At 46.9% G+C, this 141,955-nt stretch overlaps 4 protein-coding genes across 5 annotated transcripts in view; 3 read left to right on the top strand and 1 right to left on the bottom strand.

Annotated features, from left to right (window-relative positions):
* SETD1B (SET domain containing 1B, histone lysine methyltransferase) overlaps positions 1-6,802 on the top strand; it is a 23,486-nt gene extending 16,684 nt beyond the window's left edge. For both annotated transcript variants that reach the window (XM_036822888.1, XM_036822889.1), the window contains exons 13-17: positions 386-552; positions 1,699-1,830; positions 1,917-2,036; positions 2,117-2,254; positions 4,133-6,802. In XM_036822888.1, the coding sequence (XP_036678783.1) occupies positions 386-552; positions 1,699-1,830; positions 1,917-2,036; positions 2,117-2,254; positions 4,133-4,306 (731 nt within the window). In that variant the 3' untranslated portion in view covers positions 4,307-6,802. The remainder of the gene's footprint in view (positions 1-385; positions 553-1,698; positions 1,831-1,916; positions 2,037-2,116; positions 2,255-4,132) is intronic.
* Positions 6,803-10,844: 4,042 nt separating this feature from the next.
* On the bottom strand, positions 10,845-20,538 carry HPD (4-hydroxyphenylpyruvate dioxygenase). The gene is made up of 14 exons (XM_036823708.1): positions 20,407-20,538; positions 20,262-20,288; positions 19,660-19,722; positions 19,216-19,320; positions 18,541-18,583; positions 18,267-18,349; positions 17,205-17,294; positions 16,162-16,265; positions 15,690-15,767; positions 14,991-15,153; positions 14,785-14,856; positions 13,023-13,145; positions 11,293-11,409; positions 10,845-11,218 (listed from the first exon to the last, which is right to left on the bottom strand). Exons 1-14 carry the CDS (start codon positions 20,407-20,409, stop codon positions 11,108-11,110), a joined length of 1,182 nt encoding a protein of 393 aa, XP_036679603.1. The 5' UTR covers positions 20,410-20,538; the 3' UTR covers positions 10,845-11,107.
* Positions 20,539-42,998: 22,460 nt separating this feature from the next.
* On the top strand, positions 42,999-64,421 carry PSMD9 (proteasome 26S subunit, non-ATPase 9). The gene is made up of 6 exons (XM_036823632.1): positions 42,999-43,258; positions 47,082-47,184; positions 51,071-51,282; positions 53,676-53,777; positions 63,634-63,722; positions 64,045-64,421. Exons 1-6 carry the CDS (start codon positions 43,121-43,123, stop codon positions 64,070-64,072), a joined length of 672 nt encoding a protein of 223 aa, XP_036679527.1. The 5' UTR covers positions 42,999-43,120; the 3' UTR covers positions 64,073-64,421.
* A 1,546-nt stretch (positions 64,422-65,967) lies between these two features.
* CFAP251 (cilia and flagella associated protein 251) lies at positions 65,968-133,721 on the top strand. The gene is made up of 22 exons (XM_036874117.1): positions 65,968-66,115; positions 67,058-67,530; positions 68,184-68,597; positions 74,719-74,859; positions 77,567-77,676; positions 82,582-82,693; positions 82,951-83,031; positions 89,352-89,429; positions 90,720-90,770; positions 93,308-93,522; positions 96,274-96,468; positions 97,193-97,443; positions 97,779-97,930; positions 98,998-99,171; positions 100,200-100,384; positions 107,638-107,752; positions 108,377-108,540; positions 113,774-113,864; positions 114,075-114,218; positions 129,342-129,570; positions 130,659-130,760; positions 131,949-133,721. Exons 2-22 carry the CDS (start codon positions 67,078-67,080, stop codon positions 132,083-132,085), a joined length of 3,594 nt encoding a protein of 1,197 aa, XP_036730012.1. The 5' UTR covers positions 65,968-66,115; positions 67,058-67,077; the 3' UTR covers positions 132,086-133,721.
* The last annotated feature ends 8,234 nt before the right edge of the window (positions 133,722-141,955 follow it).

The following is a 141,955-nucleotide window of genomic DNA, read 5'->3' as shown; positions in this document are numbered from 1 at the left end:
CTGCCTTTATCCCTGTTGTGCCAAATGAGTTTATTGAGCATTTACTCTGTGTCAGGAACTCTGCTAAGCAGCCTAAGCATCTGTAGTCATTCCATGGGGCATCGTAATTACCCCAGTTTGCATATGGGGAAACTGAGGCAGAAGGTGGAAAAAGAAACACACCCAAGGCCATGCAGCTGGGTACCTGTCAGAGTTCCGACCACGGTGGAGTTGGCCAGTGGGCAGGTGCAGGGAAGTGGTGTAGGTGTGGGCAGTGGAGCTGGGCGTCGTTGGCCTCCTGCAGATGGGTCTGAGGGTGGAGAGGCCAGGCCCGGGAGGGCGGGTCTCCAGCAGGACTGGGAGGGGCTCTCCGAGAATGTCCATGTGGCCCTTGACCCACACCCACCCACCAGCCTCTCTTCAGCTAAGAAGAAGAAACGGGACGACGGCATCCGGGAGCACGTGACAGGCTGTGCCCGCAGCGAGGGCTTCTACACCATCGACAAGAAGGACAAGCTCAGATACCTCAACAGCAGCCGCGCCAGCACCGATGAGCCCCCCACGGACACCCAGGTACGGCCATCAGGTGCCTGGACACCCCGGAGCCTCCCGGGCTGGGCAGAGGGTGGGGGCCCTCCTGGAGGGGGTGTCAGGCGCCGGGAGTGGTTGTGGAGCCAGAGGAGCTGGTACACGGAGCACGGAGGGTGCTACTCCCCTGGGTGCTCAAGTGTGAGAGGTGAGGTGAGGGGTGGGCAGGGGAGAGCCTCCGAAGGGTTTTAATCACGGATACAAACAGAGTTGAGTTGCATTTCCAGAAGTTTCCTTCATTCTTCTTTAAGGAAATAAATCGGGTAGGTTGGACATGGGGGGCCGTGTGGGAAAAAGTGGATGCGTTTGAAAGACTCTCAGGAATATTTGAACATTAGAAAGTCAAATGGATGGGACTGGGGGCCTGACTGGTTACAGGAGGCAGAATGGGGTGGGATGCTGCTGGGTCCGGCCTTGGGGACTGCGTAGCTGGATGCCAAGCACTGAGGTGAGAAGGAAGGTGGGACCCCCACTTTGGGATGGTTTGAGTTTTGGGGTTTGGGGAACATCCAGGTCGTGAGGTCTGGCAGACAGTTAGATATATGGGTACAGTAGAGAGCTTGGGAGAGGGACGTCTGGTCTGGGGACCTAAATTTAGGCATCATGAGGATGGAAATGTTAACCAAAGGCCACAGCAGGGGTGAGCCGACCCGGGGAGAACATCTGGAGGGGAGTGAAGCTCCAGGTGTCAGTGGTTGGGACAGAGGAAGAGGGAGGCCAAGAGAGGGAAGGGATGCGAGGGTGTTAGGAAGAGCCGTGATTTAGAATGAAGCCACGGGGCGTTAGGTAGATAGACACCCCCCATCTCTGTCCAAAAAGCAGAGATGCTTTCAAATCTAGCTGAGAAGGGAAAAGATGGCAAGAGTGAAGAGAACGCTGCGTCGTCATGTTTAAGATTAGAGGAACTTGAGCACGTTCAGATTCTGACGGGAAGGACCCAGTAGAGGAGAGGTGGCTATTAGGAAAGGACGCCCAGAGCAAGGAAGCTGGGAAGCTAGGGCCACAGAGCTTACGGTGGGGTTGCCAAGGATGGGACGGGGACACAGGTACCCTGCGGCCAGCTCCCCCAGGCGGCCGCACCCCTCTCTGATCTGTCACCCGCCGTCCCCGTCCTTGTACCCATCCTCACAGGGCATGAGCATCCCAGCGCAGCCTCACGCCTCCACACGGGCCGGCTCGGAGCGGCGTTCCGAGCAGCGCCGCCTGTTGTCCTCCTTCACTGGCAGCTGTGACAGTGACCTGCTCAAGTTCAACCAGCTCAAGGTGAGGCTGGGCCCCACCTGGGGCGGCCGGGGCGGCCACAGAATCGGGGACCAGGGCTCTCACCCCCATCCTCTTCCCTCCCCCAGTTCCGGAAGAAAAAGCTCAAATTCTGCAAGAGTCACATTCACGACTGGGGCCTGTTCGCCATGGAGCCCATCGCGGCCGACGAGATGGTCATCGAGTACGTGGGCCAGAACATCCGCCAGGTAAGCGCTGCCGGCCAGGACAGGCGTCGGGGTGGGGCCGCGGCCAGCCCCCGCCCAGACTGAGGCCTCTTCCTGGCCAGGTGATTGCGGACATGCGGGAGAAACGTTACGAGGACGAGGGCATCGGTAGCAGCTACATGTTCCGGGTGGACCACGACACCATCATCGACGCCACCAAGTGCGGCAACTTCGCGCGTTTCATCAACCACAGCTGCAACGTGAGTGCCCGGCTCGGGGCCGCCGCCCCTGCTGCTGTGCCAGGAGGACCCGGAACCCGAGGGCACAGGAACCGGCGCGGCCTCCTTCCCGAGCTCGGGGCCCACGAGGATAGCGGGGAGGGAGGTGGAGGTGTGAGGCCTTATCCGAGGAGCCGTTCTCCTCTGAGCTTCAGTCTTCTCACCTGTAAAATGCGCGTAACGAGACCAGAGGTGCTCACGACGTGGTCCATACAGCTGGTAATCACGGAGCTCCTTCTCCGTGCTGGGCGTTCTCCACGCCTCGGGGGCAGTGCTGGCCAGTAGAACTTGCTACAGTCCCGGGAGCGCTCTGCGTCCTTGCTGTCCGCTGATACACACGTGTGGTGTTGCGCGCTTGAAACGTGGCCAGTGTGGCTAAAAAACTGAGTGTTTAATTTAAATTAACTTGAAGAGTCACACTCGGCTACTGACGGCTGACATGGCACGGGTCTGGGTGTGGAGGCGGGAGTTGATAACAAGGGTGGTCCTCTCGTGAAGATAAGCACAGGGAGCTTCAAATGGAGGATAGGTACCCCTGGCTGTGGGTTCAAGTCTTGGCATTGCTACTTAGTGAATGACCGTAGGCAGGTTACTTCATGTCTTGGTGCTTCGGTTTCCTAATCTGTAAAACTGGGATGATAACAATCCCTCCTCGTAGGTTGTTGGGAGGACCAAGCGGGTTACTGAGGGCAGGCCTTCTGTGCAGATTCAGCGGGCGCTCAGTACGTGCCAGCTCACACGACTGTGACTTGATCATACCCTGGGGCCCGTAGGGACTTCGCTGTGCGTCTCCCGTGAGAGCTGAGGGATAAGAGGGAATTACCCGGGTGCGGTAGTGAGTGAGGTGAGGCCTGGGGCAGGGAGGGAGAACACCTGTTTGAGGGGCAGTGGGATGAGGTAGGGGGCAGAGGGCAGGGTGAGAGGATGAGGTTGGCGGGGTTGGTGGTGGCTGGGTCACTCAGCCATGTAAGCAGAGCTGAGAACGTTCTCTAAAAGCCGAGGCCGGCTATTGCCCTGGGGTGACAGGATTTGCTGTCCCTTTGGAAAGATTTCCCTGGCAGCTGGGTCAGGAGTTATTCCGAGTTCAGAGAGGCAGCGGGAGCCGCTGCAGTCCAGGCAAGTGATGACAGAATCAAGAGGCCCTTTGAGGCAGAAGCCGCTGGGCGTGGTGGGCTGGATCCAGTACTGCTGGCGGGGAGGCGGGGGGCAGATGCTTGGGGGACTGGGTGCATGGAATGGCCACTCCCTAGGTTTGAGTTTTCTCACTCCAAGTTGTCTCCTTGAGCTGCCAAAGGTGGATATCAAGCAGCTAGTTGGATCTGGGGGCCTGGCAGTGTGGGCAGGCAAACCTTTTCTGTAAAGGGCCAGGTAGTAAGTATTTTTGGCTGTGTGGCCCAGACCATCTCATAGCAACTACTTAACTGCCACTGTAACAAAGGTAGCCATAGGCAATATGTAATGAATGAGCGTGGCCGTGTGCCAATAAAACTTTATTTTCAAGAACAGGCAGCTGGGGGCCGGAGTTTGCTGACCCCTTCTCTAAAGCTCAGAAGTAGGGCCTGGGCTAGAAACCTAAATTTGGGGATCACCTGCGGTATAAAAGTAAATTGAATATTTCCCTGCGAAATTTGTTATTATTACAATCATGATTCTTATTTAATATCAGAGACAGGGCGGCCTGGTCCGCCAGATGGGGAAGCCGAGGCCTAGGGCAGGTGGCCAGTGGGCAGTGGGGTCGTGGGGCCAGTACATCAGGCCTTGAGCAGGGGCTCGGTTGGGTTTGGGGGACTGCGGTCAGGGAGGGCCCGGGTGGGGTCCCAGGTGGGTCGGCTCACCCTCCCCCCCACATCCCACCCACAGCCCAACTGCTATGCCAAGGTCATCACCGTGGAGTCGCAGAAGAAGATCGTCATCTACTCGAAGCAGCACATCAACGTCAACGAGGAGATCACCTACGACTACAAGTTCCCCATCGAGGACGTCAAGATCCCCTGCCTCTGTGGCTCCGAGAACTGCCGGGGGACCCTCAACTAGGCCCGGTGCCTGGGGATGTCAGCCGCCCCCGGCGCCCGAGCGTGGACCCCTGGCCCTGGGGCCAGACCCCACCTCCCACCCCCATTTCAGGTGCTGTCCCTCTACCCAGCAGCCGTGCCAGGGCCTGGCGCCCCCAACACTACCCCCAGGACCCACCGCAGCTCCGGCCCCTCAGTGGGAAAGGGCTTCTCTGTCTCTCAGCCCATGTCTCTTTCATTTTTTTAAAGAAATGCTCCTGTCGGGACTTTGGTTTCCGGTGTAAATGTCTCCCCCCACACCCCTACCTCCCTGGCCGTGTCCCCTTCCTCCACCTGTTTCTCTCTGTCTTCTCTGTCCCGCCTTCCCTTCCCCGTCAGCCTCTTCCCATGAATGCTGCTACGTTGTTTTCGTCTTCTCATTCTTTTCTTCCTCTTCATAAGAAAAGACGCTTTAACTGTTGAAATGTGAAGGCAGAATCAGAGAGCGGGGACTCCGGCGTGGTTTGATGGTGTGTCGGCCCACGTTCTGGAACCCTCCGGGCCCGGGCGCCGGGCCAGGTGCTGCAGAGGAGGGGGGTCGGGCCAGGCGGCTTCGACCTCAGAACACTACGGAAGGCCCCCTCTCTGCCGGTGGGCTCAGTGAGAAGACCCCCCCCTCTTTCCGACCCCCCTCCAGTCTGTTCCTTCCCCAGGAACCTGGGGGTGCCTTCCCCGCTCCGCTCCCGCAGCAGACCCTGGTGGAGCCAAGCTGGTCCCAGGCAGGAATTTCCCCTCGGGGCTCTCCCTGCCACCCCACACCCCTCCACCCCCCAAATCTTGGGTTCAGTGTTTACTTTCTCATTCAAATGCCAGCGGGGGGTGGGGGGAGCGGGGCTGGGCGGGGGGGCGCTGGAAAGGTTGTGTTTACTTACCCTCTCCTGCCCTCACCTTCACCCCCAGGGGAGAGAAGCACCTCCCACCAGGGCAGGCAGTCCGAGTCCTGCCACTGCCACTACGGGTGTCTGACCGAATGCGTGTGGCGTATTTTTGTTTGCTTATAAGCTTCACCCGCTCGCCCCAAGCCCATAGCCTGACTCACCCTGCCAGCAAGCCCCTCGCCCCAAGAAGTCAAGAGCATATTTATTTTCAGTGTGAGAAGATTTATTTCTCCCAGAGAAAGGAAAATCTTGGAAAAGATTTAAAAACTTAGATCTACGTCTGACAGGTTTTTGGTTTTTTTTTTTAACCCTTGGCATCATCTTCTTTAGAGTTCCTTTCCATGGATTTTTTTTTTTTTTTGTGCGTGTATAAAATCAAAACGAAGGGGAAAAAAAATAGGTTTTTGAAGTTCAGAACAGATTTCTGTACATAGGCTGCCATAAAGGACTTTTTTTCGGGAACATTGTTTCTTGTAGAAACATGTGGGAAGACTTTTTTGCTTATTTCTTTGTACTTCCAAAAAACCACACACACACACACACACACACACACACACACACACACACACACACAAGCAAGTCCCCCCGCACCCCAGGAAGCAAAGCAGGCATGTAAATAATTTATGGAAAGTGACTGTTGTGACCAGAAGTCATCCTCACCAAGACGGGAGAGCTCCCAGCGGGGCTGCCCCCCGACCCCCGGAGCCTCTGGTATCTCAGCTTGTGTCAAGCTTGTTATCATGTAAATTCTGTACAAAGAATTGTTATTTTTCTCTTTTTTTTTTTTTTTGTCGTTGATGGTTTTGTTGTGTTTTTCTTTTTTCTTTTTTTTTTCAATTTCTTTACCCCATGCCCTCTCTGTTTGAGACTATGCCCACCGGTTTCAAGGTCCATGAAATCGGTGGCATTAAGACATGGAGGGGGACCTGGGCACAGCGGCAAACTTCTCTTCCTTTTGCGGTTTTCTGCCTCATTGTGCAACTGAGGAAATATTTATTTTTCACATGAGGAAATGTGTAGTTTGTAGAGACGGCCGATTGAAGTTACTTCTGCAGCCCCCAAGGGGCTGTCTTCAGTCTGTCCCCTCCTCCCGTAAAAGAAGTGGGGCGAGGGGAATGTGAGGAAACCAGGGTCCAGGGTCCTGCCTCACCCCTCACCCTGGCCTCACCTTGCCCAACCAGCCTTCCCTAAGGGCGAGCAAGGGCCTGGACCCTCCCTGTCCCCAGGAACCCCCGTCCCACCCCTGAAATGGCTTGCAATAGCCAGAAATGTGTCAACTCATTTTTCTTTCAATGCCTTCATTTTCATTGAACAAACCTCTGCTTTTGAAGAATTGGGGGTTTCTGCTTTTTCTTTTTCTTGTCCCTGCCCCCCCCCCCGCCTCCCTCCTCCAGCAAAGAAGAGAACCCATAAGTTTTAGGGATGTTTGTGCATATAGACTCTCATCGTACGTAACTTGTTTTGAAGAGAAGTGTTTCCGTTGTGGGTGTGTCTTGCTGTAAATATTTGTTCATATTTTTGTGAATTCAATACTATGTACCATTGTATTATAGTAACTTTTATAAAGCAAACCATAAATATACTGACTTTTCTTACAGATACGCCATCTCCCTTGCTCTCCTCTCTCTTTCTTCTCCTCCTTCTTTCTTTCTGTTGGGGACACACCCTGCTCGCTAAGGAGCGGGTGCTCCGGTAGTCAGGGGTAGGGGTGGAAGGAGCTAGGTGGGGTGTGAGCCATTCAGACCATCTGCTTTTTTAAAAACATATATTTTTTTTTCTTCCACTTTTTTTGAGCTATAATTGACATACAGCACTGTAAGACCAGCTGTTCTTAAACTCTAAGCCTGTAGGTGGATTCTTTGAACTGGGACAAGTTATAGTCAGGCTAGACCTTCCACAGCTTTCAAGTTTTCCTTCTAGAACTCTTCTTAGAACCTTAGGTATCTAACACTGCTAATGGTCTACAATTAAAGGAAACAAGATCAAATATCCTATTTCTATGACTAGAAGATGTTGGAAAGGTGGTACCTCAGAAATGATTAACACTAAGGAGACATCACTCTGGTCTGTGAGGCAGGAGGGGGCTGATAAAACAGTCACCAGTTGAGAATTAAATGTATGCAGTGTTGTGGGTATTCCACAGGTTCTGTGCCCCATAGGTCTCAACTCTGCCTGATCCAGTGGTGGGGTAACTGAGGGACCCACAGAGAGTTTGTTAGAAGATGTCCACTTATCTTTGAGAAGGACAGGCTCAGAACCTCAGGAAAAAGCAGCATGACTGAAAAGAAGCTCACTTCTTACTAAGGAAGTGCAAATTATACCATGATACCACTTCCCCTGTCAAGTGGCAGATACCAATGTTGGTGAGCGCGGGGTGAGGGGCACTCACGCACCGTTAGTGGAAGCATTAGTTGCTGCAACCTTTAGGAGGAAAAATTAGATATTAATGATCAATACTTAAAATGCACATAAACTCTTGGCCCAAATGGTCCACTGTCAGGAATTGAACCTGAGAGCCACGAGCAGGCAAGGATACTGTACAAGGACGTTCTTTGCAGCCTTACCTGTGAGCAAAGAAATGAAGGTAAGGGAAGTGTCTCTCATTGGTGGGCTGTTTTCTTGGAATTGTCCATCCAGACAGGTGGACACCACTAGAGTTGGATTCGTGGGAACAGAAAAAGAGTTGACAGGCACGGCCAGAAAAGAGAAGGTAGGGGCAGCTGCTGGCCATTCGCTTATTCATTCAACCAATATTTATTGAGCACCTACTATGTGCCAGGTACTCCTCTAGGCACTGGGGCTACAGGAGTGGAGAAAACACGCTTCCTGTCTTCAAGGTGATTGTGTCCTTGTGGGTGAGTCAGGCAAACATGAAGAATAAATGCTATGATAAGGAGAAAAATAGCTATGAGAAGGGGGTGTCAGTGGGAGAGAGGCGAAATTTTAAACAGGGTGGTCAGGGAAGCCCACTTACCTGACGTGTAGAAAACTCAAAGGAGAAAAGGGAGTCAGCCCTGTGGAGACCCAGGTCAAAGGAGATAGGGAGTTAGCCTGTGGAGACCTGGGGGAAAGGTATTCCAGGCAGAAGGAACAGTGAGTGCAAAGGTCCTGTGGCAGAAGACTGCCTGGTGTATTTGAGGACCAGCAAGGAGGCCTGTGTAGCTGTAGCCGAGTGACGGGGAAGGGTGAGTAAAGGAAATGAGCTCTGAGAGGTAGACCTGGTGGGGGAGTGGGGGAGGCAGATGCTGCAGGGCCTTGCAGGGCAGCACAGGGACAACCCAGGGCGTCCAGCCCAAGGGTCACAAAAGAAACACACATGCAAATCTGAGTTTCCTTCAGGTTTCCTCTCCAACCTGCTGCCGTATTTTCCACCTTGATCAATGGCATTTCTATTCCACGCCTCCACCCACCACTGCTGCCGCTGGTTACCTAAGCTCAAAGGCTGGAAATCCTGGGCTTCTCCTTTCCCTCAGCTACCAAGGCTGATGGTTCTCCTTCTACGGTATTCAAATGCATCCACCTCTCCCTCTGTCCCTCAGTCCCACAGGGAAAGTCCTCTCTTCACTGCTTCTGCTGTGGGGGCCAAAGCGAAGCCTCAACTCAAGACGTCTGCGTGCACAGAGCAGATGGGGCTGTGCTGGTGAGGGGCAGGTGCCAGGTAGACTTGGGCGAGAGCCCCTCATCCAGGCCCCTCTCCAGAAATAACAAGAGCAAACACATAGCGCTGATGCTGTGCCAGCAACAGTTTTAAACATCTTTGATATCAAACTCACCGTAGTGTAGGACTTCCCTGGCGGTCCAGTGGTTAAGACCCCGTGCTTCCACTGCAGGGAGCCCGGGGTTTGATACCTGATCAGGGAACTAAGATCCTGCATGCCGCTCAGCCACAAACAAACAAACAAAACAAACAAAAAACAACAAACAAAAAACAGCGCTAGGAGGTATTATCCCTATTTAACAGACAAGGGAAACCGAGGCACTGAGAGATCAAGTAGCTTACCCAAGACCACACACAGCTAGCAAGCGGCTGACGAGGTAGTGGGGCTCCCTAGTCTGTGCTCAGCTAATGAGGGTCGGCTCTGCCCATGCCCCATCTGAAGAGGCACCTACCGCCCTGCGCCAGCTGGTTGTCACTGCACAGGAAGGCAAGGCCAGAACTGCCTGGTTGTCCCAGGTGGAACCAGAACCGTAGAGTTTGTATGTGAAATATCCTGACCTTCGGAAAGGTTGAATCGAGTTTGTTAAAACCAGGCAGACGAAATAAAATACATCTGTGAGCCAGATCTGGCCCGTGAGCCACCAGTTTGCAACCCCATGTGTTACAGAATTTCCCTTCTTTGCATGAACCATGGGAAAATAGAGGGAGGGTATCCTTGACCAGCAGCACTGGCCTGGGACCTGCCGTTGTTCCTCTGGTTTCTCACTGCTGTTCTTTTCATTTCTGAATTCATGATTCTAGAAGCCCTGATTTCTATAACCTGAGGGGGGTGGAAAAATTCCTCCCAATTCCTCCATTATACCAACTCCGATTTTTTTTCTTACACTGAGATCCACCTGCTCCTAGTTCTGAGTTGACTCCTCCCCAGGGAGGGCTGTCAAGAATCAGAAGTAGGGAATTCCCTGGCCCTCCGGTGGTTAGGGCTCCACGCTCTCACTGCCCAGGGCCGGGGTTCTATCCCTGATCAGGGAACTAAGATCGCACAAGCTGTGTGGTGCAGCCGAAAAAAAAAAAAAAAGAAAAGCAAAGAAAGAAAAAATCAGAAGCAGAAGAGATCCTATTTGCCCCCACCTCCTCTTCTCCGGTTTTGAAGAAAATTTTCCTTCTAAGTGTTTTAAGACCAGTAGCTCCTTTCCCAACTGTGTCATTCTTTTTTGCAAGGGCCATTCACACGAGTATGAACTAGCCTCTCTTCAAGTGGAGTCCACGCCTGGAGCAGGGTTGGGGGGAGTAGAGCTGCATGGGGGGTGTGAGGGAGTAGGCACTGGTGTCTGTCGTGCTGTGGGAAGAGGGCAGAAGCTGAGGGGCGCAGATCCCTTCTACCAGCTCTCACACCAGGAACCATGTGCCGTGGGTGCTGAGCGAGGATGATGCCCCATAGTCCCTGGGCTAACACTCTCCTAAGTCCAGAAGTTTGGGTTCAGGGCAGCAAAGTTGGGTACAGCTCATCCTTGGAGATCATAACGCCATTGGACAGGATGCTGCCAAGCTTTGTCCCACCTTAGGGCCTTTACCCTTGCTGTACCCTCTTCCTGGGATGCTCTTTCCCCATATTTTCCCATGGCTGGCTCCCAAATGTCACCTCCCAGAGGGGCCTTCCCTCGATCGACATTAGTCCTTCCTCCCACCTTCACCTGTACACAAGCTCATCACCTGCTTTATTTTCTTAATAGCATTTACCACTCTACAAAACGCTATTGTCTGTCTTTCCCTTTAGCGTGTAGGCCCTCTGCACCTCTTGGTTCCAGAACTCCCCGCGACCTGCGCGGTCCTACTCAGCCCAGCGCTTGCCCCCGGCGCCTCCTCGGCTCCCGCAGCCTCTCAACCCCTAACGCGGATGTCTCCTACAGTGCTGCCGCCCTGAGCTCCCCCTGGCGGCCAAAGAACCTCACTGCTCCAGCCCGGCACAAACACGTGGACACCGCCTTGGACCCCAGTCCGCTTTATTCCGGAGGGCGGGAGACTGAACAGCCCCACCGACGGAGCGAGTTAGGAGGTAGGCGGAGTCTTGTGGGGGGCGGGGAGGTCCCGGAGCCGGCTGGTGGGCGGGGTCTAAAGGGAGCGGCCAGTAAGGAGGGCTCGCTGTTCAGGGCCTGTGGAGTGGGCGTGTTCCAGGACGAGGGGGCGTGGCCCACCGTGCGCCGGCAGGTGGGTGGGGCCTCGGTGGGTCAGGTGTGCCCAGAGCGGCCTACATTCCGGGCGCAAGCCCGTTGGTCTCCATGTCAGTGAGGTTGCCCCGCAGGTCCTGCTCCTCCTCGAAGGCCTTGAACAGTGAGTTGAAGTTGCCGGCTCCAAAACCCTGGAGCGGGAGAAAGGAGGTGAGCTGCGGGCCCAGAAAGCCAACCGCTGGGGACAGGCGGTCCTTAGTGGTACCTGGTGGTTGTAGCGCTGAATGACTTCCAGGAAGAGCGTGGGCCGGTCCTGCATGGGCTTCGTGAAAATCTGCAGGAGGTAGCCTTTCTCGTCGTAGTCTACCAGGATTTTCAGCTCCTACGTGGGAGACAGGGGACTGGGTAAGCGGGAGGCTGGCTGGCCCCTCTAGCCTGGAATGGTGGGATATCTAGAAAGGCCGTGGGGGCTCCTGCACCCCCAAAGCCAAGAAAAGACCCTTTTCTGCAGCAGTTCCAGACACCTCCAAATAGATCCCCCAATTGTCCTATTACCACCTCCCCGCCTCAGCCCCTGTGTTAGCCACCCAAGGCCGGCCTGGACCACCCAAGTAGCACCCACACAGCTCTCCCTGCTTCTGCTCTTGCCTCCTTACAGACCATCTTCCCCACATTCAGGGATCTTTCAAAAATCAGATCATCTCACTCCCCTGTTTAAAACTCTCCAGTGGAAACCAGAACCCTCATATGTGGCTGGTGGGAAGGTAAAACGATGCAGCCGCTGTGGAAAACAGTCTGGCAGTTCCTCAAAAAAGTAAAAGAGTTACCATATGACCGACCCAGCAATTTAACTCCTAGGTATCTACCCAAGAGAATTAAAACGTATGTCCACACACATACTTGTTACCCAGATGATCATAGCATTATTCATGATAGCCAAAAAGTGGAAACAAATGTCCATCATCTGATGAGTGGGTAAGCAAAATGTGGTCTATTCATCCAATGGAATATTATTCAGCTATAAAAAGGAACAAAGTACTAACGCGTGCTACAATATGGATGAACCTTGAAAACGTGATGCTGAGTGAAAGAAACCAGTCACAAAAGATTATATGATTCCATTTATATGACATGTTCAGAAAAAGCAGCTCTGTAGAGACAGAAGACCAGTGGTTGCCTAGGGCTGAGGGTGAGGAGGTGGAATGGGGAGATTGGGAGGTGGTGGCTAAGAGGTTTGAGGTCTCCTTTTAGAGTGATGGAAATGTTCCAAAATTGATTTCAATGATGGCTGCATAATATAGTGAAGAGCCAAAAGCCACTGAATTGTGTATTTTAAAAAATGATGTATGTTATGTGCCTTAAATATCAATAAAGCTGTCAAAAACAAAACCAGAAAAACCTCCAATGGTTTCTGGCCACAGAAGAACAAAATCCGAACTCCTAAATAGCCTACCAGAGGAATTGGCTCCTGCCTACCTCTTTGACCTGGGCCACTCCTCAAACACTTCCTTTCATTCACTCTGGCCCTCTGTCTGTTTCTCAGATACTCAGAGCTTGCTCTTGCCTCAGGACCTTTGCACTTGCTGTTCCCGCTGCCAGGACTGCTCTTTCTCTAGGTCTTCACACAGCCAACTCCCTTTCATCATCTCGATTTCACTGAAATGTCACCTCCTCAGAGGGGCCTTCCCTGACTGCCTCCTATGTAGCAGCCCCAGATCACTCTCTGTCATAGCCTGTTTTAAGTTTCTGCACAGCACCAACTCTCTCTCTCTCTCTCTCTGTCTCTCTCTTTCTCTCTCTCTCTGATGGTGTTTGTGTTATTTATTTGTCATCTGTCTTCTCACTAGAATGCAAGTTCCATGACGGCAGGAACCTGGTCTGCTTTCCCGGCTGCATCCCAGTGCCTGATGCAAGGTTGAGACAACATTTGTGAGGCAAGATGGAACTCAGGGCTTGTTCTCCTCGACTGACCGAGGATCCTGTTCTAGGCCTTACCTCCAGAACATCAATATTCTCCTTCACCCGGATCTTGGCCGTTTTGAGCTTCTCCCGCAGTTGTTTGTAGTATGTGGACGGAACAGCCAAAAACTCCATGCCTCTCTCTCTCAAGTGGTGAATCTGTCTCAGAGCAGGGTCAAGGTCAGTCCTTCTCTCTCCATGCTCAACACTCCCAGCCAGGGGGAAGTGCTGGGCCGGGAGGAGGCAGGGTCCCTACTGCAGCTTCCCCAAACTGCCAGGATGCAGTGTGACCTCATCCCCTTCCTCCTCTGGGCCTTGTGGGTCCCGATGGAAGAACAGCAATCACTAACATTCATGGGACCTCACTACGTGCCTCTCTCGAGCACTTTCTATGTACTGTCTGATTATGTCGATGCAGTAATCTTTTGAGACATTTGGATGATTATTCTCCCCATTTCATAGCTGGGAAAACTGAGGCATTGAGAAATTAAGTATTGATATCTATTCTCAACATAGGAGCCAGAGGGATTTTATTAAAATACAAGTCAAATCATGTCACTCCTCTGCTTACCCAACGGTGGTGTCTCAGAGTCAAATTCAAAGTCCTCACCATCTGCCCCCACTCCTACCTTCTGACCGCATCTCCTACCCTTCTCTTCCTTGTTCATTCTGTTCCAGCTGTTCCTTTAACCTTCCTCTACCCTGGCTGTCCCTTCTTCCTGGGGCGCTTTCCCCAGATTTCCACTGCTTCCTCTCTGTCTTCTGCATTCTTAAATGTCTCCTTCTTAGCGCCAGGACTTTGGTGACCGCCTAATTTAAATATACAAAGTCCTGGGACTTCCCTGGTGGTCCAGTGGGTAAGACTCTGCCCTCCCAGTGCAGGGGCCTGGGTTCGATCCCTGGTCAGGGAACTAGATCCCATGTGCCGCAACTAAGAAGCCCGCGTGCCACAACAAAGATCCCGTGTGCCGCAACTAAGACCTGGCACAGCCAAAATAAATAAATTAAGTAAATTTTAAAAAAAAGAAAAGAAAAAGAAAAACTTGAAATTAAAAAAAAGTCCTTCACCCTCCCTCGCCCATGGCCCTGGTTTATTTTCCTCTAGAGCACTCACTGCCATCTAACAGAGCTATTTTACTAATTTTATTTTGTGCCTCCATAAGGGTGGAAACTATTGTCTTGTTGGCTAATGTATCCCAAGTACCTGAAACAGTGCCTGGCACGTAGTAGGTGCTCAATAAACATCTATTGTGTGAATGAATGAATGAATGAATGAATGAAGTTGCCATGGTCATGGTGAATTCTTGGTTGGGCCGGGACTGAATGGGACAGGTCAGGCTCTTGTCCACTTGGTCATACTGCCACATTAAGAACAGGTGGGACCCAGCCTCCCCAAGGGCTGGAGCCATAGACTCAGGACATTTAATTTGGATGAAAGGACCTAGTGGATCTTGTAGCTTAATATCCTCATTTTCAAGTTGATGCACCTGAAGCCCAGAGAGGGGGTTGAATCCCCTAAAGACTCACAGTAAGTTACTGGCAGAACCAGGTCTAGAGCCCAGGCTTCTTGTTACTCTGGCACTTGCTACTTCTGTAGCAGCGAGACCAGACTCTCTAGGGTGGGAATATTCCTGCACATGCACGAGCCAGTAAGGGAGCCCTGTCAGCCGTCTGGGCTGACGAAGGGGACCCAGGACTGCCACTCGTCACCCGCATCCCCAGACTCTGACTCCGTTTTGCAGAGTTTGGCTCAGGAGCTGAATGGGAGGTGAATTAGGACCAGGAACGGGCTTCTAACCGCTGTGATGATGTCTTCAGTCTTGAGAGCGATGTGCTGGACCCCAGCGCCCCCATTATAGTCCACATATTCCTGTGGGAGGGAAGCAAGGAAACCATTGTCAGTGGCCCCGTCACCCACACCCCTGCCCCTGCGAGAGCCCTCAAACCTCTTCCCTGCTTCCTTCTTCCCCAGCCAAGGTTCCTGGGGCCCGAGGGAGGCCCCACCTGGATCTGGGACTTCTTCCTGCCTGGCGCTGGCTCGTTAATGGGCATTTTGATGGACTCCTCGTAATTGGCCACCACGATGGACCGCAGAGAGCTGTACTCCGTGTGCACCTGCGTGTCATCCACGGACCAGAAACGGTGGAACTGCAGGTTCTTCAGGTACCTGTGGGGGTTGGCCGGAAGGGCACAATAGCTCTGATGTTGGCCTGGGACCTGCCCCCGCCCCTACTCCACCTTCCAGAATTTGTTCCCTGAGCAGGCTCCAAAAAGGGTACCGCCTTTCACATCACGCACATCATAGATCTGTACCTTTATTATGACAATTTTCCTTTGGGTGGAAGTAAAGCATCTGATAACAAGATCCATGTACATGGCACCACTCCAACAGATGGAGGTGCTTTTGAGAACGGGTACTTGCTTCTAATTTGCACACACGTGCTCTTTGGGTAGTGACAGCCTTCCTCCAAGCCTCCCTGGACTGTGAACACCCCCTGTGCTGATTCCCCAAGGTTCCTCAGAGGGAGGACCGGTGGGTCACTTTGGGCCTTAAATCCTCTGGTCTCCATGGTGACAGTTTTACAGGGAACAGATGAATCAGTGACCTCAGACTAACCTCCCCCCACCTCGTGCTCTATTTCCCGACAAGACCTGGGAGTGGGCCTGTCACACATGTGGGAAGGGCTTGGGCCAGGGACTCACCATTCTGAGGCAGACACCATCTCTTGATCAGGCTGGTTTCCCACAATGTGATCAATTATCTTGAGACTGCAGTTGGGCCTGGGAGAGGGAGGCAGTTAGGGGGTGAGGAGAAGGCTACTCCCTAAATCTCTTCCTTCCCCCGGCCCCTCAATAACAGTAACTGCTCATTATTCCATAGCACTTACTATAGACACTTTATTTGCATCAACTCATGCACTATTACTAGCCCCATTTTACAGACGAAGAAACTGAGGCTTAGAAAAATAACTTGCCAAGGTTAAATAGCTGGTAAGTGACAGAGCTGGGATTTGAACCAAGGCAGTTGGGTTCCAGACCCTAGGCTCTTGGCCTCTATGCTGCCTCTTCAAGCCATCCTGGGGGATATTCAGGGGCTCCCCAGCAGGGACCAAGATGCTCTGTCCCCTCTGCATGGAAGAGAGGGCACCCCACCCTTGCCCCAAGGGGCACTCACAGCTTGGAAAGTAGGGGGTCGACGAATGCTGGGGCCTCGAATCCAGGCAGGAACCAGCCGGTGTAGTTCATCTTCTCCACCAGGGTGTGTGTAGTATCCCCATACTGTGGGTGGCGAACAGCCTGAGCTCCCATCCCTGCTGAGGCCAGGCTGCATTTCATGGTGCCAACACAGCCCTGGGTTCCAACCCAGACCCGGCCCTAACTCCAAGTGTGATTTTGGGCAAGTCACTTCCCCTTTCCAAAATGAATTGCAGTCTGACATTTGGGAATTTGACAGTCTGTCTGCCCCACAGGACCAGAAGCTCTGTGGAGGCGGGGATGCCGTTTTGCTCATGATGCTGTCCTGGCATATAGTAGGTGCTCAATTAAAATGTGTTGCCTGAATGAAGAATGATGAGGGTGTTGGATCTAATTATATGGAAGGGCCTTTTCAATCATTCTAACAATCTTTAAGTTGTATTAAATCTTGAGGAGGAAGGACCTATGATTGTATCAGGTGCTAAACAGACTTGGTAATCTTTGCTGCGTGTCTGTGATATGCCAAGCGCTGTTGTTCTAAGTGCTATACACGAATCATCTCATTTGATCCTTTAAATGACCGTGGGAGGAGTTATAGCTGAAGAAACAGGCACAGAACGGTTAATTAGCGTGTGGCAGATCACACAGGTGGACCACGCAGGTGGTAACTTGCTCATTTAAACGGAGTCGCAGAGAGGTGAGGTGATTTGCCCAAAGTCACACAGCTTGAATGGGGCGGGGCTTCCCTCCCACCTCCTTCCCCAGACCCACCCATCTCCTTCCTTGCATCCCCATGCTATCAGCCCTCACTGGGGAGGATGGGAAGCCCAGAGGCATGACTGTTAGCCCTCCTCAGCCTCTGCACACCAGCCAAGAATACAGGAAATCAGGGTCCAGGGAGAATGTCTGCACTTTGAGGCACAAGTGTGGGATGGTGTAATGGAGTTGGGGGTTGGGGAGGGGGGTCCTGGCATCTAAGTGGGTGCTGACAGCAGGAGGGGTGGGGCACTGAGGTTAACTCACCGTCTGCAGCACGGCAAACTTCACCTTCCCAAACTTATCTTGCTCTACCCAGGGTTCCCGCACGATCTTGGCACCTCGTTCCCGGGCTTTCTGCAGAGGAGATGGGGTGGGGAGGTGGTCAGTGCTGGACCCTTTGGCTGCCCCTGCTGGATCCCCTCTGCGTGGTCCTGCCGCAGCCTCCTCCAGTTTTTCCAGCCCCAGGCAGGAACTCCAGTGAACTTTAGCTGTTGCCCTTGACACCCATGGCTCATGCCCATTTGGCAGATAGGGAAACTGAGGTCCAGGCCCAGAGCTGGGGCTATGGAAGACAAACCAGGTGGGGGTGGGGGTCTGTCCTGCCTGTCCTGTGCTAACTCACTCTGTGGCCCTTCCCCCTCTCTAGTCCTCAGTTTCTTCATCTGTAAAAAGGGTGGTTGGATAAGACAAATACAAGCTGACATTTATTGAGCACCTACTATGTGTCACACCCTCTGCCAAGTGCCTTACATGCATGAATCATGTACCTGATATTTAGCAAAACCTTATTACTGCATGTCTATGCTTATCACATGTCAGGCACTGTTGTAAGTACTAGCCTCTTTAATCTGCACAGCAACATTACATGAAAGGCACTATTATTGTCTCTATTTTATAGATGAGGACATTGAGGCACAGAGAATTTAAGTCACTCACCTGAAGTCACACAGCTAATAAGATTGAGACCCAGCAGTCTGCCTCTGGAATCTACTCTCTGAACATCTAAACTGCCTCTTGAATACGGCGTTTGGTACAGTCATGCTCAAGAAATGATAATTGTGATCTCGTTTCCTCTTTGTAACAACTCAGTGAGGTAGGTGGTTATCCCCATTTTACAGATGCAGAAACTGAGGCTCAGACAGAGGTTGCATGGCTACTAAGGGGCAGAGTGTCACTGGAACTCAGGTGTGTGTCAGCCCACATCTGGGCGCATCACTCCAGCGTGGCAGTGTCCTCCAGCCCTGACTGATGGGGGTCCCTGTCGCAGACAGAGGGCAGGCCGAGCCTCACTGCTTCGTCTCCGCGCCAGCCCAGGTGCGGCCTCACCTGCACGATGTAGTCACAATCCTCCACCTCGAAGGCAATGTCCTTCACTCCATCGCCGTGTTTCACCAGGTGATCGCCCATCTCTGTGGCCGGCAGGGGAGGCGGGTGGCGCTGGAGTCGAGGCCCCTCCCCTGTACTCTCAGCCTTCTGGGCTTCATCTCCTTCTAGGCTGAGGCCCCCTCCCTGAACCCTGATCCACCCCTGTGTCCCTAACCCCACCCACAATACCACGTCTCCACTCCCTGGCACCCCGAACCCTCTGGGGCCCCCTCACCTTTGTTCCAGGGGTTGAGGGCAGAGGAGAAGATGAACACAATCTAAGACGTAGAGGAGAAGGGAGGCGTGGCTGGTGGCTCAGGCGAGCTTCTGGAGGTGCACCTCCAGCCCCGTTCCCTGCCCACCAGCGGGATACCCCTGGTGGGACATTAGGACAAGACCTCTCTTCCCAGCCAGGCAGGACTGTTGACCCTGGGTTCCTGTCCTTTCTCAGCCTTAGCTTCCCCTCTGGTCCTGAGGGATGGGGGCTTCTCCCGTGCCAGACCCTCCTGGGGCCTTGGGATGAGCTGCCAGTCAAGCCTCCCGGTGGGGAGAGCCCCAGGGACCCACGGACCAGGGCACTGCTCAGGTTTCCAGGTCTGACGTCTGAGGCCTTTGCCAACTGTTCCCGAACATCTGTGAGACCAGCGTTGGGGCAGGCCGAGAAGTAGACCAAACCAAGAAGGTCCCTGTTGCGTGTCGTACAAAGGTGCCAGTGGAGGGCCCAGCAGGGGCTGACCTCAGTGCACGCTCCGCTAACCACACCGGGCAGCCTGGAAGAGCACTGGGCCACCTGGAGGAAGGGCTTCCTGGCCTCCTGCACCCAGAGGTGCCAGAGCTGTCACGGAGCTCAGAGACCAGCAGGGAGAGAGATGGCCCTCCTGGATGGGTGGGGTCCTGGGTGTAGACTCACCTTCCCTTGCTTGATCACGTGGCTGACCATCTCCCGGGAACCCGTCTCCAGGCCCTTGTAGGCTAGGGGTTCAAAGCCCATCTTGCTGCAGTAGTACGACGCAGCCTGAATCACAGAGTTGCAGACGGGCCCGTGAGGGTCGAGGGGCCAGCCCCCAGTCCCCCCAGCCTATCTGCCCTGTTGCCCCAGGTGCCGAGATCCTCCTGGGAAGAAAGCCTGCTCCCTGGCCCACGCTGATCTCAGGTAAGTTTCCCACTGGGGTCCGCGGCCCTGATTGTGTAATTAGGATCCAAAGAGTGACTGTCCGTCCTGGGACTCTCCCAGCATTGGCCCTGATCCTCCCCTCCCAGGGCCCAATCACAGACCCAGCTGGAGACCTGCCCTTGTCCTGGAGGCCCCCTTGCCTGCCCTCTATCCACTCCCAACACCTTGCCCAGCTTTTACCTGCTTCGCGTTGCCAACCCAGAAGGTCACGGAGTGAAAGTGGAGGAATTGGCCTCTCTCAGGCTACAGAAGAAGAGAAGGGGCAAGGCTGAGTCCCTAGAAGCGGGTCTAGAAAAGTGCAAGTGGAGAGGTGTCCCCTAGCCACCTCCCTTGTCCCACCCTCAATCCCAGAACTGAGGAGAAGCCAACCCACCCCACCCCGCTGCCCTGAAGGCTTGCCAAGCCTCGAAAGAGGTTTCTCATGTAGAAATTGAGCTCCTGCGGTCTCAGGATTGGTGAGCCCCCCTCTCCCCCAGGAGGCCTGCCCAAGTTTCACAGGGGGAAACAGCCTTATGCTACAGCGACACAGATTTAAGTTAGACCTTAGAAAGAACTTCCAGACAGGATTAAGAGATTGGCAGGAATTTAAGAAGAGGTAAAAGTTTTTCTTAGGAGGGCAAGGTTGAGTCCAGCTCAGTCTAGACGTGGCGGGGGAGGGCAGAGATGAACTTGAGTGTGCATCCAGAATGTCACATAACCATTGTAGCTATTATTCCTCTTCTGCTCTTTGCTAACATTCCAGTCTCCCGGGGCCCTGACCCAACATTTCCCCTCCTGCTTACCTTCTGTCCTTTGTTGCTGTAAGTTGTCTAAGGAGAAAGAAAAGGACAGTAAGACATGGAAACTTGGACACAAGGTGCTTCTGGAAATCTCACTGCAGATCCGTGCCGTTGGCAAAAGCTGCCATGGCTCCAGGCAGGCTCTTACCATGACTGATCTTGGTCACACTTCCTGCTGGCAAGACTGGGATGAGAGGCCAGCAGAGTGCTGGACAGAAATATTTAACACCCAGCAAGTCCCGCCCCTGGCCTCCTGGCCTTCCTGGGGGTGGGAGCTGATCCTGGAAGCTCCTAGGCCTGGAAGCCTCTGATCCAGCCACGGCCTCATTGGACAGGGTGATGCTGTCAGGCCTACAAAGGGGGAGTGACTCGCCCAAGGCCACCAGCCAGATGGGGGCAGAGCCGGGGCCAGAAGCCAAGGGCGCGTTCTTTCCAGGACCCTGGGCTGCGACTGCGATCTTTGCCCTCCAGAATCCAAAGCTGAGAAGCCAAGGCCAGCTTAGGTGCAGAGGTGGCTCCAGAATTCTTATTCAGGGAGAATTTGAGGGGGATTAGGGACTGGTCTTGAAGCCAGCCACTTGTTTTCATAGCAAGTGTATGGTTTATATTTAGGTAAAAAGGTTGTATTCGATAGTGGTTAGAGGCATGGGTATGGGGGTTTGAGTCCTGGAGCTCTACATACTATGTGACTGGGGAAAGTTACCGAACTCCTCTAAGCCTCAGTCTCCCATCTGTAAAATGGGAGCAATAGTAGTGTGGCAGGGCATTAAATGAGATAAACTAAGTTTTTGGAATAGAATCTGGCACACAGTAAGATCTCTGTTAATGCTGGTTATGATTAGTTATGTTTCTTTGGGGCTTTGGTTGGGGGGGCTGATGGAGAATAGGGGGGCCTTGGCATTGCCACAGCCTGGGTGTTGGGAAAGAGGTTGTGGCCCTACCCCTGGCCCAGAGTGGTGGGAAGGGGGAGCTTACGGCCCTGGGAGGAGGAAGGCCTGGGTTCCGCCCCAGCATCCCCCATACCCGAATCCTCAAGGCTCACTTTCCTGGAAGATGGAGTGGTGACTGCTGGCCAGCTGTGGCGTTTACCCGAGAGCTCCAGGACAGCCCCCTGCCTCTAGCTCCACGTCAGTCCCCAGAAACTCTGTTGCTGAGACATCTTCCTGGGGAACTGACTTCATCAACTATCCTCATTGCCTGGAAACTCTTCCCAGACCCTGATGCTGGCAGTCTCAGCCAGGGACTGTGCCAACCCCACCCCACCCTCTTGCGTTTTGGCTCCCCAAATGTCCTGCATTAGCCGTTTTTGTTGTTGTTGTCTTTTGAGAGTAATATTTATTTTGTCCTAATTATAAATAATTCATAGTGTTTTTTTTTCAATTTATTTAAACTAAAAAAAAAAGTTTATAGGACTTCCCTGGCAGTCCACTGGTTAAGACTCTGCGCTTCCACTGCAGGGGTCACGGGTTCGATCCCTGGTCGGGGAACTAGATGCCACATGCATGCCACAACTGAGTCCATATACTGCAGCTAAGAAGCCCGCATGCCACAACTAAAGATCCCAGGTGCTGCAACTAAAGATCCTGCGTGCCGCACCTAAGACCTGGCGCAGCCTAAATAAATAAATAAATATTAAAAAAAAATTCCACTGTGTATATATATACACACCACATTTTCTTTATCCATTCAGCCATTGATGGGCGCTTAGGTTGCTTCTATATCTTGGCTGTTGTAAATAATGCTGCAGTGAACATGGGGATGCAGATATCTTTTCGAGTCAGTGTTTTTGTTTCCTTGATATATAACCAGAAGTAGAATTGCTGGATCATAGTTCTACTTTTAATTTTTTGAGGAATCTCCGTATTGTTTTCCATAGTGGCTGCCCCAATTTACATTCCCACCAGCAGTGCACAAGGGTTTCCTTTTCTCCACATCCTTGCCAATGCTTATGTCTTGTCTTTTTGATGATAGCCATTCTAACAGGTGTGAGGTGATAGCTTATTGGGGTTTTGATTTGCATTTTCCTGACGATTAGTGATGTTCTGCATCTTTACATGTACCTGTTTGCCATCTGTACGTATGTCTTCTTTGGAAGAATGTCTAGATCTTCTGCCCATTTTTCAATCCGATTATTTGTTTTTTTGCTAGTGAGTTATGAGTTCTTTATATTCAATATATTTTAGATGTTATCCCCTTATCAAATATATGATTTGCAAATATTTCTTCCCACTCAGTAGGTTGCCTTTTCATTTTGTTGATGGTTTCCTTCGCTGTGCAGAAACTTTTTAGTTTGATGCTAGTCCCACTTGTTTATTTTTGCTTTTGCTTTTGGTGTGAGAAGCCTTTTTTTTTTTTTTTTAATACAGAAAAACAGATAATCTTGGCAAGTTATGACCTCTAGGATCATTCAATCCAACATTCTCATTTCTCAGATGAGAAAAACTGACAAACAGCAAGAAGGTGCCTGATATTACTCCCCTCTTTTCTTCCTCCCCCTCCTCCCTCCCTGCCTCCCATGTCTTTCCCTCCCAACCAGGGAGTAGAGAGGGGCTTGTACCAGGGAGGAGCCCCCCTCCCCACCCTCCTCAGCAAAACCTGCTAGGTCCCCTGGGCCACTCTCAAGTTTCCACCTCCTCCAGGAAGCCCTCTCAGAACTCCCCAGCCCCAGGTCAGAGGTTCAGCTGCTTAGTTGCCATGGGTCAGCTTTAGTCAGCAACCCCCGAGGTGGGGCCCAGGACAATCAGAGAACTTTCCTAAGCCACCCAGTTAGCAAGTGGCAGGGTAGAACTGGAATGGGAATCAGGCTCTTCTAACTCCAGAGCCCACACTTTTCATCTCTGTCTTGCCTTCTAGACAAATGGGAGATACTGATCCCCCAACTAGACAGATGGGGAAATCAAGGCTTGGAGAGGGAACATACGTCCCTAGGGTTGTGGAGCTGGTAAGAACAGAGATCCAAGCTCCGGCCTGTTTGCTTCTGAAGCTGGATCCCCTTCCACCAGTCCAGACACCTCTTTCCTTTTCTCTGTTTTCTGGGCAAATCTGGAGGCAGGCGAGGTGGCCCCACCTCCTTATCCTGTCCCTGTTGGGCCAGCCTGCCCTCTGGGTCCACCTTGGTCTCCTGGGTCTAGGTTTCCAACTGAGAAAATGGGGGTGGAGGTGGCCCAGAGTGGCGCTCACAGGCCAGAAGTTTCCACGGTGGGGAGGTGTCTCAGCGCAGCCCTCCCGTCCCGGGAGAGGAGGAGGACCTCGTCCCCTTGCTCTCGGCAGCCGACTCAAACCCCCGCTCGCGGAACCTGGCCTGGCCTGTGTCCTCGGCACAAAGTCAGTGTTTGCTGAACCAAGGAAGCATGTCAGCAGCAGCAGCCTTGGATGCCAAAGGCAAGTGTCCGGCTCAGCTGGCCAGGGCTGTTGTCTTCGTCCCTCCTACCCTCTGGACTTTGCTCCCGGAAACACTGTGGGTCGCAGTCACACTCGGGATACACCCCTAGGTGCCTCCCCCATCTGTGGGCAGGGGTGGGGGAGGGGGGACCTGCAGGACCCAGTCTTTGGAGCCCCCGCGTCCCCTCCCAGATGCTCCCTCTCAGGCTGCGCCCAGTTGGAGAAGAGGTTAGCAGCGGATGGGTATGGCTGTCTTGGCTCTTTGTTCCCGAGTGGCCAGTTTATGCCCCTCCTGAGCTAGGAGCTGGGTTCCAGAGGCCTTGCTCAAGGAGCCCACTATTCAGATGGGCTCACTGACTCGCCCTCCACTGTGCCCTGGTGTGTAGAAAAGGGTGAACACAGCAGGCTTGAGGCTGCTATTTGTAGAAAGACCTGCTTGCAAGGTTGAGCCTTGGCTGGCATCGAGGAACTTGGGTTTCAGGAAGGTTCCCACCATCCCCAGAAATGATAAGAGTCACTCACTGGGCCTAAACTGTACAAACAATGTGGCTTACACCAAACACCTGCTTGTCTCCTGGGAGCCTGGGATTTTGGTACGTGCTGTGCAGTGGGTGCCTTGGTGACCAGCCTCCAATGAAAGCCCTGGAGCTTTAGGCTCAGGCACACTTCCCTGGTAAACACTTTATAACCTCTTGCTGGAGGAAATAAGTGCATCCTGTGTGACCCCACTGGGAGAAGACCCTTAGCATCTTGCCCCTGGTTTCCTCTGGACCTTACCCACACTTCTTTTCCCTGGGCTGAGTTTGCTCCTTTTGCTGTAATCCAACTTAGCCGTGAGTATGACTATGTGCTGGGTCCTGTGATCCCTCCTCATACATCATCAAACTTGGGGGTGGTATTGGGAACCCCTGACACAGTGGTGGCAGCAATGGGATTTGCCTGATAGACCCTCGACTCACTGAAAGATGGTAGAAATACTGTTTTGGGAAAGGAAGGATGGATTTGCAAGGGATGTCCTTCCTAAGATGTGAATGTGAGATTCCTAGCTGTGTAAATACTGTCTATCTTCTTCCTCATGACCATGACCAAAGTGGCCTTGGCCCTGAGCTCCTTTCTGAAGACCTTGCTGAGCACTCAGTACCTGCCCAGGGGCCTTGGGGTGTCCTGCGTGGCCTCCTGGAAGGGTTGACCAGCCTTTTATGCCTGGGTGGCTGTGGAGTTGCCGGCAGTGTGAGATAGCAGCTTAACTACAGCCGAATCTGCTGTGAGAGGTAAAAATTACCTCTGGGATTTGACAGCAACAGATGGAGCCCCAAGAGAGCTGACTAGCTGCATCCCCGTGGTTTCTCTAGGCTGCACAGGCTAAAACGAGGGGGAAATGCCCAGTGTGGGTGTTGCCTTTGGTTTTTTGTTCTCTCCTCTAGACAGGAGGAAGAACAGCCCAAACATTCCCAAAGGTGAGCTTTAGGTGGCCCTCCAGATGTTGAAACTTTGCATTAGTTTTTCCTCTAAGTGGGAAGAAAAAAGTTAAATCTGTTCCCAGAGCTGGAGAAAAGCTTTAGATAAACCAGAGGGGAAAAAAGGGCGGGGGGGGGGGGGGATGCTCTAGCTGCTGCTGCCATAGCCTCGCCCACCCCACCCCCTGCCCGCCTCCCGCCTCTGCCGTGAATGTTGAATTTATTGCTAGGGGTTTAAATAGATTTGCAATGAAAATAAAGGGGGAGGAATTTTTTTAATGGCTTTGCGTTTTATAGCTATTACATATGGATGTACGATTGAAGCAGATATAAAATGTTACATGATTATAATTTCATAAGTACGAGAGGGATCATCATTAGGGAGAGCTGCAAGAAAAAAAAAAGCATCACTGGGACAAAAAACTTTCTTGCATTTTGCCACATGGGCAGCTTGGAATTTGAGTTCTTTTAGTATCGGAAACAGAACAATTATTACTATGATTTTTGCCTATTGGATCCTTCTGAGAATAAAAAGGAGACAATGAAAAAGAGAGGCAATCTCTAAATGGAGATACACTTTTGAGGTTTGGAAACAGTCTTTAGTTGCTAATGAGCTCCTGTGAAATCAAGTCTGACTTTAGAGACAGTTTGCCATGACTTGCCTATTTTTGAGGGACTCAGCTTGTGTTCTAGGACCAACACGACAAAAAGGGCATGGGAAGGCCTCAGTTGTCTCTTGAACTTGGGTCACAGCTCTCTGGTTTTGCTGCAGCAGAAGAGAAGCTGCTGTCTCCCACCCCCGCCAGCTTTATTGAGGAGTAATTGACAAAGTACTGATAAGAGAAGCTCATCAGGTATAAAGTCGACAATGAGGCTTATGCAGATCACCTGCTTGCCTCTGGGAGTCCGGAATTTTGGTACATTGTACCAGGCAGAGGCTTCGCAGGATTTCCAAAGATGTCCATGGCAAAAAAAAAAAAAAAAAAAAAAAAAGGCATACGATCTCGCGCTATAGCTACTACCCACGTGAATCCCCACCCTCATTTATAAGGCCGTTCATTTCTCTTGGTTCGTCTACCATCATTGAAAATACTGTAAACAACTTAAATGTCCATCAACAGGGGGTTGGTTAAATACAAGGAAACATTAACTATAAAATGAATGAAGAAACTTTCTATCTAGTGATGGGGAAAAACCTCCAAGATACATTGTTAAGTTAAAAAAAAAAAAAAAAACAAGGCACAGAACAGTGTTTATAACTTACCATTTGTAGAAAAAAAACAGTTTATGGATCTTTTAAAATTTTGTTCTTTCAGTTTATTTGAATTTTCCACAGTGTAAAACATGTCATTGATTGTCAGCCACTGAATGGAATTTATTTATTTTTAAGTTTTATAACTTTAAGTATTTGTTGATTTTAAGTGTAGTTGGAGTATAGTTGATTTACAATGTTGTGTTAGTTTCAGGTGTACAGCAAAGTGAATCAGTCCCAAATGGAATTTAAATACAGAGAACCAGTTCAGCCTTGCCATTTGGAATCTTCTTCTTTTGGGAGCACCCCAGGCTATATATAGTTTATTTCCTTCTCTTCATGTCTAATTTCACTTCTGGTTCGGCAGCAAAAGATATTTGCATGATTTACACGATTTCAAAAGTTTTAAAATGGCTTTTTGAGGGTCATAGTTATTGAAGTGTAATTTATATAGAGTGAAATTCGCCCTTTTCAGCGTACAGTTCTATGAGTTTTGAAAACATAGTCACGTGACTATCACCACTATCAAGATATAAAACAATTCCATTACCCAAAAACATACCCACCCACCCATTCACCGCTGTGTACCTTTATAGTCAATCCCTCCCCCACCCCAATCCCTGACAACCATTGATCTATTTTCTGTCCACATAGTTTTGCCTTTTCCAACATGTCGTATAAATGAGTCAGACAGCAAGCAGCTTTGTGAGTTTGGCTTCTTTTACTCAACGTCATGCATTTGAGGGTCCTCCATGTTGGTGCCTCAATGTGGACTGTGTTTCTTTTCAGTGCTGAGAAGAGTTTCATTGCATTGGTCTACCAGAGTTTGTTAACACTTCTTATTAACTCTTTAAAATCAGCTGATTGACAAATCGAACAAGACTTGAGTCTTGGTTACAAGACAATATAAAAGTAGGGACTGGGCTTCCCTGGTGGTTGAGAATCTGCCTCAGTGCAGGGGACGTGGGTTCGAGCCCTGGTCCGGGAAGATCCCACATGCCATGGAGCAACTAAGCCCGTGCGCCACAACTACCGAGCCTGCACTCTAGAGCCCGTGCGCCACAACTACTGAAGCCCGCACGCCTAGAGCCCGTGCTGCTCAACAAGAGAAGCCACCGGAATGAGAAGCCCGCGCACCGCAGCAAAGAGTAGCCCCCGCTGGCCGAAACTAGAGAAAAGCCCGCGCACAGCAATGAAGACCCAACGCAGCCAATTTAAATTTATTTAAATAAATTTTAATAAATTTATTTTTTAAAAAACTTGCAACTTAAAAAAAATAAAGTAGGGGCTTAGAGACACTTTCCTTCATCTTACAAAGAGAAGAATTTATGCTATGCTCTCTAAACATGTTACCTCAAGAAACAGAAGTTTCAGAATTTTATTTATTTATTTATTGGCTGCACCACGAGGCATGCGAGATCTTAGTTCCCTGACCAGGGATCGAAACTGTGACCCCTGCAGTGGAAGCGTGGAGTCTTAACCACTGGACCGCCAGGGAAGTCCCTAGAATTTTATTTAAAGCAATAAAGAAAAGCAATTGAAACCCAACTAAAATAAGTTGTATGGAAGCAGGGAGTGGAAAGGGGCAAAGCTGGTGTGAAAAAGTCCTTTTTCTTAAAAAAAAAATGTCTTCATCCTTCATAATGAGATGTCAGTGAGTAGGTAAGTCCAGAAAACAAAACAAGAAACTCCCAAATGAGTATGGCCTCTAAGAAGAGGAGGGAGATGTATGGGAGCAGGGAGGGAGGCCATTTCTATTTCTTAAAGTCCTTTTATTTTTATTTTTAAAAAGTTATTTATTTATTTATTTAGGCTGCGCCCAGTCTTAGTTTCGGCATGCAGGATCTTCACTGCGGCATGCAGGATCTTTAGTTGTGGCGTGTGGGATCTTCCCCAACCAGGGATCGAACCCGGGCCCCTGCATTGGGAGCATGGAGTCTTACCCACTGGACCACCACGGAAGTCCCTTAAAGCCCTTTTAGAGGACAGTGACCAGAAGGGTCACAATGAGGGTTTCTGGGGTGCTGGAAATACTGATTACAGAGTGTGTTCACTTTGTGAACATTCATTGAGATCTGTGTGCCTAAGATTTGTGTACTTTCAGGATGGATATTATCTTTCAATAAAGAAAACTATTAATTTATTGTGGTGCAATACACATAATGTAAAATTTACTATCAGTGACATTTAGTATATTCACAATGTTCTGCAAGCATCTATACTACCTACTTCCAGAACATTCTCCTTATCCCCAAAAAGAAATCCTATACCCCTTAGCTGTCACTCTCCAGTTTCCCTGCCCTCTAACCCTAGACAACCACTAATCAGCTTTCCATCTGTATGAATTTGTCTATTCTGGACATTTTATATAAATCGAGTCATGCAATATGTGGTCCTATGTGACTGGCTTCTTTCACTCAGCACAATATTTTCGAAGTGCATCCATGTTGTAGCCTGTGCCAGTTCTTCATTTCTTTTTATGGCTGACTATTCCATTGTATGCATATACCACATTTTTATTTATCCATATTCATCAGTCGGTGAGTTGATTTCCACTTTTTGGCTATCATGAATAATGCTGCTAGGACTGTTCGCATACAAGTTTTTGTGTGGACGTACGTTCTCATTTCTCTTGGGGATATACCTAGGAGTGGAACTGTTGGGTCATAGAGTAAGTCTGTTGAACATTTTGAGGAGCTGCCAGATTGTTTTCTACAGCGGCTGCACCATTTTACATTCCCACCAGCAATGCACGAGAGTTCCAATTTCTCCACATCCTCTGCTAACAGTTGTTGTCATCTACCTTTTTTATTCTAGCTGTTGCATCTCTTATTGAAGTGGTCTCCCCCACCCATTACCCCCGACACTGCACGTCTTGTGAGATCTTAGTTCCCCGACCAGGGATCAAATCCATGCCCCCTGCAGTGGAAGCGCGGAGTCCTAACCACTGGACCGCCAGGGAAGTCCCCTCATTGTGGTTTTGATTTGCATTTACCTAATGGCTAATGGTGTTGATTTTTATGTGCTTATTGTTAATTTGCATACCTACTTTGGAGGAATATCTACTCATATTCTTTGCCTACATTTTAATTGTATTATTTGTCTTTTTATTACTGAGTTGTAATGGTTCCTTATGTATTCCCTTTTCAGGAATCAAGTCCCTTGTCAAATATATGATTTGCAAATATTTTTTCCCATTCTGTGGGTTGTCTTTTCACTTTCTTGCTGGAATCATGGGCAGCACAAAATTTTTTAATTTTGGTGAAGTCTGACATCTATTTTTTCTTTTGTCACTTGTGCTTTTGGTGTTGTATCTAAGGAGGGGGGCTGATTTTTTAACTTAAAAGATTTTCAGCTGAAGGAGTGTGATCTGTCTCAAGTTGTCACCTCTGGAAGCAGAGCACTTTAAAAAAGATAATAATAAGAACAACAAAAACTTAGATTTTCTGGTCGCTTTGTTTTATGTGCCAGGCACTGGGCTAAGCATGCTAAGGGCTATGTCCTTTATTTTTATTTTATTTATTTATTTTTTTTTTATAAATAAATTTATTTTTGGGTCTTCGTTGCTGAGCGTGGGCTTTCTTTAGTTGTGGCGAGCAGGGGCTACTCTTTGTTGTGGTGAGTTGGCTCAGTAGTTGTGGTGCACGGGCTTAGTTGCTCCACAGCATGTGGGATCTTCCTGGACCAGGGCTCAAACCTGTGTCCCCTGCACTGGCAGGCAGATTCTTCTTTTTTTTTTTTTTATAAATTTATTTATTTATATTTGGCTGCGTTGGGTCTTCGTTGCTGTGCGCGAGCTTTCTCTAGTTGTGGCGAGCGGGGGCTACTCTTCGTTGCGGTGTGTGGGCTTCTCATTGCGGTGGCTCCTCTTGTTGTGGAGCACGGGCTCTAGGTGCGCAGGCTTCAGAGTTGTGGCACACGGGCTCAGTAGTTGTGGCTTGCGGGCTCTAGAGCGCAGGCTCGGTAGTTGTGGCGCACGGACTTAGTTGCTCCATGGCATGTGGGGTCTTCCCGGACCAGGGCTCAAACCCATGTCCCCTGCATTGGCAGGCAGATCCTTAACCACTGCACCACCAGGGAAGTCCCTATGCCCTTTAATTATTAAATCCTCTAACAACCCTGTGAGGTAGGGGCTATCATCTCCATTTTACAGATTGGAAAATGGAGGTTTACAGGCGTGTCCTTTAGAACACAACTAAAAAGTGACAGAACTGAGAATTGAACCCAAGCCTGACTCTCTCCAAAGTCTATATGCTAGCCACTTCCCGCCATGCTGTCGTTGTTTTTGGAAAATGCTTTGGGAATGACCCCTGAGCCCATTTTCAAGCAGCAGGAGCAAACCAGCCTCCTGGACCCTGGAGAAGCTTCCTCTTCCTTTGGCTTGTGGCTGACTGGGAAGGGTTGGCTTGGCGGGGGTGCAGGGAGGGGATGTGAGAGAGGTAGGAGCACTACAGGCCTGCAGGGGGGCTCTGTAGACAGGCTAGCGGGGAGCAAAGCCCTGGTGTAGGCAGAGGTGGGGACTCCTGCTGAGCAATCTTAGGCAAGTCACTTCACCTCTCTGAGCCTCAGTTTCCTCATCTGTAAAATGGGAATTATAGTAGTACCTCCCTCATAGGGTTGTTACGAGGATCATCTGAGCTAGTGTACGTAAAGTGCTTTGCTTGATGCCTGGAACACGATAGACTCAATTAACAGTTACTGATTATGCTTATTATTATAAGGAATGTGGGAGGGTCTCAAATATCAGGTTAGGGGGCTTGGGCTTTATCTTTGAGAGAATGAGGAGCTTTTGAAGGTTTTATAGCAGAGTTGCAACATCATCAGGACTTTAAAGGCTTCTGCTCAAGGTCAGCATAGGGAAAAGCTGTGGATAGCTGCTGTGCTTGGACCGGAGTGGCCCAGTGGCCTATTTGTGATTCTGTATTATATTTGAGGAACATAAATAAACCAAAAGGCTTTCTTTACATTTGAAAATTGGACCCCCAAACAGTCAAACAGCCCTGTGCCCTGTTTCCTAGAGTCTACAACTCCAGACCCCCAAACAGACAGAACTAATGAGGATTCAGAGGCACAGCCCGTGGATAGAGCCTCCCCTTCCTCTGTCAGGCTCCACAGACTCCCCAACAAGGGCTGAAATAACAGTTGGGGAGCAGAGGGTGTGAGGGCTGGCCGGGGTGCCCAGCTGTTATCAGGGCTAGTGCAGCGGGGCAGGGCCAGCTGGGTGGGGCTGGTCCTTATCTCTTGGGGCACAGAGCCCACGTGCCTGAGCTTTGGGGTGACAGGCAGCTGTATCACCAGGCATCAGTGGTGGCCTGGAGGGTCCAGAGAGTTGATGGCATGGGATACGGCATCCCTGGGCTCTGGAGACGATGTGATCTTGGGCCACTTCCAGCTCCTCTGTGAGTCTCAGTGTCCCAAACTGTATAAGCAATGGGTGCCCAGGGTCTGATGTGCCCAGGACAGAAGGCTGTCCTCTGTGCTTGGCTTTGGGGCGTTGAGCAGTGTCCTGGATTTTGTTGGTTTTGCCTCTCCAGCATCCATTCTGACTAACACAAAGAGACTAAGACTAAGAATAATAGTAACAACGACAGCACTGTCTCTGAGCACTTACTCAATATCAGGAACCAAGGTGGGGGCAGTGGCGGTTGTCTGTTCAGCCACTGGCATTGATATTGTTTAGATTTGCTGGCACAAAATGATAAAGTCAACAGACTTTTAGCAGTTTTTATTATTATTTTAAAATTCTCTACGGACAGTGCAGCCCTGGGGTAGGCATGGAGATAGATATTCTGTTCCACCTCCCTTCAAGGAAGGACTTGCTGCCCAGGTGCGGGGGTGGGGATGGGGGGAGTAGCTGGCTATCAGCTCCTATGGGATCTCCCGCAGCTGCACAGACTCTGCCCGAGGTCGCCTCTTCCCAGGGCAGCCCGCACCTGGTGGCTGAACAAGGCAGGGGTGGAAAGGTGGCCCTTTCAGCCCAGTGGGGGACAACTGTGACCCACAAGTCTGTTTCCAGAGCCCCTGGTTGGGGTTGGCCAAGGCCTGTTGGGCCTCCACCACCGACTACTCCTTCTCCCCAGTCTGGCTTCCCCCCTTCGTTCCACCGGTGTTGACACCTAAAAACATCTTGTACCCCAAGCTCTGTCTCAGCCTCTGCTTCTGGAGAACCCATTCCATGACCAGCCCTGCTACCTGCACCTGGGGTGGGCAGCACCCCCTGCCTCTCCCCGCTGGGTGTGCCACTCCCAAGCACTGTGCCGATTTTATCTTCTCAACTCACTATTATTTCTCCCATTTTACAGATGAGGAAACTGAGACTCAGGAAGACGAAGACTTGCCCAAATAATAAATTGTCAGAACTTGCCTGCTGGCTCAGTGGTTAAGATTTCGCCTCCCAATGCAGGGGACATGGGTTTGAGCCCTGGTCCGGGAACATCCCACATGCCGCGGAGCAACTAAGCCTGTGCGCCACAACTACTGAGCCTGCGCTCTAGAGCCCTCGAGCCACAACTACTGAGCCTGGGTGCTGCACCTACTGAAGTCCACATGCCTAGAGCCTGTGCTCTGCAACAAGAGAAGCCACTGCAGTGAAAAGCCTGCGCACCGCAGCGAAGAGTAGCCCCCGCTCACCGCAACCAGAGAAAGCCCACGGGCAGCAATGAAGACCCAACACAGCCAAAAATAAATAAATGAATAATTTTTTAAAAAATAATAAATTGTCCACTGTGATTAGAAAGTGCTGAACAAGAACTTGGATCCAGACCACGTTTATATCACTATGTGGGCTGCTGTCCAAACATAAAACCAATCCCGTTTTTCCAGGTCTCAAGGAGCTTAACATCCACTGGGGAAAACTATGTGAAGGCTCTGATCTGGACTTTATCATTTTTAAAGTCTAAAGCAGGTCCTGGCCAGCATTTTCCATAAAGAACTAGAAAATAAATATTTCAGGCTTTGAGGGCCATATAGCCTCTGCTGAAACTACTCAGCTCTACAATTGTAGCATGAAAGCAGCCAGAGGCAGTATGTAAATGAATTGGCATGGTTGTGTGCGAATAAAACTTTATTTACAAAAACTATTTGCAAAAACATTCTGTGAGGGGCTTCCCTGGTGGCGCAGTGGTTAAGAATCTGCCTGCCGATTCAGGGGACACAGGCTCGAGCTCTGGTCCGGGAAGATCCCACATGCCGCTGAGCAACTAAGCCCGTGCGCCACAACTACTGAGCCTGCGCTATAGAGCCCGCGAGCCACAACTACTGAAGCCCAAGTGCCACAACTACTGAAGCCCATATGCCTAGAGCCCGTGCTCCGCAACAAAGAGGAACCACCGCAATGAAAAGCCCGCGCACTGCAACGAAGACTCGCCCCCGCTCGCCGCAGCTAGAGAAAGCCTGCACGCAGCAATGAAGACCCAATGCAGCCAAAAGTAAATTAAAAATAAATAAATTAATTAATTAAACAAAAAACAGGCTGTGAGCAAAAAACCAAAAAAAACAGACAAGCGTTCGTATTTGGACAGAGAGCCAATAGTTTGCTCACCCCTGCCCTAGACAATCAATAAAACAATTAAGCATTAGTCTGTAGCAGTTGCTGAATTCTGTGGTATAAGTACCCCTATGGCCAGTTTCAAACTACCAATGTAAGCTAGTTTGAACTTGGAGTTGAGAACAGTATAAGTAGTAACTTATCACACAGAAAAATAGACAAAAGCCTAGGTATTACTAAAATGTAGTGAAATAATTAGGAAATGATGAGATTTGAGCATTTATTACCTTTGTTTTCATGATAGTTTATTTAGTTGTAAGTTTATATTAAATTTTTTTCTGCTTTTTAATGTAATTTTTAATATACATAATTTAATTTTAAGTAATCTGGTATTTAAAAAAATTTTTTCGCAAACTTCTTGAAGAATTCGCAGTGGGCTCTCCTGAGCCTGTAGGAACTGCTCTGCTCTGGTTGCCTGAGGTTTAGGGGGCAGGAGGCCCCCATGACTGGGGAAAGGGCAGAGGACATCAGTGGCCCTGGAGGAGGAGCAACTGCTATGACATCAGGGCCCAGGGCACATCAAAGGGTTTTCTCTTTCCTCTCTGGCCAAACAACTATCTCGTCAGTTGCTCCATTATTTGCATAAGCCCAGGGTGAGGTTACTCAAGATCAGCCATTGATCCCTTTCGAACTGAACCTGAGTCCCCACCATCCAAAGTCCCTAAACTTTTGAACATCTGACACCCTTCAGTTCGGAACACTGACTTTCATTCTTCACAAGGGCAATAGGGAAGTTAGCTTTGGCCTCCAATTTGCTGTGTTGCCTTCAACATATTGCTTAACCTCTCTGAACTCCCTTTTTCCATTTCTGAATATTAGGGAGCGCTCTTATGAGTCTTCAGTACCTACAGGGATAGGAGTGACTATGTGTCCAATGCTTTGCATTTAATATAACAGCCCTGTGAAGTAGGTGTTATTATTATACCCATTTTACAGTTAAGGAAACTGAGGCTTGGAGAAGCTAAGTGGCTTATACTATAAGTGGTAGAGTTGGGATTCATTCCCTCTACTCCCAGTCCAAGTTTCTCATTTTTTTCTGGTGTGTCTCCCTGCGTCTGGAGATCTTCAAGATTTTTACAGATGAAAGGGGTCTGAGGGCTTCCCTGGTGGCATGGTGGTTAAGAATATGCCTCCCAATGCAGGGGACACGGGTTTAAGCCTTGGTCTGGGAAGATCCCACATGCCATGGAGCAACTAAGCCCGTGCGCCACAACTACTGAGCCTGCCTGCCACAACTACTGAAGCCACCATGCCTAGAGCCCGAGCTCCGGAACAAGAGAAGCCACCGCAATGAGAAGCCCACGCACAACAACAAAGAGTAGCCCCCGCTCACCACAACTAAAGAAAGCCCACAAACAACCTAAATGTACATCGACAGACAAATGGATAAAGAAGATATGGTACGGGCTTCCCTGGTGGCGCAGTGGTTGAGAATCTGCCTGCCAATGCAGGGCACACGGGTTCGAGCCCTGGTCTGGGAAGATCCCACGTGCCGCGGAGCAACTAGGCCCCTGAGCCACAATTACTGAGCCTGCGCGTCTGGAGCCTGTGCTCCGCAACAAGAGAGGCCGTGATAGTGAGAAGCCCGCGCACCGCGATGAAGAGTGGCCTCCACTTGCCACAACTAGAGAAAGCCCTCGCACAGAAACAAAGACCCAACACAGCCATAAAATAAATAAATAAATAAATAAATAATTAAAAAAAAAAAGAAGATATGGTACTATGGTACATATATACAATGGAATATTACTCAGCCATAAAAAGGAACAAAATTGGGTCATTTGTAGAGATGTGGATGGATCTAGAGACTGTCGTACAGAGTGAAGTAAGTCAGAAAGAGAAAAACAAATATCGTATATTAATGCATATATGTGGAACCTAGAAAAATGGTACAGGTGAACCGGTTTGCAGGGCAGAAATAGAGACACAGATGTAGAGAACAAACGTATGGACACCAAGGGGGGAAAGCGGCGGGGGTGGTGGTGGGATGAATTGGGAGACTGGGATTGACATATATACACAAATATGTATAAAATAGATAACTGATGAGAACCTACTGTATAAAAAAATAAATAAAATTCAAAAAAAAAAAAAAAAAGCCCGCGTGCAGCAACGAAGAACCAATGCAGCCAAAAATAAATAAATAAATTTATTTTAAAAAAAAGGGGGGGGTTCTGTCTGAGTAGTCATTAGTCCTGGGACTTGAAACCCAAATGCCCCAGAAGCCAGGAGAGTGACGCAGAAGAGAGAAGAGCTGGGTGGAATTGTGGAGTCGTATGCTCACGCCTTGTCAACAAGGGTGATGATTACTGAGCTTCAGCCAGTTATCCCCTGTGGGGATGTGGGCTAGTTTGGCCAGATTTTGTTCAAGAGAAGCTGGAAATTTGAATTTTTATGTGAAATCCATTGATTTAAAAATTATTCTGATTTTGGGAATTCCCTGGCCGTCCAGTGGTTAGGACACCGCACTCTCACTACCAAGGGCCTGGGTTCAGTCCTTGGTTGGGGAACTAAGATCCCACAAGCCGCGCGGTGTGGCCAAAAAAAAAAATTTGTTTTAATTCCATTAATAGGAAATAACCAGAATAGGTAAATCCATAGAGACAGAATGCAGATTGGTGGGTCAGGGGCTGGGAGGAGGGAGGACTGGGGAGTCACTGCTAACGGGCATGGGGTTTTCCGTTTGGGGTGGTGAGAATGTTTTGGAGCTAGATAGAGGTGGTGGTTACATGACGTTGTGAATGTACGAAATGAATTGTTCACTTAAAAATGGTTAATTTTATGTCATGTGGCTTTCATCTCAATAAAAAAAATTGTATTCTAACATTTTTTATGACTGTGTTATTTGATATTGATAGAAAGAATTTTTATCAAAGGTTAATAATACACATAGAAAAATGCAAAAAGTATATGGCTTTCTGAATTTTCACAAACTGACCACACCTGTTTAACCAGCTCAGATATATATTTTATTTTATATTTTGTAACAGAATTAATGCAAGTTGATATAGAAAAAAATACACATAATTAAAAGTGAAAAAAAAGAGAGAGAAAAAAGGAAAAAGAAAGTAAAGAAAACTAACCCATTCATAATCCTTCAACCACAGAAAACCACCATGGACAATTTGGGCATATCCACCCAGACCGCCTTCTAAAAAATGTATAAACATATGATACTTTTCTGTTACATTTTCTGTATACTTTGTAAACACTGTTCATGCTAATAAATACCTATGTTGATCATAAGTGTGCGTGTCTTTCTTTGAAAGGCCGTGTCGTGATGATTTTAACCAACCTCTAGAACCAAATGTTTAGGTTGTTGCCAAAATCTTGCCATTAGACACAGCATCTACAATGATCTATCTCACTTGAAGTTACAGTTTTGTGCTCCTAAACAATTATTCCTGTGTTAAATTACTCTGAATTCATATTAGCAAATATCTTATTTTCTAAATTGCTTTCTCTCCTGCCCTTTCTACTCTGCCCAGGTACTAAATATTAACGATCTCACATGTATAATCCCCTACCTTGCTTCATGCTTAGGCAATCATATACAAGCATATTACAGGCACATGTAAGGGGGAAATGACTTTGTTGTATGAAAACAGTATCATGCACTTTGTGGCTCTCTGCATCTTACTTTCCCAAATGTTTAAGTATTGGCACCTGTGCTGGATATTCTTTGTGCCCCTCCAAGGCTCTTCCCTCTCTGTCTTATTCTACACCCTAAGCCCCTTTGCTCTCTGGCAACCAGAGGCTCCAGCAAATGAGAGGAGACCGGCAGTGGGGGGATGGGGGGTGGGGGAGCCCCCTCTGCCAGATGTTTTTTAAAAAATACTTATTTATTTATTCATTTGGCTGCTCCGGGTCTTAGATGCGGCATGTGGGATCTTTAGTTGCGGCATTTGGAATATAGTTCCCTGACCAGGGATTGAACCCGGGCCCCCTGTATTGGGAGCATGGAGTCTTAGCCACTGGACCACCAGGGAAGTCCCCAGATTTTTTTTTAACATCAGCTGTGTTCCTCTACTGAAGACCACACTCCTATGGGTGGCTACGGCCCTATCTGGGATCCCAAACTGCTCCCTCCCCTTGCCCCTTCAGATCTGGGAGTGATAGCCCACCCCACTGTTGCCAGTCCTAGCCAGTTTCATTATCCCTTATTTGCTCCCTTAAACTTGCTGGTGACTCTAACCTTTTCATTAAACATACCTTAAATACCCTTCTGAGTATGCCCGCTATTTCATGATGGGGCCCTGAACTGACTCAGCAACTAAAATTCTTAAAACTCTCAGTGAGCCAACTCACACAAACGTGACACCAGTTAAGACCCTGGAGGGAATTCCCTGGTGGTCCAGTGGTTAGGACTCCGCGCTTTCACTGCCTTGGGCCCGGGTTCGATCCCTGGTCAGGGAACTAAGATCAAGCTTCGGGATGTGGCCCCCCCCCAAAAAAGACCTTGGAGTCCAGCCCCTTGATTTATAGATGCAGGTACTGAGGGTAATTGACTTCCCAGTTTGCCTGGCTCCCAGTAGGCCAGGGCAGAGGGAAAATATGGAAGATCTGCAGGGTCCTGGAGGCAGGGAGTATGATTGTGACCGCCCAGGTCTTGTGGGTACCTCTCGGGTCTACTTCCCAATTCCCTTTCTCCTGGCCTCCTTCTTGTTCTGAAATGAAAATGAGAAAGGTATGGATGTTTGGAAGAGGCAAACAATTTAAGTTCTCCTACATCTTGGCAGCTTTGTAAAACAAAGGCTATGTTGCCTGCCTGTGGCCACGGCAGGTAAGATGAACCAGAACACATGCACCGCAATGTTCATTGCAGCACTCTTTACAATAGCCAGGACATGGAAGCCACCTAAATGCCCATCGACAGAGGAATGGATAAAGAAGATGGGGCACATATATACAACGGACTACTACTCAGCCATAAAAAAGAACAAAAGATTACCATTTGCGGCAACTTGGATGGACCTAGAGATTGCCATACTGAGTGAAGTACACTGAAGACACAGAAAGACAAATATCATATGATATTGCTTATATGTGGAATCTAAAAAAAAAGGGTACAAATGAACTTGTTTATAAAACAGAAGTAGAGTCACAGATGTAGAAAACAAATTTATGGTTCCCAGGGGATAAGGTGGGGAGGGATAAATTGGGAGATTGGGATTGACATATACACACTACTATACATAAAATAGATAACTAATAAGGACCTACTGTATAGCACAGGGAACTGTACTCAATACTCTGTAATGGCCTATATGGGAAAAGAATCTAAAAAAAAGGAGTGGATATACGTATATGTATAACTGATTCACTTTGCTGTACACCTGAAACTAACACAACATTGTAAATCATCTATGCTCCAATAAAAATTAAAAAAAAAAAAGATGAACCAGAACAATCAGAATAGGGAAGGAGCAGATTATTCCCTCCGTGTGTTCCGTTAGAATCCTTGATTAAACACTCAGTCAAACATCTGAAGCTAAGCCGCAGTTCACATCCTCTGAGTCCTCAGTGCGTGGGACACACAGGTAAACATGCATTTAGGATACCAGATGGGAAGTGCAGTAAACAGTCCAGCTTTGGAGCAGGTTAGAGGATGATTCCCAGGAGAGGTGATTTGAGCTGGATGGATCTTATTATTTTATTTTTATTTATTTATTTATTTATTTATTTATTTATTTGGGTCTTTGTTGCTGTGCGCGGGCTTTCTCTAGTTGCAGCGAGTGGGGGCTACTCTTCGTTGCGGTGCGCAGTCTCCTCATTGCGGTGGCTTCTCTTGTTGTGGAGCATGGGCTCTAGGTGCTCGGGCTTCAGTAGTTGTGGCTCGCTGGCTTAGTTGCTCCGCGGCATGTGGGATCTTCCTGGACCAGGGCTCGAACCTGTATCCCCTGCATTGTCAGGCGGATTCTTAACCACTGCGCCACCAGGGAAGTCCAGAGCTGGATGGATCTTAAAGGAGGAGCTGAAACCAGACTGGCCTGAGATGATGTCCTAGAGAAGGGATGAGCAGGTGCTAAGACCCAGTGCTGAGAGAGACTGAGCGATAAATGTGCCAGAAACTGCTGGCAATTTAGTGTGGCTGGATATGTTTGTGTGTGTGTGTGTGTGTGTGTGTGTGTGTGTGTGTGTGTTGGGGGCGGGTGTAGGGGTCAAAAGTCAAGCAGGGATCAGAAAGGTCTTGAAGGATAAGAGAAGGTGCTGGAAAGCCATTGAAAGCTTTTAAGCAGCGGAGTGACAATGTTATTCCTTGGGTAGGTTATTCTGGCTGCTGTGTGGAGAATGGATGGAAGTGGCAGCTGGAAGCTGAGACAAATTGAGAGGCCTCGGAAATCTGGGGTGGTGGGATGAGAGCAGAGGTGGAGGTGATGGAAAGGCTTTGAGAGCTATGAAAGCATATGAAGGGACAGGATCTAGGTCCATTATAATAATAACAACTTCATATAGTGACTTAAACAATAGCTCTGGTTTCCGACTGTATAGGAAAACAATTTTTTTGGAAAAAAAAAATTCAAACCTCAGAATAGTTGCAAGATAGTTTCCATGAACAACTATATACCCTCACTGAGATTTACCTATTGTTACATTTTGCCTCTTTTTCTCTCTCTCATTTTATACATACATACATATGTGTGTGTATAGCTTTTTTTCCTGAACAACTTGCAAATTTGTTTCAGAAATCATGACACTGAACCTCTAAACACTTCAGCATTCATCTCCTTTTTTTAAAAATAAATTTATTTATTTATTTTTGGCTGTGTTGGGTCTTCGTTTCTGTGTGCGGGCTTTCTCTAGTTGCGGCGAGCGGGGGATACTCTTCATCGCGGTGCATGGGCTGGCTTCTCATTGTCGTGGCTTCCCTTGTTGCAGAGCACAGGCTCTAGATGCGCAGGCTCAGTAGTTGTGGCTCACGGGCTTAGTTGCTCCGAGGCATGTGGGATCTTCCCAGACCAGGGCTCGAACCTGCGTCGCTTGCACCGTCAGGCAGGCTCCCAACCACTAAGCCACCAGGGAAGCCCAGCATTCATCTCCTTTGAATAAGATTTTCTAATATAATCACAATACCATTATCCTACTAAGGAAAATTAATATCCATACACTATAATATGAAGTCCATATTCAAATTTCACCAATTGTCTTTTTTTTTTTTTTTAATTTATTTGGCTGCACCAGGTCTTAGTTACGGCATGCGGGATTTCTTAGTTGTGGCATGCATGTGGGATCTAGTTCCCCGACCAGGGATGGAACCTGGGCCCCCTGCATTGGGAGCATGGAGTCTTAGCCACTGGACCACGAGGGAAGTCCCCTAATAATGTCTTTTATAGCTGCTGTTTTTTATTTTTAAAATTCAAAGATTGTGTGTTGCAGCTAGTTATTGTGTCTCTCTCTTTTTTCTTTTCTTGCATCAATGTTAGAAATGTTTATTTAAGAGATAATTGAGGCAGGAGTTCCCTGGTGTTCTGGTGGTTCAGTGGTTAGGACTTGGAGCTTTCACTGCTGTGGCTGGGGTTCAGTTCCTGGCTGGGGAACTGAGATCTCGCAAGCCATGGTGCGGCTAGGAAAAAAAAGAAAGAGATAATTGAACAAAATGTAGGAGGCCTAATGTAATCGGTTTTACTTTTTTCTGTATAAAGGTTATTTTAGCAACTTTTTATTTTGAAATAATTTCAAAGTTACATAAAAGTTGCAGTGATAGTACAAAGAATGTTCCTATATGTTTCACCCAGAGTCACCAATGATTTACACTTTGTCACTTTTACCTTTTCATTCTCTTGTCTACAAATCTATCTACATACATATATATAGATTTTTTTCTGAACCATTTGAAAGTAAGTTGCTTCTCCTGCCTCTAAATACTACAGGGTGCATTTTCTAAGGACATTGTCTTAAATAACCCAATACAAGTATCAAAATCAGGGAATTTAACATTGGTACTATATTAAAATTTCCCCAATTGTCTCAAGGATGTTCTTTATAGTTGTTTTTTTTTTCTTTTTTTTTTTTAAGGGAACCAGGATCCAATCAAGGATCACATATTGCATTTAATTGTTGTGTCTCTTTAGTCCTTAATCTAGGTGATTGCCTAGCTTCTGTGTGGATATTTCACAATAATGACCTTTTTGAAGGGTTCAGGACAGTTGTTCTGAAGAATGTCCCTCAATTTGGGTTTGTCTGCTTGTTTTTCATGACTGGATTCAGGGCAAACATGTTTGACTACTACATAGGTGATGGTGTATCCTTTTCAGTGCAAAATATTAGGGGGGACATGTTAAGATGTTAAATGTCACCGTTTGGTTAAGCTGGGTTCAAATTTGGGCTGTTTATTTTGCTAGTTGGGCAAGTGGGTTATTGAGATGGTTTTCTCAGCTGTCAAATGAGGGTAATAATAATCCTCGTTTATGAGGTTGTTGAATTCATACACATAGGGCCCTTAGAACAGTGTGATGCATTGTAAGTATTTGATAAATTATTAGTATTACTATTATTGTCATCATCAATATTATTTTTACTAAAATTTATAGAGACCTTAATATGAGACAGGCACTGAGTTCAGTGCTCAATACTTTACCCCTCCAGCACCTAGGACAGTGTATGGTACAAAGGAGGCATTCAATAAATATTTGTTGGCAAAATGTTAGCACTATGAGATAGATTGCTATCAATACCCAACCAACTCACAGATGAGGAAACTGAGGCTCAGAGGAGTGAAGTAGTTTACCTAGGTCACTACTGGCAGTAAGAGGCAAGAGCCCAGATTTGAACCCAAGCTTGTAGGCTTTGTGAAACAGGGCATGAGGAGTCTGACTATTTTGTAAACCCTCAAGCGCTGTGTAGATGCAGAGCTGAAATGGAGCGCCATGCACAGGGCGCTGGTACATACATGCAGTAGGCGCTCAATACATAGCTGAATGAATGAGGAAAGAAAATGAATTAACTAGGAAGAGTTCATCATGTCCCGGTCGGGGCCAGCGCTTGGGTGGGACCGGGAATCCTTCCGTCCTTAAACCTCCCCTCCGTGAGTCACCACAGGACTGCGTGTTCTCGCAGTGTGTGGCTTCCGGTGACCACGCCCCACCGACAAACCCCGCCCCTCGCTTTTCCAGGCGCCCGCGAAAAGCCGCGGTGTTTTGGCCCGCGGGCGGAGCCGTAGGCACAGTCTCCTCGGGCGTCCGCGGTCGGGAAACCGGCCGTCCGGGCTCCCGGGCCGAGGTTCGTGATGTCGGAGAAGGAAACGAGGCAGAGCGGAGGCTCCCCGGAGGCCAGCGGGGTGACTGTCAGCGACATACAGGAACTGATACAGCGCAAGGAGGAGATCGAGGCGCAAATCAAAGCCAATTATGAAGTGCTGGAGAGCGTGAGTGTGGGCATGGGGCTCCCGGGCGGGCGTGGGAGGCGCCCCGAGGCCTTCTCGACCCGGCGCCCAGACCCGGGGCGGGGACTGAGAGACCCGGGCGGCCTCCGCTTGAGCTCTCTCAGCTGTGAATCTCTCCCTCCCTGGGAGGCCCAAGGCGCCGCAATTGCGGCCTCTGTGGGCAGCAGGCAGTGAGGCAAATGACGTGAATAACTAGGAACAATTAGAATTGATGTTCTAGCAAGTATTTGTGGAGTTCTTGTTGGGTGCTGGGCGCAGTTGTTAAGCGCTTGACATTGGTTAACTCGTTTAATCCTCCCAACAACCCTTTGAGGTGAGTTCTGTCATTTCCCCCATTTTAGGGATGGAAAACAGAGGCATTACTTAAACCTGCCTCAAGTCACAGGGCCAATAAATTAGCAGAGGCAGGGTGATAATCACTGCTATCATCAGTCCTTGTTGAACGGTTACCAGATGTCCTGTGCTTTACTAACCACTTTGCCTTAGAGCTTCTTAAGCTTTAGTGTGTATGCGAATCACCTGGAGAGCTTGTTAAAATTCAGATTCTGTTGGCGGACAGATGTGTGGGAGCAGCTACTGCATTTCTAGCAAATTCCCAGCGATGCTGATGGCACTGGCCTAAGAACCCAGCTTTGAGTGACAGGAAAGGCTCGTTATCCTTATGGTATAAGGAGGAAACTGAGGCCCAGAGTGGGGCAAATCCTTGCCTAGGGTCAGGTAGGTCGGAAGTGGCAGTGGTGGGTCTAGTTCTTAGGTCTCTCTGGCTCCAAAACGGATACAGTTTTTCTTAAGCCACCTAGTGTAAAACCACAAATCAATTTGCCGGGGAAGAGTAAATGAATTACATTCTACGTAGGGTGGATGGAATGCATTTTAGGTGATGGGCGTAAGATGAAGTATCATATGGAGGTCAGGGTACCATTTTACTGGGCGCTGACTATGTGCCTGAAGGGGGCCGGTTTATGTATGTGTGATATCGTGGACTCCTCTGAACTACTCTGTGAAGTTGGTTTGTTATTCTGAGGTTCAGAAAGGGGAAGTCACTTGTTCAGAGTCACAAAATGGGATTCAGATCTTACGCCTGTTGAACCCAGAATCTGTGCTTTCAAGTGTTGTGCCAGCAATTTCTCACACCTTAGTTACTTTGCTACTGCAGGCAGGATATGCTCTATCTGTATACCTCATGTACTGTTACTCCCTTGATATTTTTCTTTAAGTTGCCTCACTTTTTTACTTAGTTTTATTTTTAAAGGAAATCTTATAACTTCACAGCATATGAAAAAATGAGACTCTCTTTCCTTAAATATAAGATAAAAGTGTATATCAAGGTGATCCATCCAACTCTCTGTCACCTGATAAATGGATAACTGAAATGTGGTCTATCCATACAACGGGATATTAGCCAATAAAAAGGAATGAAGTGCTGGCACATGGCTACAAAAAGTGCATGAATCTTGAAAACATTATGCTAAGTGAAAGAAGTGCATCACAAAAAACCACACATTTTATAATTCCATTTATATAAAATATCCAGAATAGGTAAATCCGTAGACAGAAGGTAGATTAGTAGTTGCCAGGGGCTGAGGGGAGGGGGGAATGGGAGTGACTGCTAGTGGGTCTTAGGTTTCTTTTTGGAGGGTTATGGAAATGTTCTAAAATTGATTGTGGTGATGGTTTCATAACTCTGTGAATATTCTAAAAACCATTGAATTGTACACTTTAAATGGGTGGATTGTATGGTGTGTGAATTATATCTTGATAAAGCTGTTAAAAACAAAATGGAGAGGCCCAGAGATAACAAGTGATCTGGAGGTGATATAAAGACCAGCACCAAATGGAGACTTTCTCCCTGATTATTGAAGGGTTGAAGATAATTAGAAAGGGAATGGGTTATTTAATGCCCTGTGTGTGAGTTGCCAGTGGTGTGGGTCCCAGCTTTGGAAAGCAGTGTCTGATGTGGTATTGACTTGGAGAGGCCAGTCAACTCTTAGTCATCGTGGGCAGGCAGGAGGCAGATACAGATATTTAGCCCCTGGCACATTTATACTGTATCTATAGAGAGTCCTGCGCTAAGAGAGTATACGAGACCCCCTTCCCCGCGAACAGGAAACAGTAGGTGTAACCCAGAGGCTTTCAGAGAGAAAGGGACAGACATGAATGGAATCCTTCCCCCATGTACACTTTCAGAGAGAAAGGTACAGACACGAATGGAATCCCTCCCGCTAGCACGTGAGTACACTAGGCAGCTGGTCTCCGTGCTGATAATTACAGCCATCACTTATTACTTTCCATGTATATTAATTTCCTAGGGCCATCATAACGAATTACCACAGCTTGGTGGCTTAAAACAACAGAAACTTATTCTCTCACAGTTGTGGAGTCCAGAAGTGTGACAGCAAGGTGCTGGCAGGTTTGCTTTTCTCTGGGCGCTCTGGGGGAGAACGTTCCGTGCCTCGCTCCTAGATTCTGGTGGCTGCTCGCCTCCTTGGCTTGTAGCTGCATCACTCCAGTCCCTGCCTCTGTCTTCACGTGGCCTTCTCTCTGTGTCTCTGTGTCCCAAATCTCCCCCTCTCTTTTATCAGGATACCCATCATTGGATTTAGGGCCCACCTTAAATCTAGGATGATCTCTTCTTGCTGATCCTTCACTTAGTTATATCTGCAAAGATCCTTTTTCCAAATAAGGTCACATTCACAGGTTCTGGGGTTTAGGACTTGGACATATCTTTTGGGGGCCGCTGTTCACCACTCTGTGACTGTGCCTGGCACTGTGCTAAGCACCCTACATAGGTCAGCTCGTTAATTCTCAGAACAGGTGGGAAGGGAGGTGAGTGCCGTTATTCCCATTTTATAATTGAAGAAGCTGAGGCCCAGAGAGGTGAACCCCTTAACCAAGGTCACCCAGATTGTGGCAGAATTGAGCTTGAAATCAAAGTCTGACTGAAAATCCCTGCTGTATGTCATGTAACATGTTTCATTGCTTTTGTGCACCATGCTCTGACTTATGTAGGACAAGACTTTAAAACATTAAAACAAGGGAATTCCCTGGCGGTCCAGTGGTTAGGACTCCACGCTTTCACTGCCAAGGGCCCAGGTTCAATCCCTGATCAGGGAACTAAGATTCCACAAGGTGTGCAGCACAGCCGAAAAAACAAACAAGCAAACATTAAAACAAATGTATTGTTTTCCATAGGGAATACATTGCCGTGGTCAAAATTCAAAATCTACAGAAAGGATACATAATAGAAAGTCTCTCTCCCTCCGCTGTCCCCTAGCCACCCCGTTCCTCTCCCCAGACGGCAGCTGGGGTTCCAGTTCAGTGTTCCTTCCAGGGATGAAAAGCCTGTTTGAAGGCCCCTTTACATCTCTTTTTATTTTCAGAAGCACCAAAGTCCTGCCTCAGCTGGGTGCTCTTTGGGGTTTTTCCTCCCCTCCAGCTTCCAAGGCCACCAGCCAGGTGTCAGCTGCCCGTAAGAAGGAGGGTTTGGAGGAGCGGAGGAAGAGGCCGGCCTTGGGGCTGATGCTCAAAGGAGTCCTTAGTTTTATCTGCGCTGCTCTAACTTCAAAAAAGGAGAGTGGATTCATGCATTACTGGTGTTATTAAAAGTCAGTTAAAAAATGGTGCCCACCACAGAGGGCAGTCGTGAGAGGATGTGGGAAAGGACCTGGTCTGTGCCAAGTGATCAATATATGGCCTCTGTTGTTACTGTCACCTTTATTATGACTGCAGAGGAAGAGAGTCTGGGGAAAGAGGCCCGAGGACTTCATACCTGTGAGATCTTTTTGACCTCATTTCTTCCCTCCAGCAAAAAGGCATCGGGATGAACGAGCCACTGGTGGATTGCGAGGGCTACCCCCGGGCAGACGTGGACCTGTACCGAGTCCGAACCGCAAGGCACAACATCGTCTGTGAGTGACCCTCTCTGGGGATGTTCCCCCACCTTGCAGCAGGGGATGTTTAAGGCACACAGAGGAACCGCCAGTATTCCATATCATCTGCTTCCCTCGCTTCTGCCTTGATGGGATCATCTCACTGTCCCCATCGAGGGACTGAGAACTAAGGGAATGGGTTAGACTCTAGGGGTCTGTCTTTATGGTTTCATTTTTCATTTTGTTTTTAGGGACTTTGCTTCATTGCGGAAACTTTTATTGCGATAACAGCAGAAACCCAAGTCAGATATTGCTTATGGTCCCAATCAAATCAGTTAAGTCTTAGGAAATATGTTTAGCTATTAATGATAGTGACCTCACTATGGTCACTCAAACAGAAACTAGCTCAGTTCCTCAGTAAAGACATTTGGAGGTAGGCAGCACAGGGCTGGTCATCAGAAACCCAGGCTCTGCCATCCTTAGGAAATGCATCCATCTTCAGGGTCACCACGTCCATGTTCCAGGCAGGAAGAAAGGGAAGGAAGAAGGTAGGAAGGGCACAAGCTCCTATGCCAGCTGGCACCCCTCCTGTTAAGGATCTGTCCTGCAAGTCCCACTCCCCCCGCCACTGCATCAATTTCTGCTTTCCTCTCATAGGCTCCTCTGCCTGCAAGAAATGTTCCCCACAGTGGGCATGTTGCTATCCTAAATAAAATCTCTTATTTATGTGTGTGTATATGTATTGTATGTATGTATATACGTATGTATTTATTGTCAAGGAACAGAGAGAGTAGAGGTTGGGTAGTTTATTAGTCTTCTGTTTCTGCTGTAACAAATCATCACAGACTTAGTGGTTTAAAACGTCACAAATTTATTATAGTTCCGGAAATGAGACATCCAAGTGGGTCTCACTGGACTAAAATCAAGGTGTCAGCAGGGCTGTGTTCCTTCTGGAGGCTCTAGGGAGGATCCATTTCCTTGTCTTTTCCAGCTTCTAGAAGCTGCCCACACTCCTTGACCCGCAGCCCCTTCCATCTTCAAAGCCAGCAGTCACATCTCTCCAGCTTCTGGGTTTGGCATCACATCTCTTTCTCTCCCTCTCCTGCCTCCCTCTTTCACTTACAAGACCCTTGTGATTACATTGGGCCCACCACCTGGATAATCCAGGACAGTCTCCCCATCTCAGGGCCCTTAACTTAATCACGCCTGCAAAGCCCCCTTTGCCATGTAAAGTAGCAAATTCACAGGTTCCGGGGATTTGGATGGGAACCTCTTTGGGGCCACTTTTCACGCTGCCACAGGTAGGCAACCAGCAGTCTCTACCACAAAGTCATATTAGAAGGGAATTTATCATCCACCTTTCTGCCTTAATGACTTCTGTTTTACCTGTGAATCTTGACTCTATATAGAGCGTGCTTTGGTCTAAGGCCAGGTTTCTCGGTGAGAGTACAGGTAGCCCTGGGGTGAGACAGAGCTGAAGATGCCAAAGTTTCCTCAAAGCGACACTACGATCATAGGACTTCTTAGAGCGTCACTTTTCCTTGAAGATGTTGGGAAAAGAAGCATGCCATTTTAATATTGAAACAAATAGGAAGATACAGAGTAGGGAAAAACCATGTTAAGACAGTCAGACTGGAGGGAAATTTGGGGCTTCTGGCTAAACCCTTGGACGCCCCAGGGAAGCAGTCCACTCGCTCCCCAGTTAGGAGGATTCTGGGAGAAATTTGAGAAGCCCTAGCCCACAGTGTGAGGGCAGGCACCGACTTATTTTTTTCCAAATGGTTGGCCTGATGTTGCTACACCATTTAGTCTGTTCTTTCTCCGTTAATTTGAAACACTAACAATATTGCGTATTAAATCTTTAGACGTGCTTATGTCTCTTTCTGGGCTTTTTGCTCTGTTCCGTTGATCTCTCTTTTTGGGTGCTAATATCATGCCATCTTAATGACTTTAATATACGTGAGAGTCTGTTTGAGCGATTCCTTATTGGTCTTCTTTTAAAAAACTATTCTCACAAGTTTATTTTATTTAAAAATAGACTTTTTAAAAAAAAATTTATTATTTATTTTTGTCTGCATTGGGTCTTTGTTGCTGCGTGTGGCTTTCTCTAGTTGCGGTGAGCGGGGGCTACTCTTTCGTTGTGGTGCGCAGGCTTCCCATTGCAGTGGCTTCTCTTGTTGCGGAGCTTGGGGTCTAGGCGTGCAGGCTTCAGTAGTTGTGGCTCTCGGGCTCCAGAGCACAGACTCAGTAGTTGTGGCGCACAGGCTTAGTTGCTCCACGGCATGTGGGATCTTCCCGGACCAGGGCTCGAACCCCTGTCCCCTGCATTGGCAGGTGGGTTCTTAACCACTGCGCCACCAGGGAAGCCCTAAAAAATAAACTTTATTTTTTAGAACAGTTTTAGATTTACAGAAAAATTGGGAAAATAACACAGAGAGGTCCCGTATACTCTGTACCTAGTTTTCCCTGTTACTAGCATCTTCCCTTAATATGTTGCATTTGTTATAATTGCAAGTTTGTTTTTTGAAATGTACTTTGGAAACATTTTGTTCAAGGAAAAAATTTTTTTGATTCTGATTAGAATTGCAGTATATGGTATATACAGTCATTCATTCCTTCACCCAGCAGAGTAGCTTGAGACTTACTGTGTGCCAGGCCTCTCTGAAGGCTCTGGGGTCCTCGTGGAGCTTATCACCTGGGGGACCTTTTCTAGTCTGAGTGACCGTGTATTATACACTGACACCATTTTAAGTCTTCCTGCCCAGGTTTATGTCTTCATTTATTCAAGTCTGGGCTCCTTCTCGTGTCTGCCCCAGTGGGTTGAGTGCTGGAGGCTCGTAATGCCTGAGGGCCTCACCTGTGCTCCAGAGTGACAGGAGCAGAGGAACAAGGTCAGGTGGCCTTGCGTGCCCACAGTCCAAGGTGCCTGGAAAGTCTGAAAGTCTGTGGCCTACGGATGCTAGACGTGGATTGGCAGGCAGTGCTGGTTTGTTCAGGCCTCTGGAGCTCTTCACAGGGAACTGGCTTTTTTTTTTTTAAGTTTTTTTTTTTTTTTGATGTGGACCATTTTTTAAAAGTCTTTATTTAATTTGTTACAATATTGCTTCTGTTTTATGTTTTGGTTTCTTGGCCGTGAGGCATGTGGGATCTTAGCTCCCTGAGCAGGGATCGAACCTGCACCCCCTGCGTTGGAAGGTGAAGTCTTAACCACTGGACCACCAGGGATGTCCTAGGGAACTGGCTTGAGTGAGGTGCCGAATCCAGAGCCGTAGAGGAAGTTGTCTTTAGGCTAAAAAAAAAGTTAACCCAAATCCCAGCCACTCTGGCAGACTGGCCTGCAGAGATGACTTACTTGACCCACACAGTCGTTCCCAACACTTGAGTTAACCGTCAGTACTGAAAAAAATCAGAAGGTTTCATCCCCGAACTCCTAATTTCCAGCTTTTCTCCCTGTTGCCTCTCCCAGACTGAATATCACCAGTCATGTGTTGGTAGACTTGGCATCATTTTTTCTTCTAGAGGCGTTAAGAGAAAAGCAAAGTCCTTCTTAGCCCCAGCCTGCTTTACTTGTGTTTGCCCCTTGTGAGCATTTGAGTTTGTGGCCATGGATTCAGCTGGTCAGTTCCCTCCTTCTACTCACCTTTCAGGTCTCAGCTGAAACGGTGCTGCCTTTGGGGAGCCTTCCCTGATCTCCTGGTCATCGAAGTCATCAGGTGTCGTTGTAATCACTTGTCCCACAGGTGCTTTCCTTGCAGGACCGTAAGCTTCATGAGGGCAGCCCCTCTGTCGTGTTCACAGATAGGTCCTCAGCTTCTAGCACAATGTCTGGCATATAATAAGTGCTCGTTAAATGGTCAGTGAATGAACGTGTGGGTCTTGTGTCCCCAGCTGTCTTCTCGGCCCCTGACACGGTGCTCTCCTCCAGGCTTGCAGAACGATCACAAGGCGTTGATGAAGCAGGTGGAGGAGGCCCTGCACCAGCTGCATGCTCGCGACAAGGAGAAGCAGGCCCGGGACCTGGCCGAGGCCCGCAGGGAGGCCATGAGCCATGGCCTGGGCCAGAGCCAGGACCTCAGCCCCGCTCAGGCCTTCGCCACAGTGAACAGCATCAGCCCCGGCTCGCCTGCCAGCATCGCAGTAAGCCAGGGCCTGGCCCGCTAAATCCACACCCCGAGGGCGCCTTGGGGCAGGGTTGCGGGTGGGAGGCTGTGGACAGACAGACCCACGCTGTCACCAGCGCAGCAGACGCCGGTGAAGGCCCGCTGCAGCCCAGCAGGAGTCGGCCCCTGCTGCCCCCTCAACTAGCTGCAGAGAGACCCTGGGACGCAGGGTGAAGGTGGTAGATGTCCCCGGAGAGGGAAAGAGGCTCTCTTCTCGGGCCGATTTTAGCTGGGCGTTGAGTAATGGACATGAGAATGACAACAATAGCTGCCACTTGCTGAGCCCTCGCTTTGCACCACGTGTCCTGCCAAGTGAGTTATAGCTTACCTGGTGTGTTTAGAAAAGTTTTAACAGCTTTATTGGGATATAATTCACATACCATAACTTTAACCCATTTAAGGTACATATATGATTCAGTAGCTTTTAGTGTATTAACAATCAATTTTAGAATATTTTCATTATCCCAAAAAGAAACCCAGTGTCAATTCGCCATTACGCCTCAACCCCCCCATCCCCCCAGGCCCTGGCAACCACCAGTCTGTTTTCTGTCTCTATGAATTTGCTTATTTTGGACATCTCATATATACGTAAATGGAATCATACAATATGTGGTCCTCTGTGACTGGCTTCTTCCTCTTAGTATCATGTTCTCAAGGTCCAGCCATGTTGGAGCATGTATCTCAACTTCATTCCTTTTTTAATTTTTTTTTAAGTTTTATTTTTTATTTAAAAAAATTTTTTTATTGGAGTATAGTTGATTTACAATGTTGTGTTAGTTTCAGGTGTGCAGCAAAGGGAATCAGTTATACATATACACATGTACATATATCCACTCTTTTTTTCTTTTTTTTAAGATTCTTTTCCCATGTAGGCCATTACAGAGTATTGAGTACAGTTCCCTGTGCTATATAGAAGGTTATTATTAGTTATCTATTTTATATATAGTAGTGTGTATATGTCAGTCCCAATGTCCCAATTTATCCCTCCCTCAACTTCATTCCTTTTTACTGCTGAGTTTAATGTGCTGTCTGGATAGACCACGCTTTGTTTATCCATTCCTCAGTTTCCATTTTTTGGCCATTATGAATAATGCTACCGTGAACATGATGTACAAATTTTTATGTGTACCTACATTTTGTTGTTGTTGTTGTTCAGCCTTAGTCTAGTCTTTTTTTGAATTTTATTGTGTTTATTTATTATTATTTTTTAAAAATAATTATTTATTTATTTATTTATTTTTGGCTGTGTTGGGTCTTCGTTTCTGTGCGAGGGCTCTCTCCAGTTGCGGCGAGCGGGGGCCACTCTTCATCGCGGTGCGCGGGCCTCTCACTATCTCGGCCTCTCTTGTTGCGGAGCACAGGCTCCAGAAGCGCAGGCTCAGCAGTTGTGGCTCACGGGCCCAGCTGCTCCGCGGCATGTGGGATCTTCCCAGACCAGGGCTCGAACACGTGTCCCCTGCATTGGCAGGCAGATTCTCAACCACTGCGCCACCAGGGAAGCCCTTATTTATTATTTATACAGCAGGTTCTTCTTAGTTCTCCATTTTATACTTACTAGTGGATACATGTCAGTCCCAGTCTCCCAGTTCATCCCACCATCCCCCACCACTTTCCCCCCTTGGTGTATGTGCACCTGTGTGTAATATTTAATCCCACAGCCTTTCTCGGGGGTAGGTACTAATCTACCCCATTTCACCCATGAGGAAAAGCCTCAAAGACCTGGAGTACCTCGTGCCAGGATGCACAGCTTCTAGAAGGTGGACCTGGGTACTGCCAGTCGTCTTTAGTGATCGCAAGACTGCAGGTTACACACAAGCTCTGTTTTATTCACCACTGTGTGCACAGCGTCTGGCACAGGGCTGTCGTCAGCCTGTGACGAGTATTTGTGGAAGGGATGGGTGAATTGTGAGCTGTGTTCTTAGAGTGACAGGATCACTCTAGTCCTGGGTCAGTGTTGTGCCCATGGCTGCTTGCCTGGGGGCCTTTAGGGCCAATGCGTCTAAATTCTGACCCCTGAACAAAATAGGCCAGGTGGGCCTGCCTCTTCTTGCCCCCAAACCTGGGTCAGGACCCCAGAGAGCTTTTCCCCATTTTCCTCCAGGCCTTTACAACTGCCAGCTGTTCTCAGACACTGGGCAGACCTGGCCACCTTTTATTAGATCTGCCCCTGGAGGAACCCCCGGAGGAGGTGGCCCAGTTATCCACCGCCCCTCCCTGCCCGAGGTGTCTAAATCCCAGCCTCTGCATCGCGCCTGCCATTTTCCCCTGTAGAAAACATGCTTATTAAATTGGGAACGCATGGGAGGGTAAAGAACACCAGAAGAACATTTAACCTCTAGCCTGATTTTCTGTTTGCCCTTCTCTCTTTAGGGTCTGCAAGTGGATGACGAGATAGTGGAGTTTGGCTCTGTGAACACCCAAAACTTCCAGTCGCTGCAGAACATTGGCAGTGTGGTCCAGCACAGTGAGGGGGTGAGTTGGAGGTATTACGTGGCATCTGACCAGTAACCCTGGAATTGTCGGGGCCAGAAAACGTGGCCGGGGCCTTTGACGGCTGCCCTCAGAGTGCTGTTTCTCAGGCACAGTCCCCGCTCAGGGCCTTTGCATTTGCTGTTCCCTCTGCCTAGAATGCTAATCTTCTTCCCTTACCCCCCACCTTCCTTCCTTCCCTCCCTCCTCTTGTACAAATGCCACCTTCTCAGTGAGGCCTTTCCAGCCACCCTGTCTAAAATACCCCTCTCCTGCTTCCTATCCCCGTTTTCATTTAACAAGGTTTCTTAGAGATCTTTTCATCTCGGCGCACACCTCGCTCTTTTTCACTGCTGCATAGCACTCCATAGTATGAATGGACAGAAGTTTGTCCACCTGCTGCCTTATCAGTGGACGTCTTGTTCATTTCCAGTTTTATGCCAGTGTGAATAGTCGTGCATACTTGTTCACAACTGTGCACACCTGGAAGTAGAATTACAAGCTCTCAGCAAATGCACACTTAAGATTTTAATAGGTAATTTGAAAAAGTTTTACGAATTTGTACCCTGACCAACAGTATGTGAGTCCAGTCGTCCCTCAGTATCCACGGGGGATTGGTTTCAGGACCAGTGCAGATACCAGAATCTGTAGATGCTCAAGTCCCGTGGTTGGCCCTCTATATCCACGGATTGTGCAGTACTGTATTTATTGAAAAAAATTCACATGTAAGCGAACCTAAGCAGTTCAAACCCGTGTTGTTCAAGGGTCAACTGTGTATCATATCATTAGCAGTACTCTATTATTGATCTTTTAATAACTTTGCTAAAATGCCATCTTGTTTTAATTTGTATTTTCCTGATTACCAGTGAGATTGAGTACCATTTCTATGAATTGTCTGTTAGTCTTTTTTCCCACTTATTTTCTATTGGGTTATTTGTCCTTTTTAAAAATTGATTTGTAGGAACTCTTTCTATATTCTATATATTAAATCTTTGCCTGTTTACACATTGCATATGTCTCTCCTGATCAGCTCCTTTTCTTTTAACTTTCTTTATGGTAACTTTGATTACTTGAAAGTTTTTTTTTTTAATTCACTTAGATATCCATTTTGTTAAATTTATCAATATTACAGAGCTCTTTGCTGCCAAAACCATACCTGAGGATTAAAATAAAGAAATACAGTACAGTGCATAATAGTGTAGTACTGTTCAAACAGTAGTATATTCGAACTTGATTTGTGTGCCTTTTGATAATTTCATTCCTTAAAGATATAATAAAAGTTGAAATTCAAAATAGGCTGCAGCCTTCTAGTTTCTGGCAGAATATGCCATTAAAAAACACTTCCTCGTAACCATCTCATCCTGTTTCTCAGTAATGTAACCCCAACAAAACTTTTTTTGGCAAAGATCCATACTTTGCAGGAGAAATATGGGGCTCAAAGTCCAGAGAAATTACTAAAGGTTTTGGTTCGCAAATGAAATCTTCAGTTCAACCGACAATTCTTGGTTTGTCTTGCACCCACTCAGCCCCCACTTGGCCACACTGCTCATCCACGTGTAACTCATCAGAAGGCAGGCATCGGGCCAAGAAACAGTTGGCCAGTGTTGGCGCCCTGCTAGAGGTCAGGCCCTCATTTCTGCACTGATTGACACCTTCATCAAGTCTGTACTTATGTGGAAGTTTAGAATTTTGATTTTGTCAAATTCATCAGGTTTTTGCTTTATGGCTTTGGCATTTTGTGTCTTCTTAAAGAAATTCTTCTAGTACTTTTATTGTTTTGTCTTTAGCTTTTCTTTAATCCATCTGGAATGTATCTTTTATTATTATTATTATTATTTATTTATTATTTTATTTTTGGCTACACCGTGCAGCTTGCAGGATCTTAGTTCCCTGACCAGGGATCAAACCTGGGCCCCCTACAGTGGAAGCTCGGAGTCCTAACAACTGGACTGCCAGAGAATTCCCTATTATTGTTTTTTATAACAGTTTAATTGATGTACAATTCACATAACTTATAGGTCATCCATTTAAAGTGCATAATCCAGTCGTTTTTAGTCAATTTATAGAGTTGTGCAACCATCACCACAATCAATTTTAGAACATTTTCATTACCTCAAAAAGCCTTGTACCTATTAGCAGTCACTCCCTATTCCCCCCATATATACCAACCCCTGGCAACCACTAAACTACTTTCTGCCTCTATGGACTTGCTTATTCTGGACATTTCATATAAATGGGATCATACAATATGTGATATTTTATGACTACTTTCACTTAGCATAGTGTTTTCAGGGTTCATCCATGTTGTAGCATGTGTCAGGAACTCATTCCTTTTTTTTTTTTTTAATAAATTTATTTATGTATTTATTTTTGGCTGCATTGTGTCTTCCTTGCTGCACGCAGGCTTTCTCTAGTTGCGGTGAGCGAGGGCTGCTCTTCGTTGTGGTGTGCGGGCTTCTTATTGCGGTGGCTTCTCTTGTTGCAGAGCATGGGCTCTAGGCGTGAAGGCTAAAGTAGTTGTGTGGCATGCGGGCTCAGTAGTTGTGGCTCGCAGGCTGTAGAATGCAGGCTCAGTAGTTGGGGTGCACAGGCTTAGTTGCTCTGCGGCATGTGGGATCTTCCCAGACCAGGGCTCGAACCCGTGTCCCCTGCGTTGGCAGGCAGATTCTCAACCACTGCGCCACCAGGGAAGCCTGTTATATAATTCTTATGTGTGTGATTCTTTATTCTGTTTCTTTGGTCTGTTTGTTCAGAGCCTTTCTGGGTTCCCTGGAACAAATCCATTTGTTTCTGCTCTGCTTCCCTTTAACCCCTGGCCATAAAGGGTGTATTATTTGTCTATTGGTGAGTGAGAAATCACCCCAGAGCTTTAGCAGCTTGAAGCATCAAGCATTTATTATCTCATACAGTTTGGGGGGTCAGGCAGTGTCCAGGAGCCGTGTAGCTGGGTGGTTTTGGCTCGGGGTCTCTCATGAGGTTGTGGTCAAGATATAAGCAAAGGCCGCAGTCATCTGAGGGCTAGACTGAGGTTAGAGAATCTGTTTCCAAGATCCCTCACTCACATGGCTGTTGGCAGGAGGCTTCAGTTCCTCATCACAAGGGCCTCTCCACAGTGCTGCTTGAGTGCCCTCACAGCATGGTGGCTGACCTCCCCAAGAATGGGCGGTCCAGGTGAGAGCAGAGAGGAGTCAGCAGCACCTGCTCTGACTCAGTCTCTGAGGATTCACACTCTCACTGCCACTTTATTCGTTAGAAGCGACGAAGTCCAGCCTACACTCAAAGGGAGGGGAGTTAGGCTTTAGCTCTAGAAGGAAGGAATTTCAAAGAATTTATCCTTGTGGCATGGTACCTTTGTTACCTCTTTACTGTCCCATCATCATTTTAGTGAGATTTCTAGAGATGATGCAGATGTAGGTTCATTCTGTTATGTTTACCCAAAGTCTCTTTTTCACTCCTTCCTCCCCACCCCACCCCCAGCTTGCTAGTGTGTCATAGTTTACTCACATCTCTTGGGTACCTTGCTGCACATACTTTTAAACTTTGTAGTTGTCTGGGCTCATTGTTACTAGTTTGTTTTGTAAATATGTCTTTTTTTTTTTTTTCCTGGTAGAGGTAATACATACACATGGTAAAAACAGAACCAAAGAACATGTAATGAAAAACCTCCCTCTCCTCCAGGTGCATTTCCTGTCCTCCAAAGGCAGCCACTTTCCAACTTTGTGTCCTTCATACATCACACAGAGCTACTGGTTGCTTTCATTAAGGTCTAATTGACCCACAGCAACATTCCCCCTTTTCAGTGTCCAGTACTGTGAATTTTGTCAACTGTATGTAGTTATGTAAATGTCACCACACGAAGATACAGAGCAGTTCTACAGCCCAAAATGACCTCATGCTTTTGTAGTTAAGCCCTCCCTGCACCCCCATCCCCCGGAAATCACTGATCTGTGCTCCATCCCTGTAGCTTTACCTTTTCCAGGATGTCATATAAGTGAAACTGCAAACTATAAAGCCCTTTAAGTCTGGCTACTTTCACCCAGCGTCATGAATCTACGGTTCTTCCACGTTGTCACGTGCATCTGTAGTTCATCCCTTTTCACTGCTTAGTAATGCTCCACTGTGTAATGAGCCCCAGACTCTTCATCCATTTCCCAGTGTGGGGCATTTAGGTGGTTTTCCAGTTTTTGGTGATTACTCATAATAGCTACTGGTTTTTAATTTGTCTTTTCCAGTTAAATATATTCTTAGGCTCTTTATAGGCCTATAAATCCTTTTTTTAAAAAAATTGAGGTATAACTGACAAATAACACAATATTAGTTTCAGGTGTACAACATAGTAATTCAATATTTGCATATATTGGGAAACGATTGCCACAGTAAGGCTAGTTAACATCTGTCACTGTACATAGTTACACATTTTTTTCTTGTGAGGAAGACTTTGAAGATTTACTCTCTAGCCACTGTCAGATATGCATAGAGTATTACTGTATACCCGAATGCACAGCGTGGTGACTATAGTTAATAATACTGTATAAGACCTTCTTTACAAAAGTAGTCATTGAATGTTTTCTAACAACAGAACCTTTTCTTCAAGTGAAATTTCCTGGGGAATTCCAATATATCAAACAGATAAAAGCTGAGCTGCTGGGATAGGCTAGAGGGGGTGGGGGGACCTCACGCCCTCAGGGCCTGGGGTTCTCCTGGAACCAGAGCCCAGCTTGAGAATCAAGGATCTGGGTTTCCATGGTCTCTGCTCTGTGAATTAAAAAAAAGTTTTTTAAAACCCGGCAGCATTCTATTGTTAGACTTTTAGGTACTTTCCAATTTTATGGGAACCTGAAAATTAACACTCTTGTAGACAAAGCTCTGTTTCTTTAGATAATTTTCTAAAGGTGAGTTTCTGGAATGCATATATTTTCAAAGGAAAATAACCTTGAATTAAAATAATTTTTCTTTATTATAAAAATAATGTGTATTTTATTCAGCCATAAAAAGGATTGGTGTACCGATATGCTATAACATTAATGAACCTTCAAAGGATTTCTGGTAAGTGAAAGAAGCCAAACAGAAAGGGCCACATATTTTATTTATTTATTTATTTAAATTTATTTATTTTATTTATTTATTTTTGGCTGCGTTGGGTCTTCATTGCCGCACGCGGGCTTTCTCTAGTTGTGGCGAGCAGGGGCTACTCTTCGTTGCGGTGCACGGGCTTCTCATTGCAGTGGCTTCTCTTGTTGCGGAGCACGTGTGGGCTTCAGTAGTGTGGCATGCGGGCTCAGTAGTTGTGGCTCACGGGCTCTAGAGCGCAGGCTCAGTAATTGTGGCGCACGGGCTTAGTTGCTCCACGGCATGTGAGATCTTCACTGACCAGGGATCGAACCCGTGTCCCCTGCATTGGCAGGTGGATTCTTAACCAGTGTGCCACCAGGGAAGTCCCAGAAAGGGCCACATATTTTAGAATTCCGAAATGTCCAGAATAGGCAAATGCACAGAGACAGAAAGCAGATAGGTGGTTGCCAGGGGCTGGGGGAGGAGGGAATGGGGAGTGATTGCTAATGGGTATGGGGTTTCTTTTTGGGTGATGGAAATGCTCTGAAATTAGTTAGTGGTGATGGTTGGACAGGTCTCTGAATTATATACTTTAAAATGGTGAATTTATTGTATATGAATTATATTTCAGTAATAAAAATAATGTGTTTTTATTGTGAAAAAAAATTACACAATGTGAACGTATTTCAAGTAAGGATAAAAGTCCTGGATTTCTCCTTGCCTTGTAGTACCTTCCCTGCTCTGAGTCCTGGGCAAGGTGCAGGCGCTACAACAGGTAACAAAACAGGTCAACCGAGGGTCCGCGGGAACATTTTGGTTGGGGAGATGAGCATTAATCAAATAATCACAGATATGTAATTGTACACTCCAACAAGTGCTATGAAGGGACAGTTCAAGGGGGCTAGGAGAGCAAGTAGTGGGGTTCTGATGTAGTTTGGGGTTGAAGGAGAGTGTTCCTGAAGACGTGGCCTGTAAGTGTATTGAAGTTTATCAAGACCGGCAGGAAGAGGAGCCCACCAGCAGGGTCAAGGCCCTGAGGTGAGAGGATCAGAGAAGGCTGATTGGAACCCAGAGCAAGGAAGAGAGGGAGAGGGGAGGAGGCAGGGCCCTTCTTCATTGTTCCTGAGCAGCAGTAGAGAGCCGTGCACTCTTCCAAGCTGGAGAATAACAGCTGTAAACAGCTTCGTGCCTTGAAAAGATTTCTCCAGAGGCCAGGTAGAGAGCTGATTGGAGGGCTGACAGAGTTTTAGCAGCCAGGTCAAGAGATGGTGGTGTCTTTGACGAATGGGCTGGAGGTGCAAGTGGGCAAATCAGAAAGACATTTAGGATGTGCCATAGGTAGAAACCTTCTGGATTTCTAGCTCTCCCAGGGCCATCATTTCCAGAACTGGAAGCACATCAGTGAAACTCTCACACGTTTTCTGGGTGTGGGTGTGTATGTCTACAGTGATTGCTTTTTGAAAAAGAAGTCATAAACAAGACCTACTCTGTGTACTGTTCTGGATGTTTCCCCCTTTGAAAACCTCGGTACACATGTACCATATTCCCTGGCTTGGTTTCTCATCGTTCATTTAGCCAGCCCCCCATCCTGGACATTTAAGCCGTTGCCAATATTTGGTCACCACAAATAGTGGTGTCATGAATATTCTTGTCTTGTGTGAGGGTTTCTGTCAGAGAGATTTCTAGAAGTGGAATTACTGGGTTAAAGGCAATGCACATTTACCGATTTGATAGGTGTCATCAAGGTGTCCTCCCAGAAGCTTGCGTTAGTTCATGTTCTCTCCAGTAGTGTATGTGAGTGCTTATTTCTTGACCCCTCCCCAACTGTGTTATTGTCAGTCTTTTATTCTGTGACAATCGAGGTGAAAAATGGCGTCTTTTTTTGTTTTTCTTCATGCTTTATTTTTTCCGATTCAGAGATCCCATTGATAGATCTGCCTTAATATTTTAAAATTATGGTAAAATATACATAACATAGAATTTACCATTTTTAAGTGGCATTAAGTACATTCACATTGTTCGGCAACCATCTCCACCACCGTCTCTAGAACTTTTTCATCTTCCCAAACTGAAACTCTACCCATTAAACACTAACTAGTCATTCCCATCTCCCCAAGGTTCTGGCAACCACTAATCTACTTTCTGTCTCTATGAATGTGACTGCTCTGTATACAGCCCTCTAAGTGGAATCATACTATATTTGTCCTTTTGTGACTCATGTGTTTCACTTAGCATAACGTCTTCATGGTCCATCCAGGTTGTTACATGTGTCAGAATTTCCTTTTTAAGGCTGAATAATAGGGCCTTCCCTGGTGGCGCAGTGGTTGGGCATCCGCCTGCCAATGCAGGGGACACGGGTTCGAGCCTTGGTCCAGGAGGATCCCACATGCCGCGGAGCAACTAAGCCCGTGTGCCATGACTACTGAGCCCGCGGGCCACAACTACTGAAGCCCTCATGCCTAGAGCCCGTGCTCCACAACAAGAGAAGCCACTGCAATGAGAAGCCCACGCACCGCAACAAAGAGCAGCCCCCGCTCACTGCAACTGGAGAAAACCCGCGTGCAGCAATGAAGGCTCAATGCAGCCAAAAATAAATAAATTTATATTAAAAAAAAAAAGGCTGAATAATATTCTGCTGTGTGTATATACTACATTTTGTTTATCCTGTAATCCACTGATGGCCACTTGGGTTGCTTCTACCTTTTGGCTATAATGCTATTCACCATTTTGGTGAATAATGCTACTATGAAATGGTTATACAAATATCTGTTCGAGTCCCTGCTTTCAGTTCTTTGGGTATATACCAATATGTTTAACTGCAGGTTGATATGGTTATTCTATTTTCAATTTTTAAAAATATTTATTTATTTATTTTGGCTGTGCTGGGTCTTTGTTGCCGTGCGCGGGCTTTCTCTAGTTGCAGCACCCGGGCTTCTCATTGCGGTGACTTCTCTTGTTGTGGAGCACAGGCTCTAGGCGTGCGGGCTTCAATAGTTGTGGCTCGCGGGCTCTAGAGCGTTGGCTCAGTAGTTGTGGCACATGGGCTTAGTTGCTCCACGGCATGTGGGATCTTCCTGGACCAGGGCTTGGGAATGGCAGGCAGATTCTTAACCACTGTGCCACCAGGGAAGCCCTATTTTCAGTTTTTTAAGGAATAGTCATGCTGTTTTCCATAGTGGCTGCACCGTTTCACACTCCCACCAGCGGTGTACAAGGGTTACGATTTCTCCACATCCTCACTAACTCTTGTTATTTTGTTTTTGTTTTTTGTTTTTTTTTGATAATAGCCATCCTAATGGGTATAAGGTGATATCTCATTGTGGTTTTAATTTGCATTTCTCTAATGATGAGTGATGTAGGCCATCTATTCATGTGCTTATTGGCCATTTGTATATCTTTTTTGGAGAAATGTTTAACTTCTTTGCTCATTTTTTAATTGGGTTGTTTGTTGTTGCTGTTGAATTCTTCATATATTCTGGATATTAATCCCTTATCAGATATATGATTTGCAGATATTTTCTCCCATTCTGTGGGTTGCTTTTTCACTATGTTGACAGTGTTCTTTGATGTACAGAAGTTTTTAAATTTGATGAATCTTGTTTTAATTTGTAATTTTCTTTGGTGTGTATTGTGCCTACTTTAATTTTTTTGTTAAGGTAATACATACGCATAGTAAAGAAGAAATAATGGTACAGAAAAATATAAAAGTAAATGTCTTCTTCTCTTACTCCAAACTGCTAGTGCTTCTTTCTGGAAGTAACCACTGTTAACAGTTTATCTTCCAGAAAACTTTGTATGCACCAAGCAACACATATGTCTATTTATTTATATTAATTAATTAATTAATATTATTATTTTTGGCTGCGTCGGGTCTTTGTTGCTTCGCGCAGGCTTCCTCTAGTTGCGGCGAATGGGGGCTACTCTTTGTTGCAGTGCGCGGGCTTCTCATTGAGTTGGCTTCTCCTGTGGAGCATGGGCTCTAGGTGTGCGGGCTTCAGTAGTTGTAGCACGCGGGCTCAGTAGCTCCGCGGCATGTGGGATGTTCCCGGACCAGGGCTCGAACCCATGTCCCCTGCATTGGCGGGAGGATTCTTAACCACTGTGCCAGCAGGGAAGTCCTATGTCTATTTATTTATTTATTGAATTTTTAGAGCTTTTATTTTTTTATTATTATTTATTTTAAAATTATTATTATTTTTAAATTGAAGTATACTTGTTTTACAACACATATGACCTTTTAGGACATATATTCAAATGGATTCATACTTTGCTGGTTTTGTTTTGTTTTTACTAAACAAACTGCTATTCACTATACTGTATTTGAACAATACCTTATTGAGGGATATTTTGGGTGTTTTCAGTGTTTGAAATTTATAAACAGTCCTGGGATAAATGCTTTGTTCATATATCATCTTGTACTTTTGCAGAATATATCTTATATGCACCTTTTAAAGATGCTTTGTTGTTGCTGGGGGCAGTTGTGTTCTTCCAGAAAGACGGAACCAAATCTGTAGCCCCACTGCCTGCCCCCAGAGTGCCGCGTCCTCCACATTCTCAGCAGTTGTAGGAATTACGCCTAAAATAAGCATCCTTACTACCAGTCTGGTGGGTGGGACTTCCTTGGAGGTCCAGTGGTTAAGACTCCACGCCTCCACTGCAGGGGGTGTGGGTTTGATCCCTGGTGGGGGAACTAAGATCCCACAGGCCGCGCGGCCAAAAAAAAAAAGGACAGTATCTCAGCATTCTAGCCTGAATCTCTTTGAGTACTAAGGAGGTTGAACATAAAATGAGCTCATTTTCCTTTCAGAAGCCCCTGAATGTGACAGTGATCCGCAGAGGGGAGAAATACCAGCTTAGACTCGTGCCAACACGCTGGGCGGGAAAAGGACTGCTGGGGTAAAGTATCCGTGTCCGTTCATTCACACTGCAGCGTTCACTGAATGTTTGCTAGACACAAAGCTGCGGGCAGGAGGTGGGGTCATTGGGAAATGAAGGGAATTTCCAGACTGCCTGTAGCAACTCATGATAAATCCTTGTGGCGGGAATGAGATTCCAGGTATGGAGGTGGAGGGAGCCCTGGGCGCTCTGGTTCTTTTATTAACTGGACGTTTGCTTTGAAAGAATGAAAGCATGTAGGTGAAAAGCTCAGGACGGCTCACCTCTGATCTTCTTGAATGGAGCCACCAAACTTACACTGTTCCTTTTTTTTTCCTTCCAGCTGCAACATTATTCCTTTGCAAAGATGATTGTCCCTGGGGAACAGAAACAGGAAAGCATATTCCCTTGCCCCAGACTTGGGTCTAGTGGGCATTTCCTCCTTCTCTTCTCTCCCTGAAGCTCAAGGATCTGGAAGAGACTGGGAGCCTGAACTTCTAGGTGGTGGAAATGCTGTGGCCTCCCAGTGTGATCTCTTGGGATTAACACATTGTTAAAAACTTGATTTGTGTTCAGCATCTTTTGCAAATTAGGCCATGGCCCTAAATGGGAATCCTCTGGATTGTGAGCAGGTGGGCGGGAGTTATTCTGGTAGGTGCTGATGTGACTTTATTCTTCTAGAAATTTTGTTTTTTCCCCCCAAATAAACAGTTTTACAGTGTTGATATGACCATGTTATCACCTCAACTGAATTTCCTGTGAACTTCTCAAACCAAAGCTCAGATGGGAGTTAGATCAGCCTCATAGAAAGTTGGGCAGAACAAACTAACAATTGTACTGAAGTCAAGATTTGACCAACAACATCTCTGGGCCATCATCCTTTAGTGAATGGGGGTTCCAAACGCTCAGGCTGCACCTGCGTTTGCACTGCAGCAGTGCTGCTCTGGATGCAGGATAATTGAATCTCCTGGCCCTGCCCTCGGATCAGCACTTTTGTAGACTGCTAAGGTGTGTTGACATTGCTGATGGGAACCAGCAGTGTGTGCAGAGCTGTCTTCTTGCAAATGCTGATTCCTCCTTCCTTCCTTTTATTTTCTCTCTTTAACATGGCAAAGTGAGTTTCAGTGATTCCTAGTGCCTCCGTGTTTTACTTTTTTTCTTTCTTCACCGTATCATAGTGTTTTATTTCCACAGTTCTTGCAGACCACTTTCTGTTTCACAGGGCATCTGGCACATTCTACTGAGGCATGCTTGGGTTCCTCAGGACTGGATTTGCTTGGCTTAGATACAGATACCAGCTCGCCCTGACGGGAGTCAGTACTGGGTGTGTTTCCAGCCATGGGTGCTCATGCTTGACTGGAAAGCCTTCCTGTTGAGTGTCTGCCCCCAAACACCATGTACTGTAGCCGAATATCCACGTGGATTTCCCCCCTTGTAGCCACAGATGTGCTGTGTTTACCAGTGTTTGCTGTTTAAATTGTTTTTCTAATTCCACGTGTTTTCCAATCTTTTATAAGCCCTAGGCTATAATAAACAGCTTGTCCCATCCAGCAGTCCCTTTTATTTTCCTGAGATGTATGCAAATGCATCAACCAGCATTGGGGTATGAGGGTGGGGTGGGGATGGAGAGACTCACATCCTCCTAAAATGATAGCAGCAGAGAGTCTTCTGCGTCAGTGCCTTTGGCTGGTTTTCTGCAAGTCCCCCCCTTCAGAAACCTCAAGATGGCCACGCAGGTGGGCTGTCTTTTGTGAGATTGTGATGGAGAGACACTTTGAGGTGGAATCATCCTAATAGACTTAACAAACTGGTTTGGCAGAAACGTTATGTGATAAGATAACGTAACCTATGAAACATTTAATCCCAGCTGGCTAAAATTTTCTGCACAACATGCAGTGCCCGGGCGAGGAGGTGGGGAGGAGCTCTGTGCTGCACCAATGAGGCCGGGAAATTTAGTTTGCTTTTGACAGAATTTTATCAAACCGTTCGTACTTCTTCACATAACTTTGTCAAGTCTTCAGAAAGTCAGAGTTGCTAGGATTGGCCGCTGCAGCTTCTCAGGGGATGGCACCAGGGGAAAACATGGGGGAGAGTGGGAGGGGAGGAGAGGAGAGGTGAGAGGAAAGCCGATTTCACCTCCCGAGTCACGGCGGCAGGGGGCGAGCTCGACCAGCTCCCCGCTCCCCGCTCTCGCTCCCGCCGCTTTCTGGGCACGTGACCGCCGTCCAGCCTTCTCGCTTTACGGCCCCGTCGCCTGCAGCGGCAGCGATTACCATGGAGACGGGGCTTGGGTGGCGACCGTAACTAGGGAGCCCTTGGAGGAGACAGCGGCGGCAGCTGGAGGCCGGGAGGTGGACGAGGGGTTCACGCGGCGGGAAGACCCCGGTCTTTGAGGACCAGGGTGGGCGCGCTCTGTGAGTCAGGGGCGGGGGCCCCGGCAAGGAGGGGCCTGGTTCCTCTTGGGGGGCGCTCACCCCACCTGGGCTCGGCCTGGGGCAGCTCCAGGGAGACCTGAGCTGCAGGAAGGGGCCGCGCCTGGGCTTTGTGCCCCCACGGACGCACACACCTGCTCCCCGCACCCCCCATGAAGAATTTGGCAAAGTTTGGCAGTCGGAAGAGGCTCTGTACTGAGGACCCTAGACTTTAAGTCTTAGCAATAATTTTTCAGATGGTGGAACTGAACATTGAGAGGTCTGCTTCTTACTCGCTGTATGATCTTGAATAAGTCACTTCACCTCTCAGAGCTTCAGACTCTTAAGTTTGCTGTAAGGAATGAACGAGAGAATATGTTAGGCTTTTTAACTTTCTAGACTGCTACCATTTCTCAAGCACTCTGTGCTGCAACTCGAGCATTTTACATAGGTCATTTCATCTAATCTTCACAACACCCCCAGAATTTAGGGTTATCATTTTAACTTTGCCTGTGAGCAGATTTAGACTCCGAGGGGTAAAGTGACTTGCCCAAGGTCACAGAGCAACTGAGTGGTGGAACTGGGATTCAATGCCAGGAGAGGCTGACTGGAAAGCCAATACTTAACCGCTAAGGTACCTGCTTCTTCCCTTATTCGTATTATTAGAATTGTTGCTAATACCTGGGTTATCATTTTGCTGCCTGTGGGAATATGAATATATATAAACTGAGTTAGAGGGCTCTAAAATTATTCTCAGAAAGATGAGGCCCGGGATCAATATTTTTAAAGATTTGAGACAGGCTTTCCCAGCAGTATGGCATTCTTTTTATTCCCATGGAAAGGAGCAGAGCTGGTATTGCACATTTCATTGATAGGTTTGTGGACCAGGAAATCAAAATGGAAAACAGAGGGCCCTGCTGATTATTATGCTCAAAATTTCTCTAGAGACATCTCCAAAGAGAAGAATGTCAGATGCAGAGGAAAACCCACTGGAAGAGACAGAAGAATATGGAGAAATAGAAATGGAAGAAGGAGAAGATGAAGAAGAAGAAGAAAAATATCCAAATGATGAAGGGCTAGAAAATATGCAACAGGAATTAAAAGAAGATAACACATTAGCATGGAGAGGGTCTCAGGAGGAGGGGGAAGAGGAGGGGGAGGAAGGGGAGGAGGAAGAGGAAGAAGGGGAAGGGGAGAAGAGAGTGGGGGAGCAAGAGGAGGAAGAGGAAAGGGAGGGAGAGGAAGAGGGGGAAGAATTTGGGAAGGAGGAGGAGGCTGTCAGAGAAGAAGGGGAGGAGGAGGTTGCAGGAGCACAGGAAGAAACCACAGTGAAGCCCCAAGAAATCACCAAGTCCATGAACAGTTTGGAGAGACTTACACCAACTGATTCCCAATCAGTCTTGTCAGGAACACTCCCAGTAAGTAGGAATTTTCATTCATTCAATCATTCGTGTGTTCATTCATTCATTCCTAATCATTAATTGAATGCTTGTTACCCACTTACCTGCCAGGCTCTGCGGATATAAAACCAAGTAAGACACAGTCCATTCTCTTAAGGAGCTCTAGGGTATGTAGGGAGGCAAACATTGTAAAACTAAGTGCAGTGATTGAGAGGTACCTAGGAGATATGTATCTATATAAAGGCCGACTTGACCCAGATTGGAAGATGATCAGGGAAAGCTTCCTGGAGGAGGTGTGTACCAGAGCTGACTTAAAGGACAGGGGTTAGCTGGAGTGTGCTTGTCTAAACAGCCTGTAGAAATCACCTCTGGTCCAAGGAGAAGTGACTTTCTGTGGCTCTGTGGTGGTTTTGGAGGCCACCAGTGCCACTTAGAAGAATAATTTTGCTGTTGTGGGTCTGCTAGTAGGCAAAGGATAAACCTGACACACCCACGATTCATGTTATTTGAGTACAGGATGTCCCAGGCTCTTTTTAAAAAGTGCTTCATAATTCCGACGTGAGGCTAACACTAAGACTGGCTGATTAGGAAGAAAAAGGAAACTAAATGAGGGCATGTAACAGCGTGTACTGTATTTGAAATCACAATCTCCTTTTTATTTCTTTTTTAAGAAAACCTATAGTGGTAGAGAGTCAAAGCATTCATTACAATCAGAGCTTTTGGAAACACTCGAACTTCCAAGAAGCATGGTCTCACAATTAGAGTTTCTTGATTTGGATCTAACCACTTCTGCGGAACAACACCTTAGTTCCCCTGAAAAGCAGCCTTCAGGCGAGCTTGCAGAGAGAACCGACCAGAGGCCCCAAGATGAATTGGGACAAGAAAGGAGAGACTTGGAACCAGAAAGGGGAGACTTGGAGCCAGAAAAGAGAGAAGGGAGAAAAGAAAAAAGAGTATTATACGTAAATGAGAAAAAAGAAAAAGAATTCCAGCCCAAAGCAAGGATCCCTAAGGTGTCACTGGTCTCCACTGCCACTGAGGACATTTTGTTCCAAAAGGATGACAGTGCCAACGTGTATCCCTTGGTAAGTGCAACATGCTTTTAAAGTTCCCCCAGTGCTTTGAGAGTATTGTGAAATGGGGGAATTTTATGCATATGGAAAATAATACCACCAGAAAGCTCCTTTTTAAGCTAATCACAGACCTGTGTCGTTTTAAAGTTCAGTTTGGAGCTGTGGCTGGACATGTGTGACAGTATGTGGACACAAACGCTGCATCTGGGTTCAGCAGCATTGCTCTGCAGGCAGGAAATTCCGCACGTGGTTTGTCCGTTGTATAGGACGCTGTTTTCTTGGGGGAGACTCAAAATCGACCTCTCCCCTCTCCCCTCTCTCTTCTCGCTCCATCTCTCTCTCTCTCCCTCCCACATCATAATACTCCTCCTCCATACCACCAGTTCCTTCCCTTTCCCTCCTCTCCTCGCCTCTTCTGCTGTAACTGGCTTGAGCCCTTTACCAGCTCCTAAAACCACCACTGGTTCCTAAAGCTATCCATCCCAAGATAGATCAGTAAGTCAAAGGTCTGGAAAAAGTGAAAGCCACCGGGAAAAGCACCAGGCGGTCCCAAGGAGTCTGCCTTTGCTGCCGCTGACAGTGTTCCAGGGAGGCGCCATCTGCGAGGGTAAAAATATTATCATTTGCCAAGAGAAGGAAGAGGAGGGTTTTTTTTTTTTTCCTTCTCCTTCTTTCTTCCTCCATCTGCTACTTTCTGAAAATTGTTTCCTAGGATTCATCTTTTTTTCTCCCCCCACTGTAGATTCATGCCTTTGGAAGATTCGTAAGTGATGGACTGTGTGTACTTAATGCAGTTCCTAACACAGAATGAGCACTTGACAAGTGTTAACAACTAGGTGATGGTAGTGACGGTTGTGCTGGTGGTGGTGACGGAAGGGTGCCGAGGGGGAAGTGCAGAGAACTGACAGCCTCCTTTCTGTAGATTTGGCCGACTTTGAGCAATGGAGTTGAAGGTTCAAGCTTGCAATTGCTCAGTCTGAAAGAAAGAATAATTGAGTTTATTTATTTATTTGGCCGCACTGAGCGGCATGTTGGATCTTAGTTCCCCAATCAGAAATTGAACCCTCGCCCCCTGCAGTGGAAGCTCGGAGTCCTAATCACTGGACCGCCAGGGAAGTCCCAAGAATAATTGAGTTTTAGAGCCCATGAAGACATTTGTCTTGTTTAGCCAACTAACCAGAAATCAGGTAACGTCCCTAATAAGAGCAAGCGATCTTTTTATCCAGGCCCCAGCTACCTGGACTTGACAAAAGCCACTGCACAGGTCTGGGCACCTTGTTAGCCTTGGGCCCACTGCAGAACCAAACTTTCCTAGGCCTTCTCTCTTTGCAGGTTAGCTTAGCTCTTTGGGTGCGCCGTCTTTCTTTTTCCTTTCCTTTCGCCTTTATTGTTTCTTCTTTTTGTTAAAATGAATAAGTGCTCTTTATAAAAAAAATATACAAAGGCAAAGATTCCTCTTCTCGAGCACACTCCCATCCCAATCCCGTTTTCCTGAGGTGACTACTTTTGCAGTTTGGTATAACTGTATCTTTCCAGACCTTTTTTGGTACATATACAGACATGTATCTGCGTGCGCACACACACACGATTTGTGTTTTTAGTTGTTTGTTTGTTTTTGACCAGTGAGATATTCTGCATTTCTGCATAAATGTTTTTGCACTTAATATGTCTTAGAGGATTTTTTATATCAGTGCATGTATATTCACTTCCTCATTTTAAATTTTTTTATTTTTAATTTTTAAATTTATTTATTTATTTATTTATTTTTGGCTGTGTCGGGTCTTCGTTTCTGTGCGAGGGCTTTCTGTAGTTGCGGCAAGCGGGGGCCACTCTTCATCGCGGTGCGCGGGCCTCTCACCATCGTGGCCTCTCTTGTTGCGGAGCACAGGCTCCAGAAGCGCAGGCTCAGCACTTGTGGCTCACGGGCCTAGTTGATCCGCAGCATGTGGGATCTTCCCAGACCAGGGCTCGAACCCGTGTCCCCCGCATTAGCAGGCGGATTCTCAACCACTGCGCCACCAGGGAAGCCCCACTTCCTCATTTTAAATTCGGCTGTTTCCTTATTGATGGCCATTTATGCTGTTTCTGATTTCTTGCTCTCACCAAAGGTGCTTCAGTGCGTGTGTGCCTCTCCATCTCTGTGCTCGCAGCATATCCTCCTTCTCCTTTGGGCTCCCCCGGCTTATCCCAAAGGCCTGTAATAACTAGCAGGGCTCATGGTAAATAGACCTAACCGTGAATACCATCTCCGGCCAAGTAACAAGGTATCATGTGTTTATGAGAAGGAATCATATAACTATCAAATACAGTGAAATCTGATTTTGACTATAAAGTTTTGTTTTGCAGATGACCATGTTTTAGAAGAAGATCGATGTGAGAGGCGGCTGTCTCCATCATCATTCGCCATGAGTGTTAAAACTAGTGCAAAATGCGATGAGTGTTAGTACTGTGTGATTTCGGTTAACGTGAGGGCTGCTCAAGCAAGGAGGTTCTGTTACTACTGAGTGAGGTCAGCCTAGTTTTGACCTTGCAAGAGTTGTTTTACCTGGAGACAGGAGTCTAGTTAAGAGTGTTTTCTTTTTGTAACTAATTTGTTAAATCTCAAAATAAATTTCCAGGACGACTATCAGGCCTTTTAGAATTAGCAGGTTTCCAAAAGAACCATCTCACTTGAAGAAATTGGCTCTTAAGAACCAGCCAGATATGAAATAGTTCCGTTCCTAGAAGTTGCAGCTTGAGGCAATTATGATTCCGTAATTCTACCACTCACGCCCACGCAATAAAAGACCTAAATATAAATATAAATTACAGCGGATGAGCAGATAGAATCAGGAGAGAACGGGGAATGAAGCGTGTAGGAGAGAAATCGACCACGTCGCCCACTCTGTCTTGGGAGGAATATACGGTACATCAATTTAACCTTAAGTATCATTCAAAGATCAGAAAGGAAACTCACCAGATTTCATTTCTTTATTTATTTTTCTTTTGGCCGTGAGGCATGCAGTATCTTAGTTCCCCGACCAGGGATGGAACCCGCACCCCCTGCAGTGGCAGCTCGGGGTCTTAACCACTGGACTGCCAGGGAAATCCCATCACCAGATTTCATTTCTATGCTCCAATATAACCCACTGATTTTTGGTAACTAATCACTTAGCCATCACTTTAAACACTCTACCACATCAGCCTTGGTTAATTTTTTAAATAGACTTTATTATTTGGGGGCAGTTTTAGGTTTATAGAAAAATTGAATGAAAAGCACAGAGAATTCCCACATACTCCCTTGTGCCTCCTTCCCCCCTCATCTCCTCTATTATTACCATCTTGCATTAGTGCAGTACATTTGTCACAATTGATGAGCCAATATGGATGAATTAGAATTACCTTAAGTCCATAGTTTACCTTAGGGTTCACTCTGTGTTGTACATTCTCTGGGCTTTGACAAATGCATAATGACATGTATCTACCATTGTTGTTTGATACAGAGTAGTTTCACTGCCCTAAAAATGTCCTGTGCCCTACCTGTTCATCTCTCCCTCCCCCTCATCCCCCCACCCAAGCCCCTGACAACCATTGATTTTTATTGTCTCCATAGTTTTGCCTTTTCCACAGTGTCATGTGGTTGGAATCATACAGTTTGTAGCCTTTTCAGGCTGGCTTCTTTCACTTAGCAACATGCATTTAAGGTTCCTCCACATCTTTTCATGGCTTGCAAGCTCATTTCTTTTTATTGCTGAATAATATTCCGTTGTATGAACGTACCACAGTTTATCCGTAATTTTTGTAAGAGACGTTGAATACAAAAATATACATAAATAAACTACTATTGAATTGGAAGCAGTAGTCAGATTTATAATACCTATTATTTTTCATTTCATGAAATTTTTATTTTGGACTTGTTCCTGGCAGTGTGGAATTTTTAATCCTCCTAAGGGAGTTTTGTCTCTTTTATACTTTATCCTTCCAGGGAAAATCGTGTATAAGGAACCGATACCCAGGCTGAATAATTGCCTTTCTTATGAAGTTACTTAGTGACTTTATTATAACTTGTCCATTGTACGTACTCTCATTCAGTAAATTGAATTTCACAACGTGAAGTGCTCACTGTGTGTCTGGTACTGAGCTGGGTCTAGGTCCTGGGGAGAAGATGAATAGGAAGTTGTTTCTATTTACTGTTGAAGACTTTCTTTTTTTAAAGGAAACGTCTTTATTGAAATATAACATAAACAGAAAGAGCACACGCAGGTGTAGAACTCATTGAATTCTTACACAGTAAACACGCCTGTGTAAGCACCACGTAGCTTTTCTTTTCTTTTTAAATCAAGGTAGAATTCACATCCATAAAATCCACCCTCTTAACTTTTTCTTAAAAGATTGTGGTAAAAGGCACATAACATAAAATTTACCACCTTAACCATTTTTAGGTGTAAAAGCTCAGTGGTATTGAATACATTCACATGGTCATGCAGCCACTATCATCACCCATCCCCATAACTCTCTTCATCTTGTGAAACACACACTGTACCCACAAACACCGGCTCCCCATCCCCACCCTGGTCCCTGGCTACTGCCCTTCTACTTCCTGTATGAGTTTGACTGCTCTAGGGACCTCATATAAGTGGAACCATTCAGTTCATATTTGTCTTTTTGTGACTGATGTATTTTACTTATATAATGTCCTCAAGGTTCATCCATGTCGGAGCATGTGTCAGAATCTCCATCCCTTTGGAGGCTGCATAATACTCACCTTTTGTTTATCCATTCATCTGTCGATGGACACTGGCTTGTTTTCCACCTTTTGGCTACCGTGAAATATGCTGCTATGAACATGGGTGTGCACATATCTCTTTGAGACCCTGTTTCCTGTTCTTTTGGGTAGATACCCAGAAGTGTACTTGCTGGAGTATATGGTAATTGTATTTTCAGTTTTTTGAGGAAACTCCATACTGTTTTCCACAGCAGTTGCACCATTTCACACTCCCACCAGTAACGCACAAGGGTCCCAGTTTCTCCACATCCTTGTAAAGTTTACCCTTTAAAATTCAAAAAAGTTTATAAAATTTATTTTTGTTGAAATATAGTTGATTTACAATGTTGTGTTAGTTTCAGGTGTACAGCAAAGTGATTCGTATGTATGTGTGTGTATATATATATATATATATATATTTTTTTTTTTCTTTTTCAGATTCTTTTCCCTTATAGGTTATTACAAGATATTGAGTATAGTTCCCTGTGCTATACAGTAGGTCCTTGTTGGTTATCTATTTTATATATAGTAGTGTGTATCTGTTAATCCCAAACTCCTAATTTATCCCTCCCACCCCCCCTTCCCCAACCATAAGTTTGTTTTCTGTGTCTGAAAATTTACCCTTTTAAAGTGTACAGTTGATTGGTTTTTTGTTTGTTTGTTTGTTTTTTAAATTTATTTATTTATTTTATTTTATTTTTGGCTGTGTTGGGTCTTCGTTTCTGTGCGAGGGCTTTCTCTCGTTGCGGCGAGCGGGGGCCACTCTTCATCGTGCTGCGTGGGCCTCTCACTATCGCGGCCTCTCTTGTTGCGGAGCACAGGCTCCAGACGCGCAGGCTCAGTAGTTGTGGCTCACGGGCCCAGTTGCTCCGCGGCATGTGGGATCTTCCCAGACCAGGGCTCGAACCCGTGTCCCCTGCATTGGCAGGCGGATTCTTAACCACTGCGCCACCAGGGAAGCCCCAGTTGATTGGTTTTTAGCCTGTTCCCTAGGTTATGCAACCATTGCCAGTATCTAATTTCAGAACATTTCCGTCCCCCCAAAAAGAAACCCATACGCAGTAAGCAGTCGCTCCCCATTCCCCCTCCCCTCACCCCCTGGCAACCACTGATCTGCTTCCTGTCTCTATGGATCTGCCTATTCTGGACACTTTATGTAGATGGGGTCACACAGTATGTGGTCCTTTGCATCTGGCTCCTTTCACGTAGCATCACGTTTCAGGGGTCGTCCGCAGTGTCGCGTGCTCTTGAGGACTTCTCAAGGTGATGTCTCTTCATTGGCTGATGATGTGAATCCTTCTCCTCCAGGACTCAGGCCGGGAGTACCCGGCGTCACAGCTCTGGGTTCGTGCACCGTAGCGTCTTCCCGCTTTTACCTTTGTCTTCCAGACCATGACCTGGTCGTTCGGATGGAACAGTTCCCTTCCTGTTTACTACATTCAAGACGAAAACCAGAGAGTTCTTCTGTATGCCAGTGCTCACACCGCGGTCATCTACAATGTCTTCAAGAATAACCAGCACCATCTTCAGGTTTGCAGGTTTTCTTACTTCAGGTGAAAGAGGTGGTCTTTAACCTGAATACAGCACTTTGGTTGTTATTGTTGTTGCTTTTTAATTAATTAATTAACTTATTTTTGGCTGCGTTGGGTCTTTGTTGCTGTGTGCAGGCTTTCTCTAGTTGCGGTGAGCAGGGGCTACTTTCTGTTGTGGTGCGCAGGCTTCTCGTTGCGGTGGCTTCTCTTGTTGCGGAGCACAGGCTCTAGGCGTGGGGACTTCAGTAGTTGTGGCACGCGGGCTCAGTAGTTGTGGCTCGCGGGCTCTAGAGCGCAGGCTCAGCAGTTGTGGTGCACCGGCTTAGTTGCTCTGTGGCATGTGGGATCTTCCCGGACCAGGGCTCGAACCAGTGTCCCCTGCATTGGCAGGCGGATTCTTAACCACTGTGCCACCAGGGAAGTCCAGCACTTCGGTTTTTATTTCAAGGGCCTACTTCATTCCATCTCATTCATGTTTTCCTTCCTCTCTTCTGAACCATAGCAAATTCTGTTTTTAGGAACACATTTTATTGTTCGTTTTCTCTCTGATTCTAATCAGAATCAATTTACAAATAGCAGTTGACTTTAATTTTATAGTAACTAGAATCTAAAGCACCTGTATTTTTTACATTTCTGTAAAAATGTGGTCAGGAGAGACCATGTTGTCTCCACAGGACTATGGTGAGATGCAAAGGGCAGGGATTCGGACCTAATAAAAACTCAGACTCCTTTCCAGGGCTCAGAGGGCTTTGATCCTCCTACTCATGCTGAGAAGTGAGTGTTAATATTCCCATTTCACAGGAGAGGAAACTGAGGTTCAGAGGGATTTAGCTGACTTGCCCAAGGCTGTGCTAGCAGATGCTGAAGCCAGGTCTTACATCCAGGTCTCCTGACTTGACAGTATTAAGTAGGTCAGTCTTTCCTCCTGTCTTCTCCCTCTAACACTTGGCTTTATTTACACCCTGCTCCGTGCCTCCCCAAACGCCCCACATGCCTGCCTTCCCCTCACCGCTCTGCCTCCTCTGTTCCGGATGTTTTTGACCTCTTTCGTTTTCATCATTTACCTGTCCAAATGTCACGTTTTCCTGGTGTCCGACTTTCTACTAGTTAACCCGGTAAACAGTTCCCTGTTACCCTTTTCAGTTGACATATAAGGACCTTCCTTAGTCAATGCCTAGATCAGAAACTTCACAAAGTATTTTCCAAGAGCTCAGCCAGTACTCAGCATCGTGCCAGGGAATCCAAGACACGTGGGTGTAACTTAAGGAATTTGCTTTCTAGAAGTCCTGAAATACACACACAGTCAGCAAGCAGCCCTTCTCAGAGCTGAGTTGAACGTGTAGCGCTGAGCACAGAGGTGGCAGCAGGGGGAGAAAGCACAGTGTGGTGGGCAGGCTCAGAGTCGGGGGTGGGCGGGGCCGAGGGGCTGAGAAGCAGTGAGCAGCCAGGCGGGCGTCCAGCCTCCGCAGGGTTGGATGGCTGGGGGTGGCCTCGGCCATTCGTTCGTTCATTCATACATCCCACATGTATTTATCATAACCACTGGGTTTCAGGTGATGGGTCTGTAGTCATGACCAAAATAGATCTAGTCCCCCCTCACAGAGAGACAGTCGTTAAACAAGTGAACACTTAAGCATATACCTAAAGATTTTAACAGTTGCTCGAAAGGAAATGTGAAAATGCTCTAAGAGGGAAGAATCAGGGTGAGAGGAGACTTCCTCTGGATTGAGTGGGCAGGGAATAAAAAAGTGCTGTTTGGGCTTCCCTGCTGGCGCAGTGGTTGAGAATCTGCCTGCCAATGCGGGGGACACGGGTTCGAGCCCTGGTCTGGGACGATCCCACATGCCGCGGAGCAACTAGGCCCGTGAGCCACAACTACTGAGCCTGCGTGTCTGGAGCTTGTGCTCTGCAACAAGAGAGGCCCGTGCACTGCGATGAGTGGCCCCCGCTCGCCGCAACTAGAGAAAGCCCTTGCACAGAAACGAAGACCCAACACAGCCAAAAATAAATAAATAAATAACTTAATTAATTAAAAAAAAAAAAAAGTGCTGTTTGTGCTAAGACCTGAAGGCTGAGCATGAACCAACCCGGGGCCATTTTGCAGGGAAGAGCATCCCATACAGACAGAGAGAGCTCTGAGTTTTCAGGCCTCGTGTGTGAGGCCCAGAGAGGAGGCCAGAGTGAGCGAGGGGTGACATGGAAGGAGGGAAACAGGGGCTGTTTCCCGGCTGCCATCTTGTTTGTGTTTCCAGAAGATTCCTCTGTTGTGTGGGGAAGACTGTAGGAGGATACGAGTGAAAGCAGAGAGGCCTGTGCAGAGGCTTTGGTTCCAGAGCTGCTCAGTGGCCTGAGTGAGCAGTTCTGGGGGAGATGAGGCTGGTAGGGAGGTTCGGGGGGACTGGAGGTGGGGGGACCTGGACATTTATTCTCCACGTGGGTTCAGAGTCGGGTATACGCCTTGACCCCTAGGAAGCCACTGTTCTTGCAGGGAGCGCAGCTTACCCTGCGAGTGTTTTGAGGGGAACTTTGAAAACCTCTGGCTGTGGAGAAACACCAGGGAAGGCGGGTGGGAGGAGGATTTTCAGCCAGCGGCATCTGGAAAGGGAGCTCAGGTGTGCCTCCGGGGCCCCGCCTTTCCTGCTGGTGCCAGGGCTGGGCACCCCCCCCAACCCCTGTCTCAGAGCGACTTCTCTCCACGTCTGCAGGGCCACCCCAACGTCATCTCCTGCCTCTGCATCAGCGAAGACAGGCGCTGGGTCGCCACGGCCGACAAAGGGCCCGACTGCCTGATAATCATATGGGACTGCTTCTCGGGGTAGGCATGTCGCAGCCGCTTCCCCCCGCGTTTTTGTGCAGCGTCTGCCACCGTGACCCGCAAAAAAAGGAGTCATGCCGGTCCGGGGGTACAGAAGCCGGTGCTGGGAGGCAGGGCGAGGGGCGAGGTTCTCAGGGGAGGTTGTCTTATTGCCTCAAGGCCTGTTGGGATGACATTACTTTGGTGAATTTCCCATGGGTGATTCTTAGCTCTTTAAGCCCAGAAACTTGGTTTGTCGGTGGCCCCCAGGCGGACTGGGTTGAGGGAGGCCAACTCACGCTCACCCAGCTGGGAGACCCAGAGAAATCATGTGACTTCCACCATCTGCCAAAAAAAAAAAAAAAAGACTAATCGTACTTACTGTCTTCATTTCCCTGGGCTGCTGTAAGAAATTACCCCAATCTGGGTGGCTTAAAATCACAGAAATTTATTTTCTCACTGTTCACGAGGCCAAATGTCTGAAACCGGGGAGTCTGCAGGGAGCTCCTGGGGCCCTGAGAGAATCTGTCCCATGCTGCCCTCCTGCTTCGGGTGGTTGCGGGCATCCTTGGTGGTCCTTGACCTGTAGACACGTCGCTCCAGCCTCTGCTTCCATCTTCATGTGGCGTCTCCCGCTCTGCGTCTCTCTGCAAGGTCTTCTCTTTTATAAGGACTCCAGTCATTGGGTTTAGGGTCCACCCTAACCAGTATGACCTCATCTTAACTAATTACATCCGCAGAGACTCTCTTTCCGTATAAGCTCGCATTCTGAGGTTCTGGGTGGCATGAATTTCGAGGGGGCGCTCTTTGATCTACTCTACTTACCCTACGGGATTGTGAGGAAGATCCAGAGCACAGCACCCGGCCCAGGATAGATGCTCACAGATGTGTGTCCTTTCGTAATTCCTGGTCCTAGAGGCAGAGAGCAGTGCTAGATTCACCGACAAGATTGTAAGGCCTTGGTTGGGTGTGTAGGGGGGTGGGAGGGGGTGAGGTGGGGGGTGGACGAGTCCAGGTGGAGAAGAAGATTAGGAGGAAGGTATGTTGAATGTCCTGTGACACAGGAGCTGCTCTCTCCCGGGTGACCGCTGGCCTCCCTAGGGCCGTATTACCTCATCATTTCCCTTGGCCCCTCTGACACCGTGTCCCCCTGGCCCTCGTCCTGCTCGCTGTCTGTTCCCTCTCAGACTCTTTTCGGCCTCATCCTCCTGTGGCCCTTCCTTAGCTGTGGCCATGCTCTCCAGCCAGGCAGGAGCAGAGCCAGGGTTTGAAGCCGCGCCATCTTACTCTCAACAGCCGTCTCAGTGTTTCCTGTGTGCTGATGGGGGAGCTGCTGGAGGACACTCCACCTGCACGTCCCACGGGCATCTCCTGCTAAAACGTCCGAAAGTCCTGCGCCTCCACCTCCAAATAACTTCTGACCCCACACCCACCGCCTCTGCCCGCCCTCTCCTGCGTGGGCCCTAGCAGTAGCCTCCTGACCGACCCCCCCACTGCAGTTTCGCTCTTCATCCCAGCCTCCGTGGCACTGAACCGCTTTTAAACGTATATACAATTCACTGGCATTAATTACATTCACAGTGTTGTGCAGCCATCGCCACTCTTTCCAGAACACTCGCAGCACCCAACCAGAAAATCTGAACTAAGGAATTCCTCATTCTCCCTCCCCTCAACCTCTAATCTACTTTCTGTCTCTGAAGATTTGCCTATTCTGAACATCTCACGTCCGTGGAATCATACATATGTGGCCTTTGTGTCTGGCTTCTTTTACTTAGCATATTATTTTCAAAATTCTTCCATGTTGTAGCATGAATCAGTACTCCATTCCTTTTTGTAGCTGTTTAAGGTTCCATTGCATGGATATACCACATTTTGTTTATCCATTCATCTGTTGATTTTTTAAAAATCACTTTAATACATTTTAATTGGAAGCTGAAGTCTCCTTTGGCCACCATCTCCAATCCTAGTCCTCTAGGTAGTCAATTTGGTGTGTTTCCTTCCAGAACATTTGCTGTTGTTTTAAATGCACATGTGTAAGGGGACTTCCCTGGCGGTCCAGTGGTTAAGACTCCGTGCTTCCACTGCAGGGGCCACGGGTTCCATCCCTGGTCAGGGAACTAAGATCCTGCATGCCTCGAGGCCAAAAAAAAATACACATGTGTGGCCATCATCATCTATCATCATGTGGTTTTTCTCTACAACATTTTGAGTGTGATCTTTTCCCACGTGCAAAATCCTAATGGGCTCCCCTGCTGCCTGTTGCCAGCTCAGCCCTTGTTACAGGGAGTACACGCTCACATCCTAGCCATGCAAACACCTCCCCCACGAAATCAAATTCCCGTCTGCTTGCCTAGTGGTCATCTCTAGCGATTACATGCTTTTCAGCTGCAAGAAATGGCACATCCACCTGACACACACGAGGGAAAGTCATCTCCTGCATCAGGAAGTCCTGAGGCAGGAAGGATGGGCCCCTCTGGTGCCTCTCTTCTCTCAAGCCTTTGCTGACAGCTCCCCTGCCCCAGGCAGAGCTGGCCTCCATTCAAACAGTGTTTATCCTTTGCTTTTTTCTTGTTTATAGAGCTGTCTCCCCCACTAGACCGGGGGTGACTCTGGCAGTCATTTTTTAAAATTACAAAGTGAAGTGTATCTGTGGTCAACAATTAAAATGATATGTCGATATGAGTTTTATGATATTGCAAATGATGACTCTGGGAACCCAGAAAGGATTATCTGGTTTTAGAATTAATATTCACCTTATTAAAGTGATAAATGGTACTTCTTCCTTGAGATTAATTCAACTTAAATCTTACTGTGTAAATCTAGCGTATTTTTGCAATTGCCTGTAAGGGGGCTTTGATTAATGTTTGGTCTCACAAATTTTATTAACTCCTTTTAAACATTTTAAACTGCATTTAGAAATTGAATATATTCAGTTTCATCTTTAAGTTCTTTAGTAGTCTGATTAACAAATAAATCCTTCACCAGTACTTAGGTAATTCTTGTAAATCTAATAACTTAGACATAAATATGGCAAGTCCTAAGTTCTCTTAAGTGTTCTAGTATTGTTTATAAACCTAATACAATTTGAATTTAAAATCACAAGTCTAAATCAACTACAGACTTTCAATTAGAATCACAAATTAATCTGTTAGAGACTCTAATATGTTAAATTCTCTTAAACATGACCCATTCTTAAAAAAAGGAACAAATTCTCTTATCACAAATATGTTAAGAGTACAGGTCCAACTGACTTCATCTTCTCTGCATTTAATTCTAAATATCCCCGGGGATGAGATACACCTTCCCACGAAGAACGTCATTATGTCAGTCCCAACAACTTTAGGACTCCCTTCCCAAGGGAATTTTTGGGGCCACGTCTCAGTGGGATAAAATTTCTCAAGTGACAGAGAACCATACAGGTCCTCAGCTAGGGCACAGACTTGGTTCCAGCCAATTGGGACACCGATGTGACATACTGAGGCCTGTGCATATTCGCTGTAACAAGGTCTCCATAATGAAAAACCAACGGGGGGGTCTGCATAGCCCGCGTTCAGGGATTAAGTCTTCCTACCACCCACTCTTCCAGTGGAAGTCAGGGACCCCCACCACATCACAGCTTACTTCCATCATTGCTTCAGCTGTTTCTTGCATTTCTTTGGCTCTCTCAGATATTCAGATAGCATCTAATTAAATTCTGCGGGTGTTAAGGCTTTGTCTGCATCTTACAGTTCTAAAGTCTTGCCAGTGACACAATACAGACGTGTAGGAAAAAAAAAAAAAAGGAAGTTCCCCTTCACCCAAACCTATATCCAGAGTCACCATGTAGTTTGGAGTTCATTCCTCCAGACTTTTTTCTATACATATAAATACACACACACACACACACACACACACACACACACACACACACACACACTCTCTCTCTCTCTCTCTCTCTCTCTCTCTCTCAGGATGATGCTATGTCTACTGTTTTGCTATTTGCTTTTTTCCACAAAATTTTGGTCACTTTCCCAAATTTACCTCATTCTTTTGGAAGGTGGCATACCTTTTCATTATATGGTTTACCATGATATTTTTAAAACAAATCCCATATTAATGGATATTTGTGTTGTTTCCAGATTTTTGCTATTAAAGCAGTGCCACAGTAAGCATGAATTTGGCATTTATCTCTGTTTACTTTTGCTATTATTTCTCTAGGAAAAAAAAGTTGTAGAAGTGGAATTGGCGGGTCTTAGGGTGTGTGCATTGAGGATTTTGACAGATGCAGGGAAGTTGCTGTCGAGAAAGCCTGTGCTTGTTTACACTCCCCCTTCTGGAGGAGGACGCCGGCTTTCCTGAAAGCTAGGATGGTGTCCTAGACATCTTGTTTCATGTTCTCATCCTTCACGCCTGGCACAGAATCAGCACTCGATAATGAAGGAGAGACTAGAGCTCCAGGAGAGAACAAATAGCACGTTTACGTGCTGCCCTGAGTTTTTGTTTTAAATTTGAGGTAAAATTCACATAACATAAAAGTAACCATTTTAAAGTGAACAACTCAGTGGCATTTAGTATATTCACAGTGTGGTGCAACCGCCGCCTCTATCTGGTTCCAAAACATTTTCTTCGCCGCAGAAGGAAACCCTGAAACCATTAGCCTTCACATACCGCTCCCCTACCCTCTGGAAAACACACATCTGCTTTCCGCCTCTATGGATTTGCCTATCTTGGAGGTTTGATTTAAATGGAATCATACAATATGCAGCCTTTGGTGTCTGGCTTCTTTCACTCAGCACCATGCTTTCAAGGTTCATCCGTGTTGTCGCCTGTGTCAGTGCTTCACTCCTTTTTTATGGCGGAGCAACTTTCCATCATGTGGGTGGACCACGTTTGTTTCTCCGTAGCTGTTCTGTTCCTGACCTGGGTGTCCCCCGTCCTGTTTTGCAGCATTCCTGTGCACACAATATTCGACAGCTGCCCAGAAGGTGACGGCATCAGGGCCATGGCCATCACCCGCGACGCCAAGTACCTGGCGACCATCTCAGACGCTGAGATCCAGGTACAGGGCCTGTCACGGCAGCTTCAGCGGCTGGCCCGCCCGTCACAAGTGTCCCTGTGAGCAGCTCTGCTCAGGCCGTGTGGCGTCTGTGGTTCTCTGGGTGGAGGGGGGTGACCAGTCAAGGGCTCCCTGCCTGCGGCTTAGCTCACTTTGCTTTGCTTAGTTCGCAGAAGTCACTGGCTTACCACAAGAGGTGTAGGTTCCTCCAGTAGCCTTCAGGAACCTTCTCACTCTCCTCTGTCTGCCATCACTTACAGAAAGTTTGCATCTGGAGGTGGACTTTAGCGGTGGAAACACCGGCCTGCACTCTTAACCTTCCCAAAGAGTATGGTTTTCAGGTGAGTTCATTTCGAGCCTGTAAGGATCCACCTAAAGGTACACTGAAGCCAGTTCAAAGCTACTTTTTGCTTTACTGGAGTTTTGTTATGGTGCACTAGAGCTTTTTAAAAACTCCTGTCCATGATCTCATTTTATTTTTGATGACAATAGCTAATTTTTTTGATCACTTCTTATGTGTCAGATTCTGCTAAGTTCTTTGCATACAGTATCTCATGTAATCCATGCAAACATGCTGAGAAGATGTTACTGTGGGATTCATATTGCTGCTATTAACTATCAAATAATAGGTCTAAAGTCACCCAGCTAGCAGCCTTTCTTATTCTAGAAGCATGTTCTGAACTGCTCTTCATATAAGGGAGTTATTATTCTCGATTTGCGTGAGGTGACTTGCCGAGGGCACCCAGACCATTGACTGTGCTGCTCTGCATCGTCTCATTCATGCTCGCAGCCGTCATTCACCTGCATTTATTGAGTACCTACTGTGTACCAGACACTGTAGTAAGGATGTACGTGGCTTGTGTGAACCAGAACCCAAGCAGGGGGTCTGGGTGACTGGACTCAGCGAGGCACACATCATTATCAGCTTTACGTCCCTTTTCTCTCCTGCTCTCCCTCCGCCAACGTTCCTTGTGCTCCCTCAAAAAAATTTCTTTTTTTTTTTTTTGGCCACACCGCATGGCTTGCGGGACCTTAGTTCCCTGACCAGGGATCAAACCTGCACCCTTGGCAGTGAAAGCGTGGAGTCCTAACCACTGGACCGCCAGGGAAGTGCCCCCCCCAAATTTCCTTACTTCTCAAAGCTACCAGCCATACCTGGGTATTTAGGATGGGTTTTTCTATTGCTACCAAAACTGCGTTGGGGATTTTGATAGAGATTGCATTGAATCTATAGATGGCTTTGGGTAGTCTTGTCATCTTAACAGCGTTCGTTGTCTTCCGGTCCATAAGCATGGATGTCTTTCTGTTTATTTTATTTGTTTTTTTTTTATAGATTTATTTTACTTACTTATTTATTTATTTATGGCTGCGTTGGGTCTTCGTTGCTGCACGCGGGCTTTTCTCTAGTTGCGGCGAGCGGGGGCTTCTCTTCTTGTGGAGCACGGGCTCTAGGCATGCAGGCTTCAGTAGTTGTGGCTCACGGACTCTAGAGTGAAGTCTCAGTAGTTGTGGCGCATGGGCTTAGTTGCTCTGCGGCATGTGGGATCATCCTGGACCAAGGCTCGAACCCATGTCCCCTGCATTAGCAGGCGATCCTTAACCACTGCGCCACCAGGGAACCCCTATTTTTATTTATTTTTGGCTGCGTTGGGTCTTACTTGCAGCATGCAGGATCTTCATTGAGGGACGCAGGATCTTTCATTGTGGCCCGCGGGCTTGTCTCTAGTTGTGGTGTGCGGGTTTTCTCTTCTCTAGTTGTGGCGTGCAGGCTACAGGGCATGTGGGCTCTGTTGTTTGCGGCAGGTGGGCTCTAGTTGAGGCATGAGAGCTCAGTAGTTGTGGCACGCGGGCTTAGTTGCCCCACAGCATGTGGGATCTTAGTTCCCTGACCAGGGATTGAACCCATGTCCCCTGCATTGCAAGGCAGATTCTTTGCCACTGGACCACCAGGGAAGTCCCCCAACTTAATTTTTGAGGTTCATCCATGTTGTTGCATGTATCAGAAGTTTGTTCCTTTTTATTGCTGAATAGTAGTGCATTGAATGGATATGTCACAATTTATCCCTTCCCCGAATAGATAACTGAAGGACATTCGAGATTTTTCCTGTTTGTGGCTATTGAAAATAGAGCTGCATGAACGTTTATGTACAGGTCTTTGTAGGGGTATATGCTCTCATCTCTCTTGGTCATTATCTTTGTTTTTGAAGGATATTTTTCCCTAAGTAGAGAATTCTAGGTTGGTGGTTATCTTCTTTTAGTACCTTGAAGATATAGGTATCATTCCATTGTCTTCAGACTCACATCATTTCTATTGAGAAGTCAACTGTCGATCTTACTGCTACCTTTTTGAAAGTTATGTCTCCCCTCCCAACCCCACCTTCCCCAGCCATTGTCTCTCTCTCTCTCTCTTTTTTTGGGGGGGTGCTGTGTCTCACGGCTTGTGGGATCTTAGTTCCCTGAACAGGATTGAACCTGGGCCTTGGCAGTGAAAGCACTGAGTCCTAACCCCTGGACTACCAGGGAATCCTTAGCTATTGTTTCTTTAAACATTATTTCTGCCACATTCTTTCTTTCCTCTCCTTCTGGGACTCCAATTACATGTAAGTTAGACCTTTTCAGCTTGTCCCATAGGTCTTTTATTCTTTTTTCTATTCTTTTGTGTCTTTATGCTTCAGTCTGGATATTTTCTCCTATAATTTATCTTCCTTTTCTTTTTTTTTTATAAATTTATTTATTTTTATTTTATTATTTATTTTTGGCTGTGTTGGGTCTTCGTTTCTGTGCGAGGGCTTTCTCCAGTTGCGGCGAGCGGGGGCCACTCCTCATCGCGGTGCGCGGGCCTCTCACTATCGCGGCCTCTCTTGTTGCGGAGCACAGGCTCCAGACGCGCAGGCTCAGTAGTTGTGGCTCACGGGCCTAGCCGCTCCGCGGCATGTGGGACCTTCCCGGACCGGGGCACGAACCCGTGTCCCCTGAATTGGCAAGCGGATTCCTAACCACTGCGCTACCAGGGAAGCCCTATCTTCCTTTTCTATTAACTATTTTTTTGGCTATATTTAATTTTCTGTTAAACCATATTTTGTGTTTTTTATTTTTTACTTATTTTTAAAAAATTAATTTATTTTTATTATTATTTTTGGGCTGCCATGGGACTTCGTTGCTGCGCGCAGGCTTTCTCTAGTTGCAGTGAGTGGGTGCTAGTCTTCGTTGTGGTGCATGGGTTTCTCATTGCGGTGGCTTCTCTTGTTGCGGAGCATGGGCTCTAGGTGCACGGGCTTCAGTAGTTGTGGCACATGGGCTCAGTAGTTGTGTCTTGCGGGCTCTAGAGTGCAGGCTCAGTAGTTGTGGTGCACAGGCTTAGTTGCTCCACGACATGTGTGATCTTCCTGGACCAGGGCTCGAACCTTTGTCCCCTGCACTGGCAGGCAGATTCTTCTTTTTTCTTTTTTTTTTAAATAAATTTATTTATTTTCTATTTTTATTTTATTTTTGGCTGCTTTGGATCTTTGTTGCTGTGCATGGGCTTTCTCTAGTTGCGGTGAGCAGGGGCTACTCTTCGTTGTGGTGCACGGGCTTCTCATCGCAGTGGCTTCTCTTGTTGCAGAGCATGGGCTCTAGGCGCACGGGCTTCAGTAGTTGTGGCACACGGGCTCAGTAGCTGTGGCTCGTGGGCTCTAGAGCGCAGGCTCAGTAGTTGTGGCGCATGGGCTTAGTTGCTCCACGGCATGTGGGATCTTCCCGGACCAGGGCTTGAACCCTGTCCCCTGCATTGGCAGGCAGATTCTTAACCACTGTGCCACCAGGGAAGTCCCATGTTTTTTCTTTTTTATTTTTCTTTTTATTTTTCTCCCACCCTATGCTTTATTCACTTCTTTTTATACATCTGTATTGGAGTATAATTGCTTTACAATGTTGTGTTAGTATCCCCCATCCCCTCCCTGTTGAGCCTCCCTCCCACCCTCCCTATCCCACCCCTCTAGGTTGTCACAAAGCACTGAGCTGATCTCCCTGTGCTATGCAGCAGCTTCCCACTAGCTATCTATTTTACATTTGGTAGTGTATATATGTCCATGCCACTCTCTCACTACGTCCCAGCCTCCCCTTCCCCCTCTGTGTTGTCAAGTCCGTTGTCTACGTCTGTATCTTTATTCCTGCGCTGCCACTAGGTCCATCAGTACCACTTTTCTAGATTCCATATATATGCGTTAGCATACAGTATTTGTTTTTCTCTTTCTGACTTACTTCACTCTGTATGACAGACTCTAGGTCCATCCACCTCACTAAAAATAACTCAATTTCCATTTCGTGTTTTTTAAACCATTTTTTTTTTCAGATCTAGAAGTTCCATTTGATTTTTTTTTTAAATAGAGTTATCTGATTGCTGATCATCAGGGAAATGCAAATTAAAACCACAGTGAGATATCACCTCACACCTATCAGAATGACCACAATACAACAAATATTGGAGAGGATGTGGAGAAAAGGGAACCCTCGTGCACTGTTGGTGGGAATGTAAATTGGTGCAGCCACTGTGGAAAACAATATGGAGGTTTCCCAAAAAACTAAAAATAGAACTTCCATATGACCCAGCATTTCCACTCCTGGATATATATCTGAAAAAAACCAAAAACGCTAATTCAAAAAGATACATGCACCCCTGTGTTCTTAGCAGCATTATTTACAATTACCAAGATGTGGAAGCAACCTAAGTGTCCATCAACAGATGAATGGATAAAGAAGATGTGGTACATATATATAATGGAATACTACTCAGCCATAAAAAATACCTGGATCTCCTGGGGGTGTCTTTCTGTAGATTACTTTTCTCCCTTGTTTTTCAGTCATTTGGACATGTCTTTTTCCTATGCCTGGTTATTTTTCATTGAATGCTAGATGTTGTGCTTTAAAAAGAATAGGAATAATTTGAGGCTCAGGTTGATAATAACTTCCTCCAAGGAAGACTTACTTTTGCTTCTTAGAGGCCTTTGGCAAAGTGGTCACCTCAATCTAATCAGAGATTGAGGTGATTTGAGGCTGATTTTCAGCCTTTGTGAGGCCTCATCCATGCACTTGCTTTCACCAGTTCTTCACCCCACCCAGGCCTTTGTGTTGTCCTGAAATTGATCATCTGGCATTGGCATTGGTAGTTTACATTCTTGAAATGAGGCAGCAATCAGCAGGCAAGGAATAAGAGATGGGGTGGGAGAGGCAGGAATGGAACTTAAAAAGCATTTCTCGGAAAGCAAATACCATATGCTAACACATATATATGGAATTTTAAAAAATGGTTCTGATGAACCTAGGGGCAGGACAGAAATAAAGACGCAGATGTAGAGAATGGACTTGAGGACATGGGGAGGGGGAAGGGGAAGCTGGGCCGAAGTGAGAGAGTGGCATGGACATATATACACTACCAAATGTAAAATAGATAGCTAGTGGGAAGCAGCCGCGTAGCACAGGGAGATCAGCTCAGTGCTTTGTGACCACCTAGAGGGGTGGTATAGGGAGGGTGGGAGGGAGGGAGACGCAAGAGGGAAGAGATATGGGAACATACGTATATGTATAACAGATTCACTTTGTTATACAGCAGAAACTAACAAACATTGTAAAGCAATTATACTCCAAATAAAGATTTAAAAAAAATCAAAGAAAAAAAAAGTATTTCTTGGGACTTACCTGGCAGTCCAGTGGTTAAGACTTCACCTTCCAATGCAGGGGGTGCGGGTTTGATCCCTGGTTGGGGAGCTAAGATCCCTCATGCCTCAGCGCCAAAAAACGAGAACGTAAAACAGAAGCAATACTGTAAGAAATTCAATTAAGACTTTAAAAATGGTCCACATCCAAAAAAAATCTTTGAAAAACAAACAAAAAAAGCATTTCTCCAACCCGTCTCGCATCCGTCTCCTGCAGCCCTCCACGTCAGGCTGCAGCTGCCTGCCTCCCATGCGTATATCATTTCAAGACGTACGCCTTGTCTCCCCAGGGATTTCTCACTTGTTGTTACTTAGTTTCCGCATTTCAGGTTTCCTTCCCTTTATAGTGTCTGCAGGGTTGATTTTTGGGGAGGGAGCCAGGCAACCCACGCTACACACCATCTTGGCAGGAATCAGAACCCCCTTCCAGTATTTTGCGTTCGTTCCAAGTTACCTTGTGGCCCTGTTAAATTTAGAAATGAATACACAGCAGTCTTTGTCCAAAAGGACACAGAATAAAGGTTATTGGTGAATACTAGTTTACTTTTGCTTGCTCCAATTTACAGATGATGAATTATAATAAATAAGACTAAATAGGAAAGGAAACATGTTTGAGACCATTAATTTTAACATTCAGTATTTAAATTATTTTCCTATTGCTTACAAAATGCCATGCTTTTTTTCTTGTTTTTTTGTTTTGTTTGTTTGTTTTTGTTATTTTGGCCATGCCGCGAGGCATGTGGGATCTTACTTCCCTGACCAGGGACCGAACCCATGCTCCCTGCAGTGGAAGCGTGGAGTCTTAACCACTGGACCACCAGGGAAATCCCCCATGTCTTTTCTGTTTTATATTCCTACTCAGTTATTTATTTTAATTAAAAATATTATTTAACTTTAACATTCAGCTTAACCAGAGAGAAACAGAAAATGTATTATAATGTAACATATTTTCATACTTTATATTTCAGAGCTGCCTTACTTTTAATCCAACAAATAATAAAGAATTGGTGAGCAATAGTAAAACACAAGCAATATATTATATGTGGGTAAGTAGAAATATTTTCATTTGTTTTAAATGTATAAACAAGTATGTGTTTATTCTTTGAGTACAGATCTTTTGGTAATGTAACAATATAGTATCTACTTAGAAAGCAATAAACGTATATTAAAATGTTTTGATTTAATTATAGCATTTATTTTAGTCCCATTGGAAATTAGCATATTAAATCAGAAGCAGATAATTTAAATTTCATTTAATTTTTTAAAGTAATGTGGCAAATATTTCTTTGAATATATTTAAGGTCTAAAATATATTCAAGATCAAGGGTTTTTCAAGATCTTGGACTTTATTCCCTTTCAAAAAGGAATTAGCAAACAGATTGGTCATATATATACTGACACAGGGCAAAATCATGAGATTAAAAAAAACATCAAAAGTTAAACATAAAATTACCATATGACCCACCAATTTCTAGGTGTATACCCCAAATAATTGAAAACAGGCGTTCAAACAAATGCTTATGCACAAATGTTCCTAGCAGCAGCATTATTCACAATAATCAAAAGGTAGAAACAAATCAAATGCCCATCAACTAATGAATGGATAAACCAAATGTGGTCTATCCATATATGGAATATTATTGAGCCATTAAAAGCAATGAAGTACAGACGCCTGCCACACCGTGGATGAACCTTTAGAACATTATGCTGAATGAAAGAAACCAGACACAAAAAGCCACATACTCTATGATTCCATTGATATGAACTGTCCAGAATAGGTAAATTCATAGAGACGGAAATCAGAATGGTGGTTGTCAGGGGCTGGGGGGGATGGGAAGTGACTGCTTAATGGATAGAGGGCTTCCTTTTGGGGTGACGAAAGTGTCCTGGAACTAGAGGGAATGATGGTTGCACAGTATTGTTAATGTACTAAATGGCACTAAATTTTACACTTTAAAATGGTTAATGGTTAATTTTATATTAAGTGAATTTTCCTCAATAAGAAAACTGCTAAACAAAAACACATTGAATTGCTGATTTTCAGTGATATTCATTCCTTCAGGTATTGATTATAGCTTCAAAGCCTTATAAATGTAGAATTCAGATTTGCATTAACTACCACTTAGTCACAATCATTTGTGGCATTTTTTATGTATTTACTTTTCTTTCAGAATGTTTCTAGATGTCCCTAGAGACAGCAGGTTATCCTACCTGTAGAAATTGCAAAGCTCTGACCCTGTTCAGGTGCATTTGTTTTGATTTTTGCTGTTATGTAGCTCTTCTTTTGGAAACCAAGTCTTTTTTTAGTAGTGATTTTTTTTTTCTGTGCTTATCAGTATGAAGAGGGAGATATACTTGTTCACAGTGCCCCACTTTTAACAGAAAAAGTGAGTATGCCTGTTGTGCTTTTTTTTACGTCTGACTTTGTGGAGAATAAATATGTGTGTGTCAGCTTAGTCATTTTGGGCTACTCTTTGTATGTCTTTATATTGCAAAATAATTTGAAATTTTTACTTAGGTCCTTTACCATACTGAATGGCCAGTTAAAAATAATGGAAGGATTGTTCAAAATAATATGGAATAAAAATAAATGGCAGGGACTTCCCTGGTGGTCCAGTGGCTAAGACTCCGCACTCCCAATTCAGGGGGCCTGGGTTCGATCCCTGGTCAGGGAACTAGATCCTGCATGCCGCAACTGAGTCCGCATGCCGCAATTGAAGATCCTACACACGGCAACAAAGATCCCTCGGGCCGCAACTAAGAACCAGCACAGCCAAATAAGTATTTAAAAAAACAATAAATAAATAAATAAATAAATAAATAAATGGCAAAGAACGTTTACTACCATGAGAAAATACCCAAGAAAGTGATGATTTTTATAATGTATGTGTGCACATGACAAAAGGTGAAAGTTAATTTGGGGTGAAATAAGTAAAGTAGTTGAACATGAGTGGATCCCTTTAAGCTGCTCAGTTTTCAGAGCAATAAAAATGATACTGGGTGCACTTCCCTGGCGGTCCAGTGGTTAAGACTCGGTGTTCCCAATGCAGGCAGCGCGGGTTCCATCCCTGGTGGGGGAACTAAGATCCTGAAAGACGCAGGGCCAAAAATAAGACAATAGATGGATGGATAGATAGATAGATAGATAGGACCATTTTTTAAAAATGATGTTGGGTATTTAGATGTTTAAGAGCCAGTAGAAAGGTGGTGAGCCAGGTGCTGGCGGGAACGTTTTATCATTCCTGCTTTCCTTGAGTGATTGCACCTGAGGTGGACCTCGAGTCCTGTCTCCTGCAGCAGTTTCTGCTTTTGATACTCACATAACCTACTCTCACTGTGCACCTGACAGTGATTTTTCTGCTTCCCTTCTTCACTTTTGGTTTGACCAATAAAACTTTATTTTTCAAGAGGGCATGCCAAAAGACGATGGACACAAGGCAAGATTATTCTGTCTGCAAACTTTGCTTTTCATACATCAAAGTATCAAAAAAAAAAACAAACAGTCAGTTCTCATTATTTGCAGCAGTTATGTTCTGTAAGGTCTCTGTAGACCTGAATTAGTGGATGCTGAATCATTGCTCCTAGGAGAGATACAGGAATAGGCTCCTGCCAGCCTAGGGTCACAGTACTTTCACCGACTGACAGATGCATGACCTTGTTTTATGTATGTTTCTGTTTAAAGACACCATATTTAATATATAATGTTGGTTCCTTAATGTTGGACTCACTAGATAGAACTCCTTCCTGAATGAGGCTTATCTAACAGGTGTATTCTCTGTGAGGCACGTCTCAGCCTTCTTGGGCTTAGGAGCACTAGACAGCATTTCAGTACCATATTCAGGAGCCAATTTAAATACCAAAATCACCAACAAAAAGCACCAAAAAAAATTTCGAACATCACATTAAACAGGCTAGGAAAAGGACACTTGTCTGTCGTTTGAGAGGTGAAACAAGAAGGCACGGAGTTGCCTTGTTTGACCTCAGCTGGGAATGTCACGTTTTTCACCACTCGGCACATGCACACATCTGCAAATGATTGTGAAAGTGCCACGAGGATTGGTTTGGGGGTTACAAATAAATATCAGAAAGTAAGTAAATTCACAAATACCAAATCCACAAAGAATGAGGATCGGCTGCAGTTTGAAATGATAAAAATGCCTCGTGTTGAAACAGGGCTGTTCTTAGAAAGAACGTGATGTCCTTGCTTGACCAATTGTGCTTCTCCTGACCCTCTTGTGTTCAAGTCAAAGAGGTCCACCTTAGGATCTTCTCTGCCTAAGTAGAGAGTCAGGCAGCAGACTTACTGTATCATATGACGGATCGCCGAGTTTCCTTCATGTATTCACTCAGTAAACATTCACTGAGGGTTCACTCACTGCTCTGGGTTCTTTCTATGCTTCATCTCTAAGACACTCTCTAAGAAAGATGGCCTAGTGCCTTATCCTACGTAGCACACATTTAATAAGAAGTCTTGGGGCATTTCTATGTACAGCACTTAAATTTCCACTGATGGGAAAATAATTTATGATCAAAAATAAACTGAGAGAATTGTTTTATAATATTTTACAGCTGGAACATGCTTTGTCCACCAGAGACATTAGTTTCTTTATCAGTCTCTGAAACCTCAGTAAGAGAAGTTGAACAGATATAAACAATGATTAATCACTCCTTCATTTGCTTTAAGCAAACAGTTTAATTAAGCCAGTACATAACCCTTCACTTGCTCTTAGCAAACCTTCAGAGGTTCAAAACTGCCTGGATCATGGCAATCCATGGGGGAGGGTTTTTTTAAATGATTTTTTTTTTTTTACTTTATTTTTTTCCTACTATATTTAGGTAAAACATTATAAAACGTCGTGTTGATAAATGTTTTGTTTTATATTTACTCCCAAAGGTAACTCATAACCTGTCTCTTGAAATGCAGACATTCAACAAGCTCGTGGGAAAATTTAGCCAGTCAGTCTTTCATCTGAATTTAACCCAAATACTGTCGGCGACACTGGAAGGGAAGCTGGTTGTCTGGGACATTTACCGCCCACCGCCATCTGCCTCCACCTCTTCGGGCTTTCCCCACATCACACCTTGTAAACTGGTTCATTTGCAGAAGGAGGGTATCACTGTGCTTACTACAGTTGACAGGTACTTAATTAATTAAAAAGTAGCTATAGATGATTATAAAATTATTTTAAAACCCTTTTGGAGGTATACACGTATGTTGTACATGCATAGATTGTTTCTTGGGAGAGCCAATTAACTGGGAACATTGGCTGCCTCTGAGGAAAAGAACTGAGATCTAGGATCAAGGATGGGGGTGGATTTACTTCTTTTTATAGTCTCATTTGTACTGATTGGTTTGCTTTTTTAAAAAAAAAATCATGGGCATGTATTCCTTCTTTTTTAAAGTAATTTAATATTTTATTTATTTATTTTATTTTTGGCTGCGTTGGGTCTTTGCTGCTGCACGCAGGCTCTCTCTAGTTGCGGCGAGCGGGGGCTACTCTTCATTGCGGTGCACGGGCTTCTCATTGCGGTGGCTTCTCTAGTTGCAGAGCATGGGCTCCAGAGCACGTGGCCTTCAGTAGTTGTGGCACGTGGGCTTCAGTAGTTGTGGCTCACGGGCTGTAGAGCACAGGCTCAGTAGTTGTGGTGCACGGGCTTAGTTGCTCTGTGGCATGTGGGATCTTCCCGGACCAGGGCTCGAACCCGAGTCCCCTGCACTGGCAGTTGGCTTCTTAACCGCTGCACCACCAGGGAAGCCCCAGGCATGTATTACTTTTAACAGTCCTTTTGTGTTGGTGAAACAAAAAGTAACTAATTTTTTTTCTTCTGCCCTAATTAGACTTATTTTGCCCATACTTTAAATTTAAGAAGAGGACATAAATAGCTATATATTTCTTTCTGATTACAGAATAACATTTACCCATCATGAAAAGATGAACTACAACATAACTTTATAAAGTTCCCTAACTCTTTGATTTTGAGAGACTGCGGGAGCACATAGATGATCTAAGCCTTATGCCTTAGCCTCAGACGTAAAGGGGTTCACATTGCCAGATGCATCCCTTCCTTGCCAAGTGACCTTGGACAAGGGGCTTAAATGTGCTGAGCCTCCATTCTTCCATCTGTAAAGTAGGCATAACAATACTGTCTCGCCAGAGTGATTTTGTGAGGACGGCTTGCGGAATCTTAGTTCCCTGACCAGGGATTGAACCCTGGCCCCGGCAGTGAAAGCTCTGAGTCCTAACCACTGGACGACGGGGGAATTCCCAAGCCTTGTAAAACTCTTAGCATGCCATCTGGTACAGGGGAGCTCTAGGTACAACCATTATCCATTATCAGTGCTGGAGACGATTGCCTCGTGACAAGAACCCTGCCCGCATGGCTGGAGTCATTGTGCCATCTGCTTCCCAGAAGCCCTTTGCTTTCTTGACCCTTTCTTTTAATACAGAGGAACAGTGAGGTCCTGGCGTGGCTTTACAAAGACAAATGCAAATCGTCATCTTCACTCACTTGATGCGAAAAGACAGTAGTAGAATTGCAGCTGGTGATGCAATCAACTTTTAATTGTTGGGGGTTAGGACCCAGGGAAGACCAGGCCTGCGTTTCCTTTTCTCCATGTTAAATAAAACCCAGCCAGGACCCCAGAGCCCTTGCAGGAAAGGGTCTCAGAAAACACTTGGCTTGTTGTGCCGTTTCTGTCCAGCAGAGGGCTGTGAATGACATTCTAGCCAATTACTCGGCCCACCTGCCTTGCTTATTAATCAGAAACCTCATTTAATCACTTTGCGTGTATAAGAGAAAATTCATCCCACACCTCCCCCCGCCCCCCGTGATTAGAATTATGTCAGAGGCTTTAGAAAAAACAAGCCCATTTGGGATGGCTCTGAGGACTGGAAATAAAAGCCGTTTTGTCACGCAGCACTGCCTTTGGCTGTGGTGACTGGACAGGGTTTTACCATCGATCGCTCTCACAGCAGTGTCTTCCTGTATCCCGTTGCCAGCCTGCGTGATTTCAGAGGGATGGTTGATGGACTCTGTTGTCATCTGTAGTCTTACGGCAGAGGGTGTAAGTCACTGCCCACTGCCATGGCGTGGGGCTGATCTTGGGCGGCAGGGAAGAGGAGAGCAGAGAGCATGGACTTTGCATAAGATACACCTGGATCCCGGCATAGTCTAGCCACGTGGCCCTGATAGGGTTGCCAGGTTTATGTACGTCCCAAATGTTGCACGGGGCAACTGCATTTGGGACCATGCAATATATGGGACGTACTTATTCTAAAAATTTGCTCATTGTTCATCTGAAATTCAAATTTAACTGGGTATCCTGCATTTTTATTTGCTAAATCTGGCAATCCGAGGCCTTGAGCCTTAGTTTCCTAGATGTGAACTGGGATGACAGTAAAATCAGCCACATAGGGCAATATTTTTAAAAAAAATAAATTTATTTATTTATTTGTTTTTATTTTTGGCTGTGTTGGGTCTTCGCTGCTGCATGCGGGCTTTCTCTAGCTGCGGCGAGTGGGGGCTACTCTTCATTGTGGTGCACAGACCTCTCACTGCAGTGGCTTCTCTTGTTGTGGAGCACAGGCTCCAGGCACGCGGGCTTCAGTAGTTGTGGCTTGCGGCCTCTCTAGAGCGCAGGCTCAGTAGTTGTGGCACATGGGCCTAGTTTCTCAGCGGCATGTGGGATCTTCCCGGACCAGGGTTTGAACCCGTGTCCCCTGCATTGGCAGGCGGATTCTTAACCACTGCACCACCAGGGAAGCCCAGGGCAGTACTAAGTGAAAGTTTTTACAATGCCCGGAGTCCAGGGGCTGACATCTAATTAGGTGTTCAATAGATGGTACTCATTACCATTATTTAACAAGCCGATGTTATTCTCCATTTCAGCTATATTGTCACAGGCGACATTCGGGGTAACATCAAGTTCTACGATCACAGCCTGTCCATTGTGAACTGGTACAGCCACTTCAAACTGAGCTCCATAAGAAGCCTGTCCTTCTCAAAGACCCCGGCAACTCCTCCGACCGAAAATACAAACTATCCTCCAGACTGCACTTTAAAAGGTGACCTTTTTATTGTAAGGTGAGTTGTTAATGAATCTCATCATTTGCATGGTCAAAAAGTGATGTCTTCTTTTAGTGTGTGTACAGTGGGATCTTCTTCCTGTTCCTGGGATGTGAACTCGAGGGAGCTGGCCTCCCTAGTCAGTCCTTTACCTGGCATGCAGGTGGATCTCCTTGGCTGATTACAATCACTATTTAATCGATTTTTTAAGCGAAACATCATTCTCCTGTTAAGAACGTCTAGTGATGGGAAGCCGCAAAGGGCTCTAATCTCTGTTGCCTCTGGAGTCCTCCGCTGTAGGTTGGTCTCCTTTCTCGAAGCTGAGTTTGTCCTAGCACTACAGTTAAAGGGATTTGATAGTTAATAGCCATAACATTTCAAGACAGAATTATCTGTGAGTCTGCTTAATTACCCTTGTGGTATTTGCAGGCACATCTGTATGTGTGCACCAAACTCCATATTTGCATACACAAATGAATATTTGCATGTGCAGATTAGCTAATTGTACAACTGACTGTCCATCTGCATACTTAATGACTCAATTTACATGTAGAAATGTGGGCTTTTTCACTTGCAAATGGAGGCTGTTGGGTATTGGTGGTATATTTTTGGAGATGTTGGGTTAATAATGTCACTAAATTACAGACGACAGAGGCGTTTCATGTGCAATTAGAAGCAGAATAGCTGGCGTGCCCCATTCCCTGCAAACACTGATGCTGTTGGGTCTCTCCTTGGCAAACAGGAATTTTATCATTGGAACGTCGGATGCGTCAGTGTACCACTTAACAGCAGATGGGACCAAACTTGAGAAGTTATTTGTAGAGCCCAAGGATGCCATTTGTGCCATCTCCTGCCACCCGTACCAACCCCTCATTGCCATCGGGAGTTTCTGTGGGATGATCAAAGTGTGGGATTATGAACAGAAAAAATACCTCTTCAGCAGGATCTTTGAGAAGGGGCTTGGAGTCCAGAGTCTGACCTACAACCCCGAAGGTATTTTCATTTTGTCAGCCTGTCTCAGGTTCTAAACTGAAAACAGACCCAAATGGCTAATCCCTTGGCTGTCACAGCTCCAGGAAGGTTACCTTGACCCTCTCCCCGCACCAGGCCAGATGGGACGCCTTCTCCCCCTGGACCCTGCAGAGCTCCGTACCACCTGGTCTCATCCCACGATGCCATGCTTTCCAGTTTACTTCTCCTTCTCAGGACCTTGTCTGTCGTGTTCGTTGCTGTCTCCTCGGCACCTAGAACAAGGCCTGGCGTGGAGTCGATGTTTCTTGAGTGAATGAAGTCCTTTTCGATCATTGTTCTCTGGCTTGTGATTTCAGGAGCTCTCCTCGGAGCTGGCTTCACAGAAGGGACTGTTTACATTCTTGATGCAATGTCCTTAGAAAGTGAAATCCCAGAGCCTTTCAAATATTCCAGAACCAGTGTGACTCACATCAGCTTCTCCCATGACTCCCAGTATATGGCGACCGCTGTGAGTATTTTCACTCAGTGCCGTCCAGGGGCTCAGCAACCTTATTTAAAGCCACAAAGAGGAGGGGCTGGGAGGTGGGGGTGCTGGGGAGTAGCTGCTAGCGGGTACAGGTTTCTTCTGGGGGGTGATGAAAGTGTTCTAAAACTGTGATGATGGATGCACAACTCTCTGAATATACTAAAGCCCATTGAACTGTACACTTCCAGTGGGTGAATTGTGTGGGAGGTGAATTATATCTCAATAAAGCTGTTACAAAAGGAGAAAGGGGTGGGGGAAGTGGGGGTACTTCTGCCTGAAAACAAGACCAGGGCCTCAGAACTTCCAGACTTGGATTCTGCTACTCTGACAGCTCGTTTTGGTTTGTTAGTTTTTCGGAACCCTTTCTCTGCATCCAGGGTTTTATCTTTCCCTTTGATTTTTGACGAGATGACATTCTCATTTAAGCAGAGTCTTCCACCGAGCATTTCGGATTCTGGTCCTTCCCTCTGCGAATAGGGCTCTTAATCTCAGTAAAGATTTTTCTGGGACCCCCCCAACCTCTCCCTTCATTCCAGTTCTCTTGGGGGATGGGGTGGGCTGCAGGGAAGCAGCCGGCTTCACTTGAACCTCTGTCCCTTACACGCTTCCCAGCAACACACTGACTCAGGCGCCCCAGGTCCCTTCAGGCTGCTCCCGCCCACTCCCCGACCCCTGTCACTCTCAGCCATCATGTATATATTTTTTAATCGTACCTTTTAAAATTTTGTGTAGCCGGATAAAGAGAAGGGAGGACAAAGGCAGAAAGAGTCGGGGTTTCAGTTTCCAACAGAGAATGAGGTGGGGACCAGCAAGGAGAGTAAGACCATAGTGTCAGACAAATACCGTCTCTCCCTGCCCCCACCTACCTACTTTGAACCTTGATTTTCTCATCTGCAAAACGGGCATGATTTTACTACTTGCTCCAATAGACTAAGGTTTTCTTTTTGCATAAAGTTTCTAAAAGCAAAGTTAGTATGAAAAACATAGTGATGATTCTTAAGTTACAAAATCTAAAAAGGAGCAACTTCTGCTCTTTTGCTCATACTCAGGATGTAAGTTTCACCGTGGCCGTTTACGTGGTGAGAGTCAAAAATGGACGAAGGGTCTGGGAGTATTTGGCAAGACTTCGTTCTCATCGCAAGAGCATTCGAAGTGTCCTGTTCGGGGTTCATCTGGACAGCAATGAGCCGAGACTGCTGAGCCTCGGGAGAGATAGACTCTTGGTGAGCTGTTTCATTTTCCTTTGCCTGGTCACCAGGGACATGTCTCGTTCTCGTTACCTCCCTGGCGTCTGGCACAGAACCAGACCCACAGTATGTGTGCGTGTGTTTGTTTGAGAAAATGAATGTATGACAAAGCAGCGAACACCTTTCCGAGTTGGCGCTTGGCCTTCATACGGCTCTGACACCACACAGGGACTTGTGTCCTGAGTGAGGAGGCTCCTGGAAGTGGCATGTTGACGGGGGGGGGGGGGGGGGGGGGCGCTCCCCACAGCACGGACAGCTCAGCCACCCTCGCCTCTCAGTGTGCGTCTGGAAGCCAACACTTACACTTTCTGTGTGTCTAGGGGACAGGGCCAGGCTTTTACCTCAATGTGACAACTCAGAGAATATCAGAGGGAAAGGTAGAGACAGTGGCAAATGCAATATTACATGATCGAGCCAAAAGGATTCAAAATCAATCGATCTATCTGTGCATCCATCTTAACTTCCTTCCCTCCCCCCCTTACTTCCTTTATTCTATCCATCCTTCCTTCTGTCCACCCATGCTGGTCTGGCCACCAAAGCCTACATATGTGTGAAATTCAGCAGGCTGCTAATTTATGACTGTCAAGTGCTGAGATTTAGATATGAATTAGCTCCTACCCTCAAAAAGTTCCCAAGATAATGGTAAGTGAAGCAGTACAACATAACTGTAAGAGTTCAGGTTTTGGAGTTAGTTGGACCTAGATTTGAATTCTCACCCTCCCACTTCTTAGCTGTGTGACCTTGGGAAAACCACTGAACCTCTCTGAACATCTGTTTTCTCATCTGCAAAATGGGCACAACAGTACTGCTTTGCTGGGGAGTCGTGAGTACTAAATGGCATCATCTTGCTCATAATGGATACTCCGTATTGGTAGCTTATTAGGTGTAGAAGTTTAGGCAAGTCTCCTCCTAGAAGACCTGATGCTGTCTCTCCCCAGAAAAGGACTGTTGACTGACTTCATTCACCTCAGTCCTCATGTGTGTTCATCTGGGCTTCTCTGTAGATCGAGTATAATCTACTCAAGAGCTACAAAGACCACCTGGAAGTCCTGGACATTCACCGAACCGACCAGGGCAACTACCCCACCTGTATGGTCTGGTACCCGCCACTTACCAAGGAGCTCTTCCTGCTCATTTGCAACAGTGGCTACAAAGTGAAGCTTTTTAATTCAACCACAAAAATGTGCAGGTAAGCATGGGAGCTTCCCGCTAATGGCACGTAGATCCGTTTCTCAGCGCCCGGCTTATTTCAAGTCCCACCTTAAGGACCTGCAAGCAGCTTGGCTACCATCTCAACCCTCCTCACTTTGCAGAGGAGGAAACTGAGGCACAGATAAGGGAGGTCGTTCTCACCAAAGGTCACATGGTTAGGAAGTGCCAGAGTCAGGATTCAAACCCAGAGCCCTCGTTTCTGAGCCCAGCACTGCACGGGGATAAGGTACCCAGAGCTCAGTGCCTGAGGCTCAACGAAGGAACTGGACCCTGGGGCCCCGGAGAAGTTGCTGATGTGCGATGAAATCTTCTGTTCTTCCCTCGTGGATAAAAACAGATAGTTTCAGAATGGACTTGAAGACACGAGGAGGGGGAAGGGTAAGCTGGGATGAAGTGAGAAAGTGGCATGGACATATATACACTACCAAATGTAAAATAGATAGCTAGTGGGAAGCAGCCGCATAGCACAGGGAGATCAGCTCGGTGTTTTGCGACCACCTAGAGGGGTAGGGTAGGGAGGGTGGGAGGGACGGAGACGCAAGAGGGAGGAGATATGGGGTATATGTATATGTATAGCTGATTCACTTTGTTATAAAGCAGAAACTAACACACCATTGTAAAGCAATTATACTCCAATAAAGATGTTAAAGAAAAAACAACAGATAGTTTCACCTGAATACTACCAGTTGTTTAATTTTTCTTATTCTTTGTTCTTAAAGGAGTTTTAAGTTCAACTGATAGTATTCTTTGTTCTCTCAGTAGCTATTTACTGGGCCCCTACCTGAGCCAGGTGCTGTTCTAGGTGCTGAAGATGGAGATGAAAACAAAACAATGTTTCTGTCACCATGAAATTTGCATTTTATTGGGGAAGTGGAGTTCATGTTAGAAGCTGGGCTGGAGACCCATGTCTGAGGTCAGCACACCTGGTGGTTTAAAGCCATGAGATGAGAGAAGATTCCAGAGGGGAAGGGTAGATGGAGAAGCGGTCAAAGGACCAAGCCCAGGGCATCCAAAGCTTAGCATCTTAGAGCAGTGGTTCCTCCATCCCGAAGTAGGTCTGCGTCTGTGGCTGGCCTCTTGTGCTGCTAGGCCTGTGGGTCCAGGCTTTGCCTCTCGTGATCAGCACTGATTATGGTGCACGATCCCTGTGTCGGGGCCCTGCATTTGTCATCCCGTTTCATCTGCAATAACCCTGCAAAGGATTGTGCCACTGGGGATCAGAGAGGTGATAAAACTTGCCCCAGGTCAAGCAGCTGGTCAGGGCAGGACTTGACCCTTGAACCAAGCTGTGACTTTGTCCTCTCCTTGGCATCACTGGGTCCTGTTGCAGCCCTGGCTTTGGAATCCTAGCTAGTCAGCCCTGGCAGGCAGCCTCTTTCTGCCTGTGGTTTGGCTGCCTCGTGGGTATGGCCGGGAAGAGCAGAGTCAGGAGAAACTGGAGGTGAGAATGCTTTAGTGACCCCACCCAGGAGGAGGAAGTCGGAAAACACCAACAGCAGCTGGCCCCATGCTTGAGGAAGACCTTTTTTTGGAAATGTATCTCAGATAAGATAGGTCCTCAAAAGGCCAGGATCACCCAGGATCTTTTTTTTTTTTTTTTTTTTCCCCAGTAACCCTTTTTAGAAGGGTCCAAGGAAAAATGACTGAAAAATGCCGTTTCATGTGGCAGGGACAGGAGAGAAATCCAGCACAATTTTTTTTAAACTATTAAAACACTGGGAAGGAGACATTTGAAAGAAATATGTAAAAAGGAGTTTTAGGAAGATTTCAGAATCTTTGTACATCATCTTTAATGGACACAAACTTTTTGGACAAAGAATATCCCATAGATGTGCCCGGTCCTGAGAACCTCTGAGCTGGCTGAGCAGGTGGCTGGGGGATGCGGGATGGAGCGGCCCAGGCCTGGAGTTGCCGCTAACACTTAGTAACAGACACAGAGCCAAGCGGTCAGGAGCTTCTGCCATTGAAGATCAGTGGGAAATTAGCATAAAGCAAATTTCTTTTCTTTTTTTTTTTTTTAAATGTTTCCATCCATTGCATTTTTTGTCGCTATTATTTTTTTCTTCCAGTTTTATTGAGATATAATTGACATACAGCACTATATAAGTTGAAGGTATACAGCGTAATGATTTGACTTACATACGTCGTGAAGTGATACCACAGTACGTTTAGTGAACATCCCTCAGCTCCTATAGGTACAAAATTAAAGAAATAGAAAAACTTTTTTTTGTATAACTTTTTATAACAGTTTTTTAAAAAATTTATTATTTATTTATCTTATTTTTTGGCTGCGTCGGGTCTTAGTTGCGGCATGCGGGCTCCTCTCTAGTTCTGGTGCGTGGACTTACTTGCCCCGTGCGGCATGTGGGATGTTAGTTCCCTGACTAGGGCTTGAACCCGCGTCCCTTGCCTTGCAAGACGGGTTCTCAACCACTGGACCACCGGGGAGGTCCCTAGAAAAACATTTTTTTCTGTGAGATGAGAATTCTTAGGATTTACTCTCTTAACAGTTTTCATGTGTGACACACAGCAGGGCTCACTCCGTTTACCATGTGGTACATCACATCCCGAGGACTTATTTATCCTGTAACTGGAAGTTTGTGCTTTTTGCCTGCCTTCATCCGGTTCCCCCTTCCCCCAACCCCTCCCTTCTGGTAACCACAAATCTGATCTCTTTTTCTATGAGTTTCTTTGTTTCTGAAGTATAATTGACCTATGACACTATATTAGTTCTTGTTACACAACATAGTGATTCTATACATTTATACATACTTCCATTCATTTCAACATGATCACTACAATATGTCACTGTACAAAGATATTACATAGTTATTGACTATATTCTCCATGCTGTACATTTCACACCTGTGACTCATTTATTTTGTAACTGAAGTTTGTACTGCTTAATCTCCCTCACCTATTTCTTTCCTCCCCCATCCCTCCTCCCCTCAGGCAACCACCAGTTTGTTCTCTGTATCTGTAATTCTGTTTCTATTTTGTTACATTTGTTCATTTGTTTTGTTTTTTAGTTTCCACATGTAAGTGAAATCATACAGTATTTGTCTTTCTCTGTCTGACTCATTTCACTTAGCATAATACCCTCTAGGTCCATCCATGTTGTCACAAATGACAAGATTTTTATTCCATTGTGTATCTTTATCCATTCGTCGTTTGATGGACATGTAGGTTGCTTCTATATCTTAGCTATTGTAAGTAAAGCTGCAATGAACATAGGAATGTGTATATCTTTTCTAATTAGTGCTTTCATTTAGAGCCATGAAGTTAGGAGTTTCTGCCATTGAAGATCAGTTGGAAATTAGTATAAAGCATCTTTTTAAAAAATATTTTATTGAGGTGAAATTCACATGACATAAAACCAACCGTTTTAAAGTGAACAAATCACTGGTATTTAGTCCATTCACAGTGTTGTGCAACTACCACCTCTATCTAGTTAAAACATTCTCATCGCTCCAAAGTAAAAACACCTTGCATAAAGCATCTTTTAAGTTGTAGGAATAATAAAGCCCTGTAACCACAACTTAATTGGGAAGGAATTGCCTTTTGATGATAAATCCAAAATAATTAAAAAATGCATTTAAAAGCATTTGGAAGAACGTGAAGAGGCAGTTCACAGACAAAGGCCAATAAAACCTATGAGCAGATGCTCACCAGTACATCAAAGATGCAAATGAAAACAAGACTTCATTTTTCACAAATCAGATTAGCAAAGATAAAAATGATGGATAGCGCCCGGCGTTGGCAAGGGTGTAAGGGAACCAACCGGCTGCTGGTGGGCGGGGGTGGGAGGTGTGGGGACAGCAGTGTGTTACCCTCTATTAAATTGTAGCCTGTCTTCTGACTTCTAGGAATGTAGCCCACAGAAGTACTCACACAGGATGCCAAGACATAAGTAAAAGGATGTCTTGTTTGAAAATATTTTTAAAAATGGAAACAATCCAAATGTCCATTAATAGGGAATTAGTTAAATGATGGCTTGTCAGTACACTGAAACATGATGCTGCTTTTAGAAGCGGAAAAAAAAGAAAAAAGAGACGATAACTCTCTGCATAGTAACACGGAAATATCTCCAAGGCATAATATGAGATAAAGCAAATTGCCAAATATGCATGAATATATTTTCATCTAAAATTATATTTATGTAACTTATATATTTTCATCTAAAATTATAATTATATGGGCTAGAGTATATATAAAAGAAGTTCTCGAGTCATATACACCAAGCTATTACCCATGATTATCTTGGGATAAAGGGTGCAGCCATGTAGAGTTACGGGTAGATTTTCTACTTTATGTCTCAATATTTGAAAATTTTCACAATGAATATGTAAAATGTTTTCAATCAGAAGAAAAAGATATTAATTTTATGAAACTGTTAGAAATTTTGGCAGTACTAGGTAGCATTTATATAGCTCCTACTATGTGCCAGGAACTGTTCTGAGTGCTTTATATATATTAACTTATTTAGTGCTCACTACAGTCTTATGGGGTAAATACTGTCATTATCCCTATTTTACCAGTGAGGAACCTGAGGCCCAGAGGGGTTGACTAACTTGACTTTTTTTTCTTTTGCTTATTTATAATTTAAATTAAGGTATAATTCATATACCATAACATTTACCATTTTCAGTGGCTTTTTACTGTATTCACAAAGTTGTATAGCCATCATCACTATTTAATTCAAGAACATTTTCATTACCCCCCAGAAGATATCCCAAACCCGTTAGCAGTCACTCCCCATTCACGTCCTTTCCCCCCTGATCCCCCACTGCTCCACCCCTGGCAACACCAGTCTACTTTCTGTCTGTATGGATTTGTCTATTCTGGACATTTCATGTAAATGGAATCATATAATATGTGACTTTTGGTGTCTTGATTCTTAGCATCATGTTTTCAAGGTTCATCCATGGTGTAGCCTGTGTCAGTTCTTCATTCCTTTTAATGGCTGAATAGTATTCCATTGTATCCACAGACCACATTTTGTCTACTCATCCATCCGTTGTCAGTTGGGTTGTCTCCACTTTTTGGCTATTATGAACATTTGTGTATCAGTTTCTGTGTAGACATCTGTTTCATTTCTCTTGGATGTAGACCTAGAGGTAGAATTGCTGGATCATATGGTAACTATATTTAACCGTTTGAGGAACTGCCAGACTGTTTTCCAAAGTAGCTGCACCACTTTACATTCCTGCCAGCAATATATGAAGGTTCCAGTTTCTCCACAACTTGCCCCTAATTTTTAAGGGTCAGAGCTGGGATTCAAACCAGAGTCTGTTCTCTTAACCATTCTCTTCCCTGCCTCTACCCACTCAATGATATTTGAGGAAAGTCCTCAAACATTTCTACTCAAATGACTAGATAAGGGTGACTTACAATTAGCTGATGCATTGTCTACCAGCTGGTCATTTTAGTGTCTTTAACATTTCACCTAATTCTCTGTGCACGTAAACCTGATCCTGGATCATCCAGCCTGATACTCTCCTGCATCCTGCAGCCCAGTGGTCACGGTCAAGTCTGCCTTCAGAGCTCGCCCCTGCTCACCTCTTCGGTTTTACCTCCCTCCACCACCAGCCTTCTTTCTGCTTTACTGTTTCTGCAGTTTTCAAGCAATAGTCCACGTCCCATACCGTTGACCTCCTGTGCCCACTGCCTGTTTTTCCGTTACCTCCATATTTTCTCTGCCTTTCCAGTTCACCTTCCCAAACTCAGCTCAGATGTCTCCTGATAGATGTACCATCACTCCTTCCTCAGCACAGGCTCCGTGCCGGGAATTTGCCTGTTACCTCACTTATCCCCTCATGGTGCTTCCATGTCTGTTGTTCCCGCAAGGCTGTGAGGTTAGCAACCAAAGCTCACTCATTTCTGAGTCCCGACCCCCCGTCACGGTGCCTGGCACAGAGAGGTGCTCAAGAAAGACATACAAGGAGCGTCTCCTGTTCCCACCAGACACGGGCTGGGTGCAGGGGACACAGGGAGAAAACACATCCAAACGATGAGGGGCTTAAAATATAATAAGATGAAATAGCTACCGTCCTTACCCTGGGGCAGACCCAAGTTTTGTGGGGTGTGAAGTGTATTTGGCTTTGTGGGTACTCTTTTTTAAAAAAAGATATATAATTAAGAATAAAAAGTGGGAACTTCCCTGGTGGCGCAGTGGTTAAGAATCCACCTGCCAATACAGGAGACACGGGTTTGATCCCTGGTCCAGGAAGATCCCACATGCTGCGGAGCAATTAAGCCCGTGCGCCACAACTATTTAGCCTGCACAGTAGAGCCCGCGAGCCACAACTACTGAGCCCGCATGCCACAGCTACTGAAGCCCACGCGCCTAGAGCCCGAGCTTCTCAACAAGAGAAGCCACCGCAGTGAGAAACCCGCACACCGCAATGAAGAGTAGCCCCTGTTCGCGGCAACTAGAGAAAGACCGCGCGCGGCAGCAAAGACCCAACACAGCCCTAAATAAATAAATAAATAAATAAATAAAATAAGCGACAAGGATATACTGTGAAAAATATATATTAAAAAAAAAGAATAAAAAGTGGCCAGTGCCCCTCCCAGGCCTCAGGAGGTGTGTGTGCAAGGAAGGGGTCCTGATGCGCAGGTCTGGCCAGCTTCAGGGAAAATCCACCTCTGGGCTTGAGGTCCTGTCCGGGAGCCTCCCCTCAGATCAGATTCCTAATTAGCGTAAGAGTGTCTGAATTCAGAAGTTGGACTGCTGTGAGGGTGCGATTCATTACAGTTTGATGCGCAGATGGATTTTTGGGAATCCGCGCGTTGCCTTTAGACCTGCTGTCAGCTGTCTGGACACCAGGCTGAGGTCTTGGCCCCGCCGTGGGGATGGGGGTGTTTCCTCGCATCCTGCTGACGTTCCTCCCGTGCTTGCAGCATTTTTCCCATCCCTTGTTCGCGTGCACGTTCTCGAGGCATAATGTTCCCTTCACTCAGCTGTCAAGGAGGAAAGTCAGAGCCGCGGCTGTGAAAAGCATCCTTCCCAAGCAGAGTTTCCCCAGAGCGTTTCGCCGTTTGAGCTGTTGCCCCTTATTTACGGCCGCTGTTAGCGGTTGAGGGAGAGGTTCTTACAATTGGCTTAGCTGAGCAACAAGACAGGAAATTCAGAATTTAAAATGTATAGGGCAACGTGAAAGGGAGCAAGTCATAAAACTTGCCTTGGGATTTGTGGAATTTAGAAAGCGTTCCTTTTTTCTCTTGCAGAAAGACACTCCTCGGGCCAGTTTACGGATCTCCCATTGAGCAGATACAAATCCTCCCAGTGAAAACCCCTCTGGAACTTCAGAAACGCTACATGGTGTTTGTTAACAGGGACAAGGTACCAGCCCTTTGCTCTCTGCCCCGTAAGGTGACCGTGTACTTGGAGCCGGACGCAGTCTCAGGTATTTCAAGACTCAAGAACGCCGGCTTTCACAGCCAAGCCCGCGACTCCCATCCTGCTCCACAGTGAAAATGGCCATAAATGAGCAGGAATGACTCTCAGGAGAGTTACCTCATTTTCTCTACTCCCAAAAGTACAAGACACATGGTCCACCAAAGGGTTTTTCTTTTCTGATTTCTTTACAAGGAAAAATCTTATAAAGACATACAAGTTAGTTACGCTTAGTTGTATATTTGATGACTAATCTATATGGGTAGGCATAAAATCATAAGATGCCAGAATTGTCCTGGAAACGCCTGGACATGTGACCATGAAGATAGGAGGAAAGCTTCCTTCTGTGTCCTGGTGGAACCTGCGTCTCTCTCCCAAGGGACCACCGTGCAGGGCACAGTGTGCGAAGCCCCAGCCATGTGAAATGCAGCTCTCACACACTGAGATGGCTGGTTCTGGACACACAGGTCCTTCCCGTAAACAGGTCTGGAGGTGACAGGTGACCCTGCCAGGCCCGGCCTGGGGCCCGGTTATCTGAGTCTGAATATCTAGTTACATCTTCCTTTCTAGGTTGGACTTCAGATCTTACCAGTTGATGGCAACCCACATAAGACATCTGCTCTTATATGCCACCCCAGCGGGGTGGCTGGAATGGACGTTTCCTATGACGGCCGCTACGCCTTCACAGCAGGAGGGCAGGACCGGACGGTGGTGCAGTGGGAAATCAATTTAAGGTACGTGATGCGACGAGAAGCTTGGCCCCATAAGAAGGGTGCCGAGTGGAGACCCCTTCTTTTCACTCAGGAACAGCAGACAGGTATTAAACCCCTATGACATGCCAGGCACTGTGCTAGGCCTGCGGGTCCAAAGACAGCCAAGACTCAGGCGTTGCCTTTGGGGTGCTCCCTGCGACACCCGCTCCTATTAATGTGCAGACAAAAGGTTACTGTTCTGTCCCAGGGACCCATGGTATTTGCAGGTGAGGCCGTGTGATTCCACCTTGTTCACCCGGGCCCCATGAGATACTTCTCACCCTGTCGCCGCCTGCAAATTCACACCAGTTAGAGAGATCTAGCCTGAATCTCCAAAGAGTGTGTTACAGAAATAGTAAGAGTATCATTTGAAATGTGTATTTTCAGTCTACTCTTCTCACCCCCCTGCCCTGAGCTGAGAATCTATGCCTAGGGCGAGGCTGGAGAATTGCATGGTTGAGCATCAGAGAGACACGGACTTTGAAGTCAAAGAGACAAGGGTTCAAATCTGAAGCCTACTCTCTGCTAGCTGTGGGACCTAGGGCAGGTTTCTTAGCAGCTCTGATCTTTGGATTCCTTGTCTGTGAAATGGGGGTACGTGGGGGTAAAAATAGGGACTTTTACAGGATCCTTGTAAGGATCAGGTAGGCTGATACATGTAAAGCACACAGCACAGAGATAAGGACTCAGTAAATTAATCATTTCCTTTTGTCTCTTCTTCCTTATAAAGGCATTTGCTTATGAGCTCAGGATCTTTGTTACTAAAAAAGGGGGCAACAACTATGGTGATCCTCTCATCTCCCCAAATTCAGCGAGCAGCCCCAGGGCAGAGCCAGTTCCTTGCCTGACCACCTTCTCCAAGCCCCTGCCTCTCAGGTGGCCCCCTGCCTGGCAGGGTCCCATTGAGGAGCTGGGTAAAAGCAGCTTGGAGGCGCCGAGCTTCCTAAAAGAACAAACCTGCTTCATGGCTCCCACTAAAAGCACACCCCTTACTGTCTGCCACGTGCACATCTTTCTTCTGTGCAGACATCGAAGCTTCGCCCCTTAACCTGAATAGGAGCAAGAACAGCGAGGTTAATCCGCTTTGGAACCGCGGGGGTTTCAGTTTGCAGTTGCAGCTCTGACCTTCACCTCTGCCTTCACCTAAGAGGGCAGATCTTGGGAATTTAGAAGCTGGAGGTGAGCTCTCCCCTTGAAAAGAACCTCCTGATCAGGGCCCCAGAATGAGCTGCTTAATTCCTGGACACCTAGCCTGTTACCTGGACCAATGGGGCAAGCAACACCCTGGTGGGAGAACAGTCTTCCTTCTTTCGTTTTTGTCCTCTTCTCAATCATCTTGGGATCTGCACTAGTAGAGATTTAAAAAAAAAAAAGCACCCACTTTCCAGTAGCTTTCCTGTGCATGGCCAAAGTCCAGGCTTCTGAGAATTTCAATTTAATCTGTTGCAGGGACAAAAGATCATTATAAACTAATTAGCACTTCATTGCTGCTTCTGGTGTTTTAATATGTTCAGTGCTTCACTAATGGGAAGAAATATAAAAACCCTAAACAAGTAAACAAACAAAATTCCCTACCAGATCTACTGATGGCGAGTCGTCGGGTGAATGAAGACGATAAATCCTCTCACGTTCACATTATTTTAACCAGCGCACTCCTAGGCCCCAAACTATCATTGCAGCATCTCAGACTTCCCCTGGGAGACCCCTTCCCTCATCTTTCCCCCTGTCTTGGCTGGCAGGCCACCCTCTTTCTCTCCTTGTCTGACATCTGTTTTAAAATCCCCCATTTTTTTTTTTTAATTTATTTATTTATTTATTTATGGCTGTGTTGGGTCTTTGTTTCTGCGCGAGGGCTTTCTCCAGTTGCGGCAAGCGGGGGCCACTCTTCATCGCGGTGCGCGGGCCTCTCACTGTCGCAGGCTCTCCCGTTGCAGAGCACACACTCCAGATGCGCAGGCTCAGTAGTTGTGGCTCACGGGCTCAGTTGCTCCGCGGCATGTGGGATCTTCCCATACCAGGCCTCGAACCTGTGTCCCTTGCATTGGCAGGCAGCCTCTCAACCACTACGCCACCAGGGAAGCCCCAAAATCCCCCATTTTTGTGCTCAACCTCACACCCCCCTGTAATCCTGCTGCCTTGCTCAGACAAGAGCAGAAAGACCTGGATTCAAATCCCACCTCCCCTACTACTTGCTGTATGACCTGAGGCAAGTCCCTTCCCTTCCCTGAGTCTCAGTTTCTCCGTCTGTTAAATGGGGATATTATCACCATGTTCAGAGCTGTTTTGAGGGTGGTGATTCCTACCATTGCTGTTCCCCCTCCTCCCTCCCCCCCCCCCGTCCCCTCCTCTTCCCCCTCCCCCTCCTCTCCCACCTCCCCTCCCCCCCCTTTTTTTTGTTGTTGTTGTTGCTAACATGAAAGCCTTTGTTTTTAATTTGGTTGATACACATTTGACAAAATATTTTAGAATAAAATAATCCATGAACAGGCACAAGGTATTTACAGTAACAACTGTGAAAAACATAAAACTGACGTATTCTTAAACAGTGATGTCTATTTATAAAATTTTTTGTTGTGAATCCGGAAGACTTTCAGTTCTGCTCATTACCCTGGTCTGAAGCCCCAACAGATGGTGTGTAAGGCCCAGGAGTAGGAGGTGCAACTCTAACACATTTGGCAAGTAAGGATCATCTGTTGGTTTGAGCTCACAGGGAAGTGAAGGGCCAGATCTTGGGGTAAGGTCCCCTTTCTCTTCCCCCTCCTCCCTCTCCTCTCCCTCCTCCCCCTCCCCTCCCTCCCCTCCCTTCCCCTCCCCTCCCCCCCCCCCCTCCCCCCCCCCCCCCCCCCCCCTCCCTCCCCCCCCCTCCTCCCCCCCCTCCCCCCCCTCCTCTCCTTCCCCCTCCTCCTCCCTCCTCCCCTCCCCCCTCCCTCCTCCCCTCCCCTCCCCCTCCCCCTCCCTCCTCCCCTCCCCTCCCCCTCCCCTCCCCCTCCCTCCCCCCCTCCCCTCTCCTCCCCTCCCCTCCCCCTCCCCTCCCCCTCCCTCCTCCCCTCCCCCTTCCTCCCCTCCCCTCCCCTCCCCCTCCTCTCCCCTCCCCTCCCCTCCCCCTCCCCTCCCCTCCCCTCCCCCCCCTCCCCCTCCCCTCCCCCTCCCCCTTCTCCCCTAGGGAGCATTTACTGAGCTTTTGCTATATGCTGGTTGCAGTGCTCACTGTTTCTTGGGCTTTAGCTCTTTCCCAAAAGCACTGAGTATATTTCTGGGCACACACACAGTAGGTTTTCAGTAAATGTACCTCCATCTTGTGCCCCAATGACCTCTTTTTTTGTGGCAAGCATTAGAACCCAACTTAGGCAGAAAGGGGAAGTTACAAGCGGGTCCTGGGGTCTCGGGTCACCGCACCGCAGGGAGAGCAGGCCAGCCCGCCCTCAGCGTTTGCTCTCCGCTCGCCTCTGCTGTTGCTGTCACTCTCTGCAGAACTGGATTTCGTCACTCAGCGGGAACTCGGCCACTGACAGTCCCCAGATTTCACACCAGAGAGAGGGAGTCTCTTGCCCCAGCTCTGGTGGGACAAGCCCAGCCCCGTCCCTCTGGCTCTCAGGTCAGCTGAGCTGATGGTGGCCAGGAAGCAGGGGACGTGGGGTAGTCCTGACGGCTGGAGGGCTGTTCCCAGAGAATCCGGAGCTCTGTGCGCCTGTCCCCTGGGGCCTTCCTGGTGGCGACTGGCTCCTCCATGTCACCTGGGCCTTTACCTGGCCCTGCTTCAGAATCAAATGGCCAATAGTGGCCTCACTGCCCACAGAGCCTGTCGGGATTGGGCCTGGGCCTGGCCTGGAGGCCACAGAGCGGGAGCCCTCTTAGCCGGACACCTGCCTTGATGCCCGCCAAGAGCGGGGTGAAGACTGGGCCCTACTGGAGACGGTCCTCAGGCCCACCTGGACCCCAGGCCCACCTGGAGAGTACACCAGCTCCATGGACCTCACGCAGCCTGCTTGGGTGGGGCTTGTGCGGGGCCGTGACAAGAGGACCGAGGACTGTTTTGTGGCTGACTCTTGCAGGAGAGCCGTAGGTGCACCTCAACACCCAGTTCCACAGTAATAATAGTCCTGAGCCAGGCCCGGGGCCGAGTGCTTTCCGTGTGTTGTCTGATGTGTCCTCACAGCCATCCTGTGGCATAGGCACTGTTGGTATCCCTGTTGTACAGATCTGGAAACTAGCTCCGAGGGGTTCAGTGATCTGCCCAAGCAATGGAGTAATGTGCTGGGGCTGGGATTCACATCAACCCCACTCCTCAACAAAGATTCATCACAGGAGGAAAATAAAGGGCTTCATGTCGAATCCTTTCTGTGCATTCACTTTAATTTTCACAACAATCCCCTGAGGCAGACCCTGTACTTATTTCCATTTTACAGAATAGGAAACTGAGGCCCTGAGTGGTTAAGTCACATGCCCGTGATCACACTGCTTGCAAGTGGCAGAGCCGGGGCTCACAGGCATGTCCCTTTGACTCCAGCTTCTGTATACATAACCACTCCCCCGCCATGGTCTGCACAAAGTGTGTCTTAATAACCCTACAAAGAGGCTAATGGTGTGATTAGCAGAAATCCAGTTAGTGGGTTATTAAATGATTTCATATTATTATTAGCATTTTGTATGAGGCAAAGTCAGCCTCATACAAAAAGTAGGTTTTCTTACCACTTAAAGGGGCTATTTTGGAAAAATCTGACCCTGTGTTAGAGAGCAGAGGTTATTTTTATCTGACCAGCGTGGGTCCCTTGCGGCCTCCAGAGTTTTTATGGAAGCAATTAGCGACGGCCATCCACCTGTGCCACATCCCATTCTTCTGGCTCTGGTCACATGCAGATCTAAAGTTACAGGAGGGCCGCTTGGCTCGGGGGACTGTGGACTCACCACCCTCCCTCCCTCCCCCCCCGCCCCCCCCCGAGAGATTGCAGACAAATTGCCAGGTATCTGCCCTGTAATCCACGAGAGAATATCATCGTCATTAAGGCGGGTGCCCTGTACCACCGGGTTCCACACTTGAGATTGAATTTTCCATTTGCAGCTTCATTTTGAAGGGAATTTGCTTAACAAGTTTACAGAGACCCTAATCGTATCCTCGCTGTAATACCCTTCGGAGGTCCGCAGCTGGGCAGCCTTGTGGTGCATTGCGTTCCCGACTGACTGCTGGCTAATAACGATGTTTCTCTCATTGTTCTAGTGCCCTGGAGGCAGCAGTTTCTCTTGGGGGCGAAGACCTGACCCCATTCTATGGTCTGGTGTCTGGTGGCAGGGAAGGAAAATTCTACAGGGTAATTGTCCTCAGAGTAAACACTTCCTGGTAACATCTAGTTAAGTCTGTAAAACAGATGTGCCCAGGGTTAACCTTCTTGCTTTTTGCCAAAGCTGTTTTCCCCACTGAGCTTAAAATGTACTTTCTAGAAAATGTCCTTGAAGTCTAAATGGCTGCTTCAGACTTAAGCCAAAAATGCATGTTGTGTTTCCACTTTATTTCCACATAGGAGCTGGAAGACTATTTTTACTATTCTCAGCTCCGTAGTCAAGGTATTGATACAATGGAGACCAGAAAGGTGTCGGAACACATCTGCCTGTCGGAGCTTCCTTTTGCCATGAGAGCAATTGGCTTTTACCCATCGGAAGAGAAGGTAGGTAGAATGAAAACAAGAACAGCCGTGGGATGTGTTATTTATAAAAACGACCTCAGGGAGCAATCATTATAGGTCAAAGTAAAAATTTAACACTGTTCTTACATAAATGGATCAGAAAGGAGGTCCTGGGCATAGCAGATGCACTGCTTAGAAACAGACTTGCCGTAAAGATATTCCTGTAAGGCGGATTCCTTACCAGAGTTTGATGTTGGTAAGAGCATGGGCTTTGGAATTAGACAGAAGGCCCCTAGCTGCATGAGGACCAGCCTCATCCAGTTCAAAGAGTTGGTGCCCGCACAGCACTTGGCACAGAGTAGGCGACGTAGGAAGAGCTCAGTAAATGCTCGCTGTTGTGATCCTGTCCCTGTAGCTGCCATTCACCTGGCCTGTGTGAATGGGCTGCTCCTGGGAGCTGGGTGCTCACGCCGGGCTGCGGATAGAGCTCAGGAGATGCAGAACCTCGTAGCACACCCCAGCTGTAAGGGGCTCCCAGCAGGGGCCAGAGGAAATGGTCCTCGTGGAAACTGTGGCTTAAAATGCAACTGATTGGGTACTCTCACTTGAAATGCTAACACATTCTCATTGTAGAAAGTTTGGAAAAGATACACAAGTGGAATGAAGAAAGTAATTACCTATAATCCCAGTACACAGAGACAACAGTTATTGGTATCTTCCTGGATTGATTTATATATATTATATATATATATATATATATATATATATATATATATATATATATATATTTATATATATATATATATATATTTATATACATAATTTTAAAAAACTAATGGGTACCATATTGAATATATATTTTTATCCTATATTTTCACTTGATATGATGTAATACGCATTTCCCATTTCATTAACAATTCTCTGAAAACTTGATTTATAAAGGATATAGCTTAATTTTAAAACTTTGTGTCTGATTTAGAAAATAGACCTGTAAAGAAGAAAATAGAAATGACTCAGAGGTAATCATTTTGGTGGACTTCCTTCTATTGTTTTATATTTAGACATAGATAAACAAAGAATTGTCATTATGTGGTGTATATAGGTATATATCTCAACATTTTACAGAGTACGTGTGTATGTATATGTATACGTGTATAGCAACATTCTCAGTAACTGTTGTTTTGTGAGCATGTGGTGAAAATTCCTCGATAATATGCTTTTTACCCCTGGCTTTATTAAGATATAATTGACATATAACATTGTGTGCATTTAAGATATTCAATATAGTGATTTTATATACGTACATATTAAAAAATGATTACCACGGTATGGTTAGTTAACACATCCATCCTCTTGCATGGTTACAGTTTTTTGTGTGTGATGAGAACTCGAAAAATCTACTATGTTAGCAACTTTCAAATATACTGTACTGTATTGTTAACTAGAGTCCCCATGCTGTACCTTACACCCCCAGGACATGTTTATCTTATAATTGGGAGTTTGTACCCTTTGACCACTTTTCACCCATTTCTCCCACTCCCCACCCCCTGCCCCTGGCAACCACCAATCTGTTTCTGTTTCTATGAGTTTGGGTTTTTTTTAAGATTCCACATACAAGTGAGATTGGACAGTATTTATCTTTCCCTGTCTGACTTGTTCCACTTAGAGCAATGCCCTCAGGTTTCATCCATGTTGTTATACATGGCAGGATTTCCTTCTTTTTTATGGCTAAATAATATTCCAATAATATTCTATCATGCACACAGACACAGTCCACATTTTCTTTATCCATCCCTACCAACAATGCACAAGAATTCCCTTTTCTCCACATCCTTGTGAACACTTGTTTTCTCTTGTTTTTTTGATGAAAGCCATTCTGACAGGTGTGAGGTGATAGCTCATTGTGGTTTTGATTTGCATTTCCCTGATGATTAGTGACGTGAGCACCTTTTCATGTACTTATTGATCATTTGAATATCTTCTTTAGAAAAATGTCTATTCAAGTCTTCTGCCCATTTTTTAAGGGGGTTATTTGGCTTTTTTTTTTTTTAATTATTAGCACCTTTAATTATTATTTATTTATTTATCCTTTTTTTTTTTTTTTTTTTGGCTGTGTTGGGTCTTCGTTTCTGTGCAAGGGCTTCCTCTATTTGCGGCAAGTGGGAGCCACTCTTCATCGCGGTGCGCGGGCCTCTCACTATCGCGGCCTCTCTTGTTGCGGAGCACAGGCTCCAGACGCGCAGGCTCAGTAGTTGTGGCTCACGGGCTTAGTTGCTCCGCGGCATGTGGGATCCTCCCAGACCAGGGCTCGAACCCGTGTCCCCTGCATTGGCAGGCGGACTCTCAACCACTGTGCCACCAGGGAAGCCCGGCTATTCGGCTTTTTGCTATTGGTTGTGAGTCCCTTATGTATTTTGGATATCAACCCCTTATCAGACATGTGGTTTGCAAATATTTCCTCCCATTCTGTAGGTTGCTTTTTCATTTTGTCAATCGTTTCTTTTGCTGTGCAGAAGCTTTTTGGTTTGCTGTAGACAACATGCTTTCGAAAGGCTGTACACTCAGTTGATCCATTCCCCAGCTGACAGACACATAGGTTGTCTGAAGTATTTCGGCTGTCAGAGACATGGCTGTGATGCACATCTCTGTGTATGGTTTTTGCACACTTCTCTGATTATTTTCCTGGGTCGGAGTCCTAGAAATAGAATTACTGGGTCAGAGAATATGAACTTTAAGGCCCGTTGCCAAATAGTTTTCCAGCAATGTAGCATTTTGCAGCTCACCATCAAGCATACATAACTCCTGAAACCCAGCTAAGACTCAACGTTCACATTAGGTGTCTGAGCACATTTCAGTGATGTGAGCTGTGGTCCCAGTCCTTTCCCTTGGCTTCAGTGGCCTACCCAGAATCACCAGTTTTTGGGTGCTCCAAGTATGACTGGAAGGTGACTTTTATTCTCCAAGTAGCGTCTGGAGAAATGAGTTTTCAGAGCCCATAAACCCAGCTGAGTCTTGAGTGAGTACCTTAAAAACATCAGGGGGACTTCCCTGGTGGCGCAGTGGTTAAGAAGCCACCTGCCAGTGCAGGGTACACGGGTTCGAGCCCTGGTCCGGGAAGATCCCACATGCCGCGGAGCAACTAAGCCCGTGCGCCACAACTACTGAGCCTGTGCTCTACAGACCGCAAGCCACAACTACTGAGCCCCCGTGCCACAACTACTGAAGGCCACGCGCTCTAGAGCCCGTGGTCTGCAACAAGAGAAGCCACAGCAATGAGAAGCCCGCGCACTGCAACGAAGAGTAACCCCCGCTCGCTGCAACTAGAGAAAGCCTGCGTGCAGCAACAAAGACCCAGCGTAACCAAAAAAAAAAAAAAGAAAGTCAGGGATTCTTTAAGCTCCTCAAAAGGTCTTTTGACCAGTGTTCATTTTGTAAAAGTACATGGTCAGAAACAGAAGCAACTACCCGGAAAGTTTGTGCAACCCACATAGAAGTGTTCCCTAGGGCTGTGTTTCTAAAGCATGTCCCTTAGAACATTGTTTCCCAAACTGGCAACCTGCAACAGAATTACCTGGAGCTTTTACTAAAAAATCAGATTCCTGGGCCCCATCCCAGATCTAGCCAATCAGAATCTCGAAGTATGGGGCCTGGGAGTCTGCATTTTCCACTTTGCCCCTTACCTGGTAGTCCAGCCGGGAAGAGGCCCTCCTCCACAGTGCCGCACAGACTCAGTTGCTACCTGCAGTGTCTAAGGATCATATTCATATGAAACTCACCAAAATGCCATCATGGGCCATATGTCTCACATTTCCTGTAAGCACTCAGGAGCCTCTCTCTGATGGCTGCAGATCCAAGCCATCCTACTAGGGAAGCAGCACTGGGTAGCAGCTGGGAGCACAGCCTCCTGGGTCAGGTGGCTCTGGGTTTGACTCCTGACTATAAGCACTCGCCAGCTGTGAGATTTGGTCAAGTTTCTGAACCTCCCTAAGCCTCAGTTTCCTCATCTATAGAATGGGGCTAATAGTAGTACCCAGCCCCTGGAATTATTGTGACGATTAAATGAGTATCTGTTTAGTACAGTACAGGGCACATGTTAAATGTTTGAAAAAACACCATCCAGTATTATTAACTCCACCATCCATCCTATCCTCGTCTGTGGATGTGTGATTATAAAAGGCCTTTAGATGAATGTCTCTCTGACCCTGTGGAACTTTGTTTACAATACCCTTTCTAAAATCAGTTTTTTATTTTCTTGATTTGTCTGGTAAAGAGACTTTATGTAAATGGCCAAAAGTCATCAAACTGATGGCAGCCTTCTCACTCAGGATTCTTGATTTTAAACCCTGGGCTCATGTAAATGTGTCCTCTGCAGTCCTGCTTTGTCGATAAGGGAATTCTGGGTGTTTATCCTTTGTGACTGTCACCCACCTGCCACACGAATCGCTGAAGGAGGAGGGTGGCACAGAGTGGCTGTGGTTTTTTTACTTCCTCTAGAAGTAAGAAGTATAATTACCAAAGGCTCACTCCGTTGTTCTATCATTGGCCAAAAATAATAAAGCCTAACAACCTATCGAAATCTTGCTGATGAGTAAAAAGTACCCAGTGGGACTTCCCTGGTGGTCCAGTGGTTAGATCTTGCTGCTTTCACTGCCAAGGGCCCGGGTTCAATCCCTGGTTGGGGAACTAAGATCCCACAAGCCATGCAGCGTGGCAAAAAAAAAAAAAAAAAAGGTACCCAGAAAAAAAGGTTAGTCTGCAACAAATGTTATAAAATGACATTGAATATTATTTTACCCACATTAAAATGGTCATTGCAAGGTTGTCACTGACTGTTGTGTCGCTGACTGTTATGTCACCCCTCCCCCACCAGCTGCTAAAAAGGGGTTTCAGTGCCCCACTCAGTGTCTTCATAAATCCCCTGGACTCCAGGGTTTTTAATCCACTTAAAAAATAAATTTACTCTTTGGAGATGTTTTCTGAAGGCCCCCGATCCAGATGTGGCCACATCCGAGTGCAAACACTGTTCGCTGATGAATTAGTTTATATCTGAAGCTCCGAGGGGAGAACTTTTTGATCTCTAGTTTCCATCAGATTTATAGCGATTTTAATAAAAATGTTTTCGGGGCTTTGAAACTTTTAAACCCAGGCTTCGTCATGGTTAATGAAACATTTCCTATTAAGATGCAGCTGTTCCCCCTCCCCCGAGAAGTTGCATGAAGAAGTATGTGCCGCTGATAAGAGTATTTTCACACTTGCTTACTTGAAAGACTTAGAAACATAGACTCAAGCCAGCCCCCCAAGGCTCTACATTATTTATATTTTTCTTAGGTCATTTTAACTGCCTTGGGGATTTGAATCTAGTCAGTGTGGTAGATTGAAGCCAAATTATACAAGAATGTAACCCTCCCCAAAGAATCCCTAGCCATTCCCATCTTCTGCAGAACACAGCCAAAGAATTGAGGTGGGCTGCTCTTACAAATCTTTTTTTTTTTTTTTTTAATTTTTATTTATTTATTTATTTTTGGCTGCGTTGGGTCTTTGTTGCTGCGTGCGGGCTTTCTCTAGTTGCAGTGAGCGGGGGCTACTCTTCGTTGTGGTGCACGGGCTTCTCGTTGCAGTGGCTTCTCTTGTCGCGGAGCACGGGCTCTAGGTGCGCGGGCTTCAGTAGTTGTGGCACGCAGGCTCAGTAGTTGTGGCTCGCGGGCTCTAGAGCGCAGGCTCCGTAGTTGTGGCGCACGGGCTTATTTGCTCCGCGGCATGTGGGATCTTCCCGGACCAGGGATTGAACCCGTGTCCCCTGCATTGGCAGGCGGATTCTGAACCACTGCGCCACCAGGGAAGCCCACAAATCTTCATTTTTTTAAAAAGAAAGATCTGCAATGTTTATAATGTTATAAACCCTAAGTTTGGGTTCCTAAGTTAGGGCTCTTCACAGTTTGTATAGCTGATTTCACATACGAGAAAGTTTCATCTTCCATCTTTATATATATATTTTTCCCTCCAGGACTTTGGAATATCATGTCGGGGCCAGGCCTGTGCGTCACATGTGTTCCCTGGTCACTTGTGGCTATGTTTCTATTTAGCTTGCAGAGCGTTTTAGATTCTTGGTAAGTTTTTGCAATGAATTAGCAGCAGTTCAACCACTTAGTTCTATAAATTAAGGCCAATCCTGACAGAGAGGCGTGCGCCCAGCACGAGCTCACATCGTGGAGACTCAGCAAATCTTGGTCGGATGAGTAAACGAATGAATGATACGCTCACCAGTCATGTCTGCCTGCAAAAACAATAAGGAAGATAGAATCCCTGACATTATTGTTTGATCTCAGAGTAATTAATAGTAGCCCTAACTATTTGGTGTATTCAGCAGCTTTAGCCTTGTTTAGGAGGGTTTGGAGAGGAAATAATCGCTTAACTTTTTAAACGTGCTGACCTTTGGACCCAGCAATTCTGCTTTTAGGAGTATATCCTACAGGAAAACTCAGGCAAGTGTAACAGTGATGTACTGCAGGATAGTTTATAATAGTGAAAAATTAAAACAACCTTAAGGTCCGTTGATAGGAGATGGGGTAAATCAAGTAAGGCACACCTACACTTAGTAGTTATTAAACAGTGAAATTGACCTACGATTCTTTTATTTCTGTTCTCTTCTTTTTTTTAATTCTTTAATTTTATTTATTTGGCTGCGTCGGGTCTTAGCTGCAGCGCACGGGCTCTTTGTTGCAGTGCACGGGCTTCTCTCTAGCTGCGGCACGCGGGCTCCAGAGCGCGTGGGCTCAGTAGTTGCGGCGCATGGACTTAGCTGTCCCGTAGCATGTGGGATCTTAGTTCCCCGACCAGGGATTGAACCCACATCCCCTGTATTGGAAGGCGGATTCTTAACCACTGGACCACCAGGGAAGTCCCTAACCTATGATTCTTGCTTGACTCAGAAAGAATGTGCTGTTTTTATTGTTAAAGGACAAAAGGCAAGTTGCAAAACAGTATGTAAAGCATGACCTCACTTCATTAACAATAATATATAGATCTCATATATGCCTAGCAAAACTGAAAGAACTTCTTCCAAACCCTTAACAACACTGACTTCTGAGGCATGGGATCCGTGAGAGCTTTTACTGTCTACTTTCTGCCTATCACCTCCATCAGCTGGGGCCTCTGGTACCAGCTGGAACCCAGCCCTGGTTGCCACCCATAGTCGGAGTTCGGGGCTGCCCCGGGGGCTCGCGCTCTCCTGGCCTCGGGGCTCCCTCGTGTGCGTGTGCACGCTCCAGGTCATTCCAGACGTGACGCTCAGCGTCTTCCTCCTTTTCCACAAAAACAGAAAGCCCATCCACACAAGACAACTTCCCTGAAAAACTGGGAATCGCCAGACAGATTCATGCATAACCACATTCCACAGCAGTTTACCTAAAACTTCTCATTAGACCTTCTTCCCAGTCCCGATGACCACCCCCAGGGGGGGCTTCCTTGCTGGTCTTGACCCCCACCGAGCTCTGCTCCCCCTCTTCCTTCCCTGAGGAGCACCCCCTCCTGTCCCTCCGCTGGCCATGCCAGCTCAGCTCTTAGCTTCTGTTTCCAAATCTGCAGTATAAGCCCATCTCTAGGGTTTACAAATGAAAAAACTTCCCATTTAGTCGCATCTACTCTCCTTAGAAGACCATCGTGGCTGTAAATTGCCGGGGAGAGGGGAGGCTCATACATACATTTCTGTAGAATTTAATTTTTCTTAACTACAAGCGGTAGCTTGTATTGCTTTTGTTTTCAGAACAAAACCCAGAAAGATAAACGAACAAATCCTCCCCAAGCCTTGTGTGCTAATCTTTGTGGCTAAACCTCGGTCCCAGCTGGGGTGGAGGGAGCGTAGCCAAGTGGCACAGCCGCCCACCATGCGAGGAGGAGAAATTTGAGCCAACAGTCATGGGCACAGTTTCTGCTCTGATGAAGACCGCATGGGAATTTGGAAATTCGCACTTTGAAGAAAGGTCCTCAGTGGGTTGGATTTGTTCTGAAGCATAAATATCAGGAGGTGTTTCCATCCTGAAAGTGAGAGAAATGGCCCACTACTGTCGGGAGGCCTTCCTGGTCCACTGAGAACCCTACGCCAGGGAGCGCTGCTGTTGCCACACTTACAGCATCTAAAGAAAGAAATCCTAAAATGCTGCACGGCCACTAAAAAAGAATGCAACTGATAATACCAATAACACCAACAGCGGCAACAGCGGACCAGCCCTTCTCACTTGAGCGCTCGCTGAGAGCCAAGGACCGTGCCAGCCCACCTGGCGTTTAGTCCTCACAGCAAGCAGATGCTTTTATCATCTCTATCTTACCAACCAGAACAGTGAGGCTTAGCGGGGTGAGGAAGCTTGCTCGGCCACTCAGGGCCGTGGTCTGTACCCCAGTTGGCTGGTCTTAGTGCAAACAAAAGTCAGGACATCGAACACTGGCCATTGCTGAGGGATGGGGAATGATAGAGCACTTTACTTCTATTCTTACATCTACAGTGTTTGCATTTTTTATAACAAGCACATATTCATCTTTACTGGTTTTATGATGATAAAATAATAGATCATAGTCATGGTGAAAATTACATTTTTAAAAACTGATGTTATTTGCTTTGTTACTTGCCTTTGTCATTGCTTCACCTCTGTATTATATTTCTTTTTTTTTTTTTGGCCTCACTGTGAAGCATGTGGGATCCTAGTTCCCCGCCCAAGGATCAAACCTGCACCCCCTGCATTGGAAGTGCGGAGTCTTAACCGCCGGACCGCCAGGGAAGTCCCTATTTTTCTTCCTTTTATTATTATTATTATTATTTTTTTTTTTTTTGGCCACGCCTCATGGCTTGCGGGATCTCCCCTGACCATGGCAGTGAAAACGCAGAATCCTAGCCACTAGGCCACCGGGGAACTCCCTATTTTTCTTCCTTTTAATCAACTTTATTGAGATATATCACATATCATACAATTCACCTATTTAAAGTGAGTCAATGGCTTTTAGTATGTTCACAGAGTTGTGCAACCATCACCACTATCGAATCCAAGAACATGTTTATCACCCTAAAAGGAAACCCTGTATCCATTAGCCGTCACTTCCCATCCCCCCTCCTCAGCCCCTGGCATCCACTAGTCTACTTCCCATCTCCGGATTTGCCTCTTCTGGACATTTCATATAGATGGAATCATGTGATGTGCGATCGTTTGTGTCTGGCTCTTTTCACTGTTTTCGAGGTGCATCCATGTTGTAGCATAATCAGTACTTCACTCCTTTTTCTAGAGGAGTAAAGAAAAGAGAAGTCACTGCGGTGGTTTCTCTTGTTGCAGAGCACGGGCTCTAGGCGCATGGGCTTCAGTAGTTGTGGCGCACGGGCTTAGCTGTTCCGCGGCATGTGGGATCTTCCTGGACCAGGCCTCGAACCCGTGTCCCCTGCATTGGCAGGCGGCTTCTTAACCACCGCGCCACCAGGGAAATCTGTCATTCAGATTTTAAAACCTTTAAAAACGTTCACCTGGGGTGGGGAAGAATCCCCGGAAGTGCTTGCAGCCTGGGCCCCGTGAGGGGCTGGGCGGAGGTCACCATAAAGGATGCTGGGAATGGTGGTGTTGTCATCTCTGAGTCTCCCCCCAGCCGGCAGACAGCAGGGAGAGAGCGCTGTGGCCCAGCACCGAGGGCTGGCCTTCTCCTGGGTCGGCGTCCAGTGCGCAGGACCTGACGGGAGGCAGCTGTTGTGCAGATAGTTACTGGAGAGGGGGGCAGTTGTGAGTGACAGAGCGATGCGCCAACAGCAGAGGCATCTCCAGCCCTGGAAGCTGCTGCCCAGCCCCTCCTCCCCTGCCCCAGGTCAGTGCGAAACGCCGCCGCTGCGATGGGCCACACGGAGGGGGTGTGAGGCGAAGAGGACGCTGTGAGGAAAGACTGTCTCCTCATTTGCCAGGGACGGTCTAGAGAGCACTAGGTGTGTGTAAGGAGGAGGGAGAGTCCTTCCAGCCTGCGAGGCTATGAAACTATCACAGAAGAAACCGACCCGCACCAGGAGCCCGTTTATAAAGACGAGGAATGGCCCCAGTTCAAGTGTATCATGTTCCTCTCCGTTTAACAGGGAGGTTATAAAACTTAATTATAAGACACAATTCTAAGGCCATCAGTGGCTTCCTGCGGCTGACAACAGGATCGCAAACCCAAAGGCCTATGGGGAGAATGACAGCGGCAGGAGTAAAGCAGTCCTGGGCCAGGGGACCCCGGCCCTCCAAGGACAGGCCACCCTCACGTCTCGGGGCCTGGGCAGCGGTACCAGCAGAGGCCCAGGGGCCGACTGTGTAAATGTTTAAAAGTTATAAATCAGGAATTCCCTGGTTGGGTCCAGTGGTTAGGACTCTGCGTTTTCACTGCCGAGGGCCCAGGTTCAATCCCTGGTTGGGGACCTGAGATCCTACAAGCTGCATGGCGCGTGGCCAAAAAAAAAAGTTATAACTCAAATGACAAGCTGTTGAATAGATACTCGACCTTGACAGTTCTACCTTTTTTTAAAATTTTAATTAATTAATTTATTTTTGGCTGCGTTGGGTCTTCGTTGTTGTGCACAGGCTTTCTCTAGTTGCGGCGAGTGGGGGCTACTCTTCGTTGTGGTTCGCGGGCTTCTCGCTGCGGTGGCTTCTCTTGTTGCAGAGCATGGGCTCTAGGCGTGAGGGCTTCAGTAGTTGTGGCTCGCGAGCTCAGTAGTTGTGGCTCGCGGGCTCAGTAGTTGTGGCTCTCAGGCTCTAGAGCGCAGGCTCAGTAGTTGTGTCGCCTGGGCTTAGTTGCTCCGCAGCATGTGGGATCTTCCTGGACCAGGGCTCGAACCCGTGTCCCCTGCCTTGGCAGGAGGATTCTTAACCACTGCGCCACCAGGGAAGCCCCCCTTTTTTGAGTTTTAAGAGAACTTCTTCCATGGCCTCATTGTGCCCATGGTGTTTCATTCATTCATTCATTCAGTAAACGTTTCTCTGGGCCCCCACCATGTGCCGGGCTCTGAACAAAGCTGCTGTGGAAATAGAGATGGACGCTATTGCTACAGCTTAATGGAGGAGACAGATGTGGGCCTGAAGAATTAGAATATGCCTCACAGCTGCCACCCACCATTACTCTCTGATGAAAATCACGAGCCGGGTGCTGATTCTTTCTGGCATGAGCATCACCTCCGCTAGCCGCTGTGGGGTAAGAGCTGGTTCTCAAAGCTGTGGCCCCCAGACCAGCAGCACAGGCCTCACCTGGGGATTTGTAAGCAAAGCAGATTCTCGGCCCAGATCTCAGACTCACGGAATCAGAAACTCTGGGGGTGGGACCAGCAGTCTGTGTTTTATCGGGCCCTCCTGCTCATGTTGATGCCTGATAAAGTTTGAGATCCCCTGCCTTAAAGCCATACTTCTCAACCTTGGCCACACATTCATATCCCCTGGGGAGCTTTTAAAAACTATGACCGCTCATACTCCACCCCAGAACAATTAAATCAGGATCTCTGGGAATGGGGCCGAGGCCTTAGAATGTTTAAAGCTCCCTGGGTGAATCAAATGAACCACTGCCTTAGTGGATGACAGGCCAGCGTGAGAATGCCAATAAAAGGCCGGGCTGAAGCCAGCCAGAGCACTCTGGGCGACCGCGGGGCCTCCCACTCCTCCCACCGGGGCCCTGGGAAGGCTCTGGGCATTCCATTCGGGCTCCGAGGTTCCTCTCCCAAGCATGACCCTCGTTTAGACACGTAGCAGCACCTGCCTCTTCAACTAACACAGAGCAGGCTCGGGAAAGAAATGTTGTGATGCTGAAACTGCCAGCTCTCTGCTTGTTGAGCGGTGATTTTTGGTCAGTCATTTGGGGAAAGAGAGTAAGAGGTGAATCACCTACAGAGTGGTTTGTGCCAAGAATGTTCTCTGAGATCTCTGGAATGCTCCGGGTATGAGTAACTCCAGGCACTTTGGGATTCCTTTTTTGTCCTCTTTGGGTTAGTCTCCTATTTCTGAATTGAGTTTGAATCGTATATTGCATTTGTAAAGTACACATATCATTTACATTATAATTTATGTATTTATAAATTATAATTTATGTTATAATTACATGCATTGTAATTAGCAAGGGCATAGGAAGTATAATAATCACAAGAACAATTACTGCCAGTTGAGTGCTGACTGTTAGGCACTGTCAGCACTTTAGATACATTGTCACCGTAAGCGTCAGATCACCCCACTGCAAATGGTTTACCATATTACTCCCTTTTTCAAGACAGGAAACTGAGGATAAGGAATGTTAAGTTACTCACCCAAAGTCATATAGAAAATGGAAGAACCAGGTTTTGAACCTAGGTCTGCCATCAAAGGTCATAGTGTTAGCCCCAGTCTCCTTTGGCTCATAGTAAGTGGTAGCACATGCATATACTAATAGTATTAAAATCATATAGTAGAATCTGTAAATAATATATGCTACTGGATAGTTTTATTTATACACAAAATTGTACATAATTTAGCATGCAGTTGTACATAATATAAACTCAATAAATGCTGTATATGAAAATGTTACCAATTAGAGCTACTTGCATAGTACCAATTATGGTTCATTTGTATCCATAACCAATGATGTTATATCTAAAGACCATTCCTGGAATGTTGCATTGAGGATATATGACTTCTTTGAAAATATTAGGCGATTACTAAGATACAGTGTAAAAAGGGGAAAAGCAGGATACAAAAGCAGGATACAAAAAAGGATATATACGCATACCAGTTTTGCAAAAAAAATAGACACGTGTATTTTATATGCATGGGAAAAAGTGGAAGGAAGGTACCCCAGATCTTTCACAGAAATGATGGTTGGACTGCAAGAGGTTTGTATTTTCTTCCTGTTACTTGGGGCAGGACCAAGACACTAGGGTGTTCCAGACAGGCTAATATTTGGCGTTGCTTCAAACTGGTGCTCTTTCAATTTTTGCTCTACATTTATTTAGTAGACAGGGAGAAATTGGCTATCTATTGATAAATATTGTGTACAAATACAGATTCTCTTCCTGATTCATTCCTACAGACCAAAAGAGTTCACGTTCTGGGGAAAAAAAATTATTTCCCACTTTTCTGTGGCTCTTATTCTCTCTCTCTCTCTCTTTCTCTCTCTCTCTCTCTCTCTGTAAAATTCAAAACCCTGCAGTTTGGAGGGACACATATTAGTTTCAAATGTAGACACTAAAATAAATTACTCATTTCTAGCCCTTTGTCACGCACAGTTCAGGTTTCTGAATTTTAGCCGATTGCAGTGTGCGTGGTACAAAACTACTGCACAGAGAAGGCTGATGGGAGTGAGGAGTGGTTTTGTTTGTTTCTGTGTTCTCTAGTTCTCTCCTCCTGGCGTTTTGCCAGTTACGCAAGGAGCCCTGTGTGGAGACCTGCATTAACTGGCACCACATTTCCATTTGAATCCACAGACATGTCAGCACTCTGCTCATTCTAGGAAATTTGGAAAATACGCAAAGAATGACTTTCCAAATCAGAAAGCAGCCCTCACAGGATGAGTTGGGAATTGTTCCCTTTTCTTATGTTTTTGGGAGAGTTTGTGGAGGATTGGTATTCTTTAAATATTTGGTAGAATTCACCAATGAAGCCATTTGGTCCTTGGTTTTTCTTTGCTGAAGCTGTAAAGTTACTAATTCAATCTATTTACTTGTTATAGGTCTGTTTAGATTTTCTCTTTCTTCTTTTTTTTTTTTTATTTTTATTTTTAACAAATTTATTTATTTATTTATTTAAATTTATTTATATTTATTTTTGGCTGTATTGGGTCTTCGTTTCTGTGCGAGGGCTTTCTCCAGTTGCGGCGAGCGGGGGCCTCTCTTCATCGCGGTGCGCGGGCCTCTCACTGTCACGGCCTCTCCCGTTGCGGAGCACAGGCTCCAGACGCGCAGGCTCAGTAGTTGTGGCTCACGGGCTTAGTCGCTCCGCGGCATGTGGGATCTTCCCAGACCAGGGCTCGAACCCGTGTCCCCTGCATTGGCAGGCAGATTCTTAACCACTGCGCCACCAGGGAAGCCCTCTCTTTCTTCTTGAGTCAGTTTTGGTCATTTGTATCTTTCTAGCAATTTGTCCATTTCACCTAAGTTATCTGATTTGTTGGCATATAATCGCTCATACTCCTTTTAATCTCTGTAAGATTGGTACTGGTATTCCCTCTTTCATTCCTGATTTTAATAATTTGAGTCTTTTCTCTTTTTTTTCTTGGTTAGTCTCGCTTAAGATTTGTCAACTGTGTTGATATTTTCAATGAATGATGGCTTCTTAGGTCTTCATTTTAAAAATTATATCACCTAAGTTGTATGTATGTTACATAGAATCTTTTGAGCATATAAAACATTGCAGGATAAAGATGGAAAAGAAAGAAAGGAAAAAAGAATCATGGTGCAGTTAGTTGTCTTAAGAAACTTACCACAGCCTTAGGTCCTATATTTGAGTTTCACACTGAATTATTTGCTTATTCATCTAAACTAACTTCTAAATTCTTCAGGATTCCATCTTTTAAATGAAACTAATATCTTCTTCACAAAGCAAGGATGTAGTAGATACACTGTGAGATACTTAGGTGAAAAGTGAAGAAATGAAACACTGTTCATGCCAATGCTAATAGTATTGACCAGTTGGACAGTGGATCAAGGCTGCTGTAAAATTTAGTACCACAAAGTGGGTTGCTTCACACAACAGGAATTTATTCTCTCATGGAAGTCTGAAATCAAGGTGTCAGCAGGGTCATGCTCTCTATGAAACATGTAGGGGATAATGTGTCCTCGCCTCTTCTAGCTTCTGCAGTTACTATCAATCCTTGATGTTCCTTGGCTTAAGCTGTATCCCTCCAACCACTGCCTCGGCCATCACATGTCCATCTTGGCCCTGAGTGTCTCTTTCCTCTCTTTATGAGGACACTGGTCATATTGTTTGAAAGGCCCACCCTCCTCCAGTACAACCTCATCTTAACTAATGACATCTGCCATGAGGGACTGAGGGACTGGGGGTTAGGACTTCAACCTATCTTTCTTTGGCGGGGGCGGGGGGGGGTGGATACAGGCAGCTCATAACAGACATGTTCTAAGCTAACGGCTATCAAAGTGTCTTTTCTGCTTACCATGGTCTTTTTTTTTTTTTTTTTTTTCCTAAACCTCTTCCCTAGATTGAAGATATGTTTAACGAAATCAGATTTAGTGAGTATGTGGACACTGGAAAACTAATTGACAAAATCAACCTACCGGATTTCTTCAAAGTTTACCTTAATCACAGGCCACCCTTCGGTAACACCATGAGTGGCATCCAGCGGAGCTTTGACATTCTTGGTTTTACCAATTCAAAGGGAAAGAAAGCTATTCGAAGAGAGGATTTTCTGAAACTGCTTCAAACCAAAGGTAAATACCTAAATAGGTATATCTTTTAACACCCTTGAGCCATTCCCACTGGAGAGAACTGAGCTGGGAGACAGACCACCCCCCGGCATCTCTGATTTGACTGGACTTCAGCCGCGAGGATGCCGCTTACTGACCCACGTGGCTGGCAAACACGGGGTAAAGGGAAGGATGCCAGGAACCAGAAAGATGCAGTTTATGTTCCAACTTCCTGGAACTGCAAGATTCAGGACCCTCACTCGTAAAGCAGGAATACAAGTGCCAGCCATCTACCTCACAGAGCTACTACGAGATTGGGTTGCATTTGTGAAATGAAACCACACCAAAGTAAAACTTCTCATTTTTACCTATTCTCTTCCTCATCGTATTTTTTTTTAATACATTTATTTATTTATTTATTTATTTATTTGGCTGCATTGGGTCTTTGTTGCTGTGCGCGGGCTTTCTCTAGTTGCGGCGAGCGGGGGCTACTCTTCGTTGCGGTGCGCGGGCTTCTCACTGCAGTGGCTTCTCTTGTTGAGGAGCACGGGCTCTAGGCGTGTGGGCTTCTGTAGTTGTGGCACGTGGGCTCAGTAGTTGTGGCTTATGGCCTCTAGAGCGCAGGCTCAGTAGTTGTGGCGCACGGGCTTAGTTGCTCTGCAGCATGTGGGATCTTCCCGGATCAGGGCTCAAACACGTGTCCCCTGCATTGGCAGGCGGATTCTTAACCACTGCACCACCAGGGAAGTCCTTCCTCATTGTTTTATGTGAGGAAGTCAAGTAGCCCTTTTCCCTGGGCGATCATTTCATCTTAGCCAAACTGGTGCTTCTAATGTGAGGGAATTAGAAATGAAGCTAAGCACAGTCTTTGTCAGAATGCTGTCTTCTTTCTCTGCACAAGCCCCAACACAGTCCCCTGGGTTGGAGTCCCATTTGTAGCGCTATATAAGGAAGTCTATGTGACAGTAACATGGGACTCCCTAGATTGTTTTCGTGTCTCAAGAAAACAGTGGAATCATCCTCTTGAAGACCTCAGAATGATGATGCTGAACTCTGACGTGAGGCTCAGTCCCACGAGCTGAACAGCCTCCTTTTCCCTTTGTGACGCCCAGGTGAGCACATGACGGAAGAGGAGATGTCTGACTGCTTTGCTACACTGTTCGGACTGAATCCTGAGGGCTGGAAATCCGAGCCCGCAGCCTCTTCTGTCAAAGGTACTACAGTGGGCTCTGTCTGGACACGTAGCTGAGGTGCACTAATTTGTTGGCGCCTTAAGTGCATTTATGTCTTCTAACTGGTGCAAGCCACTCTCCTTCATACCATGCACACAACAAAGCAAGTCTGTTGGGAACCCAACATGAATAAGTTATAAAAAGACCAGGGAGTGGTGGTCATGTCTAAGAGATGAAAGCTTTTGTTCTTGTGCTCCGTCCTTCCTTTGTGTCTCCCAGCCTTGTTTCTTCCCTTTATTCCCCCGATCCAGTCCTCATCTTTCCAGCTTGGGTAGGCGAATCCTGGCCACTAGTAGAGGATACAGTTCGGAAGCTGTTTCAGAAGAGGTATTGTCAGGAGAGCCTTGGATGAGGAGAGGGCAGGGACTCGGCAGGCAGGCACGAGCCCGACTTCAAGCTGCCAGAGCTTGAACATCTTTAAAGATTATCCTGGGACTTCCCTGGCAGTCCAGTGGTTAGGACTCTGCGCTTCCACTGCAGGGGGCGTGGGTTCGATCCCTGGTCAGGGAACTAAGATCCCGCATGCTGTGCAGTGTGGCCAAAAAAAAAAAAATCCTCCTCTCCTTTCCTGTCTGAGGATTTCCCACCTCCTTCTTTTAGCTCACTGACCCCCTTGTGCTGGAACGTGTCCGTGGACAACCTCAAGTGAGGCCCTGCTGCCCCCATGGGGTCGGGAGCAAAGACTCTTCACCAGGCTTCCTTCTCCCTCTCCTTCTGTTGTCTGTTCCCAATTTCAAATTGAACAGAGTTCCTAACACAGACAGTTCTAGACTCCAGGATCTGATTGGTCATTTCCAACCTGCAAGCTCCTCTACGCCATTCCTTGTGTACCTGGGATCTCAGAATGTAACTTTCCCAATTGTTTTATATACACACACATGTATACAGTGTTCCTAAGTGTCTCAAAACAGTAAAATCAATGATGCCTTGTAGTTGAGGCTTTCCAGTGAAGTGTGCAGAGGCTTGGGTAACGGTGCTCCAAACCCAAACCACAAAGGAGGGATTTTAACCAGTTTCCACCCGAGGGTTTTCACGGAATCAGAGCCAAATCCCAGCACAAAGCTCCTCTCACTTTTGTTTAGTATCATTTCCTCATATTTTTGGAAAATGCTTCTGAGTTAGAAACCTAATTGTTATGAAGGCATTTGCTTTCTTTTCTTGTTTGGTTAGGTTCAGAAATTTGCTTTGAAGAAGAACTTCCAGACGAAATCACTGCAGAAATATTCACGACTCAAATTCTTGGCCTAACCATTTCTCAAGATTCTGGACAAGATCCTACGGTCAGTGAAGTTGAAAGGAGTGCCTGAAGCACAAAGGACTTTGTGTGTGTGTGTTTTTTCCAAGAGGCACTGCTTTTCCCGCATTTCCCTACCCCTACTCTAATCTTCAGAACGTTTAGACATTAAAAGCAAATTTCTGTTAAGCAATGGAATTCACAAAGTTGGACATTCCACTGTTTCTGAAATAGAAAAGTGGGTGGAGGCAAGAAAAACACTGGCAGCTGGATGGAAAGGGTGGCTGGAGACCCCGGCCGCCATTCTCATGCCTAATCCACGGCAGTGCTGCCTTGAGGGGGTTTGGACAGGACGAGAAGGTGGCGTGGTCCCCGGGGGCAGAGGGGGCCTGAGCCAGCAGCAGGCCTTCCTCGTGGCAAGTGTGGCCTTATTTCTATCCCCTCAAGCGGCACCTGGACCCTTAGCCTAATGCGGCCTGATGCGGATCGTCCCAGCCTGCTCTTAGGCTGGGGCGGGGGCGTTGGGTGCTCTGGGTTCCCGAGAGCCCCGGCTTGTGGCTTCTTATCAGCAAAACCCCTGAGCAGTTGTGTGCGGCCGTTATGAAGAGCATCACTGGCCATGCTTAACGCCGGTGGCACCTGCCAGAGAGAATGCAGAAGAGCAGCCCCGGAGCCCCGTGTGTACTGCAGCTGGACCAGAACCCGCCGGCCGGCCTCCCCGGGGCAGAGCTCAGCGGACGGGAGCCGCCCCCTCACACGGCGCACGCGCCGCACAGGCCCGTGTGGTTGATCCGCAGCCTTGAACTCCGCTGGGCTGCAGAACGCGTAGCAGGCGAAAGCGGTTCCCCGGCTCGGGATGTGGAGGGAACGTGACTAAGGCTTCAGCAGCATTCTGACCTTGAAGATAGGGCACCCTCGTCATATAAACAGATGGAAGTTATGGTCTGATTTTGAGAGTTTTGTCCTCAGTTATGAGGTCTCGCTCAGGCAAATGGGCCGAAGGTTTTTCTCCACACGTGCTTAGTCCGACACACCCGCCCGCCACTACCAGCTCCTTCCCCGGGGGAACCAGCCTTTGAGATGATGTTTCTGACGCCCGGAGCAGGGGTCCGTGTGAGGGAAGCAGAGCGGCCGCCGCCGCGCCCTCCTCCAGGCCCGGAGCCCCCTGCGTGGCGGCCGTTTGGAAACCTGGCTCTGTGGGTCCTTGGGACAGCCCGGAGCACGGAACCGAGCCGTATCCCCGACCCAGGCTGTGTCACCGCAGCCTTGGGACAGCCGGCGCCCGCTCGTCACGCTGTATACCTCCAGGCCTTTGCAACCTGGTTTACATTTGGTTCTTTTTGAAAAACACAAAAAGAAAAACAAGCTTTGTGAATCAACTTTGCAGCTGCTAAGGGCTTAGGAGAGACAGACTACCAAGCCAGTTACAAAGTTCCCGGGGACATTTTAGGGAACAGAAAACTCTCAAGTGACTTGTTCTCTTCAAAAAATAACTCAGAATTGGATGCCCTCTGGACACCCACCAGGGGCTTCTTTCATCAGGTCCGGCTCCCTCTTTTTGGTTCTTGTTGACGACATATATTGGAGTCATTGTCTGGAGCAGAACCGGCCCGTGACCAGTTGGACCCGCGGTGGCGGGTCTGGGGAGCAGGAACCGCCCTCAGGCCCGGGCTGAGCCGCTCCCTCTGCGCTGAGTCGGTCCGGGGAGGGGGAGGGGGAGGGCGGCCGCTCACCGGGAAGGGGGAGGGTCAGGGCGGCCGCTCACCGGGAAGGGGGAGGGTCAGGGCGGCCGCTCACCGGGAAGGGGGAGGGGGAGGGCGGCCGCTCACCGGGAAGGGGGAGGGTCAGGGCGGCCGCTCACCGGGAAGGGGGAGGGTCAGGGCGGCCGCTCACCGGGAAGGGGGAGGGTCAGGGCGGCCGCTCACCGGGAAGGGGGAGGGTCAGGGCGGCCGCTCACCGGGAAGGGGGAGGGTCAGGGCGGCCGCTCACCGGGAAGGGGGAGGGTCAGGGCGGCCGCTCACCGGGAAGGGGGAGGGTCAGGGCGGCCGCTCACCGGGGAGGGGGAGGGTCAGGGCGCCGCTCACCGGGGAGGGGGAGGGTCAGGGCGGCCGCTCACCGGGAAGGGGGAGGGTCAGGGCGGCCGCTCACCGGGAAGGCCCAAATAGCAGGGGACTGCAGCATCCATGTCAGCGGCGTTCCCACCCTGCTCCCGGCCCAGCCAGGCCACGGGCGCCCCTTCTCTCCCTTTCTGCTGGTGCTTTTCTCGGCATATCTCTCAGCTTGTCCGACCAGGGTGAAGAGCAGCTTATGTGCACCTTCCAGCCCCGGCGGGGCGTCTTCACCTGCTGGCCACGCAAGCTGTGGAGAGGCCGGGCCCCAGCACCCGGGTCCAGGGGAGGAGGAGGAGGGCTGCCTTCCTGCCAAGAGAGCAGAGAGCTCAGACTTTCCCAGCCATGTGGGTAGCAGAGCAGCGACACCAGAAGTGGAGGGAGCAGAGACCGAAGACGGTCTCGCTGGGCTTGTACATCAGACGTAGGGACGAGACGCTGGACACCAAAAAGCACCATGTGATGTTCTTTTGAAAAAACAATACTGTTTCAGATGGGGCCTCTGGCTACCGACCTCTGCATCCTGGCCTGTTGCTTCCAGAGTTCAGGAGCCCGTGGAAAAGCCATGGTCGTCCAGGAACCACCCAAAGCCTCCCCCGCCCTCGACTCTCTCCTCCAGACCCCCAGGCCCCTCCTGGGCAGGACGAGTGTCTTGTTTGCACAGCACCAGCCCACGGGCCGGGCCGGCCTGGGCTTGCGTCCTGCCTCTGCCACTTAGCAGCACCCTGTGTGCCCTTGGGTGTGGCTAATCTCTTAAACCTCAGTTTCCCCGTGGAACAACTCCTGGGCTGGTGGTGAGGATTAAAAGAGATATTGCAAATAAAAGTGTTCCTGGCATAACGTAGTGCTCAAAGTAGGACAGCAGCTATTATCACTGCAGGCAGAAACTGTGCCTGAGACTGGGGAAGACGTTTGATGAGAATTAATCTCTCCCGACTCCAGGGTTTTAGCATCTGTTAACACTTGCTCAAATAGGGGTCTCTGCAAGCTTTGACAAAGGACCCTTGATAAATATTTGTGGAACGACTGAATGAATGAACGTGAAGCTCCAGTGCTCTTTTAATAGCTGACTTAGCTTTTGAATCAAAGTGAATCCGGCCCCCACAGGCCGTCGCATCAGGGTCAGCAGCCTCTCTGGAAAGGGCCAGAGGGTAAACAGTGGGGATCTGTGGGCCGAGTGGGCTGTTGGACGCCTCACCTCGGCCGCTGGAGCACAAACGCAGCCACACAGACTCCGGTCCAGAAAAGAACAAACGTGGCCCCATTCCAATCAAACTTTACTTGTGGACGCTGAAACTAATTTGGATTTCGTGAGAATTTCCACATACCGTGAAATCTTCTTCTTCTGAGATTTTTTTCAACCACTCAAAAATGTGAAAACCATTCTTAGCTTGCGGACCACACAGACACGGCGGCCCGGATCTGTCCCGCAGGTTGCAGTTTGCTCCACCTCCTAGGCCAGGATGTCTTTCCAACAGATTTTTACAAATGCGACGAATGTGTAAAACACCTGACTAGTACTCTTCAAAAAGGCCCAGGTCATGACAAACAAGAAAAGACTGAGAAACTGTCCCAGGTCGGAGGAGACTAAGGGGACACGATGACTAAATGTGAAGCAGGATCCTGGGTTTCTGGAACGGAAAAAGGACATTAGGAAGAAACCGGTGCAACCCAGAGGAAGTCTGTGCCGAACTTAATTTCTTAGTTTCGATCAGTGTATCTTGGTTGCCTAAAAGTGAACACGAGGGAAGCTGGGCGAAGGGTCTGTGTTAACTCTCCCTACTACCTTTGCAAATCTAAAATATTTCAAAATCAAAGCTATATTTAAAAATGAGGGAATTCCCTGGCAGTCCAGTGGTTAAGACTCCGTGCTTTCACTGCCGGGGCCCGGATTTGATCCCTGGTCTGGAAACTAGGATCCCGCATGCCTCGCAGAGCGGCCAAAAAAAAAAAGTCCTGTACCACCTTTCTGCCTCAGCCACCCCTGAATTGTTTCCACGAGCTGCCCTGTGTTTCCACGAGCTCTCAAGCCAATGCTCCTGAAGCCAGTCCGGGCCCCTGCTCCTGGGTTACCTCATGTGCCAACTGTCCTCTGTGAACCCGATGTGCTTCATGACAGTGCAGACAAAAAGGGGCTTTTTTTTTTTTTTTTCCAAAAAGATCTGTGTCCTAAAGCCATGGCTGCCCTAGACCCTGGGGTTTTTGGCCTGACCATGTTCTTGAGAGATCTGGATGACAGAGGTTCCCCTGCAGGCAGTGGCTCAAAACTGACTGTAATAAATAGACACACGACACTGGGACTCAACAGTAAGTTGCCACCCTATTCATATGTCATATAACATCCTCTGCTAGCTTAGCGTAAAGGAGTATCACACACACACACACACACACACACACACACACACACACACACAGGCACACAACCCGAGTTGATGCAACATTCTTCCAGGGCAGTGCAATGCTGAGTGTAGGGACCAAGCTCGTGGGACAGTAAACCTGTCGCGGGGTTCTTTACCGTGTTTCCTGAGCTGCTGATGCCCGAGGCAGGCCTCTCGCCCCCGCCGATAACCATGGGTATTTATCAGCGCCCAGGCGAGAGGCATCGGGCCCCGAAGATCACTCTCCACTGTTGGCACCCCTGCCTTTTTCTCCATAGTTTGAAATCACCAGCTGTGAGTGGGGAAGTTCAATGCCAAGGTCGCCCCCATGGAAGGGAATGAGCCATTGTGTTCGGCCCTGCACCCCCTCTTGTTCTCTCCTTTTTTGTTGATGGGAAGTCAGAAAACACTTCAATGTAAACATAGTATTTATTTTTTTAGATCTTAGTCTTTAAAGCAAGTGGGTTTTTTCCTTTGGGCGGGGGCGAGTTTAGTTCCAACCACCACTACAAGCTCTTTGCCAGCACTTCAGACAACACAGAAGCGTGTGCTGTGAAGGACAGTCCCCACAGCGTGTCTGTCCTGGCGGAGGGAGCTGTGGGCGGTATTGTGACCCTGGGTCTGATGCAGAGAGAGCGCATCAGGTGTAGGCGCTGTCTAAAGTGCTGGCCGCCACCCAGCTTCTCCTCCGTGTGCATCTGATTGCTTCGGAGATGGACTTCATCCATCCATTCATTCACGAATTCAGCAAAGAGTGAGTGTGCGCCAGCACTGTGGTAGGGCTGGGGGTACAGTGGTGGACAAGACGGGCATGGCCCTTGTCTTCGGGGATCTCTCGTTAAACAAACACATAACTATGTCGTTGCAAACTGCGGTCATAGAGGAAGAGCCAGGGGCCTATGAGATAGAATATCATGAGGGAAATGTGCTTTAGTTAAGTGATCAGGGCCGGTCTCTCCAAAGATGAGGCTTGTAAGTTAAGAGACAGTCATGGAAAGAGTGGGGAGAACCTTACAGACTGAGGGGACAGTGCCACCAAGGCCAGAAGCATTCAGTGAACCAGAGGTTTGTGTGGTCAGACCCTAGAGAGGGATGTAGGCTCAAGGTGAGGTCCTCAGGAGTCTAGAACGATCTCTGGCATTCCTTCAGCACTGCCGTTGCATGATGCTTCCTCATGAGTCCAAACAGGAATGTTTTCATGTGGGCAATGGGCAGGAGGAATGGAGGGAGGCCAAGTCTTCAAGAAGATGATCTGGCCTTTCTCATTCCTTCACTTTCAAAGAGTTTTGATATGGGACATCCCTGGTGGTGCAGTGGTTAAGAATCCACCTGCCAATGCAGGGGACACGGGTTCGAGCCCTGGTGTGGGAAGATCCCACATGCCGCAGAGCAACTAAGCCCGTGCGCCACAGCTACTGAAGCCCGCATGCCTAGAGCCCATGCTCCGCAACAAGAGAAGCCACCGCAATGAGAAGTCCACGCAGCACAACAAAGAGTAGCCCCTGCTCTCCACAACTAGAAGGCAGCAACAAAGACCCAATGCAGCCAAAAATAAATACATAAATAAAATTTTAAAAAGATTTAATTACAAAACCTTGGAGAAGCTTTTAAAAACAAAACAAAACAAAGAGTCTTGATATGGGGTATGCTGCCGCTCAGAGAATCCCAGGAAAGACCATAGATAAGTCTTGTGAGGAGCCAGCCCTGAAGCTGGTGTGTTCTCTCACGTGACGCTGGACAAACGTGGGGAAGCTCACCGTGGGTTTCAGCCCCATAAACCTTAAACCCTGAGTCGGCATCAATACATCCTTCTTAGTTTTCCAGGGATTTCAACATTTTAAAAAGATGTAACCACAATTTTCTCCGTGATCTTGTTGTCCCTTTGTGCACAACCATGTTTAACTACACAGTCCCCTGAGTCGCTGGCGATATCCCAAAGGCAGCCAGGTGTACAGTGAAGCTTCAGCAGAGCTCGCCACTTACCCCTTCCTCAGTGCGCTGTCAGTCACCTGTGCCTTTCACTAGGATAGAGGAGAGAATAGCAGTAACTTGTGCCAGATCCTCTAATAGTGACCTCAGTTGAACTGTGTGTGCCCTGGTGCTAAGGCCTAAGATAAAATGTGGCGGGAAGCATGTTTCTTTCCCTTTAGAAGGTTATATTGTAGCGAGGGAAACAGACATGTCAAGAATAATACAGTATTTTGTGATATGACATAGGGGCGTCCAGAGCAGATGGGGTGGGAAGGAGGAGGCAATCAGGGCAGGTGGAGGAGAAATTACATAAATGAGGCACTCTAAGCCCATCTGAGCAGTGCCTGGGGGCAGTGGCAGGAGAGCAACCCAGAGAAGATAGTGATCACATTATGAATGGCCTTGTGTGCTGAATCAAGGAGGTTAGACTTGACATTAAAGGGAAGGGGGAGAAGTGGATCAAACTTGGATCTCAGAGGTGTAGGGCTGGGTGATGGGCAAGAGGGGTTGGCTGGGGAAAGGGCCCCCAGCGAGGAGATTATTATAGTAGTTTGGGGAGAAGTGAAAGTTTGCAACAAGAGAAAAGGCATTCAGGAAGGATAAATAAGTATACAGACTAAGAGGCAGCTTAAATAGGGTATCAGCCATGATCTTTGGTTTGGAGTAATAGAAATTGGCTCTGGTTAGCTTCAGTGGAAAGGGACTTTATGTGAAGGCTATCAGGTAACTCATAGGCTCAATGGAGCGATTGAATAAGCAAGCTCTGAAAATGACCAGGAACCAACGGCAGCCAGGATGCCAGTGGCGCTGCCACCACTGGGAGCTCAGTGCGTCCAACACTTAGGCTCTCCAATGGCCACTTCTGCTGGAAGTCATTTCTCCACTGCCCCTACACACCCTCGAACATCAAAGTCAAAATCAAAACCACAATGAGATACCCCTTCACCGCCACAAGACTAATATGAAAAAGACAGACAATAACAAGTGTGGGTGAGCATGTGGAGAAATTGGAACCCTCATACATTGCTGGTGGGAATGTAAAATGGCACAGCTGCTTTGGAAAACAGTCTGGCAGTTTTTCAACATGTTAAATACAGAGTCACCATATGACCCAGCAATTCCCCTGCTGGGTATGTAGCCAAGAGAAATGAAAATATACATCTGCACAAAAACCTGTATACTTATCTTCATAGCAACATTATTCATAATAGCCAAAAAGTGGAAACAACCCAATGTCCATCAATGAATGAATGGACGAACAAAATGTGGTAAATCCATGTAATGGAATATCATTCAGCCATAAAAAGAATGAAGTATTAATACATGGGATGAACCTTGAAAATATGCTAAATAAAAGAAGCTAGGCACAAAAGGACACATATTGTATGATTCCATTTATGTGAAATGTCCAGAACAGGCAAATCCATCGAAAGAGGAAATAGACTCTTGGTTGCCTAAGGCTGGGGGGAGAAAGAATGACAGCAAATGGGTAGAGGGTTTCTTTTTTCGGATGACAAGAATGTTCTAAAATTGATTGTGGTGATGGTTTCACAACTCTGTGACTATACTAAAAAACACCTTAAAAGGGTGAATTTGGGGACTTACCTGGCAGTCCAGTGGTTGGGACTTCGCCTTCCAATGCAGGAGGTGCGGGTTCAGTCCCTGGTTGGGGAGCTGGGATCCCACATACCTTGGGGCCAAAAAAAAAAAGGCCAAGACATAAAACAGAAGCAATATTGTGGCGGGTTCAGTGGAGACGTTAGAAATGGTCCACATCAAAAAAAAAAAAAAAGAACAACCAAAAAAGGGTGAATTTTATGGTATGTTAATTATATCTCAATAAAGCTATTATTTAAAAATAATCAACTGGCAACCCAATTAAAAAAATGGGCAGAAGACCTGAATAGACATTTTTCTAAAGAAGACGTACAGGTGGCCAACAGGCACATGAAAAGATGCTCAACATCGCTAATCATCAGGGAAATGCAAATCAAAACCACAAAGAGATATCACCTCACATCTGTCAGAATGGCTATCATCAAAAAGACCACAAATAACAAATGTTGGCGAGGATGTGGAGAAAAAGGAACCAGTCACTATGTTATATTCCTCAAACATATTATATTGTAAATCAACTATACCTCAATAAAAAAGAAAATCAACCTACTAGACCATCCACCTGGGTAAAGTTGGCACCCATGCCCAGGACCTAACCCCCTGGGAAAAAGAGGGACAAGCCCCCTCTAGCTCCTGTAGTGGGGGGCAGCCTCCACCCACAAAGGCTCACCCAGAACTAGGAAGGGTATTCAGATGCTGGGCGGCCAAAATGACTGCACACGTGGGAGCGAGAGAAGACATTCGGGCAGCCTTCTGGATTCCTGACCTAAGAGCTCACCAAGCACGTTGGTAGATGCATTCCAACTCTGCTCCAGGTCACTGGGTCATGACCGGACTTCTGTGTTTAATCATTCATTGTTGGAAGAGCCTGCGTTACAGCGTCTCACCTCTGAACACATCTGTCTCTTGAAGCACTTTATATCTACTATCTCTGTTTCTATATGGCCTCAAGTGGCCCAACTTTTAGGCAAGCCAGTGGCTGCACGGATGGATATACAACTTGCCAGTCTATTAGTATTTGAGCTGGTGACCATTTTTAGAGCTGTAATTATAGGCAAGAAAAAGTAGGCAGAGAAGCAAATTGGAGTATTTGATTTATCAAAGAAAATGTTTTTAATGGCTCCCCAGTCTATCTGAAATTCATCATCAGGCCCACATTATGGGGGAGACCTTCCCTACGATAATTTGGGACCCTGTTGGGCTCCACCAGTGGCGTGCTGGTAAATATTTACTTGTCCTCTCTGGGTGGGGGAGGGACAGGAGGGTCCTGAGAGCACTCCCACAGGGCTGATTTGCAACTGTCCACATCCTGATGACTGTGGAGTGGGGAGCACCGGTCCAGAGACACAGTCAGGAGAACAGGGCTCTGGCCAGAACTCTGCTAACTGGCTGCGTGACTGGACGGTAGCGTCCCTTTTTTAAAAAAATATTTTATTTATTTATGTAGGCTGCACAGGGTCTTAGTTGCAGCACGTGGTATCTTCGTTGCGGCATGTGGCATCTTTGTTGCGGCATGCGGACTTCTTAGTTGCGGCATGCATGCAGGATCTAGTTCCCTGAACAGGGATCGAACCCGGGCCCCCTGCACTGGGGGCGCAGAGTCTTACCCACTGGACCACCAGGGAAGTCCCAGTAGCATCCTCTTCTGTGAAAGGAGGGAGGCTTCAGCCTCCGCAGCTCATCCTTTCTGTTCCTGTCTCCGAGGAAGGGACTGTATTTCATTCTGTGGTTGGAGTGTTCCCTTCATAGTTTTCCCTCTTGGCTGGGCCTTGCTAACGACCTGCTCCCCAAACACCAAAGCACCTCTGTTTATGAAAACAGCGCTCGGTTGCAAGTTGCTAGGCGAGGACCAAGGTGCCCAGAAGCACC

Source organism: Balaenoptera musculus, chromosome 14, assembly GCF_009873245.2.
Source record: "Balaenoptera musculus isolate JJ_BM4_2016_0621 chromosome 14, mBalMus1.pri.v3, whole genome shotgun sequence".
In the NCBI taxonomy this organism is placed as follows: domain Eukaryota; kingdom Metazoa; phylum Chordata; class Mammalia; order Artiodactyla; family Balaenopteridae; genus Balaenoptera; species Balaenoptera musculus.
Note: the sequence above shows the minus strand (reverse complement) of the source record. Positions and strands in the feature narration are given on the sequence as shown.

What these genes read in the sequence shown, in the direction of transcription:
- HPD (XM_036823708.1), bottom strand. An exon ending in GGGTTGGCAACGCGAAGCAG is followed by an intron (nt 19,321 to 19,659) that starts GTAAAAGCTGGG and finishes TCTGTGATTCAG; the next exon opens with GCTGCGTCGTACTACTGCAG. An exon ending in ATTGTGACTACATCGTGCAG is followed by an intron (nt 17,295 to 18,266) that starts GTGAGGCCGCAC and finishes TCTCCTCTGCAG; the next exon opens with AAAGCCCGGGAACGAGGTGC.
- CFAP251 (XM_036874117.1), top strand. Translation starts at nt 67,078, where the DNA reads ATGTCAGATGCAGAGGAAAACCCACTGGAAGAGACAGAAGAATATGGA. An exon ending in AAGCAATATATTATATGTGG is followed by an intron (nt 89,430 to 90,719) that starts GTAAGTAGAAAT and finishes TGTGCTTATCAG; the next exon opens with TATGAAGAGGGAGATATACT. An exon ending in GAAACTGCTTCAAACCAAAG is followed by an intron (nt 129,571 to 130,658) that starts GTAAATACCTAA and finishes TGTGACGCCCAG; the next exon opens with GTGAGCACATGACGGAAGAG.
- PSMD9 (XM_036823632.1), top strand. Translation starts at nt 43,121, where the DNA reads ATGTCGGAGAAGGAAACGAGGCAGAGCGGAGGCTCCCCGGAGGCCAGC. An exon ending in CGCAAGGCACAACATCGTCT is followed by an intron (nt 47,185 to 51,070) that starts GTGAGTGACCCT and finishes GCTCTCCTCCAG; the next exon opens with GCTTGCAGAACGATCACAAG. An exon ending in TGGTCCAGCACAGTGAGGGG is followed by an intron (nt 53,778 to 63,633) that starts GTGAGTTGGAGG and finishes TTTTCCTTTCAG; the next exon opens with AAGCCCCTGAATGTGACAGT.